The sequence below is a fragment of the Xenopus laevis genome, chromosome 4L, assembly GCF_017654675.1.
Source record: "Xenopus laevis strain J_2021 chromosome 4L, Xenopus_laevis_v10.1, whole genome shotgun sequence".
In the NCBI taxonomy this organism is placed as follows: domain Eukaryota; kingdom Metazoa; phylum Chordata; class Amphibia; order Anura; family Pipidae; genus Xenopus; species Xenopus laevis.
This window is the reverse complement of record NC_054377.1, coordinates 94,468,543-94,612,721: the sequence shown is the minus strand read 5'-3', so window position 1 is coordinate 94,612,721 and position 144,179 is coordinate 94,468,543. Positions and strand designations below refer to the sequence as shown.

General features: G+C 37.8%; 1 protein-coding gene across 1 annotated transcript; it reads right to left on the bottom strand.

The window, feature by feature from the left end:
* Window positions 1-28,462: 28,462 nt before the first annotated feature.
* On the bottom strand, window positions 28,463-134,870 carry brinp2.L (BMP/retinoic acid inducible neural specific 2 L homeolog). Its single transcript, XM_018258481.2, has 8 exons — window positions 134,230-134,870; window positions 120,060-120,355; window positions 103,030-103,214; window positions 93,855-94,036; window positions 55,571-55,676; window positions 53,556-53,792; window positions 45,652-45,874; window positions 28,463-30,938 (listed from the first exon to the last, which is right to left on the bottom strand). Exons 2-8 carry the CDS (start codon window positions 120,302-120,304, stop codon window positions 29,822-29,824), a joined length of 2,295 nt encoding a protein of 764 aa, XP_018113970.1. The 5' UTR covers window positions 120,305-120,355; window positions 134,230-134,870; the 3' UTR covers window positions 28,463-29,821.
* Window positions 134,871-144,179: the final 9,309 nt, after the last annotated feature.

Here is a 144,179-nt window from a genome sequence, read left to right as displayed (position 1 = left end):
CAGGAAGCCAAGGAGAACACCTATAAAGTTCTCAATTGGATTAAATGGGAAGGCCTTCTCTGCTTCTCTCGATGGACGCAGAGAAGGCCTTCGATAGAGTTAGTTGGGATTTTCTAGATCTAGCATTGGAAAGCTTGGAAATTGGGCCTAGGTTTAGAGGTAAAATTATGATTTCCTATATGGTTCCGTCAGCACAAGTACGAGTTAATGGGATCCTTTCCTAGCCATTTGAGATAAGGAATGGGACGAGACAAGGGTGCCCCCTTTCCCCACTTATTTATGTTATAACTATGGAGTTTTTGTTGAATGCTGTCAATCCGGATGTCATGGGTATAACAATTGGGAATAATAATTATAAAGTTGCGGCGTTTGCAAATGATCTCCTATTCGTTATTTCGCAACTGATTGTTACCATTCCTAACCTCTTGGGAGAACTGAAGGAATTTGGAGTATTATCTAATTACAAAATTAACATGGATACGTCTGAGGCATTATTTATAAATGTAAAGTCTCAATTGAAGCAACAATTACGGTCTAATTTTGCCTTTAAGTGTCCACCCTTGTGCATAAAATATCTGGGGATTCGGATCTCGTCTGACAGCCAACAATTATACAATTTAAATTACAAGCCTTTACTAGAGGAAACTTGGAAAGTTTTAAAAGTTTGGGGAACTAAACAGTTTACTTGGCTAAGTAGAATTAATACTGTAAAAATGACCATTCTTCCTAAGTTTTTGTACCTCTTTCAGACTCTTCCTATCCATCTTCCCCTGAACCTTTTCACAGAATTCAACACTATCATTAGAGATTATATTAATAAAGGGAAAAGAGGCAGAGTGAAGACTCTAACTCTCCATAAAACAAAGCAGAATGGAGGGCTAGGTTACCCAGACTTGGACTTGTATTACCAGGCCAGTATACTGGCACGAATACGGGCATATGTGGATGCGAATTATATCCTCCAGTGGAGACAAATGGAAGATACATGGGTGGAGAATACCCTTCATTCCTTACCTTGGGTTAAGGATATTAGCCATCACATTAATGGTCACAGTACTCACGTACTAATAACTCCCATCCTCTCAATATGGAGACAGCTTAGCCGTAAATTTGAGTTAACAAAGTTTCCCTCACCACTTTTGCCGTTGTATAGAAATCCTGAGTTCCCACCTAGTTTACAGGATGACGGATACAAACAGGCCTTTGGAATTTCTAAGACAAGATTAACACATCTATTAGCAACTCACCCAGGAGTACTGTCCCAAGTATTACAGCAAAAAAGAGCAATGGTCCCTGCAATGCCCATGGAGATTTAGGCAGCTTTCTCATTGGATGAGTTAAATTAAAATTTATCAGATTAGAGCCAGAGATTTAACTACTTTTGAATCCCTGTGTGCTAAAGAGGGGGTTATCCCACATCAGATCTCAGTATTCTATAAGTTAGCAAATCGCTTGGAATGCAAGGACCGGCCAATTTATGCGAGCCAATGGGAGGCTGAATTGGATATGACTTTTAATGATTCTGATTGGGACCACATCTTCCAAACAAATTCTAGCTGTTCTATCAGTAATACATGTCAAGAGTACTCCCTTAAATTGTTATCACGGTGGTATAGAACTCCTGTGAGGTTGAAACAAATTGGTATGGTTCCAGACAATTTATGCTGGAGGTGTCGGATGGAAAGGGGAACTCTATCACATATTTGGCTTAATTGTTCGGTGTTAAACTCCTTTTGGTTAAAAGTATAACTGGAGTTCAACTACCCAAATCCCCATTGGCCCTACTGCTGTTGCATCAGATTTTTGACCATTCAAGGACGAAATTATTAGTACAGCTGCTGATGGCAGCGAAGTCACTAATCCCAATACATTGGAGGAGCCCAAAGCCACCTACTAGAGAGGAGTGGTATAAAGTGGTGAGTGAGATTTACCGAATGGAAGAGTTGACAGCATACTGTATATAAATAATACCCATGAGAAATTTGCGGCCACATGATTCTAATGGATGCAATTTATAGAAAATAAAGGAGATACAAATGCCCATTGACATGCAGCAGCCTGAGAGTTTTACTGTATATTTTAGGTTATTTTATATGGATATATTGCCTTGCCTTATTTTTTCTTTTTCTTGTATTTTATTTCTTTTTCTTGAAGTGTATAACGTTGAGAATTATTGCAATTATTGAAATAATGTTTATTGGTGCAATGTGATACATGTAACAATTGCTTTTATACAACTATGTCAACAATTCTATTTCAATAAACATGTTTTGAATATGAAAAAAAAGAAATCTTAATAGAAGAAACCTGTTACCAACATGCCATGCATGGAAAAAAGAATTGATAATGGATGGTTATCATCCAGCTCTCTTCTCTCTACCTTTTCAGAAGGTTCTTGAGATCATTGAGGGTTATTCTGATCTGTATGGGTAACCAAGGACCTGGAAAGACGCAAATGCAAAGAGGCTCTAACAAACACGTCAGAGGCTTTAAAAGCTATTATCAGTTATTTTCACCTATGAGACTACTTACAGGTGCACATAACCCAGGCGGGAATTCTATACATTATGAGTGCAATAATAGTATATTTATAGTAGAGATTATTATATACAGTATATAGAAAACTATAATAGTTTTATATTTTGTTATGAAATAGATTAGAAATCTGAGTGACAGGCATACAGCTTTTCTTTATAATACGTATGCTAATGAAGAAGTAATACATTTTTTTGGGTAACTGTGGGATATTGCTCTTTGAAAGTTATATTTGTGACTCTCTGAAATAGGACCAAGCTACTACAGGTATGGGACCTGTTATCCAGAATGCTTGGGACCTGAGGTTTTCTGGATAAGAAATCTTTCCATAATTTAGATAAAAATCATTTAAACACAAAATAAACCCAAAAGCATTGTGTGGATCAAGTATTGTTTTATTATTACAGAAAAAAATGAAATCCATTTTAATCTAATAATTCAAAAATGTAAAACTGAGTCTATGCGAGATAGCCATCCTGTTATTTGGAGCATTCTGGATAATGGTTTTCTGGATAACAGACCCTATACCTGCACCAAAGAAATGGCAATAACTGAGATGTGCTTAGTTAAATGTGCTTAGGTAAAGAATACCAATCTTCTGCTTTGAAAACCATATGGTAGGCATATTGGAGCCTCATGTAGGTTTGCTGCAAATCAATAGAGGTGCAAGGCTTTATCGAATGTCAAGCAGGCGATTAAAATGTAGGGTATAATGCCCCATTGTGTGGCTTGTGCTACAGAAAATCCTTTAACTGCAAATCACATCCCAATGTAAGAATATAACTCTCTATATATGAAAGGGCGAATGGACAGTGCACCACAATTCCCAAGAGGAGAATTCCACAGCTCTTTATTCACTTGTATAGGATTTATTTATGGTTCACTATTACAAAAACTGGATAAGAAGCTATTCATAAATGCATTTGTTACTGGAGTACTGAGCATGCATATTCAAGATAGAAATAAATACAAAAACCCATTTCCTAATATCATGTACCATATTTTTTTTCAGCAGACTCTAATTTAAAGATCTGAAGCTCATGATGGTAGTTGTTAATATAAATGCCAATTCAAGTGTATTCTCTACAGAATTTACATTTATATTTGAAGTTTGCATGGCCAAACTGTTAAGCAATTTACAATTACCATAATCAGCATTTTACTAGCCGATTTTGTTTTGTGGGCAACAGAGGACCAGCTGTATGTATTAAGTTAAATCTCTAGAAAAATGTAAGTACATTTGTACTAATATAGTGCTGCTTGTGTATGCAGAGCTGTATATTTCTTAAAATATATTATTAATACAGACGGGGAGGACAGTGCAAATTAATAAGTAAATAAGAATACTTAACTCTAACTCTAATTACATCAAGATTTAATGGCAAGTGTGATGAGACATGAGAATGGGAATCCTCTCTATGGCACCTTACTTCAATCTTATGTTCTTACAGGGAGGCTGTTGACTAAAATGGTGATATAATTGCCTTTGGCCATTAAATGAAGATAGGGTATCTACAAGAAACTAAAGTTGCACAGGGGCTTATTCCTTCCACTTCTAAGCTTCAGTTCAATCAGGACTGTCTAAAGTGAAAACCTAATTTCTGAGGTTATCACACTGCTTAGTCACTACAATCTAATTCTGTTATCCCTTGACCCATTATGCTCCCTATCTCCCAAAGTGATAGAAACTGTTTATACTTGTTCATTAAATATACTGTACATGGAACAATTTGAAATCAGGATCGTGTCAGCTCCTAGCCCTAATCATGTTAGCTCTAAGGGATTGATATGAAAAGTGTTGCCCACCCTTGAGTATGCTTTAGCTGTCTATATTGTAGTGTGTGACTAGGTTAGGGCTGCTAGTACTGTGCCACTGACCTATTGGTACTTTAGTAACTCTCAGCAACTCCGGGTACCTTGGGTTGTTCCAGGTAGAAAGAATCCATCCCAGAAAAGGTCTTGGAGCAAATTAACTGGTTTATTAACAGGAACAATATAGTAGAAATATTCTCAGTCAATTTAGGCACAGCAAAGTCAAATGCAGAAATCCCAATCCCTCTCAAGGGGCAAATTGTCAGCACACAAATTACCACACTCCTGGATAATTCCCTCCTGAGATTTAAGTGCTGCTTATAGGGATTCTCAGCTTGGGGTCTTGTGTCTTGGCACCCTACCTGGTCCTCAACTCACCCACTGATGTCCCTGAGCTAGTGGTTGACATACCACGGGGTATTAACCCCACTTTTTCTCCTTGTTGGAGTGACAGCTGCTCTCTAACTCTCCTGAGCTTTCCTCTCGCTCCTAGAGCGACTGTGATAAGTCTTAATACCACTATGTGACCTGTATCATCCTCACAGAAAGGTGAGGTCCCAGAAAAGACCCTTAGCACATGGGGCTGAAGCCCTTTATACTTTAACATGCTGCTAGTGGGCAACCCTTGCCTAAAGTAAATACCAGTGGACCCAGGAAGGGGAGACTTAAGCTGGCCATAGACGCAAAGATCTGATCGTATGAATCGAGGATTCGTACGATTTTTGAACCGTGTGTGGAGAGTCCCGACATTTTTCGTCCGGCAGAGATCGGTCGTTTGGTCGATAGAACAGGTTAAAAAATTTCTGTCGGCTGCCGATAATATCTCTGCGTGTATTGCCGATCGTACGATTTTCAGTGGGAGACTGTCACTAGCTTTGGTTGGACATAGATATCGTAGGATTGCTGTCAGGGGCAGAACATTGCTGATCTGTTCTTTAACTACTTTATTTGATCTGACTGGGAAGACTTTGATCTGAATGGTTAGTGGCGGGTCGGGAGATGGGAAAGTCCGATCGTTACTTTGATTCGTACGATCGGATCTTTGCATCTATGGCCAGCTTTAGCTGCCTGCATACACTAAAGGACCACCTAGGTGTCCAATTACAAAGGGGGAACTGCCTGAGTTACTATAACTAAAATGCAGGGTCCCTGCAAAAGCATATAATATTATATTTATATATTATAAGTCTGACATGGATCACCATCCATGGATGGAAGGTAACAATTTCTAAGTAGTATAAATACATAGCAGCTATTTCATATGACTAATGGGAATAGCAGCAGATAGGATAACGAGGTATAATTATGGTAACTTAAAGGAAAACTATAGCACTTCTTCATGTTAAAGCTGCAGTATTTTTGGTCAGGGGATCTCTGAGAGAGGACAGAGAATATCATAAAACGATGGCTTAAGATAAAAGGTACAATATTTACTGTACCTAAATATATATTCCAGTTTGGTAAGATTCATTAATATACCACTTAATATGATTTAAACTATCTGTTGCTTAAGTATTCATTTTGGGGGTAAAGTTTTCTGTTAACACTAGTTACACCACCAATACTATAGGTACTCCATTCTGCTCAAAGCTAAAAAAAGCACCCAGAAGGTTGTCAGTTGGAAACAGTGACAGTTTTCTTTATAGTACACAGTACAAACAATATCAGCTGGCTCTCTAGTTGAAAACACTATCTTCTCTCTATGACTTTCAAGTCACCTTGTTACCTTTATCTCCATGGTGCTCCACTTTTCAGACTGTGTGTATGTGTGTGTATAAATATATATATACAGTTTTATGCAGTTTTCTTAATATTTCTTTTTAAGAAGTTCCTGCCCCTCCCTTTGAGGGTCCCAGGACCCCTCCAGCAACCTTCCTCCTGCTGCTGCCTCATGCTGTGGAGCTCACTCACTGCTTTGATGCACCCACCTTCTGGGTTTCCAAGGCAACGGCCTTCATTCTGCCACGCGGTGAAGTTGCAAGATGCTCCCTGAGCTCCGAGTCTGTTTTTTCTCAGTCAGGCTGAGAAGGGGGAGGGAAGAAGCTAATGAAGCAAGGGGTGAAGAAGAGAAAGTGGCAGGAGAGAAGCTGAAAGGCAGCAGGAAACAGCGGTGGTAGGGAGTCTAAGAGGGTATAAATAATATTCAAAGGGCATCAAATAGGCCTTTTGCTTGTAATCATGTAAAGTATATATTCCCATGGAGATTATTTAATTTTTTCGTTTTGCAAGTTCAGTACTTTTGAATGACATCATGTGGTAAAATAAGGAACAAAAACATATGCCCAATTAGAATTGGCATTACGGCAAGTTTAAAACTAGAGCTACGCGTTTACAACATGTTTTTGATAGGGATGCACCGAATCCAATATTTTGGATTCATCCGAACCCCTGTGAAAGATTCGGCCGAATACCGAACCGAATATGCAAATTAGGGCGTGTGAAGAGGAAACTTTTTTGACTTCCTTGGAAAGGAAAAGTAACACAATTTCCCTCCCTAATTTGCATATGCAAATTAGGATTCCGATTCGTTTGGCCGGGCAGAAGGATTCGGGTGAATCCGAATCCTGCTGAGAAGCCTGAATTCTGTCCGAATCCTGGATTCGGTGCATCCCTAGTTTTTGATGAACATGTTGTAGAGCAGGGACGGATGTACCCATACTGTATGACAGCAATGATATATTATAGCAGACACATGGGGACAGAAATGGGGCCCCTGCCTGCAGGAGCTTCTAAATAAAACTACAGATGCTGTACATCACACAAGGTCACTGCAGATGTCTTGCTGCACATTTATGTGGTACATTGACAAAAACACAAAATTGGTATGAGGCAATGACCACTGAATAACCGTGTTTAATGTGCTATTATAAAAACACAGCTGTGTGTGCAAAGTGTATTTTCTAGTTCCCCAAGTAATGTTCTATGATAATTTGAGGTAATTGGCAGGGGACCCAAGTCCAAGAGCTGCAACGTGGGAGTCACAGCATTATAAAAGTTCTTTGGCAGAAAATGTGTGTGGAGTGTGACAATGCAAGGGAACAGTAGGAGGAGCTGTGCAACAGGGTTAAGGTGAAGTGAGTGAAGTGATATTTAGAAATTAGCAAGCACAAGATGAAAAGGGCTCTAAATCTGTGCTGGTTGTTGAGAAGAATTGTGTCAGTGAAAAAGCAGCATGTGTTGTGAGCTGTGACTATTACCCTGCGGTTTTGTACAAGCTCGGCAGAAACAGCAATCTTTTGCAGGCCTAGGGGGTCAAGAACATTGCTCCATAGTTGAGTTGCAATGTATTGGCATCTCCGTGACCCTGATGATAATTTGTAAGGTTCTAAAAAGGTATTGTATTTAAAACATGGGGGTACTTCTTACGCTGCCTTCATTGCATTTATTTTGACCTTTCACTATGCCAGGGATGCCCAGTATCCAGCCTCTCTTGAAACAGATTCTATGACTGTGTGAAGTTACTCACAATCTAATGATTTAGACTGAACCTATTGTCTTTAATTGCCGAAGAGTAGAGAGAACTCTGCTTTATTCCCAACTTTCAACATCTAGCTGAGAGTTAAATTCCCCAGTGGCGAGATATTTCATGGCTCATAAACACGCCGCGAAAGATCTAAAATATCTGGCCATCAGAGTATATCCTTCAATAGGTCATGACAGAGAAAAATGTATCTCTGTTTGAGATGCTCTTGATTTTTTCAGCTAAAAACCTTTTCATTGATGGTTTGGATGAACACTTCAGCGAGGATATGCATCATTACAGCCACAAGGGCTGCTTATAAGTTTTTTTCCTGTAGACATTTGTTTCTGTGTAAAAAGGACCTAATGTTGCATTACAAAATATGAGCATGAGGCAGCAATATATCCAATGAGAGTCTCAACTATTATGGCTCTCTGTTTCCTATGCTTGCTAGAAATAAAACACACATGTATATGTTTACTGTTGCAGAAACTAAGGTCAAAAGTGAATCAGATGCCTTCATATTACTTGCATTGATTTCACATGATACAAGAATTCTAATGAGTTTTAGGAGAGGATCCTTGAAAAAGAAAAGGTGAAGGAATACTGGGGTTATTGATTCCTGCTGTTGTGTCAATACAGAATCCATTCAAACATGTACTCATTTCTGCATCTGTGGGGTTGTACCTATACCCATCACTAAACATAAAAATGAATTTGTACAAAACACACTCAGGGCGCACTTTGGGACAGATTTATTAAGGATTGAGTTGTGTTTTCCATGAAAAATTTAGTTTTCAAGGTTATTGTTTGGTCAAAAATCAATTCAAATCAAAAAAACTCTCTTTTTTTTAGTTTTTATTTAACTCAAATTTTTTGAGATTTATTATACCCCTGACCCTGGAAATAGCTGAATCTGAAAATACACCATCATGTAGGCGTCAATGGCAGATGTCCCTTGAATCATTTGAAGATGTTAATATCCTTTATGAAGTTTGAGTTATTTTCAGAGGGTTTTGCCTGAAAACTTGATTTATTCAAGCGATGTGAGGTTTTTTTTTAATTCAAGTTTTCAGGTAGTTAACCCCAAAAACATTGAATCGAGTTTCTTCCATTTCAGTTTATTCTTAAATAAGAAACCAGTTGTGAGTTGATTCGCGTTCATTCAAAGTATAAAAAAACTCTAAAATTCAACCTTTGAAATAACCCCCTTAGTATAGTGTTTATTCAATATATAATTATATAAGTCATCTGTGCTGGGGCTGGTATTGCTCATAATGCCCCAGCGTAAGTAACAGGGCAAAGATTCAGCACCTAGTTAATCTCTCTTCAGCTCCAGAATGCCAGAAAGCAAATAGTGTGTGGTTAACTCTGTGCTTACCTTAATAAACACTGCAATATTCACTTCGGCTGCATACATAATTAACATACTGATGGATCAGCCTATTAAAGATTATAGTACAGAGAGAAAGAGACAGAAATATATCAATGTCAATTCACAGCATAGGACATAGTAAATATGGAAAGGGCAGAGAGGCTGGTTCTTGGAACAGTTATGGTCGGAAGCAGCAATTGATTGTGCAGTCAGGTGGGAAAATGAAAAGTGTGAATACATTCAAACAATTAATGCAGAACTGGCGATGCTGAGATCTCATGGATATGACTTTGTATAATCGAACAATTTATAAAGTAAGATGTATATGCCTCTAGCAAGGATTGGAGAAGCAACCATACAGAGGAGTTGTGTTTTGTTTGTTTTCCCAAATAGACATCCATAGAACATGTGGATAAGGCTATGATCTCCGCTGTGAGCAGATGGGAGTAGTCCATATCAAAGAAATATCCATAAGGCTATCTGTATTCATAAGCGAATGTGTCACATTACCTCATTGGAAGCAGCATGCTCAATAGTTAAAGGAGACTATCATTTGGCATAAGCTCTTATTTCAGTATATCTTCATTTTATGTTGGACTTAAAAGTATACATATAAAAGTTCTGGCCAAATAGAAATGGCTGTGCATGTGGCACATTTTATTTAATTTATTCACTCATTTTATTTACAGTAATACTAAAGGGCAATTAAACGCCACAAAATAAAATATTCTCTCTGTTTGTAAAATGTAGTCCTTTACTTTCTGCCATGTAGAAAAGTTTTTCAAGTGAGACCATAGAGGTGTGTGAAATGAAATTTTTGTTTGGAGAGGCTACCAGTAGAAGGCCTAACTTGGTCAGAAGATGGGAAACTGCCTTTGAAGTTATGGGTCATTGGGCTGGTAGAGCAAGTCCAATATATAAATAGATCATTTCTACTGAGAGAGAATACATTTCTGTGAATGGAGATTCCCACTGTGAGCCCCCTGACTTGGATGGATTCTGTTCTCAAGCTAGCCATTATTACTAGTACCTCGGCCTTGAGGAAGAATCACCTTTTTGACTATAAGAGCAGATTTTTTGTTAGTGCTGTGGAGCAATTTCTCTATGATCTCTCACCAGTAACTCCCTTTTATACCTGTATGTGTATGTTTTCATGTCACATGTTCCCAAGTCTATACAACTCTGTTATTCCTTTGTTCGGGTTCTGACTCTTTGTGAATTCAGAATCCACGTGGCTTGTGTCAAACTTTATCTTTTACCTCAAGTGGTCTCCGGCAACTGAATTTCTACAACCCTACCAATATCTTTATAGACATAAGGTTTCCTTTCAGATGAATTGTATGTCATAAAACAGTATGCCATAAAGTGGAAATATAACTTGTAATGCTAGCCTTTTGTGTTGTACCGTTTGTCTAGTTACAGTAGCTCAATGTCAATGTTAAAATAATAATTTGTGGCTTGCAGTACCACTTTTGCAATGGAATTTGTTTTTTTTTAAATAAAGGGGTGGTTTACCTTTAAGTTAACTTTAAGGGGCAGATTTACAAATGGTCGAATATCGAGGGTTAATTAATTAATGTCTGAAAAAATTGTGAAATATTATAAGTTTTCATAGATTTTATCCTCTAAAAGTCTCCAAAGGTAGGTTATATTACTGCGTCTGGACTCAATGGCCACAGCCAATTGCTCCCAATTATTTAGCACCAGCCAGCAAACAATTGTTCACAAGGCAGCTGCACTACAGTCACTGATACAGAGAGACAGTTTGCTTCAATTTTAATGCTCCATACCATCTAACCATCAGGTAGAATTTACACGCCTGTTATTTCAAACAAAGCATCTGGTTGCTATGGGCTACAAGACCAGGTGAAAACCGTATGGGATAAGTTATCCGTAACCCTTTATTCAGAATGCTCAGAATTATGGAAAGGCTATCTCCCATATCCAAATTTTTTAAACATTATTTGCTTTTTCTCTGTAATGATAAAACAGTAGCTTGTACTTGACCGCAACTAAGATATAATTAATCCTTATTGGAAGCAAAACCAGCCTATTGGGTTTATTTATGTTTACATGGCTTTCTAGTAGACTTAAGGTATAAGGATCCAAATTACGGAAAGATCAGTTATCTGGAAAACCCCAGGTCCCGAGCATTCTCGATAACAGGTCCCATACACGTATACACCCTTAAATCTAAATAGTAATCATGGTAGTCATCCCATAGTGGAGATTCTCACACTATGCAGCAATACAAGCGCAAAATACTGAAACAGAGTATAATTTACTTATGAATAATTATCAAGTATTTATAAAGTTCCAGCACATTCCACAGAAATGTAGAAAAGACTTCACATGAATATAGATTGATGCAGAAAGTATATAGCCCTGCTCATGACATCTAACATATAAAAACAGAAACTTGGTGAGAGGCACTAGATGTAGATTTCGGCAATATGGGTTTTTACAAAAGTGAGCTATGTGACATGTATTATTAATAAAGCCTGGAAAAAGAGCATGGCTAAATTGGGACACGCTTCCCTAATATTTCTTAAAGATCTGATGGAATTCCAGATGGAGCAATTGTAGGAAAGTCTAAAATGCATGTACAGTATGTGAAGAAGTAATGAGAAGTAGAAGATATAGTAGACTGCTGCAACTGAATACACAGTTTGGTAAATTCTTATTAATCAGCACACAGATGGTGACAATAGTTCAAGTGAGGGGCTGTATCTCACTATATGTCTCATAGCGCATCACCAGGGTCAGGAAGAATTCAATAATGATAGAGTGATTAGGTTTCAGGGGGGACAAGCTTCCTTTCATCAGATTTATGACTGCAGGATTCATGTCATTCATGTAATTTCTAGCTTTCCAATACATTTCAACATACCTAATTGTTAATTCCATGTTGCCCTGTGGATCTGTTCCTACATGAATAGACACAGTGACACTAAACTAAAGATCAAGACCTAATTCTTTTGCATGCAGTGTTTTGTTTCCACTCCTCTTGGTAGAGGCCCACAGTGCAGAATTAAATCAATTAACACTTGTGTTGCCATGCCAATGCAGAATGCTCTTCAGCAGAATATTCTTCAACCCCAGTTAGACCATGTACATGTTAAAGATCTTTTTTTTGTATTATACCAATTAACTCAGCCAGCATCTTTTCATAATAGTGATCTTTGAAAGCGGCCGGCACACAGTGCTTTTATTTTTTATTTCTGAAGTGAAAAGAAAAATGGCATCTATTCCTGAAAGCTCATGGTGCAAAAGCTTCTTTGTCAGGTAGGCAGGAAATCAGAATAACAGAAATGGGAGTCTGGTTAATTAGCACCTGAAGATATTTTTCTTTTTCAGACTAGTTAGAGCTTAACTCTAATTCTGTTTATTATATTCATTTTAATGTGACCTAACAAAGAGTGAGACTTTGGCGTCTAGAACATATTAGTCCTTATTTATGAAGCCATTGCCAATGTGTAAAACATGTCCACAAAGCTCAGTGAGGCACAGCTCTTTAATGGAAAGCGGAGTTGAGCATCACAGTACTGCCTCCATTGCATTGAAACATCAAGATAGGCAGGTAGTACAAGGGCATCACCTAGAACACTCCCTAACTACAGTGCTAGTTGCACCTGCCTATGCTGTTCTCTACACCTGGCAAGTTCTCTGTGTATGGGCCATAATGGACTATATTTGGTACCCTTTAGTACTGTAGAACTGGTACTTGTGGCATTGGTGAATGAGTGTTCCAACTAAACAACATTTTCGAAAGAAGCATATATTTGATTAAACTACCATTAAAGAGACAGGAGTCCTTTGAGATGAATCTGTTGACACATTCATGAGTGTTTCATCTATTGTTCATTTCCCAGTCTAAAATCACAAGTCAAAACAACCCAAATTGTCACAGCTTCCTCCTATTGCTGTAAATAGGAAACATCTGAAAATGCTACCATTGGTGATTGTAATAGAGTTCACTTTAAAAAAGATTTACACACAAAAATCATGTAAAAATCCCCACTGCTGACATTTTTATATGATTTCAACTGACAGCCCAGGAGTGATTTTCCACTCAAGTGTGAAGAGCTCTAACTGTAAATAAACCTTTTGTAGGGGGGTTGCTAGACAGCTGGCGAATATTCAAAAGAATATTTTTTTGTGCCATTCGTAGGGAGATCTCCTCCTTCCACTGGTCAAGGATTAGGGAGAATATTTATTATATTAAAAAATAGTATTTTACCTCTTACTGTACCTACAGGTTTCTCCTCTATGGTAGAAAGTGGCCACATGTGTATGTTATTTGGCACATAATAGCCATAATTAGAGTATATGGGGAACAGCCACCCAGAAGTTACTTAGTAGTGATGGGCGAATCTGCGCCGTTTTGCTTTGCCGAAAAATTAGCGAAATTCGCGAAACAGCGAAAAATTCACGAAACGGCGCTGGCTTGTGCCCGTTTTTGACGCCGGCGTCCGTTTTTTCGGAAATTTTTTTTTTGACGCCGGCATTTTGCGAATTTATTCGCTGGCGGCGAATCGTGCAAATTCGCCACGAATTCGCAACTGGCGAATAAATTCGCCCATAACTATTACTTGGACATCCCTCCTCTAGTGAAGATGTGTAACAGAATTGTGTGTGGAGAAGGTTAATCAGCTAGGCACTCTAAACTGCCAGACAATGTAAATATAAATAGACCAGCACTCAAATAGCTTGAGGGTAGACAAAAAAGGGCAGATTGACTAATATAGTGTAGTATTTTAAACTATTAATTATGCAACTTTGGGTGGTCACACACTCTATTGAGGGGAAGTGTTCCTTCTCCTTCACCTTTAAGGTTGTTACCAGACAGTGTAAATACAGTCCAAAAAAGTGTTTTGGGAATTTCTAGGTGGGGACTTACAAACGTTTAGTATTTTTTATAAGCCTTCAAATAAAGTATTGGCTTTCACAGACAGTCTGCTCTTACCTCTCCAATGTTTCAAAAGCTCTGTAGGAATGCGCTTAGAATAGTGTAAAATCCTCTTTAAGAATAGAATATATTTAAAAAATTGCACTCACATTTCCACAATCTATAAGCGTATAAAAGAGAGTCCCCGTAGTGCCATAATCCAGACCTTCCACAACGCGGTCGTTGTTATTTTTGCCGTCGTCCTGTCGCAGCTTGTAGTCCTTAGGAACACACGGGTGACGTCACAGCCTGACGCGTTTTATCTTGCGAGGGGGCCCTGGAGTTGGCGAGGTCAGGGGCCCAAGGTGGGTGTGTGCGGGCCCCTGATGGGCCCAGACCCCCAGTCTGACACTGTTGATAAATGCATGGTTATGCATAACATAATACGTGAGTTATAAATTAAATGGCAGTGTATTGGCAACAACCATAACTGTGAAGGGTTTTATGTGGATAACAAACTGCGCAACTCTAAGTAGTGTCATTCAGCAGCTATTAAGCAAATAAACTACTCTCTTGACTAAAAAAAGGGCATTAACTTTAGGCATGAAATAATAATGTTACCTTTTTAAATATCCTGGGAATGCCACACCTTGAGTAATCAGTTCATGTATATTTCACATATTTTTTTAATGTAATGATATGTCTGTAAATATATGTGTGTGTGTGTGTGTGTGTGTGTGTATATATATATATATATATATATATGGGTCATATGAATGGGGGTCATTTGGACAAATTGCACTTGATTAACTCTCTCAATTTATAATATTTAAGGAAGAATTGAAGCCAAAAATTCACCTGGGAGGTACAGAGACTGTAAATGTATTTAACAGAGAAAGCAGCAAACCTATACCTCTGTAATAAATATATATACTGTATAATGTAATGTTGACAACCAACCAAATTTAATAATAATACTGTACCCTTAAGGGTTGGCCAAATTACAATTTATCCATTGACAGCGGATATATTTATAAACCCTGTTTGCATTCATTTTATTTTTCTATAAACGATAATGCTTGCAGCTCAAAGCTCCAAATTTAACTTAAAAGAGAAGATTAAGTTTTAAAACAAAGATTAAAAGGAATTCAAAATTTGAGCGATCTATTGATATTCAGTTAACTTGTTATTTTACCACTAAAGGGAGCAAAGTGAATATCATTAAAGAGGAGCTGTCATAGCTACAAACATGCATCCAAACTGTAGTGAGTATTTTATGAATCTATTTTCCTAATGAGCTTTATGATACGCTTTTTATCATTTTTAAGATGTTAAATGGTTTATTAGTGTCCCAGCATAACCTAGCTTTTTTTTTACTGCTGCAAATAATTCAGGCATGCTAGTCTGAAGCAGTATGAAAAAGAATCAAGGTCTGTTTGTGAAACAGTTTTCTTAAACTATCCTCAATGTCAGATTTTATAGTGCAGTAACAATATTCCTTTAATGTGGCAATAACATGCTGGTACATTTTTCACATTAAGTGAATTTGTTTGAGTCCTGGCATTTCATTAGACAAGAAAAATACAATAGTATAAGTAAACATGCCTGCCACTTGACAAACGTGACTTGAGCTCTGAATTACTGAGAATGCGGCTAAAAGTTACATTATATTGACAGGCTGGAATGGAAAAGACAGAAGTATTGGTACATTGTAGGTGTGTTTAGAGTAGCCCAACATCATATTACTTGTTAAATGTGAGAGTGTTTCTGTTTTTTGAATTCTAAATTGGATCCCTGCAGTCTGTTAAGCATGAGCATATATCTGAATTCTGACATCAGCCAGGCTCTTGTGGATTTACACCACCTTAATATACAGTACCATGCACGAGCTGCACACATTTCGGCAAGCAGGCTGTTAAAACACATTCACGGTGCATTCCTGCTGCCTGCAGATTAAATTGTTTTTACCATGTCTTTCTGCAGTATGTATTGTATTTTCCATTAATGTAATAGAACGGTTATGTGATAGAACTGCTGCTGTTGTTTTCCTCTAGTGACTTCGCTCAAAGCCAACATCTAACAAAAGTGTTTTCACAGCTTAGATTTTTAATGTCTGAGGTTTGAATGTTCAGCTAATTGGAGCAGACCAGAGACAGCTGATATCCAGTATATATAAATCAGCACTGCTAGCTGGCTAGGGGCTGAATTCTTACTATATATTTAATGTTAGATGTCTACTTACAACTACCTCTTAATATGATGTCGATGGCTGATAAACTTGATGGCGTACTCCTCTCTATCCTGAAGTTTTAAATGCTATCTGGTTGCCGGGTTCACAGTTTCCCACATCCAAAAAGCAGATACAAATATTTTTGCCAAGATGGTTGTCCTAGTTAATATTATTAGCAGAGTTGTAACTAGATATTACTGGGCAACACAGCAAATTATTTTTCCCAGTTCCTACCACACTTCAATATATTGGAAAGGATTGAATCTTCCTCTTTGGCTGCTGGTGTCCTAACCATCTGGTTGTGCCAATAAAGCCTGGGTACACCAAGGCCCAGTAAAGCCATTGCCCCAAAAGGACAGCACCTTTAGTGTCGGGGACCAGGTAACCACATGAACGAGGTTAGCTAGAGACAGGGTTATATATGTTATAGACTCTCAAGGAGAGTAAGATAGAGAGTTCAAATAGCAAGAGCAGCTTTGTGCTCCATCAAGGATCTGCAGGGAGTAGCTTCCCAAGGTTCCTAGATTCCCTTTAGTGCAGGGACCACAGTGGATAGGGTGTCAGGCTTAGATTGTTCTCCCTGACCACTCCGCTGGGTGGGATCCGGACCACTTCAAGGTACAGCTGCCTGGGATTCTTATTACTTGACTACAATGCCTATGGGAGTCACATTCCTCAGCTGTGTCATCCTTTCGCTGTCTCAGCACTGCTAATTCCATTTGCATATACCTCATATGACTGTAAGTAAGCCTGAGGACATTTGTCTTGTACAAATAAACTGTTAATCATTTACACAGTTAAATCGGGTTGAAAAAAGACAAAGTCCATCAATTCAACCCCTCCAAATGAAAACCCAGCATCCATACACACACCCCTCCATACTTTCACAAAAATTATATACTTATATCTATACTAACTATAAAGTTTAGTATCACAAGAGTATTTGAAATTATGTCTATCCAAGAAATCATCCAAGCCATTCTTAAAGGCATTAACAGAATCAGCCATTACATCATCACCCGGCAGTGCATTCCACAACCTCACTGTCCTCGTTGTGAAGAACCACCTACCTTGCTTCAAATGAAAGTTCTTTTCTTCTAGTCTGAAAGGATGGCCTCTGGTGCAGTGATCTCTTTATGGGTAAAAAGGTCCCCTGCTATTTGTCTATAATGTCCTCTAATGTACTTGTAAAGTGTAACCATGTCCCCTCTCAAGTGCATTTTTTCCAGAGACAACAACCCCAACCTTGACAGTCTACCCTCATAATTTATGTCTTCCATTCCTCTAAGAAGTTTAGTTGAATGTCTCTGCACTCTCTCCAACTCATTTATATCCCTCTTAAGGACTGGGGTCCAACTGCATACTCCAGCTGAGGCCTTACCAGGGACCTATAAAGAGGCATAATTATGTTTTTATCCCTTGAGTTAATGCCCTTATTTATGCAAGTCAAAACTTTATTTGCTTTAGTATCATCTGCAAAAATAGAAACAGTACTTTCAATGTCAACCTCCAGGTCATTAATAAACAAGCACCAAGGACCAAGTACAGAGCCCTGTGGTACTCCACTAACAACACCGGTCCAATTAGAAAATGTTCCATTTACCACCACTCTTTGTAGTCTATCTTTTAGCCAGTTCTCTATCCAGATACAACGACTATGTTCCAGGCCAACATTCCTTAATTTAACCAGTAACCTTCTGTGTGGCACTGTATCAAATGCTTTAGCAAAGTCTAAGTAAATCACATCCACTGCCATACCAGAGTCGAGGTCCCTGCTTACTTTCTCATAAAAAGAAATTAAGTTATTCTGGCAAGATCTATTACGCATAAAACCATGCTGGCACAAACTCATAGTATTGTTATTTGCTATGAAGTTCAGTATCTTATTTATCCTTTATTAACCCTTCAAAAAGCTTTCCTATCACTGACGTCAGACTAACTGGCCTATAGTTTTGAGGCTGAGAATGGGATCACTTTTTGAATAGTGGCACCACATTAGCAAAATCGTCAGTCTCTTTGAACCATGCCTCAATGAATCCTGAAAAATTAAGTAAAGAGGTTTGGCAATCACAGAACTAAGCTTGCTAGGTACCCTGAGATGAATACCATCTGACCCCGGTCCTTTGTTTGAATTGGGATTATTAATAAGGAAACCTTCAATAACTGGTTCCTCATTTGTGTAGACAGATGAAAAATATGAGTTCAGAATCTGAGCTTTTATTTTGTTCTGATCAACAAGCTTAAAGGTCCCATGCCTTCCTGCTTCATTTTTTTTTACTATTAACATATTTAAAAAATTATTTTCTTTTTACTGCTTGCTGAAATACCCTTTTCCATATCAATTTTAGCTTGCCTTATAGCTTTTTTGCATGATTAATTGGCCTCTTTGTACCTTATAAATGATTCGGCTGTCCCAGCTAACTTCAAAGCCTTAAAACCACGTCTTTTCTTACCCACCTCAACACCAACACTTCTATTGAACCAAAAAGGTTTTGCTTAGCAACGACGTTCCTTGCTTACAATGGGAATATACTGACATGTATATTCATTAAGCAGCATTTTAAAGACTTCACATTTTTGTTCTGTGTTTAACCCTATGAAAAGCATTTCCCACTTAATATGTTGCATAGATGCCCTTATACTGTCAAAGTTTGCACGTCTGAAATTTAGTATTTTAGTTACTCGCTTATAGAATTGCTTCTGCAACAGAATCTCAAAGGAGACCATGTTATTATCACTATTCCCTAAATGCTCATCTACACAAATGCTAGAGATGCATGCAGTATTATTATTTATTACAAGATCCAAAAGAGAGTTATTCCTAGTAGGTTCTTGAACAAGCTGGAATAAAAAGCTCGTTCAAGAACCTACTAGGAATAACTCTCTTTTGGATCTTGTAATAACTAATAATACTGAACTCATCTCTAGTAGCATTTGTTTCATCATAAGAATCTCCTGGTGTCCATCTTTTCCTATGTTTATCGAAAAGTAGCCTGAGAGTTGTAGTTGCACTACATCATCCCTGAAATCTTCCACTTAGCGAAGGCCCTAGCCTGAAGTGTTGAGTCACGTGTAACCCATTCTCCTATCACTAGCTGGACATTAACCCCTTTTTGGTCTGCCTAGCCAAATTAGCGTTACACAGAGAAAAAGGAAACCATTTTTAAATACAGACTATGGGAGATGGCCTTTCTGTAATTCTGAGCTTTTTGGATAACGGGTTTACAGTTAATGGAACCCATACCTTTACCTTGTACTTGATCCAATCTGAGATATAATTAAAATTTATTGGAGGCAAAACAATCCTATTGGGTTCATTTAATGTTTGCATTTTGTTTTTAGTAGACTCAAGGTATGGAATCAAAATTAAGGAAAATTCCTTATCTGGAAATCCCCAGGTATCAAGCATTCTGAATAAAAGGTCCCATACCTGTACTACAGTAATTTAAAATTATACATTTTGTGAAAGCAAACTACCACTTTAAGTTATCTTCCTGAAATATGTGGAACCAATTTCTGCTGGTATTAAAGCACAGAACTTCTGGATACAGTGAAACAATCATCTAATAAAAGCTAAGCCCTTACTCTAACAACCATAATATTTATTATACATTAGACATATCTTGAAATGTATCTTCTTGACCTGGTGTAATGAATTGAATAATTAGATACAGTAGGTATAGGGAGAAGGTACTGTGATTCAGCCATGCCTGAAAGTTTATATTTTATATCTCTATATTCTGCAGAACAATATTAACACGAGTAGCAACATTAACCAGCTCTATTTGAATAACAAAAACTAAACGAAAAATGTATGACTATATGACACCTTAAAATACTGCCATGTTATTTTAAATTGGTAAATTAAAACAAAAATAAACATTTTCGAGCATCTTTAAGGTAAATTTTTTTCATTTGTGCCATGTTGGAAACTATGGATAAAATAGGCAATCAATCATCTGCAATCCATGATACATTCAAACTGGATGGGGTTATTAGTTTTGTGTGTCTCTGTTTAACAAGAACCCTTGTGTGTGGTTGGTTCAGTTGCCCCGGCAATGGAAGGACAGAGACAGGGAACAGAGCGTGTCCAAACAAAAGGGATTCAGATGGGGAGAAAAGGGAAAGTGATAAGATGATGAGGAAGCTGTAGGCAAACACAGGGAAAGATAATAAGAGAATGGAAAGATAGCAAGAGAAAATGAAAAAGACAAATATAGTATGTAAATAAAGAGAAGATGAAATAAAGGTGATTGGGACTGAATGGCAATTAAAAAAGTGCCTTTTCCCTACAAATCCATTAACTTATACTGCAGCAGTTCTGCAACATGGTTTTCTACTTTTGAACGTATTTTATTTTTAAATTTTTGCAGACATTTCAGACCAGCTTTTTGACCTTGCATTAAGCTTCAGCTTTGGATGTCTACTGCTTTGGATTTGTACAGATCGGAGGATGATAAACTCGCCTTTAATATACTTAGCTAGTGGCAATGACATTGTCTTGTCTGTGCTGCCTGTGCCTAACGGGGGATTTAAAGGGAGCTGGAACACAAGAGGATAATGAAAGGAACCAGAAAACAAATATATTGCAGACTAAGGGACAGATTTATGAAAGGTCGATGTAAATTTTTGAATGAAAAATTTTGAATTTCGAGCAATTTGGTGTGTACTTCGACTAGGGAGTAGTCCAAATTCGATTTAAATTTTAAAAAAAATTTAAAAAATTCGAAATTTATCATGTACCATTCACCATCTAAAACCTGCGAATTGCTGTTTTAGCCTATGGGTGACCTCCTAGAACCTATTTGGAGTCAATTGGTGGACTTTGAAAAATCAAAGTTTTTTGGGGGGAAAAACTTAGACTCAAATTCGATCGAATGCGCTATTCCCTCGATTCATACGATTCGAATTTGGCCAAATACAGACCTATTCAATTGAAAACTGACCTATACGACCATCTAAAACCTGCGAATTGCTGTTTTAGCCTATGGGTGACCTCCTAGAACCTATTTGGAGTCAATTGGTGGACTTTGAAAAATCAAAGTTTTTTGGGGGGGAAAAACTTAAATTCGATCGAATGCGATATTCCTTCGATTCGTACGATTCGAATTCGGCCGAATACAGACCTATTCGATTGAAAATTCGATATTCGACCCTCGATAAATATGCTCCTAAATTAAGCTGGTTCAGTTACTAAATCAGGACACACATCATCTAAGCAATGGTTATGCGCAGTGATATTTACTTGTTAAGACATAGGGGGGAATTCACAAAGTGGTGATATTGAGACAAAATAAAAGTAGAGATAAAAATGTTGGATTTCCCACCAAATTCACAAACCTCTATCTCCACTTTTGAGAATTTGTCTTTTAAACAGACAGTTTTCAGATTTTGTCTTTTGCACGACATTTTTATAACATTTTTTCTGAAATTGTCTTTAGTGCTTCCTACACCTGTCAGTCAATTTTTGGGGGAGGGGTTTATTTTACCTAGGAAAATGATATATCATTTTTTTTTCAGGATAACCTGGACTTTCTAAATCTGCCTATATGTTTGTGTAATTCCACTTCTGTAACAAGAGATAAGTGTCTAAACACAAGAAATGCTATTTTGCATAATATAGGGATTTGTATCAGAAATAGGGGTCCGTTTACTAAAGTGCGGTAAATCTGACTTTAAGTTTCCGCATGTTATCGCTGAGAATATTTCTACGCCAGAATAATCGCAGCGACTTAGTTTACTAACCAGCAATGTACTCAGAAGTCATTGTGATCGCTTGCGGTAACTACGTTAACGAACCAGCTTACGTTAGCGGTAATTTTAGCGAGTTGCAAATTTTCTGGTGACAAATTATGTTTTTGCGAATATCTATGCTATAAAATAGTCTTGTTTTATGCCGGTTATTATGGCAATTTTTACTGTGACATTTATGGCCAGAAATGCATCTTCAAAACTCATAAACTTTATTGACTGATGATTATACCATCCAACAACATCACCAGAGTAAGACCAATCAAACATTTATGCATCATATCAACCCTTCTGCCAATAGAATCATAGGAACAAGAAATCATACCAGTCAATCTCTTTGCTTCATAGAAATGTACAGTTTAATGTAGCCAATCACAATGAAACCAAAAAAGCGTAGAAGCTGACGAATCCTTGGACTGTGATGCCGCTGCCAATAATACGCCTCTGAGCTGAAACTGCTGCTGTTGCACCAGATAGAAGCAGAAGCCAAACAATCCTGTCAGCAATAGCTACAGATCTCTCTCCTGTCAGCAAAGAATGATGGGTAAAAAAAGTATTAAGGGATATTTCCTGGCCCTTGCGAATATTCTTGCGTAAATGTAGTCTTTTGCACATTTCGCTGTTTAGTAAACCAGGCCTTAATGTGCACGTAGCGTTATTTTCAGCGAATGCGATAACTGGCGAAAACATATTTTTGTGCAAGAAAATGCGCAAATTTATATTTACTGCAGGTTAGTTAACTGGCGAAAACATATTTGGCAACAAATGTGTCTATATTTTGTGCGAATATTTTTGTCGCGCTTTAGTAAACTGACCCCATAGTTCTTATTATCTTAGGTAAAGTGTCTAATTGCTGCCAAATCTAAAAAAAATGCTTGGGAGTCTTTACTTTTCCTTTAGATAATATATTCACTCAAATTGCTAATATATTAAACTAAAACTAGTAAAATAAAGCAAGTGTGAGTTAAAAAAGTTTGACATATCAAATTGTATAAATTACACTTTTTGTTTAATCCGTGTTTTACTTGTTTTGTTAATGAGGCTTTTGCACCTATAGGGTTAGACAGAAATTTGTGCCCTGACTATAAAATGCTCATCCCTATTAATATAATAACTCCCCAATGGGGCACCGACAAAAGGTGTGAAATGAAGATTGAACCAAAGCAGAACAGTTTATTTTAGAATTGATTTGACACATGGGGAAGAGTTATACTGAGCTTTACTCCATTTTTAAAATGTCGGGAGTAAATGTTGTTTAAAATGTCGTTTTTGCACAATTTTATGTTGTTAGAAAGACATTCATAAAAGTGTCTGTAAACTGTCTTTCTTTCACTAAATAAGAAAAATGGCGGTTGAGTCGGAATTTAGGTGGATTTCTGTTTGTGAATATGGAGAAAGTATTTTACACCAGTTTACCAATTCCCCCCATAGAGTAGCATACATTGTACAAATGTTTATACTGAAATAAAATGTTTATGTTTTGTTTATCCCAATGTCTACTGAATACACTCATTAGGTTTATCAGGGGAAATCTGGGCACACTGGCATTCGCTGCTTATGTAGTCAATAGACAGTGAATACTGGTTCCAAAGCACTGAGCCCTGATAGTTAAAGCAATGCTTAGATGTGCTTCTGTTATACTATGTTTGGTATATGGTGCAAATAATGAAGATGATAATTAACGTTAGTATCATGAGGCCATCTAGAGTAACTGATGTGAGGAAAAAATACTATTTCCATCACTGGGGGAAATAAAAGCTAAAACCAGGAAAGTGTTATATTTCTTATGCCTGCTGTGGAAGGGGAACTCAACTAAGGCTATAGTCAGGATCATAACACCCAACTGTTATTAACTCTTAATTTCCCCCAAATGGTTCTATATGCAATAAGTGCAGTTAAAGCTCCATTGAAAATAAAATGCACAGGTCAGTAAGCATCAACATGTAGTACTCTTAATACGCTGTTGAATTTCAGCTCTCAACATCTCATGGATAGCAGACAGAAGGCAAAGATAGGAAATTTCTTCAGTGTATACAATAGAGGAGTCCGAGTTCCCAGAACCACCTCATAGCTGCACTGTTGGCTCACTTCAATCAAGTCAGTGGCTGACTCAGGATATGGTTCATAAAGCTTTACTAAAAATGTATGTGAACAAGGCACCAGGGCCAGATGGAATACTCCCCTGGGTTCTAAGAGAGTTTAGTTTGTTTTAGACTGGCCTCTATTTCTGATTTCTCAGACTCACTTTTATCTGGTATGCTACCTATGGATTGGATGAAAGCAGATGTAATTTCTATATTTAGAAAGGGATTACAATCTCAGCCTGGCAATTATAGACCAGTAAGTTTGACATCCGTGTTGTTAAGGGATCACATTACATTTTTGTCCTAGTGAATGGCATTGCAAGCAGCAATCAGCATGGCTTTATGAAGGATAGGTCATGTCAAACAAATTTGCTTTTTATTATGAGGTAAGTATGACACTGGACAGCAGGGAAGCAGTAGATGTGATCTATTTGAATTTTGACAAAGTTTTTTGATACAGTGCCCATTAAAAGACTGCTTTATAAACCAAGGTCTGTTATGCTGAATTAAGTTGTTTGCACATGGATAGGAAACTGGCTATAGGATCAGGTACAGAGGGTGGATGTTAATTCTCTACTTGGAGTAAGGGTCTTAGTGGGGTCCCTCGGTGCTCTGTATTGGGTGCACTTTTATTAAACTTGTTTAGTAATGACTTAGGGGAGGGTATTGTAAGTAATATATCAGTGTTTACAGATAACACAAAACTATCCAGCCCAATTAATTCCATCCAGGATGCGGCATCCTTGCAACAGGATCTTAACAAACTGTCAATCTAGCGGCATGTGGCAGATGAGATTCAATGTTAATAAATGTAAGGTACATGGGATGTAAAAAATATGCAGCCACTTAATGAGGCTGCACTAGGCAAATCCATAATGGAAAAGGACCTTGGGGTCCTTGTAAATAATAAACCTGACTGTAGCAGCTTCAAGGGCAAGCGAGGTCTGTATTAAAAGAGGCATAGATTTGCAGGAGGAGGGGGGTTATTCTTCCACTGTAAAAAAGCTCTGGTAAGGACCATCTAGAATATGCCGTACAGTTTTGGTCTCCAGTGCTCAAACAAGACATTATTGAATTAGAGAGGGTCCAGGAAAGGGCAACTAAGCTGGTAAAGGTATGGAAAACTATGTATAAATATATAAGGGGATCATACAATAACCTCTCTAATGCTTTATTTATTAGTAGGTCTTTCCAGCTGACAAGAGAATACCCATTCCACTTAGAAGAAAGGAGGCACTGGCAATTCAGAAGGGTTTTTTTTTTGTTTTTTTTTACAGTGAGAGCTGTAAAGATGTGGAATTCTCTCCCTGAATCAGTGGTACAGGCTGATACATTAGATAGCTTTAAGAAGGGATTGGATGGCTTTTAAGCAAGTGAGGGAATACAGGGTTATGGAAGATAGCTCATAGTACAAGTTGATCCAGGGACTCGTCCGATTTCCCCCCCTGAGGCAAATTGCAGAGGCTTCAAGTTGGATTTTTTGCCTTCCTCTGGACCAGCTAGCAGTTAGACAGGTCCTGGGGCAGTCTTATTAAGGATCAAGTTGTGTTTCCCACACAATTTGAGTTTTTGAGGTTATTTCTGGCCAAAAATCTATTTTTTGGTTAAAAAAACCCTTTAATTTTTCGAGTTTTTTCATAAAGATTTATTATACCCCGACCCTGGAAATAGCTCTGAAAGTACACCATCTAAAACCTATTGAGGTCATGCAGGAGTCAATGGCAGAGGTCCCTTGAACCATTTGATGATGTTAATAGCCTTCATGATGTTTTTTTCGGAGAGATTTGCCCGAAAACTCAATCAATTTGAGTGTTTTCACCAAAAACTCGATTAATTCGAATCAAGATTTTTCCACTCAAGTTTTTTCTTAAATAAGAATCCATTTGAGTTGTGAGTTCATTCGAGGTATAAAAACCTCTAAAATTTGACCTTTGAATAACCCCCTAAATATACTGTAGGTTGAACTTGAGGGAAGTGTGTCTTTTTTCAACCTAACTTACTATGTGATCTTAGTTGTGGTTTAATAAAATTCTAACTGCTCAGATCATGCAAATAATTTTCAAATGACTTGTTTTTCTGTAATTTGACTATATGAAATTCAGACACATAAAACAATGTTATTCATTCTTCTTTTCCACACAGTAAGTCTATATATGTGAGCAATTTTGTTTCTTACAAAGGTGTTCCATCTTTAACCGATGTTCCTCCCATTCACCTGACCCTTAATAATCCAGACAGCCAGGAATTTCTTGTAGGCGGTGTCCATCTCGATGGCAATAGAGTATAAATGATTTATTAAAGGAATTCTGGCACAGGAAAACATGTTTTTTCAAAATGCTTCAGTTAATAGTGTTTTCTGCACTGAAATCGGTTTTTCAAAAGAGCGGACAATTTTTTTATATATTTAATTTTGAAATATTGAAAAAATAGACATGTTAGTTTCACAGGAGCCACCGGTCATGTGACTTGTGCTCTGATAAACTTCAGTCACTCTTTACTGCTGTACTGCAGGTTGGAGTGATGTCACCCCTCCCTTAATCCCTAGCAGCCCTTCAGCAGAACATTGGGAATGTAACTAGATGACAGCTCCCTGACACAAGCTAAGAGCTCCTTGGTAAATATAAGAACAGCACTCAATAGTAAAAATCAAAGTCCCCCTGCGACTCCTTCAGTTACACTAAGTAGGAGAAATGATAGCTTATCTGAAAGCACTTCCATCATGAAGTGTTGGCTCTTTCTGAAATCACAGGATCAGGCAAAATATTACAACTAAAAAAAATACGCTTTTTGGTTTAGTAATAACATTTTATATGGTAGAGTGAATTAGTTGCAGTGTAAACAGTGTAATTTAGAAAAAAAAAAACGACACCATAAAAATCATGACAGAATCCCTTTTTTGATTCCATCTTAACTCTCATGCATTAACGTGCACTCAAAATTATTGGCTCAGACCCCTTTGCATCATTGTATGGGACTCTGGCCTGTATAGGTAATATTGTAATCTGAGCAACAGCATTTTATGGCAACAGCCTTTCTCTCCTTGGCACTTAGCATTCAGTACTAAAACAGTGCAGCGGTTTCATGTAGACAAATACACGCGACAGCAAACTCGGCTTTGCTTTGCATCTGTTAACACAGAAGTGTAAATTCAATTGCCTACATTCCATCTGTTGAGGTGGGAAGTTCATGGACAAATACTGTAACTACTAATACTTTAATTGAAGCGGATGACATTTTCTTGTTTTTCAGTTTAATCAAATCATACAAGAATGGCCCATCAATTTGGAATGACCTTTCTGGGGTGCCTATTACTGAGCTTTGTCAAAAGAAGCTTTAGACTATCCCTGCTGCTTGTATTGCAGGCTATAATAAAATGGAAAAAGAACTGTGGTAGAAAGGGACATCAGTGCAACTGCAGCACCCCAAACGTCTGGTTCAATCAACAGCAATACTAAAATGCAGTATATACTGAATCCATTAACTTAGATGTGCTTCTCCCAACATTCTCAGCAAGTGTAACATGCCAGTTCATCAAGTAATCAACACAGCCTGTTATGTAAAAATATTCTCAAGGGCAGGCTTTCTGTTTTCTCTTCGCTTTCCTTTACAGCACACACACACTATGTTAGATTGTCTGCTATCTGTGAGAAAATGTTTTGCATTAAACATAGGGTAATTCTGTCGAATGGATAAAGCTGCCATTTGCTAATATTGCAGTAGTTTGTGCTGTTTGGAGAACAGCTTAGGAAAACTGTGAAACTTTTTTTAACCACATTTAAGGAAAGCCAGAGTTTGATTTTTTTTATATAAAATGCTCTTTTATTGACTCACTTTATAATTACTCCTGTCTTCGCTTTGCCCAAACATGCTTCCTTTCCAGTTAGCTCCTGTAGGTACATATATTATTCATTTACAAACAGACTATCTTTTTTTATACTGTATCAGATCACCTTATTGGCATTTTCATCCTTTTGTCTGCCTTAGCTCGCTCCCTTTTCTGCTAACTGGGATCCCATACTAGGGTGGGTGTATGAGTCATCCACAAACTGACAGAAACCAATTTATCACCCACTGACCTCCTTGTATTTACCTTCTATAATCACCAGCTTCCTCTCAAAGAAGGCAGAGCAGGGGATCTAATAGAGAAATGTTATATTACAGACATTTACAGAGGTTGCGGCAGCTGGAAATATTGCAAAGCTGGCATGATAAACACTGTGTAATTAAAAACAAGCCTCAAAGATATTTGTGTTGCTTTACCTATAAAAAAATGCATTTGCCCAAGAAGCAATGGATATGTTTATGAAGAATAGAGAGGACTACAATGTGTTGCTGAGTCCATTGTTTAATCTTTGCACTGCATCATTCTTTCACTGACCAGTTTTTGGCCACAACAGTATAAATCACCTGATGGACCATTCACATAAATGGCCTTTATATGCCTATGGCTTAGGAAATAACCCATAATCTTTTGTCATGCTCTTTTATTGCCATCAGTGCATAATTAGTTCAATCTGCGTCCATTGATAAAATGTATTTATGCCAATACCATCTCCGTTTGACCTTGGAGAAGCCCCATTATCTCTGCTTTGAGTTTACAGACATTTATTTCAACACTGGCTGTAATCTCAGGGCAGTCACTCAATGAGCCTCTGTTCCATTGGTACAGATCTGCATTCATTGCCAGGGTTACATAGAAATTAAATATAACTAAATTGCATTGGGAGTACTGTGGTCCCTTCTTGTGATATCGTATGCCCATACACACAAAATCTCTGCATATTCATAATCACACACTAGAGCTTGTGTCCACACCAGACACACAATGTGTATTTATTCAAAACATGAACACACACCGATCACTGCAGAGCCTTATATTTTCTTGTGCTTTTTAAGTTGTTTTTTTTTTTTTTTTGCAGTTAGTACATTTTAGAAAGATTTATTGATCTCCATTTATCCCTTTGTTCCAGATAACTGTGCCCCTGCAAATGACTCTGGTGGTCATAATAAGGCTTCTGAGGAAACTGTATGGGCTACGCCAAAATCATTTACAGTAGGGAAAAAAATAGTCAGGGAATCTGATGTTCAAAATGTTGAGTAATTCATAAAAGTGCAAATGATGCACTTTTCAAGAAATTATTGAGCTGTCAGTGTACTTTCAGTTTGCATTGTACAGATACATAAGCGTATAGAATTGTTGGCTCCTTGATAAGTTCAAATATTTCATCTTGATTTCTTATAACCATTTATATTAATGGTTTCCAGTTCACAGCTTAACCCACCAAGATACTTCTTAAGGTGTTAATATGGCTTAAACTGTGACATCTGATATGAGTGTATTATACACGTGATAATTGCACTCTTGGTTTACCTGCATACATTGCATTCTGGTATTCATCATTCTTATAGATCTTCTCATATTTGATAAAATCTTGGAAATATTCATTATAATGAATTGTTGCCTTTTGTCTTGGTTGTGTTTGTTTTACTGGCTTAACAACATTAGTGCGGCAGGATTTTGCAAACTGAAGTAAAAAAGATTTCAGATCTTTGGGCACTAAAGTGATTATAATGGTATAAACGCCACTGGGTAAATAATCAAAAACAGAAATAACTCCCTGGTCTGATTCTCTTATTCAGATCTAAAAGGAGTTTCAGGAAACCATGATATTATAAGTTGGGATATCTAGCTGCAGAGTTTGGTTGTCTCGTAGGTGGATATATTCGGGGGCTGAGTACTAAATGAATTCAGCTGTCCCTGTATTCTTGCTACCTCATTGCTGCTCATCTTCAGTCGGTGCCTTAGCAGGCAGGTAAAGAGGTCTAGTTTGCGAATACCTGGAGGGGACAAAAAATTCACCCGCTTTCTCAGCTCCTGCATTTCCGGGACAGCACTTTCTCGAGATCCAGGCTGCTCTAACTGATGAGCCAAGCCCCTGATAGCTTCGGGGTCAAAAGGCACACTATAACCAAATGCCTGAAGACCATCAATGCGAACATACTCAGGATCTTCTGATTTGTCATCCAGAGTCTGCTTCTTAGTCCATTCTGAAGAATCCTCTTCTTCTTCTTCATCCTCAAGTGGACTGCTTCTTAAATAAAAATGGACAGTCTCAAAAAATGACCTCCAACGATGTCCTAGTATCAATGTCCAATTCTGACATCTGTCTCCCCCGTCAGTGTCCCAAGTTTTTTCCCAGCTTGGATAGCCTGGCTCCCCAGCTGGCAAGAGCCAGCTTTCCGAGTGACTACCCCCAAAGGGATTGACATAAATTGTCACTTGAGGATCTCGTGTTCCATTACCTGCTAGACAGAGCCGAAGTGAAAGGCCCAGTAGCATATGTAACTGCCGCGGCCAATGTTTGTTACTTTTGCAAGTCAGTAGCATGCGCTTCCTTCCTCCCATCTGAAACCACACTCCTAATCGTAAATCTCCAGATATAAAGAAGGCTGGGGCCCTTAGACGCCCATCTCGTTTTAAAAGCAAGTACTTTATTTCAAGGTCCTGCAAAGTGCCTTCTGTGCCTAGATAAGGTTCTGAAGATTCAGGCACTGATGGCGTACATAAGCCTTGTGCTGTCAAAATGTATCCTGTGTTGCAGCTGGCACACTGAGAATGGTGTACTGATGAGCAAAGTGAACACAAAGGTCCAGGACCCTGAATGCAGGGAATAGGTCCCTGGCACGTAGAATGCTGCACTGTGCATGTACAACTGTGAGAAGCCTCCAGGAATGTGCCTGGGATGAGGGTTGCACTACAGTAGAGAAAAGACTGGGTTCGATGCAGCCAGTAGTCTACAGATCTGCAGGAAACAGAAATAATAATACAATTATAAAAACAGAAGAATTAATTAATTAATAAAAAAAAATATATTTAATCAAATATGCAATGCTAACATGCATTCTTAAATGTGCTAGGCAAAATAAATGGCTGATATAATCTTTCTTAAAGTGAAAATTATTATTACAGGTATGAGATCAGTTATCCAAAAACCCATTATCCAGAAAGCTCAGAATTACGGCTGTCTCCCATAGACTCCATTTTATTAAAACAAGCGACATTTTTAAAAAAACGATTTCCTTTTTCTCTGTAATTATAAAACAGTACCTTGTACCTGATCCCAACTAAGATATAATTAATCCTTATTGGAAGCAAAACCAGCTAATTGGGTTTATTTAATGTTTACAGGTGAGGTTTATATTATCCCTGGACTAAGACAAATGAATAGAAACTGGATTTAAAAAAAAAACAAAAAACTGTGGAGCTTTACTGCAGGCGTTGTTAAATTAAATAATATATAACATTTCTGATAGAAACCCTGAAAGCTGAAAATTATCATTCGAGTCAGACTAAATAAAACGCCATTTGGAGAATATCTGCTTTAACACTTTTTTTAATATTTAACATGGGAAAAGCATGGCAGCTTATAAAAACTTTATAAAGATACATTTTATATTTTTTTGACAATCCTTTATGAAATAAAATAACTGGGATGTGAATTTTTAAATGTACTTGCACTCTTGTACAATATAAGACAGATTGGCATATGCATTACTTAATTCCGCAGGTTCTATCTGCAGAGAAAGAATAGTCTATTTAGGATTTAACTTCATGACCTGATCAAATACTATTCTGTTGTTTTTATCTTGCGCTGATTGGCTCATAGTCATCCTTGAATGTGAAGTTACAATTTACGCATTAGCTTCCAGAAGAACCCATTATCATCAGGAAATGTCAGTGGCATTAAAACATTAAACTGATTTAAGGACAGCAAAACTAGGAAACTATAATTTTGCATGAAATGGAATAGAATAGTGTTTTAGTAAACCTTATGAACCTTTTTTTCACATGATTTAGATCATATATTTTGTTTGCTAATGATATAACTCTTGTAATTCATCTTGTAGCTAAAGTAATGCTTTAGTATGAAAATTCATGCTTTACTATGAAAATTCATGCAAAATCAGTATTAATGCACTAGTCAATAAAACCCTCGCTCCCGGGGAAAAATCCAATATATTTGGCTCCATGGTTTGTACATAGGAACAGCAAGTGGGCACAAGCCATCCTTCCCCACCTGTTCACCAAACTTCAGAGTTAGCAACTGCACACACATCGAAACTTCCACTGCTCTGATCACCAATAAGTGAAACCCAGGACAGTGCATGCTGGCAAATGGTGCATGACAGGGGCGGGACAAAGCTGCCTGGCAGGGGATTAGCAATGGGATTAGTGACGTAGTTGGAGTTGTAAAGGGATGTGTAGCACTAACTGCTAAGGAGGGCATCCATTTTGGAAGAAGAAAAGGAGTCCCTCCCTCCCTTGTATTACCCTTTGTGCTAGTTGTCACAATTGTGGCCTGGGTAGTGGGGCACAGGATAAGTTGATGTGGAATGGTGAGTATTGGGCTGACTAACCAAGAGGTGATGAGAGGGAATAGCCCGTAGTCACAGCCGGGCGGCGGGTCCCTGGCAATGGGGAGAGTTAATTAAGTGGAGTTTTTACCAAGTACCAAGTTGGTTAATGGACAGAGCCGGATTTACATAGCGGGCGCCCCTAGGCCCCCTGGCGTTCGTCGCCCCTGTCCCATTCCCTTTATTCGTGCAAATCTTCATGGAGATTGTATCTCCTGTGCATCCCCAGTGTTTTTGAACCAATGTGGGTGTGGTTGAGCAGCATGCCGCCCCCCTAAAATCCTGCCGCCCTAGGCCCGGGCCTAGGTGGCCTTTCCACAAATCCGGGCCTGTTAATGGAACTTGGTTGGTGGTGTTCCTCTCTAAGAGCGGTGGTCTCTGGGAGGGTATGTTGTATTGGGGGTAGCATGCAGTCCTGCGTACCCATCATGCTAGAAGGCACAAGCGGCTGGTGGCTTAACGATTGCATGCACCTAATTGGGTCCATTGCCAGGGGCCTTGCAGAGGATTAAAAAGTTAATGGTATATCACTGTTCATATTTGTATGTTTATAATGTTGTTAATATAATTGTTATTGATATATGTGTTATCTATTGTTAAATAATCTGTTATGCAATAAAGCTGTGGACAAAAGACTCCAACAAATAAAATGTATGGTGAGCGAGTTGGTTATTCCTAGGCCAGTTTGGGGGAAAAAGGCAGGTATTTGTCCCTGCCCATGTCATGGAGGTTGCATAGTAAAAGCCAACCAGCCCTGGCCTTTAGGCCACACTCTCTACTCAAAGCAATAGAAGCTCTGTTAAACAGAGGTGGAGTTAACCCACCACTTAGTACAGCTGGATATATATTGATTTTGGCTAACTAAATCAAAATACATCTGTCTCTGATCACTACACTACAGTGATACAAATCAATTGTTTAATTCCAGTACAAGGGGGAAAAAAAAAATTTTGTGTGTAAAAAAGCATTAAAGGGATCCAGTCATGAATTGTATGGTGTAGTTTCTAACTTAGGCTGTTTACACTGCATATAAATATTTTTTGAGCTGTAATATTGGTAATTTTTGCTTTCAGAAAGAGCCCGCACTTCAGGTGGATCTACTTTCAGATAAGCTATTGTTTCTCCAACTCAGTATAACTGAAGGAGTCACAGTGGAACTTGGATTTTTCCTACTGAGTGCTATTATCCTATGTACCAGGAAGCATTTTCATTGTTCTGCTTATGGGCTGCTGGGGAAAAGGGAGGAGGGTGAAATCTTGCAGCGCAGCTGTAAAGAGTGCCTGAAACTTATCAGAGCACAAGTCACTTGACTGAGGGCACCTGGGAAAATCAACAACATGTCTAGTCCCATGTCATACTGCAAAATTAAATTTAAAAAATCGGTTTGCAGATTTCAGTGTAGAATTCTGCTGGAGCAGCACTATTAACTGATGCCTTTTGAAAAAAACATGTTTTCCCATCACAGAATCCCAGTAATCCAGTAATGTTGCTACTGAAATTACTTCATAATTTTATAACGGGAACAGTGATATACTAATATCAACGTCTGTGAATATAACAATATTTATAATATCTGTGTGTTTACAGTATATATATATATATATATATATATATATATATATATATATATATATATATATATATATATATATATATTGTGACCTGTTATCAATTAAGCAAACGTAGCCCTCTTAGGCTGGTCAAGGATTGATAAAATGTCATCATCATTGTCTAAGATCATATCAGCTAATACATGGTGAACTGACAATGAGGAGCCACTTCCTGCTGGGGAACAATAAAAGGTGGACATACTTAATACGTAATTTATAAAGTTTGTGCAGCACAATTGGTTATAGCACGAATGGTTGTATTGCCCATGCTTTTTTTCTCTTATTCAACTTTATAAATGTAACCATGCGCAGGGCAAATATATTCATTGTGTGAACCAATCTGCCCTGCTTAAAGTTCATAAATGACCCCACAGTGTATAACCCCACAGTGTATAACCTATTGTACATCGTCCATCTTTGACCAGTGAGCCGTTCCATCAAATAATGTGGGTGATCAGCCTGCACAGGCCACTTTTAGGGCTAGGGTACATACAGAGATCTTGGGTGTTTTCTCCTGCTGAGTATTTAAGTAGTCCAAACACATGGGCCCAAAATCACCCTTCATTAGCACTTTGCCTGAAAGTGCTATCAACAGCACTTTCAGGTGGTTCTCATGCAGGAGCTTTCACGTAATAATCAGTGAAGAGCAATTTTTGCCTATTATATTTAGATTACTGAAAATACAGCAGAAGAGATAACTGAAATTTCCTCATGTGCCATTGCCCTTACAGGACACTGTATTGCAGTCTATACTGCATATATGAATACCTACAAAAGTAGGGAATCAACACATTACATTCAAATGTCTAATTTTTGTGCTTCTGACCCATTAACTATTCTGTTTATCCTATTATGCCAAGAGGTACATGATTAAGCAGTGCCTAAAAATGCATTCGACTGTGCTTTGCTGACCAGGCAATTACATTTAATATGGATCAACAGACATTGGTATTTTGTTCAGTATTGAAGTTCAGATTTCTGCTCGTTTTATGAGTTGGAATGTTTCAAACACAAACAATAAATATATACAAATGCAAGGTAAGCTAGTGCTATTAGGCTTTCTACGCAGATACTGCACTTTCTTCTGCTGCATAATGCAACTCCTTAATGAGGTGTTATTTTCTTTTAGGAATAACACGGCCATGCTGTATTTAAAGCAGATTTTTAGATAAGGTATTCCTTTTAAGGACTATAAAAATAAACTATATATTGAGAAAAGGCCTAAACACAGAAGTTGCTTCCTTGAAGCCCTAATCCCCAGGATGTGTCAGCACCTTTGACACAAATTGCATACAATCACACAGTAACAAACAAGCTCTGTTGCTCACTTGCTTAAAAAAAACTTGGATTCTGCCAGAGACAAATAATGAAAAGAAATAAAGTCAGCAGCGGAGACATGCACGCAGGGTGCCGCATAATCCTTCTGTTTGACTGACTGCTCTTGCAGGTACCAAGAGGAAATGTTCCCAGTAATTATGCACTCAAAATGAACAAGAGGACTCCACAGGGGAACAAGTGGTTAAGTAGTATGTAGCCATTTCTGGATAACCGGAGATATTGAAGGATATGACACAACTACACTACTAGTTTCATGCAGAATCAGAATTGCGTTTTAGGAAGACGCTTACTGACCTCAAACCTGTGACTCTTTTAGTAAGGAGCCTACTAAGAGTTGACCTCTACATTTAAAATGGGGGTGGGCAGTGTCAGAAAGGAAGATATATATTCGCAAGCATTGGAGGTACAAACTTTTTAACTAACATTAGGGGGCAGATTTATCAAGGGTCGAATTAAAAAATTTGAAGTAAAACAATTAGAATTTCAACCTTTTTTAGTGTACTATCGAATAGGCCAAAGTTCGATTTGAATTTGAAAAAGATTTGACTATTCGATTATTGAATGTACTGTTTCTTTAAAACTTTGACTTCAACCATTCACCTCTTAAAACCAGTCGAATTGCTGTTTTAGCCTATGGGGGACCTCCTAGAACCTAGTTCGATCAAATGCGGTAAAACTTTTATTCGAACGATTCAAATACAGCCTATTCACGCACAGAAAAAAAGGAGCACCAGTGAGAGCGAAACTTTTAAAAGCTGAAATAAACAATAACAATTTAATTCAGGCTGGTCACCAATGTAAATGAATTGTGCTTGTACCTTGTTACATCGGAGTGTTTTCTGTAATGACTTTATTTTCTCAAAATTGTGTGGTACAGGTATAGGATCAGTTATCCAGAAAGCTGTTATCCAGAAAGCTCCACTTTACGGGAAGGCAATCCAATGTCCATTATAATCAAATGTATTTCCCTTTACTCTGTAATAATAAAACAGTACCTTGTACTTGATTCCAACTACAATTCATCCTTATTGGAAACAAAACAACCCTATTAGGTTTATTTAATATTTAAATTATTTTCAAGTAGACTTAAGGTATGGAGATCAAAATTTGGAAATATACCTTATCTGGACAAGTCCATGTCCCGAGCATTCTTAATAACAGGTCCCATACCTGTATAGGAAATGGCTTTTGTGAGCTGACCAACATCAGTTTTATTAAATTTAGAATGTAAAGTCCTTTTAAAAAGGACATTTTACCTGTTAATAAACTATACAGGTATAAGATACGTTATCTGGAAACCTGTTATTCAGAAACCTCTGAATTACAGAAAGGCCGTCTCCCATAGACTCCATTTTATGGAAATAATCCAGACTAAGATATAATTAATCCTTACTGAAAGCAAAACCAGCCTATTGGGTTTATTTAATGTTTACATGATTTTCTAGTAGACTTAAGGTATGAAGATCCAAATTCCAGAAAGATGCATTATCTGGAAAACCCCAAGTCCCAAGCATTCTGGATAACAGGTCCCATACCTGTAGTAGATTCATATGTAGATTAATATGTACACAGAACAGTTTTGTCTCTGTCTCTCTTTTAATTCTGTATTACTTGCCAATTGTTTCAGATTTTCTGTATAAATCTAAAGATACTTGGAAACATTTTTCTGTACACACAATAATCCATAACCCTTTTATTAAGGGAAAAAAAAGGATACAGTCTCAGTAAAGCTATGTTATGTCTATTACTGTGGTCCCTGTGATTATGATATTGGTATTGGTTTATGTACACGCTGGATGTTGGGAGGCAGTTGGTATATGTTGTAGTTGTATTAAAAAAACTGGTTCTGTTTCTATGGGGTTAAAGATTATAGCTGAATACAGAAAAGATTGGGCAAATTATTCTTCCTTCCTGGAGGTTATGTCTAGTAATGATTTCCTTAACGTTTTTCATTCTAAGGTTTAGAATCCACTGACGTTCCAATGTGGAGCTCCAGCACTTCCGACGCCTGTTTGTACAAAGCAGAATAATCAAAAGTGAAAAAGTCAATGATTAATTACCTGATTTTTTTCTAAAGATATAAACCTCACGAAGGAAGATACAAAAAATGTAATCTTTGATTATACAACTCTTTTGCAGGTAATTATATCATATAAGAGGCAAAAAAGTGATTTATAGCTCTGGTAAGCAGAAGTGACCTAGTTTATATGCAGCTATATGAATAGCTGAGGGAAACGAAATAATGTAGAAACGGCTCCAATAATGTGTAATAGTGGGGATATTTTAATAAGGAATCAATGTGATTATGTTGTATTTTGTAAGACATTTTGCTGTTGAAGTATATTACGCTTGAGAGGCCCTCTTAGGTTATCACAGAAATGACAGGGCTAAATACAGAATCCCCTAATTCGTCAGAATTTATAGTGGTTTCACGGCATACAATGACTCACTATTAGCCAGTGGCTTGCCTTTGCACATACTCACAAAACACTAATGTACAGTACATGGACATTATCAGAAACCATGGAGACAACTTAGGTATGTCTTCAGTACATGCCATATTGATGAACTACTTTAAAAATGATTTAATCATCTAATCTCTGTTCTATTACTCCAGCTCATCTCCAGCCACAGTCAATTTTATGTACCTTCTCCCCTCTAGGCATTGGAGATTGTGCTGGATACCAATTTTGCTGCCTTGCTAAGTGAATGTGGCTGGCGGCAAAAATGTGCTGTAATGAAAAATGATGTTTACCACTTCAAACTTTCTCCGTAATAAAAATGGGGTGCTATGAAGGTGTAACCTGATCATTTTTATTTGTATAATGTCCTACAGCATAACCTAGAGCAACCGTCACTCCACTGATTTTATCCCTTTTTTTTAAAGGGAAACTAACAGTTTATGTTTGTTTCTAAGCCTGTATTACAGTAGATACACATGGTGGCTGTCAGATATTCCCAGCTCTATGGTGCACTTCCTTATGCCCATGGCTCATTAATTTTAACTTAATTTTTAACTTTGTAATGCTGACATACAGTATATTAAGAAAATGCACGTCAGAAAGAGATTCCTGACAGCCTACCAGTTAACGCTGCTTTAAGGCATTATGCCATTGTTTTACCTTGTGTGTGTCTCTCACTAATGCTTTTCAGGGACAATCAGCAATCAATTTTGGATCAGAGTGGCTTCCTCTCTAAAGCTGTAGATGATGCTGCTGACCATATTAGAAGAGTGGGTCCCATTTTTTTTTCTTTTTTTACACAAAGCACAGTATCAAAGCAAGTCTGTTTTGCTGATTTTGTTTGCTGATCTGATAGAGATGATGTTGTATGGAGATTTGGATGTTTGCTTGTGTCTGAAGCACATAAATGAAGCCACATTCTTTTGCAAAAAGAAAATATAACTTAGGGCCCATATAGGGGCCATATAGGTGTTTCGTCCTGAGTTATCCTGAGTTATCCTGTGGTCACTGCATTTTCGCCGCAGGAGGAAATGCAAACTGTTCTTACTGATAGTGCTGTATTGACAGCTGAATCCAATCATCCACCATGTTGCGTTCCACCTGCATTCAGCTTTTAGATGTGCCTGTGTTAGTACAGCATTATAAGGCTGCTCTTCACTCTGCACTCCCCTGTGATGGAACGCAGAAGAGAATTCAAGGTGCAACGCCCATCTGTATAAGAGCTGTACTACCCAATAACTTCACCCAAAATGGAAGATTTATAAGGATATACTAGAAGAACTCATCATTTACCTTCTCCCTTCCACATCACCTTGTATGATTTCAAAATCTGGTTAAAGGGGTTGTTCACCTTTGAGTTAACTTTTAGTATGTAGAGAGAGACAATTTGCAATTGGTTTTTATTTTTTATTATTTGTGATTATTGAGTTATTAAGCTTTTTATTCAGCAGCCCTCCAGTTTGTAGTTCTAGCAATTGGGTGGCTAAGGTTCAAATTGTCCTAGCAACAATGCATTTATTTAAATAAGAGAAGGAAATATGAATGAGAGGCCTGAATCAGTGGCGTAAATAAAGTGCAGTCTGATCCCCATCCTCCCGCCCACTTTCTGTCCCACTTCCACCACACCCACTCCCCACCTGACTCTGCCCACGCCTGACCCTGACCCGCCCACTCCTGCCTGACTTGCGCCTAAGGTAAGAGAGAGAGGAGGTGTTTTTTATTGGCTATAGAGGGAACAGACACCACTGCGACTGTGGGGTCCACCTCCTCTATAGTTAAGCCACTGGCCTGAATAGATAAGTAATGAAAAGTAGCACTAACAAAAAATTTATAGTTTTACAGATCATTTGTTTTTAGATGGGGACAGTGACCCCCATTTGAAAGCTGAAACGATTCAGAAGAAGAAGTCAAATAATTAAAAAACTATTTAAAAAAAAATAATAAAGACCAATGAAACAGTTGCTTAGAATTGGTTATTCTATAATATTCTAAAAGTTAACGTAAAGATGAACCACCCATTTAACTAAAAGTTAATGGAGATGCCTAATAAAACGCAATACAGTAGCAGATGTGTTTCATGGTTGAATGACAACATAAAAAATAAAAGATGCCTAAGGAAGTCAAGGATAGCAGTGGAACCAGTGTTTTTAGTTTTTCAGCATGAAGCACATAAATAAGCACAGATCTATCAGGCTTGGAGCCTGTGGTACAGGCAGACTTCCCATTGAGTATACTATCTCCATATAAAACTAAGCCAGGGTTGCTGGAACCATGAACCAAATCAGCTCTTTGAAGAAGCACAGCTTAACAAATAGTCTAGACAGGTCACTATACAGTCCTTTTATATGGAATGTAGGACAGAGCCTATGAGGAAATGAGACAATATACTAAGAAATGCATAGAATAAAATAGATGATATTGTAGAGAAAAGAAAATGGATAAAAGTGGGATACATGTACAGTCTCCCCTAAAACAAACATACAGTTAAATACAGTTCCGTTAGCTTAGGCCTATAATGTGGAGTAATAGTATGAAAAGCAATGAAATGAAATTCCAAGGCGCAATTGCATTACCTGATCTAGCAACATTACATCATTGCCGTGAAGCTAGTAAAGCAGTTACCACCGTGCATGTCAATGAGTCTTAATTAAATAAATATGGGGCTTTCCATAAAACAGCTTCAAAGGGACGAGCTCTGGCAACTAAACTGTGTTATTTTGTATCTTGACTATATCATGCAGGTTACTGTATAGTATAATACTTCAAAGTCTGCAGCATCAGCATTTCTTCGTAGTGATCAGCATTTCTAATATCCACAACCCACTCCTTGTCAGATTCCATCTCTCTCACTCTGCTCCCCACTCTTCATTCTTCTTTCAAAAAGCAACTTGTCTCACTCCAGTACTAGTGAGCTGCCTGTAAGGACACGCAAGGTTCTCAGCCCACTGAACAGTGTCGGCTTTAATTACGGAGCCTAAATATCCAGAAATCCAGCATGTCTGTCTGCAAAATGGTAATCAGATGCTAAATTGCAACTGCCTATTCATTTATTTTATCAGCTCTTAAAGAGGTAGTACACCTTAAAATCAACCCATCGTAGCCTGCAGAGATGAAAATAAGGCAAATCTACTTTGAATCTAGAGTCTGTTTTTTTTTTATCCTTTATGGTTTTTAATTAATATGCCTTTGTGGAATTTAAAATTCTATCTAAACCTGGTCAGTGTGACTACAGCCAGTCACACAACCTTTTAATTTTTTTTTTAAATTAAAAACATAAAAAGTGAACTGGTGTATCAATTTTTAATGACCATAATCTTGTAGACCATGTTTCCACTATTGTTTGCTCTGTAGGAATTCCTAGGCTCTTAACATGGGGGGGAGGGGGGAGTGGGACAAGGGAATTTAATTGAATTATGCTACAGTATAATTGCTTGTTAAATCAAACCTTCTGGAAACCAGCAAGGTGCAGGGGTTAAAGTAAAATAGGGAAATAGATCTTTAAATTCAGCAATTAAAACAAAAGAAAAAAATCCCCACTATTTCTTTTTATTCCAATTTGGCCTCTTTAATCAAATGAAAAGAACACAACCTGCTTTCCAAATTCCAAGGGAAGGGTGTGAGGAGAGAACAGCAAGAACTAAGGGGGAAGAGAACAAAGGGGATTTATGTAGGAATGGGTTAAACTGTCAAGTGTCCAGATAATGGAGAGCCATAATAAATTAATTAATGGGAACTTAATGAACACTTCTGCAAATTTACATTCATCTTCTATTTTTAGAAGTTGCTAGATATTAGGAAGTGCATAGACAGAGACTCAGACACGGCATTCAAAGAGAGATGTTCAGTTGATAGCAATTTAGACAGTTTTATATTGCTAGATAGGCTAATATCTTACTACCCTGATTAAATTTACATCAACTAATTCTGCTTACCTTTCTCAATGCTTACATACTCGAGTCTACATTTTAACCCTCATAGGATTCCCCCTTAACAAGCTGAGTAATATCGCCACTGAAAACTGTATGTCGATTTTGACATTTGGGAAACAAAGTTCTCTTCTTACATTTTTCAATGTTTCCACTACAATTCCAATCCATATTCTAATCAGACTGTCCAATTTATGATCATACTTTTTATAAAGTTCCATAGGTAGTCCATTCAAACCAAACATTTTTCCTATAGGGGTAGAATTGTATTGGTTTGATGGCTCCTTGGGTAGTGATAAGTACATAATCAGCTCTTTAGGGGGCTCAGGCTAGCTTGTTCTTTGTCAATAAAATATTTGTAACAGTTAACTTTAACATTTGCATCTGGATACATATAAATAAATATAATACTAGAGAAAGGTCTTACTATACTGGAGATTTACAGTCCTTTTTGCCATTTTCAAGAATGTTTGATCTGTGATAAAACATATTTTACCTGTTTATTTTGAGCTATGTGGAGCAAATACTAATCGAATAGACACACACACACATATATATATATATATATATATATATATATATATATATATATATATATATATATATATATATATATATATATATATATATATATATATATTGGATCCTCCTCTGCCATGGGCCGAGCCAACAAGTACATTTGAAATGCATTTTGTTTACCAATAGTAGTAATATAGGTAATATATTTTCCTTATATAAAGTTTTAAAAGCATCCCACTCTATTAGAGAGTTGAAGGAATGGAATTAGATTTCTAGATCTCCATGGGAGACTCAATAATGGCTCTGACGCCAACACTTATCTATAGGGAGGGTATCTACAGTAAAGCCTTTGGCATTTTAATGTATTTTCTCTATATTTTCAATAATAAATGAGTATTATATTATTTCACAGCTTTATTAGACATACCACTGGCATGGACCAGAGATAAAGTATATTAATTAATTGGTGAGTTAAGACATAGCAGGAAGCTGTATATTATTTGTCCTCATGCAGCAGAATGCCAGGGTTGAAGAAGAATTTCGTCAGTTGTTATCAAACTGCGACTTCAGTGATATGGTAGCCCTGCTCAACAGCACTGTGTTCAGTATTTTATTCTCAGGCTCAGTCACTGACCTTTATATATCTCTTAAAATTCTTGGTTTAAAACTTGGAGCATTTTAAGCCATGCTTCATACCCAGCCATGCTCCGTTAAGCCGTAAAACCTACCCACTTTTTAGATAAGCCATACCCATTTTGGGGTCAATTAACCAAGAATGCCCTGGCTAAACAGCAGCAACTAGAAGGCAGAAGGATTACAGTGTAAAATACACTAAATGAGTCCCATTATAAAGGGTAGGATATTTCCATACAGAGTATCCACTATAATCTAAAGCACTAATGTGCAAGCTGGTGTTTTAGTAATTATAGAAAATAAATGTTTCTTCTAATTTAGACCCACCATTAAAATGCAACATAGAGTGATGTTAAAATGTACTATTGTATATAACTCCAGAAGAACCGCTGTATTCTGTGTCAATAATGACCATAAATCTATCCATAATACCAGTTTGCAAAAATCATTCTTTTTGAATGCAACACATTTTGTAAGTAAATTCATAGTTTTGAATCCTCTGTAGCACTCCATGCCATCTCAGAGGATACGGAGAACTATTGTATTATTATAGCTACCCTAGTTTTTGTAGCTCCGCTAAACAATCAGAACTTCACATGATCTCGATTCTAAGAAGCGCTAAATTGAGATGTGGGTGTTATTTTCTTATATTTATTCTATCTATTGTTTGGCTTCCCGGGGGTTAAATAACTACCTCCTACTTATCCTTGTTTTGTTATACATAGTTGTGTTCGAACATTGACTATGTGTTTTGTAAAAATGCCTAGTGTTACATTTTATGACCCCATTCAAGCATTATGGCTCTAAGCTTAGCTTTAAACAGGTTGATGTGGTGTGCATAGCTAATTCAGGGGACAGTACTATATAATTAGTGCAAGTATGAAGTTTGCATTTGTGCAAGTAACCTAACATGGTCAAGTGTTGGATTTGCAGGGAACGTCTGGCATTTTGACTGCCATTTATTATTGTCAAGAATTTCTGCTAAGGACACATTGGCACATCTCTAAACCAGGGCTCCTCAGTCCTCGTCTTCTATTACGTACAAGTTACCCAGTAGTAGGTAAGTGGGCAGGTTTCCTTTCACAGCAGGATTCTTTTTCTTTAATCACTTTTTTATGAAGCGTCAGATTGCGAGGCTTGTGGGCAAATGTCCTATTTGCTATGACAACAGGTCTCTCTGCAGAAGCTCTCATCATCAGAACTATTTATGATAATATACATTTTTGTGATTTTCAACCTTTTTCAAAAACCAATATGTTTTCATGCGTTTGAAGACCTTATAACAATCAATGCATACTTATGTAGACAAGTGTACAGCCTCTTCTTTTAACACCAACTTATTATTATTGCCTACATTGCTTTGTAGTTAGCTACATTTATGTTTTTGCACATCAGTTTCCTCTGAACCTTATTGACAAATTAATGCCTTTTTGCTCGGTCTCAAAAAATGACAGTGTAAGTTTTAGGCAAGATGTAATGCTGGATATACGCCACCCTGGAGCCTACTAGTTAAAGACTAAATACAGAAGATATCTCTAATAACACTGTGAGGATTTGTCATTTCCAGATGGCCAGTAATAAAATGTCATTAACCATTGTTGGATATATAATGTTGTGCTACAGTTGGGTCATTCATTAAACATTTTATGCACTGATTTCTATCCCTTTGTATGCTTATAGAGTTTGGTTTAATGCTGCCTACTAGGTGATGTGGTTATTTGTACTGATAGCATGTAGTCCAAGATGTAAACTGGCCATGACTATGGGGCCCATTTACTTAGCTCGAGTGAAGGAATAGAATAAAAAAAACTTTGAATTTCAAATGTTTTTTTTTTGCTGCTTCGACCATTGAATTGGCTACTTCGACCTTCAACTACAACTCAAACGATTCGAACTAAAAATCGTTAGACTATTCGACCATTCGATAGTCAAAGTACTGTCTCTTTAAAAAAACTTCGACCCCCTACTTCGCCATCTACTGAAGTGCAATGTTAGCCTATGGGGAAGGTCCCCATAGGCTTTCTAATGTTTTTCAGGTCGATGAAGAATCTTTCGATCGATGGATTAAAATCCTTTTTTCCCGATTTTTCGTTCGATCGAACTATTTGCGGTAAATCCTTCGACTTCGATATTCGAAGTCAAAGGATTTACATTCGGCAGTTGAATATCGAGGGTTAATTAACCCTCGATATTCGACCCTATGTAAATCTGCCCCTAAGTGTCAATAATCAAAAATAAATACAGTTGAGCCTGTCACATTCAAGTATCTTGGATGAGTCTAATCACATGTTCAACTATTGACCAAGTAGAAAATGTTGCAACCTAACGACATGTGCACATGAATGAATAAATGAGTGATTGACTCACCTAAACCTAAAATAAAATGTTACCATGCATGTGGCTCTAGAAAGCTATCAGTACTTTAGCAAGTCACATCCATTTTCTGACTCATTGAATAGACAGACTTGTGGGAATCTTTATTCTAAAGAATACAGTGGAAGTGTGAAAGTCATTTATGGCTTAATATCTGACTTCTAGCACCATACTTGATGCGCAGACCCTGTAGGGAAACACATATGTTCAAAGGCATGTCTATAACATTCATGTTTGTACCTCTCTCTGAGAAGGGTGTACTGAGGCTGGCGCTGGCAATACTTGCTGAGGTTAATCAGACGCCGCATTTGCCGCTCAGATCTAGTCACAAGTTGTTTGAAGCTGGTTCGTAGCTGCTCATAACGCCGAATAAGAGCAGGATCAGCATTCCAGAGCTTAGACACAGCAGAGCTATTAAGGAAGCGGTCTGTAGGTAAATTCTTCAGAAAGGAGCGGAATTCCACTGAAAGAATAAATGAAAAAATTGGGTTAATCTTATGCCTTTTATAATTCAGAGATCTAATTACACTAGAATAAGATACTAGCCCATCAAGTTCAACTTTGTACTCATGTAAATCCTACCTAGCTCAAAAATATACATTATGAACTGGCTCAAACCACTACCAAATGTTTAAGAAAGTCACTTGTCCTGTTTATATTTCGGTATATTCAGCACTGGCCAGTGCTAACAGGTTGTCAGAGTGTTTTATCATCTAAATGGAAGTCTTATAGCAGCATCTTATATCAACTTCAGTCTATAAGATGATGCAATAAAACTTCACTTTTGAAGATGAAATGCTGCTCTGGCCTATTTGTACCATGCTCAACACATTTTTTTTTTTAATGCTTTAATTCATTTATATGTATGTGTGTATAACTATTTATAACTGTTGCTCGGTGTGTTAAACAGTGTTTGAAAGTTTGCACAATTGAGAAAGTCTTAGCACAAGGTCATTGTTTGCTCAGCACAAACCTACCCTTATAAAAAGGGACGAAAGCAGGAAACTATTTGCTGTTGAAAAGACATAACTGTATATCACAAAATATACACCTGTGCTCAACATGAGCAAAATAAATAGGATTTGCAAATGTATTTTGCCTGTATTTTGGGATACTGTATATCACTGATGTCTTAGCTCTTCTATTTTATACACTTCATAAATTATTCCCTGCAGTAAAATAAGCTTCATACAGAAGCCACATAGAAGGTGCATGCATTTGCTTCTCCCCTTCAAAATACAGATATAAATATACAAATAGTGAGGCAGGTTGGTGATATTTGTCTCTTGTTGTGCGGTTCCAAGACATGTGGACTCAAACAAACCTGCAGGCACAATGATTTAGTTTAGTGTACATTCATTTCATAGGTTTGTAGATCTTTAATCTAAAAGAAATCCTTGTCCTATCCCCTAAACCCACACCTGGACATTAACGCCTTAGTGCAGTAGACGATCAGTAAACAATACTTGCTGATTGGTTGCTATGGGATATTAGACCTGTAGCAACATTAACACCATTTATTACATTACCCCCATGGTACATTAGTGTTCATATTTAGTCATGCTCCAAAAGTATAATACTCTGTTACTCTACTCAGTGCAGCATTTTAGAAAATAAAGAATGCATGGTTATACCTAGGATAACCACATTTTGGGGATGCCATATTATATTGTCCTTTACGTGGGATCCTTTATCCAGAAACCTTTAATCCAGAAAGCTCCAATTTACTGGGAGACCATCTTCCATAGACTCCATGTTAATAATTAAAATTTTTAAAAATGATTTTCTTTTTTTCTATACTAATAAAACCATATTTTGTGTCTACCTACTAAGATATAATGTATGCTTATTGGAAGCAAATCAATCCTATTGAATTTAATATTTACATGATTTTCTAGCAAACTTAAAAGTATGTTGATCCAAATTCTGCCCCGGGAATCCCCCAGGTCTACAGCATTCTGGGTAACAGGTCCCATTGCTAGATAAGCACATATTACCATGGTCCCAGGCAGTATTTGAAGACAGACAGGGAATATAGCAAGAGGTTGTTTAAACCATTTATACCAGTTTATTCAGAACTTTCCTAACAGAATCTACAGCCTATTAGTATGAGGTCTTTCTCAAACTGTAGCTGTCAAATATCTCCTCTGCATCCATACAATTTAAGTCACATCAGCATGCTACTGTTTCCATGGCAGCAACATCTCGATTATTAATGGGACAGATGCTATATGCAGAACCTGTCAGATGCTTTGGGCCCTTTAGTGAGTGACAAGGAACACTGTATGAGTTAGGTTATCCCTAGCGAGTTGAAAATATGTAATGAACAGGAAAACCTTTTTAAGAAAAGAAATGATTCGGAAAATACACATGGAAACTGAATGTATCACTGAAATTTGCTGAGTTTCCTGAACACATTCTGACTTCCCTTTGAGCAATAACAAGGATAAATGAAGCGCCCTTCATGTTCAGGAGTATTTTTGCCTTCACTTGATTCAGTTAAAGCCGCAACATATTCGAATGCAATATTATGGTATATACAATATATTAAGGGGCACATTTACTATTGGTCGAATATCGAGGGTTAATTAATCCTCGCTATTCGACCGTCGAAGTAAAATCCTTCCACTTCGAATCTCGAGGTCGAAGGATTTACCGCATTTCCTTTGATCGAACGATCGAAGGAAAAATCGTTCGATCGAACGATTAAATCCTTCGAATCGAAAATCAAAAAAAGCTAGGAAAGCCTATGGGGACCTTCCCCATAGGCTAACATTAGTGCTCGGTAGGTTTTAGGTGGCGAAGTAGGTGGTCGAATTTTTTTTTAAAGAGACAGTACTTCGAATGGTCGAATAGTCGAATGATTTTTATTTCGAATTGTTCGATTCGAAGTTGAAGTTGTAGTCGAAGGTCTAAGTTGCCAATTCGATGGGTATATATATAAATAAATAAATAGGTAATGCCTTGAGGAACATACAGCTAATAAAGGTAAGGGACCTGTTATCCTATTTTTCCATAATTAAGTCTACTAAAACAACATTTAAAAACGAAATAGACCCAATAGGGTTGTTTTGCTTCAAATAAGGATTGAGTATATCTTAGTTGGGAGTATTATTATTACTGAGAAAAGGGAAATCAATTTTACAGATTTGAATTATTTAATTATAATGGAGTCTATGGGAGATGGCCTTACTGTAATTCGGAGCTTTATGGATAACGGGTATTCAATGAATGGATCCCATACCTGTAATATATTGCTTGGCTTGACAGAAATGTAAATACATTTGAAGACAGTGAAGAAAACAAGGTTGGATATAAAGCAATTTTAACATTAAACAAAGGTACTACTGCCCACGGATCATGTCTAGCCTATAATAAATTGGAAGCTCCCACTATAAAGTGAAGACATGCCCTAGGGTTACGTTCCCCACAGCTTTTACTGGGCGATTAGGGGTAATATATATATGATTTCTCCTTTGTTTTTTTGTGGACCAGAGTGTTTGGATGGCTATGCAATGAATCCTAAAAAGTAGGACAAACATCCCTTTCGTTTAGCACCAGTGTCTCCTAATTAGAAAGTATAAGGACCTCTCTGTTTGCTGCTGTTTGTTTTCTTTTTCTCTTCTATAAATTTGGCAGGTTCCAGTGCCACTATTGATCAACACAACAGCATTCCTTTGCAGCCTCACTGGATTCCAGAATCAAGGTTTGGACAGAGTTGTACAAAGTCGGGCCACACTGAATAGCATTTTTGGCTTTTATAGCACATAGAAACGGAACTTACAATGTTCACAAGCCTTCTGTGTTTTATTCAGTATGAAGGTCTCTTGTGTTCTCATTCAGCTTTTTGTCTCTAAACATCTCAGTACATTATTCAACAAGAAATATTGAATGTTTTTGGCACTGAAAAAGGTGTACCGACATTTTTCAAATCTGATAAATAGGAACTAAAATCTCTTTTAGAGACAATGAACAACAATATATTTCAATATGTCGGGGTATTCTAAATAAAGGATAATTCATTCATACTGCCTACAATAGCTATCTGCATAATACATTTGCTTTACTGGGAGACACAGGAACAAGGGCTAAAAATATGCATAGCAAATAATATGCAAAAAACATTTCCAATTCAAGAACTTAAAATGTCATCATAGATAAGTTGAAAATGGTGGCTTACCATACAAGATCTGCTAGTTTGGAGAGGTTGCCATATAAGAAATCTTTGCCCAAATTGGTCAACCAGGTGCAGGGTAAAACTGCTCTTATTGGATCATACTGCAGACCTACGTGGTCCAACGGGTGATGACATGAAAGCATGAGTTTGGTACCTGATGGGATTTAAAATCTGACACATATCTGCCAGGTTTTCAGCCAGGTTTTGGCCAGGCAGTCTCTACTTTTATCAGCCTATATATGGACAGCCTAAATTTCTAGGGCAGCTGAATTATACGGTTAAAGTTAGTAAGTCCAAATGGCGATGGGAGTTGTCCAACATGTTTTATTGCCCCAGGACAGCAAATCACAAAAGAGAGTGGCCTTATTGACACTGGCATTATTGACTAAAGTTGCTTCTGGATGTTCATAGTATGACTGTCAACTATAAGGATGATGGCACAGTGACATTCTCTGATAGCATCTTTTAACTAGTGGAGAAGCACCCAAGACCTACAATATTGTTACCCACTAGTTTGGAAGGAAATTAAGGATCAGTGGTATTGAATATGATTTTATAGTATATTCCTCACCAAGAGACTCAATTTTCTTCTCTCTCTTTCTTCAGAATTTAGCTGACTTATTTATAAACAAAGTATTTTTCATTCACATGCAGGTGACTAACTCTATAGACTTTAAAGGGGACCTGTCACCCAAACAAATTATTCAAAATACTATTTTATCACATTAGTCAAGCAAAATGAACTTTAATTACACAATATAAATTATTTGAATCTTGTTTCCCTCAATCTGGGAATTCATAATTACAACAAGCAGGCAGGAGCCATTTTGTGGACACTGTTATTAAGGCAAAATCTAGTTTTTTTAAATCCAAAAACTGATTTTTGACCCAAATCAGATCCTTAATAAATCTGCCCCTAATAAACTATTGCCTTCATCCTAAGCCTCTTCACTCCTGCCTCGATCCTTTTAATCTTGTGGCTATTCATAAAGCAAAGAATAACATATGTACAAACTCATTCTCATTCTCATTACTTTCAAAGCATTCCTCAGCACCTCAGTACATCTTCTTGAGTCTTTCCATACATTCCTAGCAGACTTCACTTTTCTCCCCACAGCCATGGCCTGGTCACACCACTTACTTTCACCTCTGTTTCCTACCTTACATTTTTTCTTTACTGCTCCTTACCTCTGAAATTCCATACATTAATTCTTCCATAGGGAATCCTGCTTCAAACTCTTGAAATCTAAGCTCAAAGACTACCTTTTGGAGCACTTCCATGACAGTATGGAACTTAGCACTTATGATTCAATGTCACTGTAATCTTCTGCATTTATTTTCCTCATGTTGCTGTCTATAAATGACACTACCCACTTAGACTGTAAGCTTTATGGAACCACCTTCCTTTTGTCTCTCAATGAATAGTCTTGAAAGCAATTTTATTTTAGTATTTATATTCTATTATTTATATTGTATTGATCTATTCTAATATTTTATTGTATTAATGTACAGTGCTGTATACAAAGGAGCACCCTGTATATTAAAATTGACTTACATACACCCATTTTGGGAAGCAATTGATTGCATTAAACAATTTAGTGTACCATTAGTAGTATCTGAGGCCCCAGCCTTTGCCTTTCTCAGAGCATTGCTACTTCCTTGTAATATAATTGTGTAAATGCTGAAGAATTACATTGGGTTACTAAAGTATACTGGTGTGCACCAGCCTTGGCAACAGTAACAAGTCCGTATTTCACTGCATCCTAGTCTGGCCCACTCACAGGGACATGCACTGCGTATCTTGACAGCGCTATATAAATAAATGATGATGATGATGATGATGCTGCTAGTCATTTACAAATTAAAGGCCAGTGTTTGGGAGCAAATCTGCATTGCAGAAATAAGCTGTGATTAAAAAACCCTATAACATACCTACAAATATTTGGGGAAAAAGCATGCCCCTAATCCACCACACGACCGAAAAGACTGCTTTGTTTGAAGCCCACAATAGGGATAGTATGATATTGGATGTTTCTTTATATAGTAAAATGTTCTGAAATATATTCTGCTTTGATGAACAAAGTGTCTAATCAACGGCAGTTTTATTTTTCAGTATTCAGTCTAAGGCAACAGAATAAATGTTACAATGCAAATATTAAAAAATAATTTAAACTATACTATTGGCTCTTAAGTGAGTTACACAGTACATGTTTGATCTATTTGACATATATTTTCAGTGGATGTGATCTATTTGGACTTTGTTAAAGCATTTGGTACAGTACCATTCAGGTTACTGATTAAATTGAAGAATATTTGTCTGGAGCATAATATTTGTACTTGACTAGAGAACTGGCTGAAGGATATATTACAATTTACAAAGAGTGGAATTAAATGGAACATTTTCTAATTGGAACAGTGCTGTTAGTGGAGTACCACAGGGGTTTGTACGTGGTCCTTTGCTTTTTAACTGGTTTATTAATGACATGGAGGTGGGCATTGATAGTACTGTCTGTATTTTTGCCGATAGTCCTAAATTGTGCAAAACTGTCCATCCAACCTTCCATGCAGGATCTTTGCATTTGATGAAATGGGAAAACTAGGTTAACAACTGATAAATGAGGTTCAATGTTGATAAATGCAATTTTATGCACTTGGGCAAAAATAATATAAATGCTAGATATACACTAAATGGAATTGTTAGGTGGTCTCTTTAACTGAGAAGAATTTGGGGATTAATGCGGATATTCGACTTGGTATCAAGGTACAGACAGCCAATGTTTACTAAAACTAATCAAATACTTTCTCATATAATAAAGGCATCGACTCGAGAGACAAAAACCTGATTTTGCCTTTTTCTAGATCAATACCAATGCCTCATCTTAAGAGTAGTGCAATTTTGGGCACAAGTCCACAGAAAACATATTATTGAGCTGGAAAGAGTCCAGAGCCTTGCAACTAAACTGTTAAAGGAAAGGTACAATTAAACTATGAGTAAAGACCATGAAAATTTGATAGGAGACATATTTATTATATACATTATAGACAGATACTGGGGGAGCAAAGAACAAAGGACAAGATGCCCCTCCTTAAAATTCAAGGAACAGAATTTTTCACCTGAAGAAACACTTCTTTTTATGGGGAGGGCACCTGGTGATATTGTGATAGTAAAAAGTGTTTAAGAGGGCATATGTGTCTTCAATGCTGGGCTTGCATGTTATGGCACCAATGCACGCCTCTCCCTCGATTGTCGTCATTCGATTGTCGTCGAACCACCCTGCCCCCCCCGACTTGTGCACCTAATCTCCCTTCAGTGAGACAGCAGTGTATCTGCAAGTGGGTGTGCTGGGCTTATAGAAGGGTCTGAACCTAAGGCAATGCAGGCAGAAGAGGAATGTGCCTAGAGGTCCCTCCAGATGTCATTGAGGAATCCATATATAAAGATCACAACAGCTTTTAGATGGCTTCAATTAGCTATGACGCAGGGACACTGGGAGGCACATTTATCAAAGGTCGAATTTCGAATTCATCTGAGAAGCTTCCATATTCTAAATTCGACCAATTGAAATTTATCATTAAAATCTAATTTTCTCAGCTCCGATGAATTGAATTGACCCAAAAACTCGAAACGAATTAGATTCGAATTTAGAAAACTCGATTTGAGTTCATTTCTCTGAAAAAACTCGAATGTCAGGAAGGCTGCAAACATCACCAAATTGATCCCCGGATCTCTTTCATTGACTTATACAGTAATTCGGCAGGTTTTAGGTGGCAAATAGTCATTCTTAAAGGGCCAGAGTATGATAAATCTTGAAATCCTAATTAAAACTCAAATCGAGTTTGGATAATTCCCAATTCAAATTTGAGAGTTTTGACCCCAAAAAAAAAAAAAAAATCGAAAATTCGAATTAGAATTTTCACCTTGACCCTTAATAAATCTGCCCCCTAGTTCACGTAACATTATTCTCACCTGATTCCTCAAACTCCTTATTTTGACTGGCACTCTGTTCCTCTGCCTGTGCCAGGCTCTTCTCCAGAAGGCGAATTTCCTCTGTTGGGCAGTTGCATTGTGGGTAGGCCAGATCACAACGACACCAGCATTCTCCCCCACGGCACTCCAGTTCTCCCTGGGAATTACAGGAAATGTAGGACAATGCAGCCCTCACAAACCTTGCACGTAGGTATTGAGGAAGCAGCGCCTGAAGTCCTTGATTGGGAGAGAAATGTGGATATAATACATTTAATTAAAAAGACCATTCTATCTCAGTGAAGCGACTCCTGTACTACTGTACTTACAAAATAATGCTACACGAGACACTGTAAGCGCACATAATCCAACTGTCAAACAAGCAGAGCCCGTATCTAGAATATGTCATGCATTTATTCATACTCCAGTGTACTGTACCTATTTTTGGCTTTGTTTGCTGTACAGCTTTAGCTGGAGCCAAGGACCTACAGTTAATTGCAGCAGCTAGAAAATGGATGGCTGTTTGCAAAGGGATGCTAGGAATGTCATTATAGGCTCTGGGTAAGTTTTATGCCATGACTGCAGGAATGTGGATACTTTTTTTTCTCCTTTTGGCAAACAGATATGCATACAATAAACAGCATGTAATTGAGCATTCACATCATGCTCCCAGTCACCTGCAAGTGGCATGCAAACAGAAGATTTAAATCATGACTTTCTAAGTGCCCAGTGTTGGAGTGCGGTCCTGTAAACAGATAAATCCACTGAATTGAAAAGCAATTTAGCGGCAGTAAATCAGCAGAGAGCCTAGTTTTATAGGTGCAGCCTTATGTGGTGTTGTTCTGTGTATATACATGATAAGGTGAATTGGGGTAAATGTGAGCACTCTGAACATGAAAGGTTTCATCAATGTTTCAATAGGCTATGAATCTAAAAATCCCTTTGCACGTGTTCATATGGTAAAAACATACCAGCCTTCAAAGATGCTTAAAAACCTGCATTTATCTGCAGCTTTGCACAACAGCTAGAAACCATTAGGGTGACCAGGACGTGTGTATTTTAAATAAGCGATGCAGCTGCTTTTTTTCCTGAATGTATTATTAATTGTACAAAGGGATAGTGGTACCGGCTTTCCTAGAATTGCCTATGAAATCATTCTCCACCAAGGTAATTCTCATGTGCGCTCTCTTTAACTGCTCTACTTATGTATGTAATTGAACGTCAGGATTGAATCAAGCCTTTTACTTCCAGAGGGGACACAAATGCAGCGTTCGCCAATTCAGCCAAAGTACAACACCAGAAAATTTGGGAAGGAAAGCTCACCTTTACCAGTTTTTTAGGAGACTGGCTGCAGATTTAAGCAACTGTGCAATCAACCTTTTTTTAATGTTGGTTTAATTAGTGTTATTTAAGTGGCTGTGCTGCTCTACAAGGTGAAATGTAAAAATGATAATTGTTAGTTTAAGTAATGTTATAAATGGCTACACCACACACATTCTTGTATAGCCAAATCCCCACTGATGCTTTACTAAGCCAACCTCTTTTGTGGGACACGATTTGGGATTGGACCTTAAATTGGTACCACTGTAAGGTATAGGCTAGATATTTGAGGCTATTATTTTATAACTTTTATTGCTCAAGGTGAGCATCACCTGTAGTTCTCATGAGGGTAGCACTAGCTACACAGAATCAATACTTTGCTTAACTGAATTGCCGTGTTTTTGTGCACAATACACTAGAAGTAGCTGCGGTAGGCATATAGATAACAGTGTACATGGGTACATGGGTACATAAAGACATATTCTAGGTTTTAGTTACACAAACACATGGGAAATGTTTGTCATAGTCCAGCAGCCCATGTCACAATCCAGTAGCACAAAGTATCAAAATAATTATATGATTTACTGTTATGTTATGGAAAACAGTTTATGTATCGTGTGTCCTCTGTATCCTGCCTTGAATTCCTATTATTTGCCCGTGTAAGTTATTTCTGCCAGGTATCTTTTTAAAATCCTTACCAAGAAGCTGAACCCGACTTTCAGGGCCCATCACCAGCACGGAGCTGACGGAATCCAGGTTGTCATAATTGCTGCAGCCCAAAGGTCCAGTCCTTGTCTCTGTCACCTGCATAAAGAAATGAGTGCTATGAGCAGACAAGTACAAAAATTAATAAATATCAGCAAACATATTGCAGGCCAGAACTACTCCCCAACTGCATCACTTGTCTTGTGGCATTGACTGTCATTGCATTGACCCCAACACCGCTGCATATGTTTTCCCAACAGACTGATTTACAATAACAATTTACAATATTTCACATGAAGTGAGGCCTTAAATAATGAACATTTCCTTGCACTGTTTGCTCAAACAGCAAATATCAAACTGATTAATATTAATTCAGATTTTTGATCTGGTTTAGCTAAAAAAGACCCGTCATATTTTGAAACTAATACTCCAATATATGCTCACCATCTAACGGTCTGTTAGATCCCCACCTTAAAGGGGACCCATCTCCCAAAAAAATATTCAAAATGCTATTTTATCACATTAGTCAAGCAAAATGACACTACACTATATAAATTATTTGAATCTTGTTTCCTTCAGTCTGGGAATTCATAATTATAGCAAGCAGACAGGAGCCATTTTGTGGACACTGTTATTAAGACAAGTCTTGCATCATCTCTGAATCTTGTTTGTGCACCAGAATGGGGGACCTGATGTCCATCCCCATGCCCTGGCTACACAATTAAATGGTAAAGAAAAGGGGAAATGTGTGGAGAGCAGTGACATCTAGGAAGTGCTGAATGGAAAGTGATTGTCTGCCCCGCCTCTATGCCTAGGCATAGAGGAGGGGCAGACAATATTTGATTGACAGCTGAGATGTTTAAATGAGCTTACAACAGCTATGAATGCTTTAATAAAAAATAGAAATTGGATTTCATGCTTAATTTGAATTTTTTTTTATTATACAGCTTTTTGTGTATGGATGACAGGTCCACTTTAAGAACCATTTAATGAATATAGCTAATAGTCAGCTCGAATGCATTGTTTGAAAGGTGACTGACATGAGGCAACACCTGTTAAAAGTGCTTATTAAAAGTGATAATGACACTAAAAACAACTTTTCAAAATAATAATGTACATTGAGGTTACCTATATGTCATGTTGATAATTTTTCACTGGTAGGTCTACTTTTGTCAGTAATTGTTACTTGAACTTCCTAAACCTGACTGTCCATTCTCAACCTGTCAAGTTAGAATTTCTAATGCTAATGGACTACAGCTATGCAAATATAACAGCCCCCTCATAAAGGAACACGGGGGATCAGATGGGTAATGTAAAAGCATCAGCAAATACTTTTATGGCAAAATTATAAATAGCATGCAAAGACAATGTTATGATAGCAGTAAAAATGTTTCATTTCTGGTGTCAGTATCATTTGGTCTTAGTACAGCCTGTGTTCAATATAGTGAATAAAGTACCTCCTATTATAAAATATAAGGATATTACAAGTCACAGAGGCGTTCCATGACCATATAAAAGCACATCAGTTTATAACTGATGACATCACTAGTCACCATTTAGAAGAATATAATTTTCAAGATATTCATGGCTTTTGTGTTTTAAATGTGGATAAATCCTAAAATGTGCTAAAGGGAATGCTTATAATATTTGTGGAACAGGAAACTACTCAACAGCTGGGCAATTGCTCATGGAAAAAATGATTGCACTTTGCACCATTTTTATAAATGTGCCTTTGTGTTTCAAACACATATGTTTATTGTTATTAATGGTCAAAATCATCATAATCCAGAAATGTTAATTTCTATTGTGCATGCACAAACTGCTCAGTGTACATATTACAGGAAAGATGTCTTGTGTCTTTTAGTTTAGGCATATCCTCTTATACCAGGTATCGTTGTAATGGTATTTTAAACTATAAATTGCATGGTTAGTTGCCTTCATTGTGCAGTATAGCGAGAGCAAGAGAGAGAATATGTCCACTAGAAAAAAAACGACACAGAACTAGCCACTATATTGTGTAAACTGATATTGTTGGCGAGCGTGACATACTATTAGGGACTATGTACTAACAAGGGCAAAAACATATGTGATTTTATGTGATAATGGTCTTTATGTGCATGCACACCTGAACACACAAACACTCACACAGTGAATGGAGTACTTTACTATATAAAATGTGAAACTAATGTGCAAATGACGGCAGACGATTGAGAGGGTCACTTATAGGCTAACACGTAAGAGGGAATACATTGATACTCAAAGGAATCAGTATTTGTGCTACCAATTTAAAAAACACAGAGCAATTTATTAGCTAGGAGATTACAGTATTGATTAAGAAAGCATTCCTTTCGTCTCTTTACATGTCAGCAGAGATGGTGACATATTGGGAAAGACGGATCTCCACAGAAAACGCTGCCAATGAAAATAATGATGGGAAGAAAAGACGGTTGTCTAAAAATCTCCAACACCGGATGCAAGAGAAAACTGAATATCTATGCTCACCAAAACTTTGTAAGAGTGTAATTTCGTAGCCCATAGCACTAAAATATAAATATCTGCATCGAAATACGGACTCATGAAGGTTCATTTATGACTCCAAATGCAAGTATGCATATACTGTACCAGTACAGAAACCTAAAGCAATCAAGATACATCCTGGCATTCTTCTAGATCGATCAATTCTGATTGAGACTGCTATCCCATTATAAGAAATGCATTTTACAAACACCATTAAATTATTGTAACCAAAGCTCCTTTTGTAGGACTACGAAAAGGGTGTTACTGCTGGGGTATAAAACTAAAGTATTCCTGCCCTAATCACAATGCTCTTTTCACCTAAATTTTAGAACCTAAAGCTTCACCAGTTCTCAGGCATATAGCATTGCAGTGGGAATAATGATATTTAAGTGACCAGGCTAACTGCCCCTATTCCTTGTTGGTCTGTAATTGCATTAAGGAGAGCATTGTACATAAGCAAAAGCAGATCACCTGTCTTTTGGTTTTGTGTCTTTTGGTTTTACTGTCTTTATCAATCAGAGGCACTTTTAGTTGATAGGTGACACAGGCTATCACCTATCAACTAAAAGTGCCTCTGATTGATAAAGACAGCAGAAGAACACAGTGTAAAAGACCTAGAGTGTAAAAGGATCGATATGAGCATCAAGTGAAGTAGACAACTGTTAAAGAATAAGGGAATGCATAGAAATGTTGTAGCATGGATGTGATACAGACTGGGTTTTGTGCTCTCTGTAAGAGAAAAGGGCCAAACTGGGTAACACCTTCATACAATCTACCTATCATTCACTTGCACAATGAGTTCAAAATAAGGATTTCCATTATGTGAATTGCTGAAGATTGCCTCATCAGATGATATATTGTGTTATGCTAATACAACTTATAACAGAAATGTTTTTTTTTCCATTTTCTTTTTTCAGAAAAAAATCACTTGTGATGGCACAATAATGATCCAAATTATTTCCAGTAGCTAAATAGGAGTTAATAAGTAAAACGAGATAACGAGCCAAGCCTATGGAGACCTGAGTTAAATTAAGTAGTGAAAAATGGAAACTTCAGAGTCCTGCTTTGGTAAATAGGGCCTTAAACGCTTCTAGGGAGTAATGCTTAATGAGAAAATAAGAGCAAATGACTTGACTGATTACAATTTTGGTCAATGATGTTGCCCACATTATATGCATTTTTAATCAAGTTTTGTAACTCAAACACTCTGAGTAAGCAAAAAACACAGATTTCTTGCAGAGAATTGATTATTGTTATATTTCAGGGCACTGGTTCTTTTCTGCACCATTGGAAATACATATTGCTCATTCTGCATCATCTGCCAGATACCGGAAGCGCTCATCTCAAATCAGCACTACAGAGTTGACCCTAGATGTGCATCAATATGTTCAAAGCAAAGATGAAAAAAACCCTCCTGATATAAATTCTTTTCTGCTGGATTCCGCACACTTATCTGGGGCTCACAAAAAAAATCCTCAGGGAGCTTTAAACTTAGCGTGATGATATAACAAGAGAATATATAATACACTATACAGTCTTTCACAGACCCATAGCTAAACCTTGACCCTCCAGAAGTGTTTCTATGAATACTACTGCACAGGGTAATCCTATTATTTCTCAATAGCATCAATGTTTGCAGCCCATATAATACAGACAAGAATAATAGGTGGCATGAAATTCTACTAATGCTAATATTATGTATTGCGCCTGTAAGAATACCATTTAATTAATTCACCTGTACTCATTCCAAAAGCACAAATTCTTGTATGGTTAATATGTCAAGCGAAATATGTGCCATATTGGCCTGAGAGGGGAAGAAATAAGGGGAGCTTAAGTAAACGCCTCACACAAAACATATAAAATAAGTATATACTGCATGCATTGAAAAACCACAACTCCCAGCATCCCACTGTGGTTTTTGAATTTATTTATTGCTACCCCATAGGGGATGAGATTTCCTTTGGAAATGGTCCTTTGGAAAATGCTATGGAATCATAGATCTGCTTCATTGTTGTACAAGCAACTTAAGAATTCAAACAAAGTAACACGTCTTAGACAAAAACATAAAAAAAAAAAAGGTTACATCCACTGGTAGCTGAACATAATCTACTTTTTTTTATAATATCCAATATTTATTGCCTCTATAACAAGATATATATCCTTTCTCAGTCTATTTTCCCCTTACTTGCACTACATTGATCAATATAGAACATACAGTACAATATGGAAAGAATACAACTGTATTGTTTATTTAAGAACTTAAAGGATACTAGACTGCCCTTGGACTCATGTTTCTTCTTAACTCACAAAACCATTGCAGTGGTTGCTGTAATCCAGGCTGAGATCAAATACTGAAGGGTAATCTGTTTCTGTCTCCATAGCTATGAGTCTAACCATGATCTAATTAGCCTACTCAGACTTCAGTGTACTCACACTGCAGTCTCTTTATAGGCCTGCGTGCTCTTATTGATGAGCCTCAACTGGAGTTCATTAGCCTAAGGCATCATAAGTTTAACTGTTCTCTACCATGGAGCCTTAATCAGCACAAAGCTAATATAAACCACTTCAATGATTGTATCAGCCAGGACTGAATCACTAATGACTGTCACTCATTCCATTCTTCAATATGCTTCTGCACACTTCAATGAGAAGCCGCAGCTTTGTAGCACTCGGTCCTACATATATCAGCCTGGCAAAGACCTCCAACAGGCATTTCTCTCTGTTCTCGCTCTATGGAGCAGCTTCAAGGTACTACAATTTATTTCCTATCCCTATCCTAGCTGTAATTGAAAAAAATGTTCATATTCAACTTTATGTCAGACTTTATTTTATTAATCAAAGATAAAGCATTCATTGCAATAATGCAATGGAGAACTTCAAAGATTACAAAACACAGGCTAAATATAGGAAAATAATTAGCAAAACTGTAAATTCACATGAATGCACAAATGCTCATGATATAATGCAACTAACAAAATATAGAGGCGGTTTAATCAATTACGAATATTTATTGATACAGGGTTGGACTGGGCCGGCATTAGACAGGCAAAAAAAACCAGTGGGCCCAGTCAACCCAGATGCGACTCTGCACTCTCCCCCGACCACCCTCTTGACCACAATGAAGACTACAAGGTATGTGCAGGGAAAATCCTGGAAGTTTGAACCTGCACCATATTGTTATAATAGTAGTGTTTGGTCTTAGAGGGTTAAAGTTAAAATGGATTACTGTATATGGGAAGATGAAGGCAGTGTGCTGGGTAAAAAAAAAAAGTTCACAATCTGCTATTTTCTGTTCTTACCGACAGGGCTTGGCTGCACCTCCTGATGCACCTCTCTGCTCCTAGCGATGGATTTTCAATTTCTCACAAGTACTTGGTAAATGAGGCATGCTCGTGTACCTCAGGCTTTAGTAAATGACCCCTACAACAAACTATTCACCCCTTTCTACTGCCAAACAACACAACCCGTTTTTGACTGAACAGCACCAAGCTGAATATTATTGTTATTATTATTAATAATGCACATTTATAAAGCAGCAACACATTCTAAACAGAAGTACAATTGGTACAAAGACAATTCATGCGCAATGTTGTGCTGCGCCTGGGGAGGGTTCAAGCACAAAAGTGTTGTTGAACGTTACACCTTGCCACCAATCTTAAATTGGTGGCAATCTTAAATTCTAGTCGGTCATTTCCCTCGTGTAACAAACAGACTCCAGAATGGCTTGTATATAATTTGTATTTTCATCTGGAAATCAACATGAATTCATTATGTTTGCATCGGGAAAAAAACATATATGTGAGCTGCTTAAAGAAGCTGTGGGTATTATGATCTGACATAATATGGGGTAACTTACATTGTCAGTATTGATGGAGACATAGGTTTGCATTAACATCCACTCTGAATGCTCCTTCTACGTCTAACATGTGGCCATTACCTGCTACCTGGAACCCAAATAAAAGCAACTGCACTACCCTTGATTATTAGTTACAGTAGATTGACATAGGAAAAATAAACTAGTTGGCAGCCTAGAAGAAAAGAGCATGGGGAGATCTTATTTGGGGGTGAAAGACTGGAAATTGACCTTCATCCTGATGTATGTTATATGGGTACATATCTTGCCAAGGTTCTGATCTCAGCCCACTTTATTACACAAAGCCTATGACAACTATTAAAACAAACTTTACCACGCCCTTAAAAAACTGCCAACCTAGACCCTGGCCTTTATATAAATCTGGGTTTGGCTATAGCAAAATATGTACCTATATAATGTACATTAGTGTGCCACGTTATTACACTTTGACTGAAGATGCTATAACTGGAGTCTAATATCTATTGCCGGTATGGGGTCCGTTATCCAGAAACCCATTATCCAGAAAGCTCCAAATTACGGAAAGGCTGTCTCCCATAGACTCCACTATATTCAAATAATCCGATTTTTTAAAAACGATTTCCTTTTTCTCTGTAATAATAAAACAGTAGCTTGTACTTAATCCAAACTAAGACATAAATGAATCCCTTTTGGAAGCAAAACCTGCCTATTGGGTTTATTTAATGTTTACATGATTTTCTAGTAGACTTAAGGTACAAAGATACAAATTACAGAAAGATCAATTATCTGGAAGACCCCAGGTCCCGAGCATTCTGGATAAAAGGCCCCGTACCTGTATTAAAACAGATTTATTAGATATACACACACAAGGCCTGGAAGTTTTCAGCATTATCTGCACAGCAATGCTAAAAATATTAAACTCTTTGCTGCCTTGTGGTCAGCAACACAAATATATTGATTCTGAAACCATGTGAAAAAAGCAGCAACTAGCATGGGAAAAAAACAGCCAACAGCATTTAAAATACCCACAAGGCATGAGTATATTTCTGTACAGTGGTGAATAGATTTTCATTCCTAGTTTTTATGAACGTTGGCATTGTCTAACTATCAAGAATTCAATATCACTTACCCTGTGCTGGGTTCATTCATTTAATGCTCCATTAAGACAATCAGTTTTATATTTTACACTTCTGAATTACATGGCTTCTGATTCTATTTTTTATTTTATTTATATAAATTATAAAGGCCAGGGTCTAGGTTGTCAGTTTTTTAAGGTAGTGGCAAAGTTTGTTTTTAACAGTTGTCATATGCTTTGACTGAAGATGCTATAACTGGAGGCTAATAACTATTACAGGTATGGGCTCCGTCATCCAGAAACCTGTTATCCGGAAAGCTCCGAATTACGGAAAGGATGTCTCCCATAGACTCCATTATATTCAAATAATCAGATTTTTTAAAAATGATTTCCTTTTTCTCTGTAATAATAAAACAGTAGCTTGTACTTAATCCAAACTAAGATATAATTAATCCTTATTGGAAGCAAAACCAGCCTATTGGGTTTATTCAATGTTTACATGATTTTCTAGTAGACTTAAGGTACAAACATCCAAATTACAGAAATATCCATTATCCGGAAGACCCTAGGTCCCAAGCATTCTGGATAAAAGGTCCCGTAAACCTGTACTAAAACAGATTTATTAGATATTTAAAACATTCAATACAATTGCCAGTGTATTAGGTCAGTATCAAATGTGTGAGTATTTGTGGTGAGGGCTAGGAGTAAAGTATATTTACACTTCAGGGACCCTTTTCAAATCTGGCCGAAGATTCTAGTAAAAAAAAAAAAACAATGAAATTGGTCGAACAATAGACGAGTAGTGTGCGTCCTCTTCTCTCTCATTCTCTCCATTACCTTTAGCTTCACCACATACACACACAAACAGTAGGTTTATTCCCTCCAGATAGGGCCTGGAAGTTTTCAGCATTTTCTGCACAGCAATGCTAAAAATATTAAACTATTTGCTGCCTTGTGGTCAGCAACACAAATATATTGATTCTGTGAAAAAAAAAAAAAAAGTAGCAACTGGCATGGGAAAAGAACAGCATCTAAAATACCCACAAGGCATGAGTATATTTCTGTACAGTGGTGAATAGATTTTCATTCCTCTTGTTTTTATGAATGTTGGCATTGTCTACAACTATCGAGACTTTAATATCTCTTACCCTGGGCTGGATTCATTCATTTAATGCTCCATTAAGGCAATCAGTTTTATATTTTACACTTCTGAATTACATGGCTTCTGATTCCATTTTTAGTCCCAAAGGTGCGGAAAGCATTTTCAGTGTAACCCCCTTCAAGATTTCAAGGTACAATAAAATGGCAGCAGGGAAATTGTTCTTCATCTTATGGAGGATTCGGAAGTGCTTTCAAGGCGTCTGCTCCAATTGCACACTCAGCAATTACATCTAAAAGCCCTTAAGGTGCTACATGTATAATACGAATAACAGCAGTGGAACAAAATTGCCTAAAACAACATAAATACAGCATGGAATCTATGCATAAAGCTCCAAAATATTGCAAAGGTTTTCCCATGGAGACTTCTTTAAACATACAATTTTTTTTACCAGTTTGTTTTTCTCTATAAACAGGACTTTTGAACAATTAAATTTAGTGGGATATTTATCAAAGGTCGAGTTTGTAAGGTTTCTGAGGTTTTTTTTTTTTTTTATAAATAACTCATAACTCAAATGTTTTCTGATTTATGAAAAAACTTGAATCAGTCAAATCGGCAAAAAAAACGCATAAATGGCTTCAAATAATCGAGATTTCGAAACTAAATGAAAAAAAAAACAAACATCACAAAGACTACAAACCTTTTCAAATGGTTCAAGGGATTTCTGCCATTCACTTCTACATGACCTCAACAGGTTAGCTGGAGTATTTTCCAATTCGAGCTATTTCCAGCTTCGGGGTTAAATAAATCTCGAAAAATAAATTTTTTTAAACCAAAACATTTGACCTTTAATAAACAACCTAAATAAATAAACTAAGGGGCAGATTCCCTAAAAGGCAAAGTGACCAAAGCTAGCGAAAATTGGACAGCGTGACGTCATTTCGGAACTTCGCCGATTCACTTACGGGCATCACTTTGCTAGCGAAGGAGATAGGCGCTAGCGTTGCTTTGCACTCTAAAGCCAGGCAAATTTTTGCTCAGGCGAACAGACATAACTTCGCAAATTCACTAAGATGCGGATTTTACTGAACGTTACCTCATTTGCCAGACTTGCCTTTGCCAGCTCAGACCAGGAGAAGTGCAATGGAGTGCATAGGACTTCCTCAATTTTTAGAGCAAAATTCTTCGAAGTCCCTAAAAACGATGGCGTCTTTTCTTTTTTTCTGAGCGATAGCCTGCAAAGGTCCGTAAATTTTTTCTTGGGTAACCAAGTTCCCCCCTCCAGTTTCTAACATATGGAACATAAACTGCACACTGGGCTCATATGTAGGGCATTGGACTTGTGTAATGTAATGTATTTGCTGTAACATATACGTCCATGTAACTTTATCTTTTTCCGCTGTATGCAAATTAGTGCATCTTCGCTTGGATTGCCGGAGTAACGCTATCGAAAATTCGCCAGCGTTCGGCGCCCTGGACACAACTTTGCATTTAAGGGAATTGGCTTTGCCCTAGCGAATTTATGCCTGGCGAAGGGTTGTGATGGCTGCGAAGCCAGTTAGGGAATTTGCCCCATAGTGTTTTGCACTATAGAGAGACCTGTTATCTGGAAAATCCCAGGTCCACGTCAAATACCTGAATGCACCAGAGGAAATATAATGCCAAACAGTCAACCAAAGTTCTGCCAAGGAGCACAATCAAGCAATCAATTGGCAATGACAATACACAGCTTACCAGGTTAAGCACTTTGAAACTGAAAGCATGAGAATGACTGGTTAAGGGGCTTAGCACCTGCATCATACTCATGGGATAACTATGAGAAATCATTATCAGTAATTCTCCATGTTTTGCCACCAAGACTACACACATATAAGTTGAAATCAAAATGTACTGTATGGGGCAAATACGAGTTTAGAGCTTAATAAACAGAAACTTACCCACGTCTATTCATTCCTATGGGGTTTTTAGAACTGTATTCATCAAATGGCAACTTCTACCTTTCACCCATTGATAAATGCAATTCTAAAAATCCCATAGGAATGAACAGAACGTTGGTTGGTTTTTATTTTTTAAGCTCTAAACTCACATTTCGACAAATCTGCACCTGTCTTGGTTTATTACTGTATCCAACAGCAACTTTTGCCCCAGGGTGATCTGAGAATGTATGTGTTGCTGTTGCCTGAAAAACTCTGAGGACTGGAAGAAAATGAACAACAGCTATATCAAGCTATGCTTACTAATAATTAGTAATACATACTGTTGTTAAATTCATTAACTATGTTAAAAGAACATAATGGCTCAGCATGTAAAAACGAATAGATTATTAGGAGAATAGTGTAGTTAATGGGTAAAACAGCTTAATACAATAACATAACACCTGATATATTGATTTCAATCCAACAGTCCCCAAAATAATTATGAGAATAATTATCATCACAAATTTGAGAATATCATAGTAACATCCACTTCCCTTCAGCAGCCGAAGGGTTACGGAAAATGGCATCTCGCTGTTTATTCACTGGAGATCCCACAGCACCACGGAATATTAGGATTAACATTCTGTTTGCGAAGACAAAACTGCAAAGTGTTGCCTTTTATAATTAGCAAGTAGTTTGGCAGCACTGTGCCTAGAAAAACTGTACGTTATATGGTTTCCATAATAAATATTAAATCAATACCTACATTCTTCCTTACAGGCGTAATCATTTTATGTACAATACACAAACTGTTCCTAACGGAAATGTCTTCTCAGCTGTAGGTCTTAGAAAGCTTGCCCGCGTGAATGTGAGGATGAAAAAAAATAAGGCAAATAAAATATTAAAAGCAAACATAAATGCCTATGTAGAAAATTCAAATTCACAAGATCAGAGGGCATAAATGTTGAAAATTAGCCATAGATCAAAAGACTCACGACGAGAACAGAGACTGATGTAGAATTATTCAGCAGGGAGCCCAGCAATCAGAATGCCAGCCAAAGATCTAATAGAATAGGTGGTAAGGGGGCAAAAGAGAACTAACATCACAGAGAACTGTGGCAAAGACTACTTCATAACCCTCAGCTGATATTTCTGATGCATATGGAGCAGGTCAACCCTCTGTCTTTCAGCTTCATGAGTTAAACCGCTGATCCCAGTGATGAACCCCCAAAGGGAATATTATCAACATTTTTCTAAAAAAAATACAGTTTCTTTTATCTTCATTTACAACCAGGCAAAACATCAAGAATTAGTTCTTATAAAGGCTCTGGGAAACTAGTAAATGGGAGTTATGTAAGTCAGAAGGTACCCTTTACTGGTCACCTATTTAAAGCAAACATCTTATTGGTTGCTATGGGTAACTGCTCCTGGGCAAACGTAGTGCCATTTTATTTACATATGGGGGTAAGAGACTTAAAACAGGGGCAGATACAGAACTACCATAAAAAATTTAAGAAAAAAAAACTTTTCTGTAAATATAAGACTTATACATTGTTTGTAATGTACGGGGGCAACCAAAATTATTTACAGGAACCACTGAATCTTTTTATGGATAGATCCTCCATATGATTGATTATTTTGGCTAATTACATTTGTGCAATTTAGTATCTATGTGGCAAATAGGTACAAAGTTTGCCCAAATGCAATAACCCAGGTGACCAGTAAATGCTATCTCCTGATTGGTTGCTATAGTTTATCAGTAGCAAACTTTGCACCTTTTATTACATAAGCATCATAGATGCTAAATCACACCCATAAAAACCAATCAGAAATTTATGAAAATGAAAGAGCTGACTTTTTGCCTTGGTGCTAATCATTGTTAGTAAATTATCCCCTCATTCTCTAGCACATAAAAACAAAGGGGCAGATTTACTAAAGGGCAAAGTGCCCGTCGGTAGCGAAAATTCACCAGAAATCTCATCCACAGGGACATCAATTTACGAACAGGAGTAGAGGACAATTCGCTAGCGAAAGAGACAGTCGCTAGAGCAGTTTTGCGCCCTTTTGCCAGGCGCATTTTCACTCAGCCGAACGATTGTTACTCTGCAAATTCACTAAAGTGCGAATTTTACAGAACGTTACCTCTTTCGCCAGAGTTTCCTTCACCAGCTTAGACCTGGCAAACTGATAAGATGAAGCTACATCCTCCTCAATTTTATGTCAGTGACATCATATCCTGTATGCCAGAAAGTCATAAAAAATGTACACATTTTAAAGTGGGAGTGTCTTTAAAACTATTGTAACTATTAAAAATTTTAATTTTAAATTTTTTAACCATTTGAGGGGCATGCCACATTTGTTTTAAGGTGGGTTCATGCATAGGACAATAGAGGATCTCTTTTGCATTTATTTTTTGCTTCCTTGAACATTTTTAATAATAAGTGGCCACCAACATGTCTATAAAAGCCATATTTATGACCTATATGAACCCACCCTATTCAAATTGACCTAAGAGTAAATGTACTAATGAGGTTTCGCTAAGCAGAAACGAACGTTAGTAAAATTCTCTATGAAATGCTCATGATGATGAATTAATGCTAGCAAAACTTCACCAGCGTTCGGCTGCCGAGACGCAACTTTGCATTTTAGTGAATTAGCGTAGTGGTAGTAAATTTGCGCCTAGCGAAGTGGCGCAGAGTGTGGCGAAGGCTTCGCAGGTGAAAATTTGCCCTTTAGTGAATTTGCCCCATAGTATCTCCCATGAATAATTCCCATGGTGATTTTTTGGTATTTATGCGCAATGCAAGGTGGTACAGGTGATTTTGACCAAGCACTAAACCAAACCAGACTGCTCTGTGTCAACACAGAATCCAAAATTATAATCACAGTTATTGTATACCATTTTAGAACATTTACAACAGTGGATCGCCACACAAAAAAAGCTGTTTTTGCACAATCAAAGAAAATGCAAATCTAAGCAACTTTCCATTATACAAACATTAGAAAATAAAGCAGTATTTGTTTATTCCTGTCTAGTTCTGACTCTTGAAACAGCATATCAGAATTCCGTTTTCCTCCAGGTATGTAAATCAGTGGTTCTAAATAGCAATTACATTAACAGATCATTTATAAGAAAAAAAAAAAAAAAGGAATTTATTGTGGGGGTGTCAACAAGTTAGCCCCCCCCCCCCCGAATACAATCCTTAACACTGGAACCTGGGCTGGTTGCACCTCTTAGCTGAAAAAAGCACCAACCCTTTGTATATTCCTTAAATTGCTGCCATCCTCTGTCTCTTGCAGGCTGTTGGGACCGTATGGTCCAGGACACCGTAATGGACTGCTAGGAAGAGACAGAAGATGTTGCCAAAGTGCTATTAGGCATATGCCCTGGGCTGGTGTGTTTTTAGAGAAGAGGAGCACCGGTCCATGAGGCATGACAATGGAGGGGTTGTCTAACTTGCCTAACAGTGAATTACAGTATCTTTGTCCTGCTAAACATTTTCAATAATGTATATTGTAAAGTTGCAAAAGACACAAAAGCAAAATAGCATGAACTATTTGTATACTTGATGAAAACTGTATATAGAGAGGCACTATCTTGTTACACAGTGACTAGCTCTTGACTAGCAGTGGTAAAAGGAAGCTACTACTAATTTCTGTGCTTCTCAATTAAAGCTCACATTATCAACAATAAAGAATTATAGTTATAGAAAAATACATTTAATATGGTGCCATTTATCTTCAAAAAAATACAAGTGATGACATTCAAAACACTTCAGATCTCTGTGTCCTTCAGACTATTAATGAAATTCATTTTAAACGGCACATTCTATTAGACCCCATTCTTTGTCCCTTTCACTCTACATTGTATGTGCTTCTATTGCTTTGTGCTGGGGCAGGAACCATCACACACACAATGTAACAATGTCAGCAAAGAGGAAATATAGAAAAGGACAGGTTTAACCTTTTCCACATCTCCTTTCAAATAAAGGGGGGGAAAATAAAAGGCATTTAAAATTGGCCTCTAACAGAGAAAAACACCCCACCTCCTCCAAAAACTAAAAAAGTGACATGAATTTATAAAACATTTCTTGTACTACAGCCTTTGATAAGAATGGCCTCTGATTCCCCACGAGGGATTTACAGTTGCAACACTTTAGGCCAGTGGTTATTTGACTTATATGAATCAAACTCCCACATAGACTCTACATTTCCCCTTGGCTGACAAGTTCCAGTTCAGATAAATAAAAACATTGTTGTATCAGACATTCAGCACTAGTTACAATAATATCTGTGGAAACAAATAAATATGCCACCAAAACTTATCTTTGACCTCTTACCACTGACTTTCAAAGTGACCTTTCAGGTAAATTAGTTTTTTCTCTCAGAATTCCACCAAGAGTGGAGACAAAAAAAATACTTGTGAACACTTTCTGCACATCATTATCCTTTTATCTCTATCCAACCCCACCCCATGTATACATCGGACTACAGACCAACAGGAGGGCAGATACAGGGTTCCAGCCCTCCACTCCTCAAGGCTCTAAAATAGTCATGTGATCTGCAGTATGCAAGTTATGTCATTGATCCTACCAACAAGCAGAGAATAGTAATGATTTTGTGAGACTTGGGAGTATTTTACTGGACAGACCTCTACTACAACTGTTTTGGGTTCACCAAATAGATCAGTCCCATAGATCCATAGTCAACATTATATCTTAACTTCCTGTGTTCTGTTGGTGCCAGCCACTAGGGTTTCACACATAGCAAACAAATCAGCATTGCAGCTGCAGTTTTCATGATTCATTAGTAGACTGTAGCATAGAAGATGTATATTTCCTATAAGGTTATGGTTGGAACTGCTTTTAAAATAACATTATATTATGAATAACTCTAAAATATGGCAGCATTAGATTCTGTATAAAAAAATGCACAACCTAGTTACGCTCAACCGAACATTTTTGACATACAACTCCCTCCTGCCAGGCACTGACACTCTTCTTTACTGTCTTCAAGAAGCACTCAGCTCTGACACACAGGCAGCACTCTAACCTGGCTAACTGGAGAGCAGAAGGAGCATGGTTCCAACTGTTGCACCTTTGAGATTAGAGAATAGTAGTATTCACAGGTTTGTACAAAGCTATTTATGCAGGAATTACTATTTTAGTCATAGCTGAAACACTTTTAAGATTCTGTCAAAAAAAAAAAAGCTAACAATTTTGCCACTGAGGATTTCACATAGTGTTTATCCATAAGTAAAGGCTAAGCTGACATTGACATGCTGGAGGATTTTTCCTCTCTCAGTAGCAGATATGCCTCACATGGCCTTCTAGTCTCTGTTTATAAATGCCACTAAAATCAATGCTCATTCTACAGTGAAAAAATATGATTTTGTGTGTGTATATGAATATATATATATATATATATATATATATATATATATATATATATATATATATATATATATATTATATATATATATACAACTGTAGAAATATCCGCACTCACAGGTCTTATAGAGAAAAAGAAATAATTTATTAGTTTGAGAAAGGCCTGGGGGAGGCCGAAACATCAGATCATCTTATGGATGAAACCAATCCAGGGTTCAAATTAGAAGAATCTGAATTCAGGTTTCAAATTGAGCCAACACCTCGGATAACCCAACCAAATCCAAACCAACGTCTTTTTAAAGCACTGAACAACTGGTTACACTTTTTAGATAAATGATCATGTTCTTTTTTTAATTTGCATTAAATTTGAATATACAAATTAGGGTTTGGTGAAACAGAAGATTTATGATATGTTATACAATAATTCAGCATAAAAAAACTAATAATACTGTCATTCTTTAGCATTCTGCCAGTACAAGTAAAGACATGTCTAAATAAACTGTAGTAATGAGACACATGCTCTCATTTCTCATAAAAGTCCTTGATCAAAAGAAAAAATGCCGAAATGGATTGACAGGCTCCAATTTAAAAAAGCTCTAGAGATTAATATAAGTAGAATATACATAATTTAACCATAACCTTGAAAAGACATTTGACTGACACAGGGTAGGATGTGACTGTGACATTGATAAAGTTAACTAATTAGCATGGGTAGAATTGTACATCAACTATTCGTGGTTAACTCTGGTAGCCTAAAAAGAGGGGAAAAAAGAACTTTCAGCTTCCAATTTACAACTAGCAAAAATCCATACTTGCTGTTTGTCTACCCTACATCTATAGGATTTATTTTGTGTAGGAGAAATACAGCCATAAAGTAATGCTTAATTAACATTAATCATTTTGCACGTAGCAATGTTAAAAAAACTTGCAAATGAAGAGCAGGATACTGCAAACTCCCGTGCTCCACATGCTGTTTTTTTCCACAGGAACGAGCAATAACTTTCTAATTAAATTGCTATTGCAAGTTATCATGGCAATTTATGCTAAGGTAGTCCAATTTCACTCACTGTAAAGTGGGTATACTGCCCCCCTTGAAAATTAAAGCACAAGGGGATACCTATGATTTTGGTACGATCTGGTTTAAGCCAAATCTTTTGCAGTGCAGAGCTCACTTCAATCTTAAAATGTCCCTTGAAAACAACTGTTGGTTCAATGAAATACAACTGGAATTACAGGAAACCAACCAAACAAAATAAGTAATAGAATGGGAACTACTCTCAGTTTTAAAAATGCCCCCCTTGAAAATTAAAGCACAAGGGGATACCTATAATTTTGGTTTGATCTGGTTTAAGCCAAATCTTTAGCAGTGTAGAGCTCACTTCAATCTTAAAATGTCCCTTGAAAACAACTGTTGGTTCAATAAAATACAACTGGAATTACAGGAAACCAACCAAACAAAATAAGTAATAGAATGGGAACTACTCTCAGTTTTAAAAATGTATACAGCAATTTATATTGCTCTGGCAACACAACATAGGTCAGTCAAGTGAGATTGCTGCACTGTAACCCTATACATTAAATAACAATACGCATTGGCTATGAAACTAGGCCATTAGTGTTAAAGCCACCATGTACCTAATATACTGATGTGATGAGTCACATAAATTAGAGAGTCATTTGTGTCTACTTTAACAAATAATATCTTCCCTGAAAGTAATAACGATATAACAAAATGTAGACGCTGTTCTACATAAGTCATTAAGGATCCTGTGAATGACTGGTGATATAGCGCTTATTATGATATTACTACAATATATGACATTTAAATAGCAATTAATAAGAAAGGCAGATGATCAAGGTGACACAAAGATTAAATTGCTAATTACTCTGTCATCTCAAATAAGACCACTATTAATAATAAAAAAAACGTAAAGCTAATTATATATTCCGGCCACAAAAGCATGAAATACAAGGCAGCAATATGGCCTAGGCCAATCTCAGGTTAGCCCATAACACTGTTTGAGACTGTATGAAAACAAAGTTCAGTGGCATACTTTTTATGCTGCAATAATGTGAGGAGTCATAGGTGCTTTTACAATATTGAAACCAAAAAAAAAGCTAAAGAGAAAATGGGAGAAAGTATGTACAACTTTATTTATAAAGCACTGCATGAATACGTAGCACTGTACAATTTTAAAGAAAAGTAGATGCAGGGATGACAAGCATAATAATAAATAAGTAACAAGCATAGTAATAAATATAAATGCCATGTGCTAAATTTCAAAGTAGCAAGGAGGTGTCTGCCCTGCAAAGTTTCTAATTTAAGCTGATATAAAAGAATAGACAGATTGAATAATAGTATATGGTTAATGAGGTTGAAATAAGGTATACATTTTATATGTATAAAGGCATTGTATCCTGGAGCCCTGCTTCATAGGTATTAAGAAAGCCTGCCATCATAGCTTCAACCAGCAGAGAATTTTGCAGCTTCACTACTCTCTAGAGGAACCATTTGCATTGCTCCAGGTGAAAATCCCATTCCTTCTCTCTACAGGGGTGGCCACTTGTCTTATCTGTTTGAAAAAGATCCCTGCTATCTGTCTATATTATTCTCTGTTATATGTGCAAAGAGTTATCTTGCATGCAAGTGTCTTCTCTCCAGAGAGAATAGAAAACAAAATGTGATAATAGTCTATCCTTGTAGTTTACTAAGTCCATGAATTGTATCAGTTACTTTGCATGTATCTGCATTACTTTAAGCTCATTAATATCCTTATTATGGGCTGGCACCAAAACTACATGGCATACTTTGTGTGCAGTTTTGACCTTGATCTATAAAGGCAAAATTATTTTTTCATCCAAAAAACAATTTGCTATACAATTTAGTCCTTCATTAGGTTAATTAGATATAGACCGACACTGCCTAGAGTTGCAAAGTCTGTTTTCCACATTAACCCCCAAATCTTTCTCAAATAATTATGCCCCAACACAATTCTGTTTACTTCATCTTCATTACTAATATTGAGTCTCACCAGCTTTCTGACCAGTTTGCCAATTTATTCTAATTGCTCTACATCAAACCTGTTTTACACACATTAGTATCATAACAAAAATACAATACTTACAATGCCAACCTCAAGGTCAAGAAGTAATGGGCCAAGGACAGACCCTAAGGTACTAACAATATTGGTCCTGCATGAAAATGTTCCATTTTCACCATTCTTTGCAATTTATTCAGCCAGTTCTATATTCAAGTACAAATACAAATATGTTCAAGACCAATAGCAAAATCTAAGTAGACCACATCTGCTGCAACAACAAGAAGGCAATTAAATTTGTCTGGAAAGAACTATTATCCATACTGGCACATGTTCATCAGTAAAGCAGAATTGGGACGGTTAGAAGAGGGGAGAATAAAAGCTTAACAGCGAAATTTGAAAAACAGAGCTATAATAGGAATACGTAAATTGTGTCATTGTGTCTTAAACCTGACGACCAGGTTGGAGTCAATGGAAGAGGTCCCTTGAACTGTTTGAAGCTGTCAATAGCCTTCATGATGTTCCAGTTTTTTTTCAGAGGGGTTTGCCGAAAAACTCGATCCGTTTTTTACAGCCGAAAACTTGATTAATTCGATTTTCGGTTTGTTAACCCAGAACTCATTCCAGTTGTGAGTTCATTTGAGGTATTAAAAAAAACTCAACCTTTGATAAATAAATACATACATTTTGAAAAAATTCGATCTCTGATAAATAACTCCCTAAAGGGCAATCAAAAATATAAAGAGAAGTCAATGGAAACAAACCAATGTGAAGAGGAAGTAAAGGTTTACAAAGAAAAGAGAAAAATGAATTGACAGGTGAAAATTCATCATGTTTCATCATTATGGACAGTACAGTATGCAATAACATGAGCAATGAGCAATCCCAGACCACAAGGACCACACAAGCGATGACACTAAAAATTTTCTTTTCAAAATATGAATCTACATCAAAAGTTACATATAGGTCACGCTGATTGCTTTTTGCTATTAGTTCTGCTTTTGTAACTAATTGTTACTTGAAGTTCCTAAACCTGACTGTTTTGCCAACCTGACTGTCCAGTCTCAGTCTGTCAGTCAGAGTTTCTAATGTTAACAGACTCCTGCTGCACAAATATGGCAGCCTCCTCAGAGAGGAACATGGGGGTAAGAAAGGTAATGTAAAAGCAGGCAAATATTTTATAGCAAAATTATAAATAGCATTCAAAGATAATGTTATGATTTTCTAGTTATTTTCTAGTGTCAGTATCTCTTTAAGTAAATCCCTGAATGATCACGATTAAGTCAAACAACAGATTGATCCAATGACCAACTTATCTAGTTAAAAACATCAAATTGCCTTTCTGTGTTCTATAGGGCTTGGGTTCAGCAAAGCAGTAGCACAGGAATAAAAACTGCCTGACATTAGCATAAATTAAACTTTACCAAGCCTTAAGGTCAAGTGTGGAATTCTACTACTTTTTAAATACAGCAGAGACAATTTGTTCTTTTCTGCCACTTTTTTTCTACTATATTTCAGTTATTATTTTATTACACATAGAGTTGGTGCAAAGTGTAGCCATTAGGATAATTTTGGACTCCGTAAAGCTTTTAAAAATGTTAGAAGGCATTACGGAAATATACTTATTCGTGTGAAAATATTCTTAGCGCTTTAATAACTTTCTCGTATGAGTACCTGTAATTTTGGCATTACTTCAATACTTTGTAAGATCATTGGCTCATTAGAGATGAAATCTTTATTTATTGATTTTTGGAGTATACAAGATTGCAAATGACAATGAAATCCATATCTTCTCCGATATGTTTGTGGGGACAAACAATACGATCTTATTTAGCAGCTGGTTGTTTGACTTGCATTTTCTCCTTTCACAACACAGCTGTGGCAGTGGGAGGTTATTTCATAAAGCAGCGCTTTGTATACACAAGTGCAGCTGCTGCATCACCTCTAGAATCGTGCCCTGTGTCTGTGTGCTAAGAAACCACCTCTTAAAACCACTGTTCCTAGCAACAATAATCACACACACAAATCCCGCTCACCCACTTAGGGCTTAAGTGGCACCTGCTGAGAACATGCATGCACATCCAACATAGGCATAGTGGCTACAAACAATTAGTTCATTCCAAATGACAGTAAAAATACCTTTATCAAAATAGCATTGTGTGCATGGATTTTAAAATTAAACATTTCTTACAGAACTTTACAGCAAAAATATGGTGTTTATATGACCCCCAAATCCCAAATGTGATGTTCATGGACAGATTGGCCATGTCCACTTTTTGGCATCTTGCAGTGGAATTATAACACAAGGAGGACTCATCAAAATCTGTCTTCTACAGAGCCACCCAGAGAGACAATGGCTGGAAAGACAGAACTAAAATGTAAATGGAGTCACTACTACTGTCACATGGGCTGCTAGAGAGAACCTAAATACATTTTGAAATTTATTTCCCTCTTGTGGTAAAGTGGTGAAATGTTTCCTGGCTTACACTTGTTGAAGATTTCTATATTCTTTTGACTTCTATATTCAGTTTTCTATATATTTTTACTGTGCAGCTCTGGGATGTGGCAGATACTTCATTTCAGGGTTAAACAGGCTGGAACAAAAACTGGACCATTGTGGACAAAATGATGCAAATGTTTATTTAAAAAAAATACATCTCAAAAAGAAGCCTATGATTAAGGGTTCTATACCTGAAACAAGCCAGGCTTTTGGACCACAGCAGCCACCCATGTTTTTAACAAAGGACTGCTTTTAATTCTGGAGAAGAACTATGGCCCTTTTATGGTGCCACAATGTTGGAGCTCTGCATTGCGTTGGCCTGCACCCTATCCTCCTGGTTCCTTCTCTGGTTATAGAGTGATGAGAAGAAAAAAAAAAAACAGACATAAAAAGCACTAAGAGTAATATATTTATAAACAGGCCATCATTTCAATTTAAATTTATTTTTTACATTACATTAAATTGTCACTAATGCTGTAGAATGTTCTGTGCAACAGGAGATATGCCAATCTGTCATTTATCACTAGGCTATTTAACTTAATCTTTAAAGTAATGAGTCTGTTGTGGTTGTATTTGAAATGCTTGGCTGACTGTAAAAACTCAGCAGACACCTTTGTTGGAAATGATCTATTGATGCATGGATTCATATTGTCTTATAATACATACTCACATTGTTTCAGCTTGACTGATTGCACTATTATTTTGCTTGGTGAGACAGGACACTTTTCATACAATCACATGTTAACATTCTTGTGAAAGAGCCTTAGCCTACAGTGTACTTTATGTGCTGACAATTATTCTGTTAGAAAAGCAAGTTTCAGCTTTTTTGGCACATTGGAGATGATTTTTGTTTTGCAGTCCTGTCCTAGGTACACCTTATGCCTAGGGGCTGAAGTATAATATCCCCCAGTGATTTTCCATCTGCTGCTGCTGCATATTTTACTGCTTTCCATCTCTGACTGGCTGCGGTAGTCTAGGTGATCACAGGAAATTTCATTACTTTCTCCCGAAATCTTTTATTTCTTAAGCACAGCCAAAAGCTATTTTTATATTTGCCATTAAAAGTAATCTTTCAAGACAACATTTATGCAAAGATGCATGGGACCTATTATCCAGAATGCCGGGTAAAGGATCTTTCAGTAATTTGGATCAACGTACCTTTTAGTCTCATAAAAATATCTTAGACCCCATTGGGTTGTTGTTCCTCCAATAAGGATTAATTATATCTTAGCTGGGATCAAGTACTGTACAAGGCACTGTTTTATTATTACAGAGAAAAAGAAAATTATTAAAAAAAATTTAAATTATTTGATTAAAATGGTGTCTATGGGAGATGGTCTTCCTGTAATTCAGAGCTAACGGATCCCATACAATATCTTTATAATATGCTTTGCCGATTTACCCAATCTAGTCACCAGAATTCAGGCTTATCTTATTATTAGGAGAGGACAGAGGAGCTTCCTCTACTAGGGCAGGTTTGGGTACTCCCAATCTTGATGCGTAATACCCCATAAGTGCAAAAACTTTTTTGTTAAGATTCATTTTTAATAGTTTTCCTTTTAGTCCTTTTCTGCCTGATAACATGGGGGAGGAGCAAATTGCCTTGAGGCAGAAAAGGGAACTTGCGTCTAATGCGTTTGTTATACTTGTTTAAAGATCAAAGCACTGAAACCAAAACTCATTTGGTTTCCCATGAATTCACAACGTACATATAGAAATCCTCGTTAGAAGTGATTATCGAGGGTGTGGGATTTCTGTATTTATTGTTTTCCTGCCATAAAACAAGTTCTAACTACATGAAAATAAAACACACAGCTGGGAAATGTTGCAAGGAATAAAAAAAAAAGTCTTAATTTGTTTGTTACCAAGTGATAACGATGAAGAATAACATATTAAGTATTCCTCTGCTATTTTGCCTTGCACTACAGTCTGAATCTTGAATATCTCATTACAGATTCCATTGCAGTTCCACAGTTACAGACACCTGGAGAGGTTTTAGTAAACCCTATTTCTATCACAGCCACAGTCAGACGGATGATTGACTAGCATGAGTACGGCGGCACTGAGCACTGCTACTGATATTTGCATATCTCTTGCAGGTTAAATATTATGTTCATGCATATGTTCATTTTGGGGTAGCTATGAACAAGACTGTATTCTCACATATAGTCCTGATTTTTTTTCTCTGATAGCTAAATGTTTGTAGATGTTGATGGGAAAACTGCTAAGCAAACAGAGATATATTTGCAGTGATGCGCCTGCCTATCAACTAGTGTCTAGAATGAATTTCCTTCTATCAAAAGCGTGACCCCCCCAAGCTGGTATGTAATGACTTTCCCAGAATTCTTAGCAAGTTGAACAACCACAGGTTTGACGTCCCCCCCCTAAGCAGATTGTTCACTGCCTGGTGAAAAATAAAAGTTCAGCAAATAGATTGTGCACTGAAGTCCATTTCTATAAAATAATATGAATTTATAAGAAATGACTCTGGAAATTGAGTTTATTACTTAATTAACTATTACTATTACAGGGAGTCCTCTAGTTACAGTACTTACACCCGGTTTGCTTGGCCTTTATTAGAATTTATCTTTAATAAACCACCTGCCCCAATCGCCTCTGGCATGTGTTGTCTACTGCAAAGCACAGAAAGGTAAAAATAAATATTATGTTAAGACAGACATATGTCTAAGTTGCATTTAATAAGTAAATGTATATGTTTCAACTGTACTTAGCACTGAGCATTATTTGGAACTGCACAATTTTCACTAGATTTTATGTCCATGATGCAAGGTTTTCATCATCCATTAAAAATCCCAAATATTTTAAACAAATTATGCATACTTCCGGAACAAAAGCAGTCATATTAGCAGCTAAATGTTAATGTTTTCTTTGGTCCAGGCTACAGGGAAAGAAAAAAGTAATTTGTAAATCAAGGTTTATAAAAAGAGCTCAGAAAGACAGCTTAATTTTACTTGGGCGCCTATGTGTCCAATAATTACACAGTAACACATACTGTTCACAGGCAAATTAGTAGTTTTTGCCTATTCTTCTTTTGTCACTATAGTTCTACAGCTTCAATACATGTCCTTTGACTTTACAGGGTGTAAAACATTTTTACAACCAATGTCTCTATCAGAATGGGCTAATTCTAAAGTGGTGACTGTTTTCAGCAAAAATCTTTTTGTGACCATGAACCTTTCTTTATCACACCTGGACTACGTCAGAGACACTCTGATATCTGTACTAGCTGGAGCCACGTTGTCTTGTCTCATGGTGTATTAGTATACTGCTGAGATAACAAAAAAGTTTACTTTGACTTTGAAAAACACAGAGCTTATATCAGGACATAAATCAGTGCTATACATCAGAAACCTATACATATTCAACAAAAGAAAGGGTTAATGGACTCTGGGGCTCATTTTTCAACTACAGGTAAAAAATAGCAACCCCTCTATTTCAAGAAGCACTTTCGTCTTTGAGATTGGTTTTTGCCAGACTGAAAATTTGGTGCAAGGTGCAGAGCTGATAGGTGGTATGTACAGAGCTCTTCAGGGCTTGGCTGCACAAAGAGTTCCATGCAACTCAGAGGCCAAGCATAGCAATGTACAAAAAATAAAGTACCTTGCCCCCTTTTTGCTCCACACAAGCACAATGAATATCCTGTAAATTATATCCTTATGAATTACACCTATTGATGTGATCAGATACTATTGCTTATTGTTGTAATTTTTGTCACCTTGGCTTTCCATGACTATGAGTTCCTCAGCCTTCCGCCTTGTGCCTCTATAAGGTCATGGAAGTCCTCTGTGACTTAGAATAGCCTTATATTTTACAATACGTGGTACATTATTCACTATATACATTATACACTTGTAGGGATGTGAAAATCTTAGACACCCTTACACATTACAGACAGGCACATCCCTAGTAATATGGACACCTCAGTGGGTCCTTATGGGGACCTTGTGCTTATGTAACCCCTGTAGTTCACACAGTGTACACCAGATGGCACTGTGCCAGAGTATAAAAGGTTTAGGAACCATGAGGTCGGGGTCCATTGCTTTAGCCCAACCAAGCAGGCTGGAAGGGAATGGGTAGTGCTGACCCTAGGCGCCTTGGCCCTAGTAATTAGACAGCTATACTCAGTTAAAGATCACTCTAGGAGTGATAGAGAGGTTATTTAGTTGAGCAGCTCAAGGCTCCGCCGAGGAGATTAGAGGGATTAAGATCCCAGGGTATTACTGACCCGGAGTAAGGACTAAAGTGTTGAGATAGGGATGATAGGAATTCCCCTAGTCTGCCACTGGAAGATATCCTGAAAACTGGGCAATACCCCTCACACGCTGCCAACATACTCTCTGCTGTGTATTCCCTAGCCTGTAGGGATTCAGCCTATACGTGCTGTGAGTATATGCTTCCTTTATGCTGCTGTGTATATTCTATGCTCCATTGTGGATCAATGTGCTGAATGATCTATGTGCTATTGTTCAATAAATACAGTTCTATGTTCAACCGTTAAAGAACTACTGGCGCCCATCATTGTGCTATTGCACCTGGTTACAGTAACACTACACCCTGCCTCCACCGCATTGCGAGGGCTTGCCCCTGAGAAAGAGAGCTCATCTGTGGTATCAGCCCACAAAGGAAAGTAGCTAAAACTGCCCTCACGCAAATCAGTTTACTATAGCGCTACACACTTTTTTTCCAATCATCTACAGTATGTTCAGCAAAGACACTAGTTCTCTCACTGTATGTGAATCTTTCACTCAATTGGAAATGGAAATGTCAGTATTTGTTGTCTTCCAGCTTTTCATATTTATATGCTCTTTGGGTCTTTTGGGACAGGTGCGCTGAAGTGAGGCACAACTGTGCTCTCTATGGCATTTTAGTGTTTGCATATGTGTATTTGTGCTTGCACTTAGATAAGCAAATACTCTTTATAACTAGGTATGCATTAAATTCCAAGTTTGGTTTGGATAGGCAATAGGATTTAAATCTTTCAAATTCAGCTGAACCCTACTGCCTGGCTGAACCCATGAACTGAATCAAAAAAATGACCTCTGAACGCTGGACAACTGAAGGCGAAAATGTTTTTTTCCAGATCATGCTCATTTGAATTTGCGATTTAGGTTTGCACAATCTTGGCATTTGACAAAATCTATTGGGTGAATTCAACAGTCACCTTAATCCCAAACTTGTGAATATGGGGCTTCATTACATAAAATAAACCATCTCCTTCCAACTTCTAGTTACCAGAATATACGGACATATCCATTGCCTGAAACAAAAAAAATCCAGAGAGTTGTTATGTCTGTCACTGAGATTGGCTGCTATTACACACGGTAACTAATTGTTGGTAATTAATTTGGGATACTGCATTGCAATTTATAACTAAGTGCCAGGTTTCCAAGATTGAGCATTTGTTTTGTGTCTACAATGCAGTGCAATCTGTGAGCTCAAAGGAGAAGTTCTATTCTACTCTATTGTGTTAGCTCCTAGCCATGAGCACTACGTTAAATTCAATTTCACTGGTTATAAAAGAAATTTCATTTGCACTTGATTGTATCTTCTCTTACAGTTGCAAACGTGCTGTTTTCCTGACATTTTTCCCTTTTCATAAGCTTCCAAAGTCTCCTGCTTAGTTTTACCAGACAACTGTTTATGCAATGTTGTCTACTGTCTCTAATTGCAATGGACAGCATCTACTTCAATGTTGTTCATGGTTATTTTTGAACAGTGAATGTCCAAGGTTTTTCAAAACTGGTAAATTATTTCAATGTTCCATAGTCAAAATACCATTCCAAGAATCTATGCTCACTCTTTTGAAAGGGTTGCTTACAACACCAAAGAGTTTTAATGATCATCAAGCTCACCATCAAGATCACTTCAGATATCATTCATTGGGGTATATATATCAAAGAGTGAAGTTAGAGATTGCCACAGTCCCCTAGAGTGAAATTAAGCCACTCTCCATTCATTTCCATGGGATTTTTGAAGGCATATGTATCAAAGGGTGAACTTTCACTTTCACCATTGATAAATGCTCTTTTAAAAATCCCATAGGAACTAATGGAGAGTGGTGGAATTTCACTCTAGCGGACTGTGGAGATCTCTAACTTCACTCTATGATAAATATATCCCATAAAGAGCACATTGTTCTATGATCCCATATGTGATATAATGGATTAGCACTGGAAATTACTTTTGTATCAGACCTTTGTGTTTTTCAGCAGTTCTTCAGTCGTTAATTCAACAGTTACTACTGTATGGCTGTGCAATATATATCTGGTGTCAGACACCTAGGGGCAGATCTATCAAGGGTCGAAGTGAATTCGAGGGAATTTTCGAAGTAAAAAAATGTGAAATTCTAAATAATTTTTTGGATACTTCGACCATCGAATAGGATGCTACGACTTCAAATTTATTTCAATATAAAAGTAAAAATCGTTCGAATATTCGACCATTCGATAATCGAAGTACTGTCTCTTTAAAAAAACTTTGACTCCAATACTTCGCTAAATTAAACTTGCCGAAATTGCTGTTTGGCCTATGGGGGACCTCCTGTGTGTTTTGACAAAATCTTTCCAATCGTTCGATTCGAAGTACGATCGGAGTACGATTGTACTACGATCGTACAATGTATAAAATCCTCCGAATTCGAATGTCGGAGGATTCTATTCTATGGTCGAATTTTGAAGTTTTTTCTACTTCGAAATTCGACCCTTGATAAATCTGCTCCTTACAGTACATCTAATGCCAGATATCGAATTTTGTTAGACACCTCAGTAAAAAAGTAAACATAATGCCCATGGCTCCCTTCTCGTTATCCTCTATGGCTATAGTAAACAACAAATGCATTCAAAATATGTTTAATGCTGAAACTGTGGACCATGCCTTTAAGAGTAAATAATAAAGACTTGTGAAGTACAAACATAATGCAACTATGCAGCTGAAGTCAAAGGCCACACATTTCTGAGGAACAAGAAAAATATGCTGGGAGGCATGTGAAGAGGAATTTTCGATGCAAGAATATCAGAGAATAAGAGATACCCATTAAGCAAGCTTTGATTTCTCTAACCTTCACTGTACAAGAAAACGTGTGAAAATGCGTAAGTAATAGATCATTCTTAAATTATTCGCTAAGTGTAGTATCCAGGGAGACAGTTTAAGTCACTTTCTCTTTGATGTGTTTTTGTGCAATGATGGATGAGTAATCTACATATTTTTCTGGTTAACAAAAGGCAAAAAATAATCATTTTATAAAGGAATCTTGAACCGCACCTCTGTGTCCTACTGCCTTCAACGTTCTTCACCCTTGTGTTCATATTTCATCCCCTTCCTGTTACTCCAAGGCCTCTCATTTATTATGCTCCTCTCCAGACTATGTATCTAGGTTTTTTTTTGCATATTTTCTATACTCTTTTGCTCATTTCATCCTCTGCTTTCCATACCCTTTACTCTCCACTGGTTACTTTTCCTTTCCCACTTTCTCCTTCTTCACTCTCTCTCTCCAAATCCCCCCGGATTTTTACAATCTTTATCCTTTTGAATGCTTTACTTCTTTCTGCCCCTTTTTTTATTCTCTTTATTCTGATTTACCAAACCTCCTAAATACCCTTATTAGGTTGAGCCTCACTGTCTTGCATTACATTGCAGATAATAAGTAACCAAAACTGCTATAGCAGCAGCCACAATGCAACTTGTTTCAAAACTCTAAAAGGCAACCATTCTTCAATTTGATTGTCCTCAAAACAAGTAGCATTAACAGAACACCTAAAATGTCTAAAGAAAAGCAAGCGAGACATCATGCGATTAAGGAAAAGAATGTTGATGAAAGCTCCTTGGGAGGACCAACATTTTCTCTCAGAGATTTCCTAGAGGCACAAAAGATTCTTCACCCTTACTCATTTTGGGAAATGTATTATTCTTTTTTCACATTGCTACAATTCTGGATATTAGCTATTTATTGAACAACACCTCCTCTTTAGTCAATCATCCTAAATGAGTACAGTTTAAACTGTCACAATAGCAGCCCTCTTTGTAGGTTATAATAATGTATTTAACAGAGACTTTTCTAAAACCTCATCTATTAATAAAAGGTGGCCCCAGGGTTGTCACAATATTTTTAAATCCTGTTGCTAAGCTCCAGATCTATTTCAATATATTATGTAGGCACTGAGAATCAATTCTTTAATGAAGCAACATATGTTCAATGCTTACAATGTCACCTGTTCATTAGAATGATTGGGATTAGAATAGGATTTTTATGGCCTCAGTCTGCCTATTTTTCTGCAGGCCATCTTGCATGACATAATTTCACTAATATCCAGAATCTAAACAAGTGCTGTGTTTGATAACTGGTCTACAAGATGGAGAAAGTTGGATAGTATAAAACAAATTAAGAAAAAGGCTTACTTATATAATATGCATATGGCCATATTCAACCCAACCATCTCACTCATTTTACTTAATTGCTTTACATATTTGCCCATTTGAAGGGACACATACATAAAATCACCCAATGCAGATCTGCAGTGTTTTATGTAATAAAGCTATATGATTTATGTTCATTATGCCCAAAAGCCTTATATGGAAGTTCCAGTGTTAGGACACTGTGGATGAAATGCAATTTTCAGGAAGAAAACATTATGTAATGATATTGATAAATGTTTTGCAAAGTGCTGTATAGGGTGTCAGCACCTAGACACATAACAAAGGGCAACAATCCAGTACAGGTATGGGACCTGTTATCCAAAATGCTCGGGACCTGGGGTTTTCCGGATAACGGATCTTTCCATAAGGCTGGTTTTGCTTCAAAATGATAACTTAGTTAGGATGAAGTGCAAGGTACTGTTTTATTATTATTACAGAGAAAAAGGGAAATCTTTTTCAAAAAGGTGGATTATTTGGATAAAATGGAGTCTGAGGGAGATTGTCTTTCTGTAATTCTGAGCTTTATGGATGAATTTCTGGTTAATGGATCTCATACCTCTATATCATTTTATGCTCTGATTTTAGAAGCAAATTTTAATTTGTTACGAAAATACCTTTCCAAATAAAAATAAATATATGATCAAATTATTTTCATTTAAGAAACAGTCTGAACTGCCACAAACCAATATACATTTTATTTATGCATTTTTTCACAGGCAGACCTGATTCCATTAGAAAGGAAGCCATGTTACTCATAAGAACCATTTCCCCCCCCCCCTGAGGCTCACGTGTCATGCAAAGGGGTTGTCCCATTGTGAAAGGATGTTCGATGGTAACCTTATTCTGTTGTAAAGTGAGGGATTATGAGACTTGAAGTCACTCTTAGGGGCTGATTCACTAAGGGTCGAATATCGAGGGTTAATTAACCCTCGATATTCGACTAGGAATTGAAATCCTTCGACTTCGAATATCGAAGTCGAAGGATTTAGCGCAAATACTACGATCGAAGGATTATTCCTTCGATTGAACGATTAAATCCTTCGAATCGAACGATTCAAAGGATTTTAATCCAACAATCGAAGGTATATCCTTCGATCAAAAAAATTTAGGAAAGCCTATGGGGAACTTCCCCATAGGCTAACATTGACTTCGGTAGCTTTTAGCTGCCGAACTAGGGGGTCGAAGTTTTTATTAAAGAGACAGTATTTCGACTATCGAATGGTCGAATAGTCGAACGATTTTTACTTCAAATCCTTCGATTCGAAGTCGTAGTCGAAGGTCGAAGTAGCCCATTCGATGGTGAAGTAGCCCAAAAAATACTTCAAAATTCGAAGTTTTTTTACTTCGAATCCTTCACTCGAATTTAGTGAATCGGCCCCTTTGTGTGCACCACACACTATGAAAAGCATAACAATAAAAATAAAAGGTGATTACAGGGGTATTTTATACCCTTTTCATGCCCTCTAAAACATTTGGAAAAATCTACATTTTTGCTGCAAAAATTAATATATCCTTTTCATCATTATGGCATTTATAATTGTGGCCAAAGCTGTATGCAATAAAGATACCCTCTACTTTTATGCATACAATGTCGTTTTATACCCAAAAATGTGTCTCAAAGGCACATTTAGCATTTCCCTCATCTTTTTTAATCACCTTGCCCTGTGGTTTTTTACTATTTTACTTTAACCAGAAGTCTGGAGGTCATAGAGGGTTATTCCCTTAATTGGGGTTTTAGAAGGCTCCTGTTTCTGGTACAGTGAATCATGTGCCAGAAACCAGTAGAATCTGCTGTTTGCCATAAATGCTTGGACCTTTGTAAGTAATTAGGAGCCAGGTGGCAGTAACGTTACTGTTCAGCAACATCTGCTGAAAAGATAGTATTCAAGCAACTAGCTGTAACCAGGCCATGTGTTGGAGATATCCTCACATTCACTGGATTATAATCGCATCGAAATGCCAGCAGTTCAGTTCATACCTAGTGACAAAGGTGGGGGAAAGGGTGCTAACAGTGCAGCAGTGAGGGAAAAAAACAGCACCAGCTCATTTTGTCAACAGACGGGAGCTTTTAATGAGTGGTGAGTTCATTAACAGGGCCAATGTTCCATTAATAATGTTGCTGCAGCAGCTTTTCCCTTCACTGATACTTTGCCTCATTAACCCCTTCCTCCTGGAATACTTAAATCTTGTGGCTTCGTTAACTTTCTCTGAATCAGTGGTGGCTAATCGGAGGCACACAAGCTGTTGCTCAGCAATCGCTCCCAGCATCCTCTAATAGCCACGAAATGGAGGAATATGCTGGGAATTGCAATCCTCTAAAGAGTAGCACAGTTTAGCCATCTTTTGCTCTAAATATTTTTTTTTTTTAAACTTGAGTCCCCAGAGGTTGTTGAATTACATCTCCCCGCATTTCTCAACAGTACAATCATGCTGGGAGTTGTAGCCATCAACCTCCATAGCCTCAAAGGTTACAAAACAGGAATGTAGAATTTGGAGCACATGCCCAAGTCTTAAACAGTACTAACGCGTCTGAAGTGCAATGTGACAAATTTGTATTGTGATAACTAGTATTATTTACATAAGCATGGCAGTTAGTTGCAGCGTGCACATTTCTGCTGTTTTTTAAGGCCAAATGCCTAATTTGCTATAAATCTTGAGGATTTTTTTGTTGCTACTGCAAACGATCACACAAATGAGCAGTTTATATAAAATGTAGTTATTAGCAATTGATGAAAGTATTATTAAATGTAATTATGGTCAGTGGATTAATTCATGTTTACATTATATGAACTATTGTAAATAAATTCGCTAATAATGTATTTATAAGTATTATTGTTCCCCAAGGGATTTATTCATTTTGCTGCTCTTACTAACAAAATGTGTGTTTATTTAGCAACCATGCTGGTGCTAGTCTTTAGAAAAACCCCACAAAACAGCTCATATAGGGGCAAATTTACTTACCTTCGAAGTTGCTTTGCCGCACTTCGCCAGGCGTAGATTCGCAGGGGCAGCGCAAATTCACGAAGATCCGAAGTTGCATACAAGTTACCGATCATTTGTGAAGTTTCGCTAGCGATGTTACGATCAGTGTTTCGAAGTTACGCTAGCGATTGGAAATTTGCATACGACGCAAAGTTAAAGTACAATGGCTGTATATGCAGCAGAAAACACATTGTACTGCACAAGGCCAGGGAACCTTAATAAATGTTTTCTAATGCCCTACACATGTGCTCACTGTATAGTTTAGGTGCCATATGTTATGAAATGTAGGGGGGAAGGACGGTACCCTGAAAATAAAATGCTGCTCTTTTTTAGCCTATCACCCTTAAAAAAGTAAAAGACGCCAGCGTTTTTTGGGACTTAGAAAAAATTTACATTTTTTTTGGAACAATCCCTATCTACTCTATTGCACTTCGCCTGGTCTGAGGTGGCGAAGTAAAGTCTGGCGCAAGAGGTAACGTTCCCGAAAATCCGCAACAGTGAATTAGCGTAGTTACATCCCTTCGCCATAGCGCAACTTCGTCTGGCATAAAGGTGCAAAGTAACGCTAGAGTAGGTCCACTTCGCTAGCGAATTTACGCCAGTAGGCGTTAGTAAATCGGCGAAGTGGCAAAATGATGTCACACTGGCAAAATTTGCCCCATAGTGTGCATGCAATAAGCAGCGGTAATAAATATGTGCAGCAGAAAATCCACAGAAAATTGCAGAAGTGCTTAGTAAACACTTTAGTAAACCTGCTCTTGGCTATTTTCTGGTGCAAGTCACTATCACTGCATATCACACATTAGTAAACATGTGCCCCAAGTATTTTCATACAACTTCACTTTAGGTGGAAGCAGCCTGAGGAAAACTGTATAAACTGCCCAAAAAGGTGCAATTGCTTCCTAGTTCAATATATCACAAGTAAACAATATACTGTCCTCTTTTAGGCAATATGTTTATAAACGACCTTAACGGGCTTGGGGCAATATTAAAAGCATTGCTTTAAGACTGCATTGTGGTACATGACTGCATATGCCACCAGAAGAATATGCAGAGGTTAACAAATATTCATACCATTGGCTCCATTCTGATCCTTCAAACTGTAAGTGGTGCATGAAATTGGCACTAAAGACAGGACCATTTTTCACTTCCTTCTCAATGTCCTTTTATTCATGTTACTTCTTTTGTTCAGGCAGTGATGGTGGAACATTTCTTGAGTAATTCACTTTGGTGATTTTTTTTTTATAGTGCTCAAAATACAACTATAATTTGAAAAGTATAGCTTTATGTTCTGTTTATCACCTGTATTCTATTTCAAAGTGCTTCTTATCTCCCCCTCCCATAGCCTCAAGGCAGAGAGAGAGAGAGAGAGAGAGAGAGAGAGATTGCTAAAACTTATAAATGAGTGGCAATACTGACTGGAAAGTACCATGAGTGATCTTAATATGTCACTACCCTTAAGCAGCAGATCATTCATTTCTGGCTATACCAAGGACGAGATATATCAAATAATGTCACTTGTTCCTTAAAGCAATAAGAAAATAGACCACCTTAAACTCAGTATATGGAACCCTGTACACAGACAATGTAGCTGCCAATTCAGCTTTGCCATACTAACGTTGTACATGTGGTCCTCATACACGACCAAAACAGTTTTAACTTTCGCCAATGTCCATGCTGTGCCTAAATGTAGCCCTTCCATATTGCAAGCCAATACATTTTGAACCAGCCTATTTGAATAATATGTTTGGATGTCTAAATTTGCCAAAAATGTTCTGGCAACCTCACTGAGGGAAAGGCTATTTACATGTAATACCAGTTTTAGGTTAAGAAACGATACAGGGATAGCAAGTGTTGTCAAATCCAAGTTTGTGCAAAACAACAAAATCATTGTGGTTTAGTAGGAAGAGGAATATTTATGAGTATAATGTGCTTTATACTAAAAAACAATGCTGCATGTAGAATAAAAACTTTTACTTGCCAAACCAAAGACTATATTACAGTCAAGTTGCAATCAGACTGAATATACTGTAGATCTGATCCAAGCATTCAGATTGGTGCAATGGGACATTATATTATTATTATTATTTCACCTCTTCTTCTTATTCTCCTGCTCCCCATTCTTAACTGCATTTTCTGCTTTTTCCTCGTCTCCCTGCTTTGTGTGAAATGTAGTCACACAATTCAAATGAAAATAAACTAGGCAGGAATAAACACATCTTGCATCAGAAATTACAAGAATATAATTTCCCGTTAAAACAAGTTCCTATTATACAATATTGGTTAATTCCTGCATTTCTGTTAACGCATTTCTTTCTATTTAAACCTGTGCTTAAAGGTTAAAAATCCCAGCTGTTGGGTGAAAACATAAATTTCAGCTTCGTGCATGCACACTCCATTCACTGTAGATAGAATTTAGCAGAGAAAGATTTACGGCTAACATCATTGCATCTGAGTTAAGCTGGTACAAATCCAAGTGTTGGTTGCTTGTGACATGAAGTTCTTTTTTTGGTCTCCCTTTGCCTCAAGCACAAAATTATATAGTAAGACCTACAAGGCAGGGACAAGCATCTTTAAATGGTACATACACAGCTACAGAAGAAGAGAACTTTTCTTTTTATTTCCAGCATATCTGGAAAATATTGCATTCCATGACATTAACTTCTTGATTTGATCTTAAAAATACCATCAGGGAATAGCTTAGGTAATGAATCGTCTTTCAGATAATCAACTGCAAGGTAATGGTCTTATAACCAAGCCCCTTGCAGAGTAAACATGCCACATCATTTTGAAGAGACAGACCATTTCACACAGTCATTTTAATTCCCATATTACAGTACCCTGGAGCTGCAGTACTGCAAAATATAATCACATATTTTATAAATGCTCTTTCAGGCACGAAAAGATGTTCTGTTTTCCCCAAGAACAATACTGGTTAACCTTGTTTCCTAGCAGAAAAGGTAGCAGATATTAAGGACATCGTCAGCATCTTGCCAGTGATTTGTCTATAACAAAGTCATCAACTGTTATAAACAATAAAAACAATAACCAGAAACCCACCAGCTTAGCTTGCAGGAGATTTCTAGTGCCAGCTACAGTACAAGGAGGTAGGATTCATTCTACTCCACAGGGTGCAAAATTACACACCACTTTCCCATTACAGGTAAAGGTGTTTCTCATCTTGAGATATACTGCACCACTAAAGATTGATTCATCTTCTGTTGCTGTCTCTTATATCCTCTTTCTAGTACTTTGTCCATGACCCCCCCCCACTCAAGCACCTTTGTTAGTTGTAATTTAGCACTAGTCTCCTTGTTTACACTCACAGCCAAAAGGTTGGACTTCAGCTAAATATAAAGAAAGCAATTGTTTTGACAATGAGACAAATTATTTTAGATTAAATAGTACAGACACAGAAGAAGACAGCTTTTGACTCCTTGGATCAATTATTGACAAAGAACCCTGCTGTCAAGAAATACGGATCAGATTGGCACTTTGTAGAGCAAAGATAAAAACCATGTGAAGATTTTTAGATATACTGATGTGTCTATGAAAATAAGGATCACTGTCCTGACTATGGTATTTTCTGACATTTTTTGTGGATATGAAAGATGGACAGTAACAGGAAAAGTGTGTACATTTACAATGAACAAAAACTACTGCAGCGCACAAAACAAGTTTGGATGTGCTTATTAAGCCTTGATAATAAAGGGCCCATTGAGGCCAGAAATGTTGCCATATTTCATTATTTTGAACCAAACTCTCTTTGCTAACATTCTTCTTCTGGTTTATCTCTGTCCTTATTCCCCCACCCATTCCAGTGATAACTTCCTTGATTATTTTTCAACTTCACCAAATTCCTCTTCACTGATCACAATCTACTCCCACCAACTTGCACCTGTAGCCCCTTTGCAGCTCTGCACATACTCTGACCTGCAAAATCGACATATGTCACATTTCTTTTGACTTTGTTTACTTTAACACATCCCCAATCTCCTTTTCTAATTTAGTTATACTGTATCTGTTTAATATAGCACACTTACTACTGCCCTTAAGGAGTTGTCCTTACCAAGTATACATTTCAAACTAGTGCTTGCCAAAAAAGAAATCACATACTTTTAAGCATATTCAGTGAAAACACCAGTCCTTATCTTGCTTTTGCAGATTCACATATGCACTGTTCTTCTATAAAGTACCAACAATACCTGCACAAATTTTCTCTACTTTGAATTAATTAACCTCTCCTACTACGTTGCATTGATGTACTCAAGATATCACTTAGTACTCAACATACTCAATACTACACAGCACCGGGCTTTACTGAAAAGAAAAAAACATTTCAGAGGGGCAAAGTACTTCCTACCTAGCCCCCCTTTCCCACTCGCGTGCAAGTGCCTTTTCAGTTTTGAGAGCAGCTGAGGAGGTGGAATTCTAAATAGCAGATCCCATTGTACAGGCCCCCCGGTGTCTGCTTCCTCTATAAATGCTATAAGAAATTACATCACTCAGCAATATCCTACTAGCCACTCACCTCCATCCCTTAATACACAAGTCTTTTTGCATACTGCTTTCCTTGGCCAACAAATCAATTCATATGCTTCCAATACCACATTTATACCAACTGAAATACCTTTACACCAACTGAAATATAGCCCCCAATCTCATCCAGATTTCTTAACTTTGTTATCTTCTTTTTTTGGTCATTTTACTTGGATATCTCAATAAACCTTATGTTAATCATGGCTAAAAACGAAATGGTGCTCTTCCCCCATCTAACACACGTAACAACCCAGAAATGTCTATTACAGTTAACATTTGCACTGCCTCTTGGGATTATCTTTCATTCAGGCCTATCTTTCATTTCTCATATCAAGTTAATAACTAATTAAGGTCACTTACTTATGAAATATTTCTAAAATACGATTTTATCACACACCTGAAAATCCTTATTCACTCTGTCAGTATGACATGTATTGACTACTTCAACTCTTTATGGATTGATCTCCCCCTCTAGAGACTGTTCCCACTACAGTCCATATCAAATGCAGCTGTCAGGCCTCACCTACCACTCTTCCTCTCTACACTGGTTTCCACTCACCATTCGTATTAACTCTACAGAGACTGGGTTGGTAGTTTTGATGTTTCTTGTAGTACAAATATAAAAAAATATTGCTGATTTATCATGATGCACTTTCATGCCATTGATCAGGGGGTGTGAAGTGGCAAGATGCATCCCACCAAAAGGATATTTATGGCACCATCCTGCTATAAACACATAAATACATAAATATGTGGATATTCCAGATATTTGGCCAGCTGCAGAAAACATGATAACATGTCCTGTAAGATGTTAGAGGAGGTACTGGGAGCTTGTTTAGATAAAATTACACAGACACAATTTATAGAACTTTATGAAGCCCACTGGTTTCCTTTTTTAAAGCATTACTGCAGCATTTCTATTCAACTGTTGCTTCATTAACCCCTGGCCTTTGTACCTTTATGGCTCCTGTGGTGATCTGAATGTGATGCAGCTGCCTCAGTGCACTCTCCCGGTCCATGAAATATGAAGCCGCCAGTTGATGTAATGTATCTAGAGTAGGGGCAGATGTATTTCCCCGTCCCACAGCCTCTCGTTTCAGCTTACCCTTATCAACAAACATGGTGAGTGACTCCTCCCCTGGAATGGAAATAGGAATACGTTATCGACTATGAAAGCATCACTGGTTCACTACAACAATCTTTATAAAAAGTTAAGCAATATATATATTATAATGTAACATAATAATGTTGTATAAATGAATATATAATATTAAGTAGTATGGTTTCAGTTGTCAATAAATGATGTCTTAAACTTTTAGATTTTGCAACTTTAGATTGCTAATACCAGGCTGTTGGCCCTAACTGACAATACTCTGCCTATATACTCTTAGCTGCTGAGCTAAATGCCTGGTATTGGCAGTCTACAACTGCCAACTTCTCAGAAATCACTAAAAGTAGAAAATGAATGCAGATTCTAAAAGTGCATAAAGAAGCACTCTGAGTACATCAATTCATTTTTTTACAAAGAAGCCTGTGCCCAAACTCCACATAAAACAATGGCATCTAAGAAAATGGCTATAACTGCAATGTGAGCCATTAATACCTTTGTAAGCATAAGGATAGCAAAAAAGCAAAGGGAATTTAAAATGAAATAGACCCTTTAAAATTTATAGTAGTGGAAAAGTTAGAAGTGCATCAAAGAGAAGCAGACTCTGTAAATGCCAAATTTACATTTGGTGAGGATCTGTAGTATCCATTTATTCTGTTGTGTCTTAAAGATTTGCTGCTTTCAGATACAAAATCATATAAAAGCAATTGTAATTAGTAATAAAGAAAATTGTATCGGAGTCAAGTGTTAGCAATAAAGAAAACTGTATAGCCTTAGCATGCAATAAGTCAAATAAATGGCTTTATTTGGAAGAGAGCACTGAACACAGTAAGCATAGTTTTGCTTCGTAAATAGGTTACATAGAGGGACTGGATCTTGATCAGGCTACAGAAACAGATGGTTGTACAGCCCCATTAACTGCCAAAATGTGGCACAAAGCACAGCTAATAAGGTAAAAGAAACTGAAAACTTTTAATGAACTTAGCATTGCAGTAAAGTTCTCAGCACTCAGCTGTAGACACTAAGCAAGCTCAGTATGATCCTTCACATCTACTATAGCTTTAATAAACATATGCTTTATTTAATAAGTTTCATCTCCAAGAAGCCTATGCTGCTTATTTTTTTTATTTTGTTGTCTGCCACCCTATAATACCTGCTTATTAGTGTAGCATATACACTTTTAGTTATGTGGCTCATACTCAAAGGGAATTGGCTTTTCCCTAATGAGTAAGCTCTCTCTGCTCTGATCAGAATTTCTGTTTGATGTTCACAAATTCCATCATGAGGCTACTACAAATTGTCAGGGAGAACAAGTGGGCCAATCAGCCATGTGTTGCAGCTTAATTATCTAGGCATTTCTAAGCTAAATGTATCATATCCACCAAAATGGGGTACACAATCCTCAGGGGAAGGCTTTTTATTTATTATATGGGAGACTTAAATGGTAATCATTGCAACACAGAGTCATTGTATGATTAACTTTCAAATGGTTGCCAAGATATTTTTAGTAAAAAAAAGACAGCTGTAAGTTTAAAAGGAACATGTTTTCATTAATGAAACCAATCAAGGGAATAAATGGAAGATATACAGATATATATATAGACAAGTGATATGCTGGTTGGGCGGGTCTGGGACGATTTCCTCACACCATTGTCGGGTCGTGGGGCAGTTTTGAGTTGAGCTCTGCGAGTAGAGGAGCAGCAGGTTAGGGTAGGGTGCGGGTTGAGTTTTTCTCAAGACATGTTGAATATGTTATACAGATAAAGTGAAAAAGTGCATGACAGATCCATTATCTTGCCAATAAAAATTCATTGCAAACTGGATCTGGAATAAATGTTATAAATGCTATGGATTTAATATCAAGCTTGCCAACTTTTAATTCTTTTAATTGAACTTCTCTGGTCCTGAGGATCTGTTTGAGTGCCGGTCGGCCCTGCTTTTCTTCTTCTCTGCCATACCACTCCCTAAAGCTGGGGGTCTGGGGCTGGTGCACCCGAACCACATTTACTGCTCGGTGAGTCATTTACATTTTATTCTGGAGCACCTTGTTCTCTTCTAATTATCAAAGTGAAATAACTTCCTGCCTGAGTCTCTCCCTGTTCCTTCATAGCTCTGGGCTCAGATTACAGCAGGAAGGGGAGGAGGGAGAAGGGAGGGGGAGAGGAGCAAACTGAGCATGTTCAAGCCATGCCATGGAGGTTTAAGCAGCATATTCGTTTGATGGTATACTGGTGTATTTATATAGACCTTTCTGATAGAGCTTACTTAGTTTTAACCTTTCTTTCCCCTTTAATTGATGGGAAGAACTTATGAGTTCCTGAAGTCTTTTCCAAGGCATGTGAGATGTCAAATATAAGGTGTTTTAACCACTTTAATCAATGTTTCTTTTACAGAGAAGTCTAAACTTGATTCTATTACTGCATCATTCCACTTCTTTTTAGGGAGGATACAGAGGTTATAGGTAGGATTCTACAAAAGACTCACCCTCCAAGATATTCAAATATAATTCTACTGATCTCATTTGCAACTGTCTAGGCCATTTCCTTGATCATAATTCTTCCTGCATCCCCTGAGTCAGCACATGATTTCTGAGTGCCACTAGGCCATCCATTGATGGTGCAGATGACTTGACTTCCCATGGTGACTACACTGCATTAGTTTCATACTAGTACGTGTCAAGAAAAATACCTGTAGAGCTAGCAATAAAAAAACCTTGAGAAGCAATCTGACCGCATAAGGATAACATCTGCTGGCAAAAACCTATGCATAATGACAGGACAGATGAAAGAGGTTCCTGTCCTGGGTAGTGGGGCATTGGGGATGTGCTGTTTATTTCTGGGGAAGGTCCTGCCCACAGGCCTGAGAAGAGGTGCCTTCATATTGGGGAATGACTGCCATGAGTAGGAATAGAAGTTATCTATTATTAACCAAATCTTCATTTGTGCTTTCATTACTGCCACATGTACCAAACGTATAACAGACTGCAGTTTCTGTTAAAGTTACAAAAGTATCTTTTATTTTACTTCTATTCCACTACTCTTCATATCTGAACAAAACAAGTCATGTTGGGCACTGGTATTTTATTAATAAAGTAAACCAAACCAATCCAATGAAAGACTACTGCAAGAGAACCTCAAACAGTCGGTATTTATTAAAGGAAAAAAACAAGAAAAGTTCCAAGGAAAAACCCAATAAGCAAAACATTTGTCACAGTTTTTTTTTTTTGGCATGGGTGTTTTCTTCCCCGACCTTGAAAATTAGTAAATTGGACTTTAAGGGGCAGATTTATTAAGGGAGGAATAGTAAATTAGAATTTTAGATTTTTTTTTTTTTTTTGGTCAAAACTCTCAAATTTGAATTGTGAATTATCCAGACTGTATTTGATACCTAAAACCTGACGAGTTCATGTATAAGTCAATGGGAGAGGTCCAATGACCGATTTGAAGATGTTTATAGCCCTCCTGACATTTTCAAGTATATTCGAATTTATTAGAGTTAAAAACAAAACTCACATGAATTTGAAATTTGACCTTTGATAAATAGGCCTCTAATGGGCATATTTATCAAGGGTCGCATTTCGAATTAAAAAAAGTAAAAATTAAGTCGAATTTTGAATCGTACAAATTGAAGGAATAGCGCATTCGACTGAATTCGATTTGAAGTTTTTCCCAAAAAAAAATGATTCAAAATTCACCAATTGACTCCAAATAGCTTCTAGGAGGTCCCCCATAGGCTAAAACAGCAATTCGGCAGGTTTTAGATCGCGAATGGTCAAAGTAAAATTTTGAAAGAGACAGTGCATGATAAATTTCGATATTAGAATTTTTTAATGTATTTCAATGTAAATTCAAATCGAATTTGGACTATTCCCTAGTCAAAGTAGACAAAAAATAGCTCGAAATTCAAATTTTTCTCATTCAAAAATTCACCTCGACTTTTGATAAATCTGCCCTAAGTGTAAATATTTCTTGAGCACATCAACATTCCATAAATTTGGTGAGTCATTGACCTGAAAAAGGAATGGGACTTACTTGAAAGGGGGTATGGTTTTGGCAGATATGGGGTGTGTGTGGGTATGGCCAATGAGGATAAGTGGCATAGTTTAAAATGTTTCACTGGTTTTCAGTTTTGGAGCTATGCTATCTGCTCCAGTTAGTGAACTATCCATAAGACACATGAAACAAATGTAACTAGACACACTATAGTGTATTTTTCTTACCAAAGCTGCCCATGTGAATGAGGCTTTATATGTATTTTTTCCTGCCAGCTGCCAATCATGCTGTAAATTAGTACTTGAAAACAGTAAACACCACAATGCTGGCAAGCAGCACTAAGAGTTCATGTGAATTATAGACAACATCAGCTATACTGTAACATAATGTAATCTCAAGAAGCCTTCTCCAAGGCTATAATTTACATGACATCTATGCCTTAATATAAGTCTAATTTTAGCTTAAATTTCGAAAAGCTAGTAAGCACAATCATGATAATTAAAGGGATATTGTTACTGTGATCAAAATAATCTCTCTGGCCATTTTCATAGAGATTCAGAACCAATAATTAGCAGTTGGCTACATTTTGATACTTGTGATAGCCTGCAAACTGAAGGTATTAGGGTCTACAAATTACTCCAGCTGCAGTTTGGGACAGGAATAGTGAGCAACTCTAGATTAGGTTCGCTTTACTGCATTCAGTGAATAAAGTGACTGCAACAGGAAGTGACTGGTGTCCTAGTAAATAGCATCACTTACAGCTTCAGGTTCCACTCATAGACCTGCCTGCTGGAGTAAATTTGTAACCATGGCTGCACCAGACTAGGGGACACATGGGGTTGAAAATGCAGCCTAATTCTAATAATAAGCTCAGACTTGATAGAATACAATGTGCATATTTACCATCCCAGCAGAGAGACTGGCAGCAACATAAATAAATAAATAAAAATGCATGATGCACTGTGTGCACTTGGCACAACAAAGTTGGAACCTAACAGTGGGCCCACTAAAAACAAATATGGTATCATCTGTACTGGCATCAAAGAAGGAAGATTAAACAATGTAGCGGTGTATAATGTTACTGTAGTTGCTCCTTATCTGAATATGTATGATAAATTCACCCCTTTTACTTCTCATGAATAACAGAAGAGGGAAGCCGCCAAGCAGAAAGGCAACGGGGATATGCTGACTGGGGAAGAGAAAATGGTTATTCAGGCAGATGTACTTTGGATTTTAACCAATTTCAGTGGGTTAACAAGCTGTGCAACTTCTTTCCAAAATAACTGGTCTACATCAATCCGATTTTCAGCCTTGAAGCGGCCTCAAGGAGTTTTATTATCTCACGGCTTCTGTCTCCACCAATTGTAAAATGGGGAACATGTTCAATAATCATGTGATGATATTGAAGCAACAGATGCTGCGTTACAAAAAAATGTTTTCCTATAGGAAAATCAGCTCTCGGTACTAAAAGTTGTTCCTGGTAGCCCACGATGGACATATTGATCTTGCCAAAAGGTAATAAAGTAACATAGTAAGTTAGGTTGAAAAACGCATCCATCAAGTTCAACCCTTTAAACTTTTTTTAACCTGCCTAACTGCCAGTTGATCCAGAGGAAGGCAAAAAACCCATCTAAAGCCTCTCCAATTTGCCTCAGAAAATGTCTCCAAAATTTAATCGGACTAGTCCCTAGATCAACTTTTACTATGAACTATCTTCCATAACCCTGTATTCCCTCACTTACTAAAAGTCATCCAGCCCTTAATGTATCAGCCTGTACCACTGAAAGTGTCCATGTGAACATGGTTATAGACCCTGGGGATAGTACAGGATATCGGTTTATGTAAATGAAGGCCCAATTGATTTGCAACATAATCTCTTTGTGATTATACCTTCTATCATTAAAAGTTTGAGACATCTCATGTATCTGCTGGCAGGTGCTTACTGGGTTTCAGTTATTCCTTATTTATCACCATCACAGTCCCTGGCAGTGCTAGCAACCTGGAGACCAAACTCCTCCCCAAACAACCAGTAATTATGTCACCAAGCCGAATCCAATAGATAGCATAGAAACTTAATGGGTGGGCCATGGGGTTCAGTGTTGTACAGTGCTTGTCTGACTGAAGAAATATCTCTGTCATGGGGCATGGTGGTTTATGAGCTACCAACATCCATTTAAGACAGCACAGTATTGGGTAAATCCTTACAATTATTTTAATCATCAACTTAAATTTGATTACATGTGTTCTATCCTGCAGTCTTGTAAAATACTGAAGTGGGACAGAATAACAGCTCCTGGATAGAAAATGGAATCAACTGATGAGATGATAGGGAAGCCTTGTAGGTGAATTAAGGTTTGTGAATTTTAGGGTTGGCATAAATTAGTTAGTAGGGTGAAATCAACCTGAATTACGTTTGGTGGCCAAAGAATCCAAATGGTGTGTGGGCAAAAAGGATAAAACTTTATATAGTCCCATTCCCACAACATGTGTTTCATTTCCATGTGTCTCATTCCCATTTCTTATTGATGAGCGTAATGACGCCCAATGTCACATAATTTGTCACGCTTCAAAAAAAAATGTTGTCACCTTAGACTTCAATTTTCACCAAATTTTAGAATTTTCCATTTTCTGAATTTTCGGTAAAGGGAAACCCATAAAAAAGTCGGTGTACTAGTATCAATTGCTCGATCATGGTGTAATGAATGTATAATGCCAAAGTTTCTTAGAATTATGGGGTTGACATTCCCGCTGCCAATATGCCCTATAATATTACAGTTTATCATTTTGCCAGTTATCGGCTCAGTGAAATACTCCCTAAATTCATCAGGGACGACACTAATCTGAGCTGAGTTAGATTAACCATCCTTGTCATGAACCACCCTCACTTTGAAGTTAATATCAAGATCTAAGATTGCAGTTCTGAACCATTGATTATTATAGGTAAACTTAATATTCAGATCACTGATGTAGGAATATGTAATAAAAGTCACAGCTTTCTCCAGCTGCAAGTACATCTATATAATAATGACTGCGTTCTTCACATTTATTCCTGGATGCATATCCTCCTTGGGGTCACTAGCTTCCAAGCTCAGAAAGACAAGACAGCAGTATTAAAGAGCATTATAATCATGTGGCATGTGTGGTGAATAAACTGAATATGTTATTGTTACATGTAAATTTGCTAATCGAGGGATGTTTTTATAGGCATGTAGGCATCCATACTGCACTGGGATGAATGCCTGGATATCTCAGAAAAGGGTTTTCTCTTATGCACCCGCTGGCTTAGAGCAATAATTGCCTAGAGGAAAAACACTTTGCTTTCCTACCATAGATCTGTAGTTGTTATTTATGAAAATGGTAAGTTGTACTGACACTTTAATATTTTCAACAGGAATTGTAATAGTACAGTTTGAAACACTATCTTTGTTTTGTTTTTTACATCTGCACTTCTTCACCTTACTGCAGGTATTCTTTGATCAGCTTTGCCTATACCCTGATCTGTACACTCATGACCATAACGTGTCTTGAGCTTCACCCTTTTCATCACCACCTCACTTACATTTTAACTTGAAAAACTTGATTGTTATATATATATATATATATATATATATATATATATATATATATATACATACACAGTCATTTGAAAAAGTTTGGGAACCCCTCTCAGCCTAAATAATAATTTAATTTAATTTACTCCACTTTCAACAAAAAAGATAACAGTGGTATGTCTTTCATTTCCCAGGAACATCTGAGTACTGGGGTGTTTTCTGAACAAAGTTTTTTAGTGAAGCAGTATTCAGTTGTATGAAATTAAATCAAAGGTGAAAAACTGGCTGTGCAAAAATCTGGGCACCCTTGTAATTTTGCTAATTTAAATGCATGTAATAGCTCAATACTAATTACCGGCAACACAAAATTGGTTAGATTAGATCATTAAGCGTTGAACTTCATATGCAGGTGTGTCCAATCATGAGAAAAGGTATTTAAGGTGTATCTGTACATTGTTCTACAATTCAGCGCAATTTGCACAAAGAACATCTGTATGGCAGGGTGATGAGAAAGAAGCCCTTTCTGAGCTCAAGCCACAAATAGTCGCTTGTTGTATGCAAAAACTCATGTCGACAAGCCACAGTCATTTAGGAAACAAAGTGCTTTGAACTGATGAGACAAAAATTTAATTATTTGCATGGCTGAAGAAGAACACCGCATTCCAAGAAAAACACCTGCTACCTACTGTTCAAAGACTGGGGCCCTTGTTAAAGTGAAGGGTCGGATGAACTCAACCCAATATCAACAAATTCTTCAGGATAATGTTCAAGCATCAGTCGGTCAAGTTGAAGTTACTCAGGGGTTGGTTATTCCAACAAGACAATGACCCTAAACACATTTCGATATCTACAAAGGCATTTATGTAGAGGGAGAAGTACAGTATTCTGGAACGGTCGTCACAGTCCCCTGACTTCAAAAATCTATGGGCTGATTTGAAGCAGGCTGTCCATGCTCGGCAGCCATCAAATTTAACTGAATTGGAGAGATTTTGTATGGACGAATGGTCAAAAATACCGCCATCCAAAATCCAGATACTCATCAAAGGCTATAGGAGGTGTCTAGAGGCTGTTACATTTGCAAAAGGAGGCTCAACTAAGTATGATGTAATATCTCTGTTGGGGTGCCTAAATTTATGCACTGGTCTAATGTTTGTTATGATGCATATTGCATATTTTCTGTTAATCCAATAAACTTTATGTCACTGCTGAAATACTACTGTTTCCATAAGGCATGTTATACAGTATATTAAAAGGAAGTTGCTACTTTGAAAGCTCAGCCAATGATAAACAAAACTCCAAAGAATTAAAAGGGGTTTCCAAACTTTTCATATGACTGTATATATGATATGATATGGTCAACTGGTATCCCCCAAAATAAAAGGGTTACATAACCCAAAAAGTGGTCTCCCATACCTGATCTAAATAAATAACAAAAGACACAAATAAAATAACATTGTAAATTATACAAATTTTTACTCACCTCCCAACACAGCAGAGAGCAGAAGATGTGTCCCATACTTTTTAATCAAGGTTTCTGTGATTTGAGACAGAGATGGCCTCCTTCCCAAAAGTCGGATGTTCCTGACAAACTCAGGAGAGAGTGTTAGGCTTGGGAATACTTTGTTTTCCAAGGCCATGTTCTTTACTTTCCAGCGACCAAACTCCCTGCACATGAAACAAAACACAAATACTGTTATTGACACTACAATATAACAGTTAATACCAGGTAGGAAGACAACAAGAAGCTTTAGGGTTTGTTTCCTGAATGCATATCTGTTTACCTCTAATTTTTAGTTACGAGGAAACTACTACTGTCTCAGGTTGTCTGAGGCCTGCCTTTTTATGTTCCATTGACAGTGTTTTCCATCATAATCTCTTTAATGGGATAGAGGTAAAAACAGTAGAAAGTGATCAGTGATGGCTTCCAACGTGTACTCCATGGGATTAACTAGAGCAGTGCTGTCCAACTTCTGTGGCACAGAGGGCCAGACTTTTTCTGGCCTACATGATGGAGGGCCGTTAATGGAAGACATTGTTGACGCCTCCCTGTTTTCAACCACACCAACTTTAAACAACACCCATGTTACCACAAGAACTTTTAAGACCATGTCTACATTAATGGTAGCACACCAAAAAACCTAATGGTTGGTGCTCACTGCAGGGATATCACTCATCACTCATATGTGAAACACATTTATGAAGTTATATTAAGACATACCCTTAAATCCATATGTCTCATCCTCCCTTGTGGATAACACAGCACCCCCCAGCACATGATTAAACACCTTGGGGACCTAGTACTTCACAAGTATTTCCAAATGTTAACAAACCCCCACCAGATTCACCTCCCATAGGCAGAGTAGGGCAGTCAAAGCATGGAACACACAGGGAGCATAGGACAGGCAGAGTATGGTACACACAGGGAGCATATGGCAGGAAGAGTATGGCACACACACAGGGAGCATAGGGCAGGCAGATTATGACACACACATGGAGCATAGGGCAAGCAGAGTATGGCACACACAGGGAGCATAGGGCAGGCAGAGTATGGCACACAGAGGGAGCTATAGGCAGGCAGAGAATGACACACACATGGAGCATAGGGAAGGAAGAGTATAGGACAGAGAGGGAGCATATGGCAGGCAGAGTATGACACACACAGGGAGCATAGGGCAGGCAGATTATGACACACACATGGAGCATAGGGCAGGCAGAGTATGGCACACACAGGGAGCATAGTGCAGGCAGATTATGACACACACATGGAGCATAGGGCAGGCAGAGTATGGCACACACAGGGAGCATAGGGCAGGCAGAGTATGGCACACAGAGGGAGCTATAGGCAGGCAGAGTATGACACACACATGGAGCATAGGGAAGGAAGAGTATAGGACAGAGAGGGAGCATAGGGCAGGCAGAGTATGGGACACACATGGAGCATAAGGCAGGCAGAGTATGGCCAACACAGGGAGCATAGGGCAGGTAGAAAACAGCAGGAGACAGGGTAGGGTACTGTGCTACATACAGTGACACAATGTCCCGTTTGTCTGATGTGTAAACAGTTTGGGGGCACTATCAAGTGTAAACAGTACAGGTCGTTAGGGGTGTGAACAATAGAGGTGTCATAATGCAGGGGAGGTTACAAGTGTGAATCTTACTGTCTGGATTTGAGGTAAACAATGCAGGGGCCAGTTAATCTCAGCACTGATACCTTTTAAATTTTACACAAGGCAAGCAGGCATACTTTCATGTAAGGGGCCAGACAAGGGGAGGTCGCAGGTCACCAGTTGGACAGCACTGAACTAGATTAACAGATCACCACAATAGAGATGTAGTAGACGAGCCTTTTTAAACACAAATACTATTAAGCATCACAACCTACACAAGCCTGAAGCCTTTTATAGGTCTGCGAGGAAGTGCAGGAAATTAGCAAAGTAAATATTAATAGGCCTAACAATCCACTGTGCCAGTCCTTTACCATACTTAGTTTACTGTTATCTCCCCCAGCTATGCTTCTGGAGCTGTGCACCCAGGCTAAAAAATTTGTCAGGTGAATCTTGTTCTCTAGTAGGATGGTTCAGATATTTGTTTGTTCATATTCTCCTGTACCAATTACAGTTCAATAGGGAGAGTTGCAGTACAACCACAGCCATGAGCGGTAAGTGAAAAAAACAAGTTAAAAAACATACCCAAGCTAAATTCTCGTATGCATGGTTACATAATATTTTTATATGTGTTTGAGCAAACAAACTATCCAGTCTACTTAAATCCACATTATCACAGACTGAATTTGTAGCACCTCATTTCTAAAATGAAACAATTGGGTAATCCAGATCTGCCTTTGAAATTCCCCTACTGACCAAGCACTTAACTTCTAGCATAAAATAGTATGCACTAGCCTATTGAGCTGAACACAATTATACACAAATCAGTGCAAGATTAACCAAATGCAGAAACAAGTAAACATATGTAACCCTAACTTGGGCTATACAGGCCAAAAGGGGTTGATGTCCAGCTAGTGCTTAGAGCATGGGTTACATGTGACTCTAACACTTCAGGCTAGGGCCTTCGCTAAGTGGAAGAATAAAGGTGAGGTGTAGTGTAACTGCAACTCTGAGAGGCTACTGTGCTATAAAAATAGAAAAAGAATGGACGCCAGGAGGTTCTTGCAGTGAAAACAGATGAAACAGTTTATGTTCAAGACAAATGAGCCCAGGGTTACTTACAAAATACGAGGCACAGGCAGAATATAATCAGCAGACTAGGACAGGTGGATAAGACAGCTGAGGAATGTGCCTCCCCTGAGGATTATAGTCAAATAGAACAGCAGACCTCCAGGCAGATATACCTTGAAGTGGTCCGGATTCCACCAATCTAGGAGCCTTGGGAAGCTACTCCCTGCTACAGATTCTTGATGGAGCACAAAGCTGCTCTTTCTATCTTTCCTCTCTATCGTACTTTCCTAGAGAGTCTATAACAAAGATTATCCTGTCTCTAGCTGGCCTTCTTCATGGGCTACATGGGTAGGGAATTAGCGCCATAGGAGCATACTAACCCTATGGGTCTCTACATATATTTAAGAGCAGATCTTATAAAAACTATTGCTTTTTAAGCGTGCTCTCTGGTGCGGTCACAAAGTGTGCAATGATGTCAAATGGGCTGTTGCTTTCATAGAGCATTCCTAAAAAAAATCCAAATACATTTTTCTAATTCAAAGCAACCAAGAAAATACACTCTCCAGTGCTTTGCAACACACCAACTCTGATTTAGCAGCTCTTCTGAACTCCAATCTAAGAATGACCATGAGTGCTGCCCTGTTGGGATGCCACTGTCTTTGATGGTGCATATATAAAAAAGTATCAAGTCATAATAGCTTCTGGAAAAAAATCACTGCATTAGACTGTCTGAAAAAAAACTACACAAATCACTTGCCCCTTGCTTGGTTGACATTTAAGCACAAAGTCTGCATGAATAGTTGAACACAAGGGCTTATTCTAAGCAACCTAATATAAAGGTTGAACATTGATTAATGCAATGTGAACATTGTTTGTGGATACAAAGAACAGCTTGGCATCATCATGACACTGATTACATATTAAATATTTCTAGCTGTGGAGCTGGTTTGCATGCTAGATAAAATAGAAAGTGTTATATAAATCAAATCCTTCTAATCTATGCCCCATCAGTTGTTACTGTACCACAAGACAAAGACTTGGGTTTTGCAGTTTGCTCACAACCACAGAACCCCAGGGTGGTAGAAATGTACTTCATACATCTGTGTTTTACACTATAGGAAAGTTGGCCTTTAGGTTAATACAAGGAGCCACAACATGCCCTGATGTACTTATTTAAGGAGACCACAAAAGGCAAAAAAAGCAACAATAACCAGGCAGCTGTTTTAAGCAATTCTGAGTTTGAAGTTTGAAACCTAAAGGCATCAAATCACTACTGCTAATATCACCATGGAAACCTCTAATAGAATATGGAATAAAAGCAGCCAGAAAAAAAAAAATCTAAAAATGGGCTCTTCTTGTAAAATCCTGAGATGCAAAATGAGTCCTGATTGCATTTATGTTCAGGTAGCTGAAGCACAGAAAGTTGGGCACTTTGTCTTTCAAAAGAGGAGTGTTTCATAATTATTGAAAGAATGTTGAGAATTGGAATTTACTAAGAAGTTACACTTCTGCAATACATTGGTGACCCTCATTTTCTATTTCATATCCACTGCCCAGTCTCAAAAATATTTAATCCATGTTATACCTGCAGTTTTTGTTCAAGTACAGTCCCCCCCAACCCTTGGCTTTTAGCAGAGCAAAGACAGCATCACAGGGGACACTTAGGGGGTAAAATATAAGAGATGCAAAAGACATGCTATATTATAAGATATTATAAAATATATACATTGCTATTTCCAACATTTCCATTTGCTGTTGAACTGCAACCCCCTCCACCCCAAATTGGACAGACCAGCGTTTCCATTTGCTGTTGAACTGCAACCCCTTACATCCCAAATTGGACAGACCTGATGAAGGCAAACACCCTCCCCCCCACCCTCAGAAAGGGCTTCAGCAATGCCACATTGCAGAGGGTCCATGATTCACTAGCCCTGGCTGTCACACAATTCTGTTTTAATACATTTCTATTTGTTTTTTGTTGCTCTCTCTTTCTGTGTTTTGACAATTAAAGCTGATGTATGTGTGGAAGTAGTTGCATCCCCACAGGGGCAGGCCCTTCCTCTCCCTCCTCCGTCATTCTACTCCCTTAGGATAGACACATGGGCGCCTCTGGCACAAAGGTGGAAAGAATATAACACAACTATCTCCGCCTTGCAGCTCCCCATGGCACCTGATGCTATGGCAACAGGTGTGGTAGAATTAATGCCGCCAGATGCTCAGCTTGCTCACTGTTCATCTGGCACCATATTCATTTTCCTGGATGCTTCAATAAAATGGTACCTGCCATAAAGCTTATAGAGCGGAAAAGCAGCACATTGTTGGTCTGTTTATTGCAAGGATTATAATAGATCTCAGTCTCTTAGTCTGCAATGCTTTTTGACTGCCAGTTCACTCTCTGCAAAATTGCTCCTAGTTCTGCCTGTTTGACACTTGGCTGTCAAAAGCCTGTGCTCACTGTTGTGCGACTCTAGCTTCTCTATATAATATGGAATATCCCCAAGACTCATATAGGCATGTTTTTATGCACTTTTTACTGCAGGCACATGTGCAGTGAGTTTGATCTCTCAGTTGCCTACACAGCGCTAATTCCTGTCTGCACCCATTTGTGCATGTGGCTTTAACATACAGTTTATGGTGTTCACTGCAGCAAATCCCAGTTTGACATACAGTGACACTGCAAGTGCCAAGCAAGTCCCGGCGTGCAATAGGACCGGTGTGACTATTCTCCCTGAATGCATCTGTTTGTGATTATGTCACCTGGTTTGAGACTATTTGTTCCCTGCATGTTCTGATGTAAGCTACCTTATTATTCTTTAATGGAACTATATCTTAAAAATAACAATGTATTTCCATATTAAAGGAGAATTCAACCCAAAAGTTAAAAAAAACCCTACCCCCTACCCTACCCAGACCCCCTTCCCTCCTCCATCCCCAGCCTAGTTGCTACCACTAACTCTTTACTTATCCCTCCGTGCAGATTCTGTGCAGCGGAGTTCACGGCAGTCATCTTCTTCTCTTCAGTAATCTTTGGAATGATGCTGGCGTATCGGCACATGCGCAGCTGGATCAATTTTCCGGTTCGCCACAACTGTGCATGCGCAAATACGAAAATTGCCTAAGCGCTGGTCTCATTCTGAAGATTACCGAAGCGGCTGAAGATGCCACCCATGAACTACGCTGGACAGAATTTGCACGGAGGGGTAAGTAAAGAGTTAGGGGCATTTCCCCAGTTAGAAGCTAGGCCTGGGGTCTATGTAGGGGAGGGTTTTTTTAAATTTAGGGTTAAGTTCCCCTTTAATGCCATCAACACAATCTTTTGCTGCATACGTTATATAAATTAAGTAGTTATACCGTTAAATTGGGTTGAAAAAAGACAAAAGTCTTTTAAATTCAACCACTCCAAATGAACCCTAGTGTATGTGTACTGCATTCATATGCGACATAACAGACCTTTTATACATTCACATTTATAACACTATACAAACCAATACCTATACTAGCTAACTATAGATCTTGGTAATGTTAGAAAATGAGGGGGCTGAAGCCTTATGGGTGGAGCTCTTCACTGATTGTAGAGAGTCCAGCAAATTAATTGTAGGTGTATGCTATAGACCCCCTAATGTAAGTGAGGAGGAGGAGGCTAAGCTCCTAATGCAAATGGCTGCTAATTTAGGTAAAATAATGATCATGGGGGATTTTAATTACCCAGATATTGACTGGAGCAAAAGTACTGCCAGATCAGTTAATGGGAACAAGTTGTTGTCATGCAACAAATTGTTGAGGAGCCAACCAAAAAAAAAAATGCTCTACTGGATCTAGCGATCTCTAATGACCCAGAACTTATATCAAATGTGCAAGTAATTGAAACCCTGGGTATTAGTGATCATAATGTGATATTATTTAATATACTACAATACAAAACAAAAATACACTGGGGCAACACAAACCCTATATTTCAGAAAAGAACATTTTAGTGCCTTAAGGGTCGCCCTTCAGCGTATGGATTGGTGCATTATCAATTTATTCCCTTACGAAGCACAGAGAAATACCCTATGTGGCTTAATATAGAAGTTAAAAAGTTAACAGGAATAAAGAGAAAGGCATTTAAAAACTTCAAGTCTGTGGGGATAGAAGATGCATTTAAGGAAGATAAACACTATAATAAATGTTGTAAAACAGCAATCCGATGCGGGTTGAGAGTGTGGCTCCTTTAAATAATGGTACCAATATGGTTGTAAAAGATACAGAAATGGCAAATGTGCTAAATCAGCTCTTTTCTTCAATGTATACAATAGAAGAGTCAGAGTTTCCAGACCCACCTCATAGCTGCACTGTTGGCTCAGCTCAACCTAATGAGTGGCCGATTCAGGATGTGGTTCATAAATTATGGATGGATAGAATGGAATACACCCTTGCTTTCATCTGGTATGGTACCTATGGATTGGAGAAAAGCTGATCTCATTCCTATATTTCAAAAGGGATTGCGAACTCAGCCTGGCAGATATAGGCGGTAAATTTGACATCCGTGGTGGGCAAATGATTTGAATGCTTGTTAAGGGATCACATTCAAAGAATGAACGCACGCGCATCCGAAATCCAACGAGAAGGATATTGATCCAACAAACAAATTCCACTCTGGTCACGTGGACTACAAAGCATCTAAAATGGGGAAGGCGCATTCAACGTGTAGCTGGATCATAAATGCAGGGTAATCTCGCACACAGGATGCCAGTTAAAAGTCCATATTTATTGAATATACTTTAAAAACTTCCTGATGAAGTGACCCATGCAGTCAAGAAACACGTACAGCCATGCACTCCCCTGCCCAGCTCATCCAATTTTTGCAATATTCGATGTTTTTAAAGTATATTCAATAAATTGATTTTTAACTGTGTGCATCCTGTGTGCGAGATTACCCTGCATTTATGATCCAGCTACGCGTTGAATGCGCCTTCACCATTTAAGGGATCACATTCAAAAGTGTGTCCTAGTGAATGGCATTATGAGCAGAAATCAACATGGCTTTATGACGGATAGGTCATGTCAGACAAATGTGATTCCTTTTTATGATAAGGTAAGTAAGATGCAGGACAGAGGGGAGCAGTAGATGTGATCTATGTGGATTTTGCCAAAGCATTTGATACAGTGCCCCACAAACGACTGCTTTCTAAACTAAAGTCTGTTGGGCTGAATTAAGTTGTTTGGGCACGGATAGGAACCTGGCTACAGGACCGGGTACAAAGGGTGATTGTTTATGGTACATTCTCTACTTGGAGGGGTCCGGCAGGGCTCTGTATTGGGTCCACATTTATTTAACGTGTTCATTAATGACTTGGTGAAGGGTATTGTAGGTAATGTATCAGTGTTTGCAGATGACACAAAACTATGCAGCCCAATTAATTCCATTCTGGATACAACATCCTTGCAGCATGATACTGACAAACTGGCAATCTGGGCGGCTAATTGGCAGATGAGATTCAATGTTGATAAATGCACCCGGAATGAAAAAATATGCAAGCGGCTTATACCCTTAATGGGATTGCACTAGGCAAATCCATAATGGAAAAGATCCTAGAAGTTATTGTAAATAATAAGCTTGGCTGAAGCAAGCAATGCCAATCTGCAGTTTCAAGGGCAAACAGGGCTTGTATTAAAAGAGGCATAGATTCGCAGGAGGAGGGGGTTATTGTTCCACTGTATAGAGTGCTGATAAGGCCCCATCTAGAATAGTTTTGGTCTCCAGCACTCAAATGGGACATTATTAAATTAGAGAGGGTCCAGAGAAGGGCAACTAAACTGGTAAAAGGTATGAAAAATCTCAGCTATGAGGAAAGACTGGCCTAGCTGGAGTTGTTTAAGATGGAGAAGAGGCGCTTAATATGGTATATGATAACTATGTATAAATATAGTATATAAGTTGATTATATAATAATCTCTCTCATGCTTTATTTACCAGTAGGTCCTTCCAGCTGACACAAGGTCCCCATTCTGATTAGAAGAAAGGAGGTTCAGTCTAAATATTCAGAAGGGTTTTTTACAATGAGAGCTGTAAAGATGTGGAATTCTCTCGCTAAATCAGTCATACTGGTTAATTTATTAGATAGCTTTAGTGATGTGAAGGAATGCAGGATTATGAAAGAGGGCTCGTCTTACAATTTGACCAAGGGACTGGTCCGATTGCCATCTTGGAGTCAGGATGAAATTTTTCTGCTCTGAGGAAAATTGGAGAGGCTTTAAATATTTTTTTTTGTATTTCTCTGGATCAACTAGCAGTTAGGCAGGTTACATATGAATGTAAAAGTTTGAACTTGATAGACGTGGGTCTTTTTTCAACCTAACTTACTATATTACTATGTTTTAGATAAAGCATTGGATATCAATAGATTATGCCAAACTAGGGGTAGACAGAAGAAGCACCTGCCTAAGGTGCAATGATAAGGGGGATGTTGGGCAGGTACCTAGAGGGCCTGGCCCACGTCTGCCACAACCTCACTGCCCTCACTGTGAAGAACAGTGGTGGTCTCTCGTTATTTGATCTTTTCTATAAGAGGAAAGATCCCTCACTAACTGTCTATTATTTCATCTAATGTTTTTCTAAAGAGTAATCATGTTCCCTTACAAGCGTCTTCCAACCTTGACAGACTACTCTCATATTTTAAATCCTCCACCCTTTTAACCAGTTAATTTGCACGTCTCTGCACTTTCTCCAGCTCATTCATAAATTTCTTAAAGGAGAAGGAAAGCTACGGAGGCATTTTATTGCCAATAGATTAGCTGCAATAGTGCAAGCTAGAATGCTATATTAACATGGTGTGACATCACTTCCTGTCTGAGTCTCTCCCTGCTCTGGGCTCAGATTACAGCAGAGAAGGGGGGGGGGGAAAGAGGAGCAAACTGAGCATGCTCTTGCCCAGGGCAATGAGGTTTAAGCTGAAGGCAGGAAGTCTGATACAGAAGCCCATGTGTACACAATAGAAGGAAAGAAATGCAGTGTTTCTTTTGACAGGGGACTCAGAGCAGCACTACTTTCGGGGTTTACTGGTATATTTAGATGGGCCTTTCTGATAAGGCTTACTTAGTTTTAACCTTTCCTTCTCCTTTAAAGGAAAACTATACTCCCAAAATGAACACTTAAGCAACAGATAGTTCATATCATATTAAGTGGCATATTAAAGAATCTTGCCAAACTGGAATATATATTTAAGTAAATGTTGCCCTTTTACATCTCTTGCCTTGAGCCACCATTTCGTGATGGTCTCTATGCTGCCTCAGAGATCACCTGACCAGAAATACTTCAACTCTAACTGTAACAGGAAGAAGTGTGGAAGCAAAAGACACAACTCTGTCTGTTAATTGGCTCATGTGACCTTACATGTATGGTTTGTTGGTATGTTTGTGAGTACAGTGAATCCTACGATCCCAGGGGGCGGCCCTTAATTTTTAAAATGGCAATTTTCTATTTATAATTACCCAATGGCACATACTACTAGAAAAGTATATTATTATGAAAATGGTTTATTAACAAGAAGCAGGGTTTTACATATGAGCTGTTTTATGCAATATCTTTTTATAGAGACCTACATTGTTTGGGGGGTATAGTTTTCCTTTAAGGACTGGAGCCCAGAACTGCACTGCATACCCAAGATGAGCACTGGTTAACGAGAATGTCTTCTCAATACCCCATGTAACAACAGTAACAACAATTTCTTTCATTCTCCAGAAAATTTTGTAAGTAATATCTAACGCTATGGTTATTGATGTTTGTTGCTAGTGTCATGGAAATTCACTTGCCAGAGACTACTTGAGGTAAAAAGATAAAGTTTATTTCACACAAGCTGCCTGGATTCTGAACTCACCAAGAGTCAGAATATCAACCAAAGGAATCACAGGGTATAGACTTTTTATGATCACAGCACACAAAGACAAGTTTGTAAGAAACTACTCTTAGGATGTTAAATTGTGGTTCTAAACTCAGGGGCAGGGTAAAGTTTAACCATGAACCACCTGCCTATACAGATTCAGCCATTACACTAGTTTCATGTGGATTGAGAAAGTACCAATCAAAACACTGCATTAAAAGTTTGTACTGATAATATAAAATAGAGGTGGTTTTAAAATGTGTTGCTCCATTTTTCTATTTTAGATTTGTAAACCTGAACCATGCTAAGAGGTGAGAATCAACTGGCATCATACTAACAAGTTAGACTCTGCAATGTGCTGGCACTGCTCAAACAGATGAGAAGGTACTTAGCACTTGCACTGTACTGACAGATGAGAAGTCATTGAGCTGTGGCTATGTGAATGAAAAAATGTCCTTCTGTGCCCTGGTCTTGGAAAATGGTTTCCTCTGGCCTGATCTATTATTATTGGTCCCTTTGAGCATTCATGCAAAGACACCTAACGTAACCGTGTCAGGAAACCGATATCTGTTCTCTGGGGTGTCCGATTAAAAACTGATTTTATGAAATGACATATGTTTCAACCCTGATCTTGAATAGGTTTTTGTGCACTTCACTTATAAGTCTCAATACAACAACTTTCTTAAGAGTGCTGATGTATTTGTCATTATGCTTCTCTGAAATTACCTGTGAGTATTGGCTTTCAGTGTGCACTGGTGTGTGAAAGTTATAAATCTCTACAAGTATAGACAATGAAATGGGCTGGGTGGAACACCTGAATGTTGCTGCTTGATGTAATGTCATATTAGAGTGCATAGCGTTCCAGAGCATATTGTGCAGGTGGAGGAGTGTCCTCTTCACATCTTATGTACAAATAGCCGCACCTCTCACCTTTCCTCAGATATTCCTGCTTAGGTGGTGCAGAGTTCTCAACACTAGTGAGAATAGAATGAGAATCGCACAAACACCAAATATGTTGCAGGTGCCTGCAACATATTTGGTGTTTGTGCGATTCTCATTCTATTCTCACTCTTCACATCTTAAACAACTGAAATGGAAATTCTAATATAACAAGAATTAAAGCTTTTAGAGGTGTAATGGCTTATAAATTTGGAATAAAAAAATTGTATAGTCTACCCTGGATGCAATTAGAGTAACTGAACATATTACAGCACACAGGCCATATCACTCAGTCTGTCCATTAAACTAAGCTTTAAGTTTATTTGTACATATTTCAGTCAGACTTTATCTCAAACAATTTAAAAGCTTTGCTACCACCTCCTTAAGAGATTATGCAAACTAAAATAAAAACTTGCCCCAAATATTAACTTAGCTTTTTCTACTGTGCACTGCCAGTGTAATGAGTAGGGCATTCGATTTAAAGGGGATCTAGATTCTTGCAAACACTCCAGGGAATTGATTTCATAAATATGATTTATTGGCAGCCTGGATACAGGATTCTGAGCACAGACTCACTATGCAAAGGACATATCTGTCAGTACCCCGTGTATACAGAGCACAGAAAATAGTTCTAAAATTAACAGGTCCTGTGCACAGGGGCGATCCTGACTCCTCCGCCGCCTGAGGCAGCAGCAGTTGCTGCTGCCCCCCCTCCCCGGAAATTTGCTCTTAAAGTACCAGGAGCAGCATTTTTGCTGCCCCTGGTACCTAGTGGGGCGCTGCCGCCTGAGGCGACAGCCTCAACTCACCTCATTGGCGAAGCACCCCTGCCTGTGCATGGTGATCTGCATTTATTCCATGTGTACACAAATCTGTGGAAATCAGCTCCCTGCATGAGCTGATGGGTCGAATCTAGCTTCAAATGTGCTTGAACTGTGTTATTAATTCACTGTGTGCACTGATCTGTGACTATCAGTATGCAATATATGCTTTGTGTGCGACAAGCATTCCCCTGTGTGCACTGATCCATGAACACTGGCACCCTGTGTGCTCTCATCTATGACTATCAGCTCCCCCTGTGCACTGATCTCTGAAAATCTGTGTGTGCTCCGATCTGTGAATATCAGCTTGTGTGCATTAACATTTTAACTCCAATCCTGTGAGCTCACTGAGCACTTGGTCTGCTCTATTAATCTCACTAGCCACCCTTAGAAGTACCAGTCTCTAGCTCTAGTCTAATTTTGGTCTCTTCCCTGTGCCTTTGCTCTATATCTTTAGCTGCAAATCCCTGTGTTTGTTCCATTTCACTGCTCTCCAGCTCCAGCAAACAATACTGTATTTTCCCGTACTCACTGACCATGTGACTACTCAATTTCTGCATTACTTTCAGACATGTTGATCTCTAAGAGAAGGGCTTTTAGACTTTCCGCTCAGCTCACTGAGCCCCTTTGTGTATTGTTCAGTGATTCTCCATCCCCTGGGCATACTGCAGACGTTCCTCTATGTGTACTGCTTGCTGACTAAATGCTGTCTGGTCTCAATACCTCCGATATAAATGTCCTTCTTACAGTCAAAATGCCTTTGTGTGCCCTGCTGCCTAAATTTGTTTGTGCCCCTGCGACTTCCTATTCAGAGTGATCTGCTCCATACCTCCCAACATTTTGGAAACAGAAAGAGGGACAAAAAGAATTGCAGCGGCAAAATTGTTTTGACCATGTCCGTTTTTGTGGCCACACCCCCTAATGACCATGTTCATTTTACAAAATGAAAGTTTGAACACATTTCTGTGATTTTTATGTGTTTTTACAGTTTAGCTAATGAAGGAGAATTGTCCTTTAAGCTGCAAGTAACACAGTTTCCCCAAGAGACCTGCTTATCTTAAATTGTTACAAATGTTTATTTGCTAATCTTAAATTGTTTAAAACAAAGTATACAAAAGTGTACAAAAGTATCGAAGTGCACCTGCCACGTAGTCTGGGCTCTCTGCCTAAAAACAATGACATTTGTATCTTTTTCTGGCTGTTCAGTGCAGGAGATCAAAGAGAAAGTTGGGACATTTCAGACTGTCCCACCAGAAACATGACAGTTGGGAGGTATGCTGTTCAGTGTTTTTATTTCAAGTAAAGCAGCATAATGTTAATATAGCAATATACAGTAGACCATTATTTAGTTGCCTTTTTTTACCACCTGAGTAGCCAAAAAGGTTGATCTGATCATTTGGTCACCTGCCCAATAAGTGAATTATAATAAGGGCCAATGCGGACCATTATGGGGAGAACTCCAACAACTGCTTAATGCGGCTCTGGCCTGACAGGATTTTCAGGTCTGTCCAGTAGATATCTGTAGATAACCAGTTAGATATTAGCTGGGCAGGCTGCCCTTTTAGACTGCCAACTTGGAAGCCAAGTCAAAAGCTAATGCTGGCCACCTGAACATCCTGCTCCTTGAAGCTTTCCTCTGTGACTCTACTCCTACTCTACTCTACTCCAAGATGACATTTCACAAGTGCTGTTTTACAGAGAGAGAGATGCAGAAATGCACCAGCACAGTTGCCATCAGCAATCAGCAAAGGGGCTAGTGGAACCCTTGAGCAGTCTTGGGGCCATAAAACTATTTTGGAGGGCCACATTCAGCCTCCAGATGGACAGCACTGCACTGGATAATACAGACCTTACATCAACTCAACTATAACATTTGTTATTTGCACTATTAATGGCAAATCTTAATAACATATTAAATGGTAGAGTTCCACCAGTCTCTAGCATATTTTTCAGACTAAGCTCTAGCTGTGCTTACAACAGTGAAGAGCATAGCTCCTTCTTAAATAAACAGCAAAAGGAAAAACTGTAATGTGAATCATTAATCATCTAATAAATCATTTTACAAATGTTTTAAGGAGATATTTACTGCAAGTGCTCAGTTGGCCTGCACATGCCCACTGGGTAGTGATCCCTTAAGGAGTTATACACTCACTCTCTGCACTTGCCCAGGAGTTTGTGAAAGTGACTTATTATTTGACATTTCTAAAGAGAATGTAATAGTGCTGAGGAATCTTTAAAAAAAATAATGTAGACTTGATGACACCATCTGCAGAGCTCTAAAGTATAAGGACTTACCATCTGCCTCCCACCAGGAGCCTTGCTGAGCTGTATTCCATAGGCACATGCTTCGGCAAGTGGGGGGTCTGCAAACAGTGTGCTGAAGCATTTGCATTATTCCATTGCCACCCCTTCAATATACTGAGCATGCAAACCTTGTTTTTCTACTTTAGAACTATGCAGATTTAAAAAGGAACTGAGCCCAGTAATTTATTTCTTTAAAGAAAAAAAGCATTATTGAGTGCAGTAATATTGTCTGTAGAAAAGGGAGTGCATGTCTATAGGAAACCAGGTGCACTTATATAGATAAAGCACTTGGTCTGTACTAGGAGGATTGTTAAAGGCTACAAGCAAGTGCAAAAAACTGAACAATGAAAAGTGTTGAAAAAATACTTAATACAGTACCCTATTCATTGGAGTTCATTCATATTAAGGTGAACTTAACTGTCAAAAAACTGTTAAAAAAAATAACTATTTTTCATCCAACAGTACTGAGAAAAGGATAAAGTACCTTCCTTCCAGACATGCTGTATCTTGATTCACATGTTCAGTTTTTAGTTTCAGTTCCAAATATCAATCATCACCCAGAGATGTCTATGTAATGAGCTGTGGGTCATTAGAAGCCATTTTTAAAAGTACTTTTAAAGAATTATCTCCAAAAAAATTATCCATTAAAAAGGAAGTGTTGTATTTAGTAGCTAGGTCGGCACCCTGTTAAACAACATTGCTTACACACAGAGTTTTGTAGTTTGTTAGTCCAATATTTAATGTCAACAGTGATAGAAATTTATGGCTTAAAGACTAACAAATCGTAGGTCAGTGGCAATTCCACATATATAATTTCTCTCTAAGCAAGGATATATGCTATGCTACAAGTGGTATCTGTTCTCCTGGGATACAAAAGTACCTTTGTGTTACTAAAAAAAAAACAGACTGACTGATTACCCATACGATTATCCATATGCTACAAAACAGTGTCACCTGCATGTGATATAATTACCCATATGTTACACATTACATAATACTGTTACCCATTTGTTAAAGCCATTTGAATTATATCATCCATATATTACAATTACAATTGCTGTCATGTAAATATAACTTGAAATTTAGCTGTAGTTTTCCTATAACCACAGACATGTTATGCTAGGAGAGTTCCACCAACCAGCATCGATATGGAATAATACTGAAAAGAGAACACTGAAAGCAATAATTGCAGTTATAATAGTTAAATTAAAAAAAATGCAAAGTATACGCTTACACACATTCCAAGAAAGGTAATAGTAGAGGCCCATGGGCACTTCTGCACAAATCTGATCTGAATCCACTACTTTCCACCCAATGGGCCAGATTCAATTCAGTGAGAAAAAGTTATTTCCTAGTTTGTCACGTGAAAACTTATAAAAAGGATTCAATTAGAGGAGAAAAAAACATTTCACCAAAATCAGCTCCAGTTTTTTCCCATAGACTTCAATTGAGTTTTCACATGATAAACTGTGAGATTTTTCAGGATTGAATTGCATCTTAAATTGAATCTCATCCATGACTTTTCATGTGGTAAATCCTTTTCTCACTGAATTCAATCTGGCCCAATGATTCATAAGCCAAACGCCACCTACCATATCCTTATTTTTATGTCTTATTTCTTCCTCTGGTAAATCTAATGTTTTATTCTCACTGTCCTCATTCCCAAACCTTAAATGCAGAATGCAGAACCTTAAAGTGCATGTAAAAGCAAAAAAATAAAATCCCATTTTTACTTTCTTTAATGAAAAAGAAACCTATCTCGAATATACTTCAATTAAAAAATTTGTACCGTTTTTATAAGAAACCTGACTGTATGCAGTAAAATTCTCCCTTCATTTACTGCTGTGGATAGGAATTGTCAGATGGTCCCTAACTGCTGAGCAGGGAAACAATCATACTTATGAACAGCAGGGGGAGCCCCCACCTTACTTCCCAGCTATGCAGAACTCAAGCAGCTTTGTTTATGACGATCCCTAAGCAGCCCAGACCACACTGAGCATGTGCACTGTCTTAGTCTTGCAAAAATGTTTAACAAAGTTACAAGATGGTGACCCCCTGTAGCCAACTTTGATAACATAAATTATTTGTTTGATTAGGCTTGTGGTGCAGTAAGTTCATGTTTATATTTAGTATACAAAATACAGCATTTCTAGCCTTATTCTATTTTATTTTATTATTATTATTATTTACTTTAATATACCCTAGATTTATATACCAAGGCCTCTGAACTGAAAGTAAATATCGATTCAGGATTGGTACTAAGACCTGACATGTTTCTCCTGCTTAAATTTGCTTCTATTCATTAACTGGCACATATTACAGTGTAGCCTAACTTAGGCCCCAATATCTCTGTTGGGCTAAGGGACACCATAACTTTATCACAAATATGACTAGTGTCATACTCTCTCTCACCTGTGAACTCGATACCTGGTTGAATACCCTTGCTGGTACCGCTCTGTAAAGTCCATGTATTGTTGAGCTCCATGAAATGGTCCTCTATTGCTAAGCAGCCAGTCCAAAGATGCCTGACCAGGTGAAGGAGCAGGGCCATGTTGTTTAGAGATTGTTGCTGTGGCAGCTGACAAACACTGCATTACATACAACCATGCCACCACCAGCAATGCCCAGTCAGAGCGGGTGTACCGGTGCCACCTCATACTTCTCTAACGCAGCAAGATGCTTCATTCTCCCCCTCACGCCCACTCTCCCTGTCAGAAAACAAAGAAAGGGATATGTGTTTAAAGAGAAGAAAGCAGCAATTAAATTACATAAAATGTATCTTCACTCTATATATTTCATTGTATGTTACTTTAACATTTCTTGATAATTCCAAGATGTCTCCAGTTTACAGAAAAGGCAGTTGAAAAATATTATATGTTATGTCCTTGGTCACCGACGAGATAAAATGCCCTCAGTCTAACCTCTCATAAACAACAAATGTTATCAGTGACACTGCTTATTTCAGCAACAGAAATGGTTGCAATTGATTACACACTAGTACAAAAGAAATTCCTTCAAAAAGGTAAAAAAAAAAAAACCCCTAAAAAGCAAATATTTTCGGTTTATATGAAACTTACAAAGTAATGTACAAAGACCCAGTTTAGAGTACAGAGAATCCATGGCCTATGTATATTAGAGATGTTATGGAGTAAAGAAAATTGGGTAGAATTAGGATGAGACTGACTTTAGCCCAAATGACCATTAATAATAGGTCTGTGGGGTACAAGAGTATGAGATCATATGTTATATATTGGTCATTCCCATCATTCGCTTAATTCCCTTTTTTTTGCTGTAATTCACACACTGGCTTGCTCATTCCTGTGTTTTCTACTAAACACAACACATGAACTTATTTACTTTCATTTCAGACTAGACTCAGCCATGCTAATGCAAGTTCAGTTGTATGCTACTCCAGTAGTGCTGTTTCCTGAACAAATTAGCATTTCAGTGTCTCTCAGTTTTGCAATAACCCACTTAATTTATGTGCAAGTATAGTGATTTAGGTGTTTCATCCCTATACAAAGCAGTTGTTTTAAAAAAGTTAAATAGGGAGGTAATGGAAATAACGAAACCAGAAATGCGCCTCTTTTGAAATGCCTCCAGTGACTCCAGATCTGACAGTGACAGTACTATGCTGACAGTAGTAAAGAAATCCTTAAATTTCCTTAACTTTAATTGAGTTCTGTACATAAAAAGCACCATAATAAAACTAAACGAAATTTTTAAAAAATCTGCATTTATTGAACACCAATAAATATTTGGAATTAACAATCTCTCATGCAGAAATTGTATCAGAAGTAATGTACACTGTACTGTGAAATATAAAGATAATAAAAAGCACTTTGGAGTATTGTGCCTTGAATAAAAGCACTCTGGATTTCCAGTATCCTTAATTTTAACAGTAGGCGATCCACAATGCTACAAATATGCATTTATAGAGGAGGGCTTTTCGAAACACACACACACACACATACAGATATTACTTGTTTACAAATTTAGTTTCAGTTATTTGTATTTCATGTAGCAACCTTGGGAGGGGGCAAACAATAATAAACATATGACTGACAACACATTGCCAGCTTTAAGTTTTTCTCCCTAAATCAAAAAGTGGACCTGTCACCCAGACATAAAAAGCTGTATAATAAAAGTCCATTCTTTTTGTTATTAAAGCATTCATAGCTGTTGTAAACTCGTTTAAAAATCTCAACTGTCAATCAAATAATACCTGCCCCTCCTCTATGCCTTAGGCATAGAGGCGGGGCAAGCAATTACTTTCACTTTCCATTCAGCACTTCCTAGATGTCACTGCTCTCCCCACATTTCCCAGTTCTCTTAACCATTTAATTGTGTAGCCAGGGCATGGGGATGGACATCGGGTCCCCCATTCTGGTGCACAAACAAGATTCTGAGATGATGCAAGGCTTGTCTTAATAACAGTGTCCACAAAATGGCTCCTGCCTGCTTGCTAGAATTATGAGTTCCCAGACTGATGGAAACAAGATTATGAATCATTTATACAGTGTAAGTAAAGTTCATCTTACTTGACTAACATGATAAAATAGGATTTGGAATATTTTATTTGGGTGTCGGGTCCCCTTTAAACAGTGACTGTCCCTAAATTTACGGGGGAAAAATATAAAAATATATATACACCAATTATCTTCCAACCAGCACACCCTGTTATAAAAACGCAATTATTTATTGCTGCATAGTATCAATGCCCGACGTTTCGGTCCCCATTAGGACCTTTTTCAAGGATAAAAACCTTGAAAAAGCTCCAAATGGGGGCTGATACTATGCAGCAATAAATAATTGCGTTTTTATAACAGGGTGTGCTGGTCGGAAGATTACCGTGCACTCCTCCCTTTGCTGAAACTATTAGCCTTGGAGTGAGGATACTCATTTGGAAGTACATATATAGATAGGTGATCCCACTGGTGTCTAATAAAAGGGCAGCCAAGTTTGGGAGTTTTACTTTGAAAGCAGCTAGTAAGTTGCAGGTAAAACTTATTCCCTTTGTAAAATGTATAATTAAGCAATTGAATTCTTAATGAATCAGATGAAAATTAAGCATAGGACTGGCCAGATATGGGATGACTTTGACGTAGTTGGCCATCTTAAATATATTGCAATATATGGAAAAACAATCCCTGTGTTGTTTAAAGGGTAAGGCATTTTTTAGTAGCAGTATGCACAAAATGTCTCTGTCTTAAATATATTGATAATGGGTTGAGTGCAGAGGACTCTTGTAGTTGACTATATGTATTTTGTGGTCACACCCTCATTGCACCCCCGCCTAATGGTTTTAAAAAATAGTGGTGAGCACAACTTTCCCTTGTTTGTTATAGATATATATATATATATATATATATATATATATATATATATATATATATATATATATATATATATATATATATATATATATATAAATAAAACTGTGACTATAATAGGGATGTTCATTTATTTGCTTTTTACTGTTTCAAAAATATTCAAATAACGATGTTGCTGTTTCATTTGGTCTACATTACAAAATGGAGATTGTCCAGAACCACAGGATCTTGGTTCTTCATTCATTCAGTTCTGGCAAGAACAGCCTACCTCTGCTCTATCTCTGGAACAAAGCTAAATGAATGGGATGCATGCATTTTTATGGTTATAGAACAACATTGCCAAATAGGCTCAGGTTCAGGGACAAGCGACATCCAATCAATCATTTACTTTTATTATTGCAATTGCTGTAGAAAAGACAAAAATGTTAGTAGACTGTTCGATTTAGACTACTGCACAAGTAAAATGTTTGTCCATGTTATCAAATAACCCCCAGCATTCTACATATGTTGTAACAGTTTCTACAGAAGTAGGCAGTTACATTTCACTTTCAACATTCTAATGCTCCAACTTAACTACATTATTACATTCCTGCGCAAGCACCTTTCCAATGACTATGACTGTCTAGAGTTGGCCATAGATGCAAAGATCTGATGATTTTGGACCGTGTGTGAAGAGTCCCGACATTTTTTCGTCCGGCGGAGATCGGTCGTTTGGTCGATCGGACAGGTTAAAAGATTTCTGTCGGCTGCCGATAATATCTCTGCAAGTATTGCCGATCGTACGATTTTCAGAGGGAGACTGTGACTTTGGTTGGACATAACTTTCGTACGATTGCTGCCAGGGGCAGAACATCGGTTGATCTGTTCTTTTGTACTTTATTTGATCGTAATGGTTAGTGGCAGGTCGGGAGATGGGTCTGTGGCCAGTTTAACTCAATTTTTGAGGCTGGCTCTTAAATTTCCAGCTTATTATTTTAAAATGTACTAAAATCCATGGTTTATCTGTTCGTTAAACAATACATTTCAAAAGCAAACTGCAAGAATTTGAGTGTAATGGCTTATAATTTCATGTATGTATAATCCCGATCTCATATTGTATTGCTTTGGCTGGAAATAGCATAATTAGTCAATTATATGAAGCAAAACGGCAAAAGACAGTAAAACTGAGCAATTTACCTATGTATGCAGCACTTTTTAATTAGCACCTTCAAGACAGATATTAGATAAACAGCATGATATTATTAGGTTAAAAACATAATAACAGGTATTTTATGCACATCTTCCCTGCTTTACCTCATTAAGGGAAAAGAGCACAAAAAAGCCAAGCGATGACTTAATTAGCCTAAAAAAAAAATATGTTAAATTGTTAGTCACCATGGACTACAATTCTATGAAGAGCATCATTGACAATGGGGACTACTTGTAAATAAACCCTTCACAGAATTTGGTTCCTTTATTTCCTATGGGACTGTTCACAATGAAAACAGCTGCAGCCAAAATATAGGGCTTATTTACTGCAGCAAGTGCATTTAAAGCTCTTCAAAAAGTGACACAGGCGTTGCACAAATCAACACCATTCATTAACAATGTCTAAAGCCGCTTGTTGAACTCTTGTTCTCTAGTGTGCCTACTGACACTGGGAAACACTGGGAAGGCTAAAATTTTAGTTGTAACGTGGCATGATGGGGCCCTAGGTTCAATTCCAGCCAAGCACTACCTGCCTAATTGTCTCCTGATGTAGACAATTGTGTGTGTGAAAGTTCAGCTGGGGGAAAGTTTAAAAGCTCAACTGGGGCCAGTACTCCTGTGAATGGTGTGTAAAGAGAGCTGGAATATGTTGGCGCTATGTAAAGAATAATAATAAAATATCAGTACAAGATATTGATAGCAGATATTCACACTAATATTGATACAATAGGGACAGAGTGAAACGCTTAATAGAGCTTACACTTATACCAAGGACATGTTTTCCACAGGACCCTTGTGATAATATTGATTATTGTACAGTCTTGAGTAAAGTAAAACAGTAAATATTACAAGGCATTCTTGTTTGCAAACTGCTAAACTGCCAAACTGGGAACACAATTACTGATAATGGCCTGTGGGTACAAACCCTGAAAAAAGCCAAAAGGATATTTACTGCTAATAGTAAGTTTATCCTTAGGCAGGAAAGCTTCAAAATCGCAACTCTTAAGATCAACAGAAGGGGTAGGAAAGCGGGATTAGTCACAGGCATGTTGTTTCTGCCTGACTCTTCCAGTAACTTTTCATTTACATTAGAAAAGACCCATAGAGAATAAGGGATAGGTAATACGTGCGTTTTCTCTCAGCAATGAAAACCCATTAGTATTAAAGCCACAAAATTGCTTTAAATTACACTGCATTTTCACTGGCATTAATCTCTGATTCAGTCCCTACAATTGAATTTCCTCCATTTGAATTCAGGATAAGCTGCATGGCATGCCTGTAAATGACAGCTGAGTGCAAGTCAGATGTTTCTCTGACATTATGCCAAAATATTTTAATGTTTAACAATGCTTTTGCACAACCACTAAGGCATTATAGGAAAGACACTAGCATAGCTAATTCTTTATGAGACCCAATTCTGATGATTTTTAAGTGCAATAACTAATTTACAGGAAGGCAGTAGAACTAACAAGCCCAAGGGCAACCAAGGACTGTAATGAGGAAGATAAGTCTCCCATTATGAATTATCTCACTACACTTGCACCAGAAGATGGAAACCTGTGGTGCATGGTTTCAGTACTGCAAGTGATAAGGCGCTGCATGGGAAGGAGTCTCTTTATTTACATCTTTGGGCACAGAGGGTTTTTTTGTGTGTGTGTTTGTGTGTGTGTTTGATTAACATTCATCAATACATTTCTTCAGACAACAATTCTGCTTCCAAACTGCCTCCATTGTTTATAAAATAACATAAGTGTAACAGTTCTGAAGCCATGTTAGTAACTCAGATTAGATATTTAAAAAATAGAGATAATGGTATATAGGTAGAAAGGAATAAAAGTTGAACCTTAAAGATATACCAGTTACGAAAACAAAAACAGCCTTAAGGCTAGTCAACAGCACATCAAAACGTGTGCGTTTCCATAAGAGTACATGCACCCCGGGGTGCTCCGCCAATGAGGCGAGTTGAGGCTGTCGCCTCAGGTGGCAGCGCCCCACTAGGTACCAGGGGCAGCAAAAATGCTGCTCCTGGTACTTTAAGAGTGAATTTCCGGGGGAGGGGGGGCAGCAACTGCTGCTGCCTCAGGCGGCGGAGGGGCCAGGATCTCCCCTGCATGCACCCCCAATAACTAATTGAATAGATAAAATACGGGACTTTAATTTACAAATAACTTAACACAAGTCATTACTACTTTAGATGTTAAGCTCTTGGGAGCAGGGCCCTCAGCTCAGATTTTTATTAAACTCTAATGTAATATAATAAATTATTACATGACCCCTGTTTATTATAAATGATTGCAAAGTACTACATACCTTGCTATTACTGTATAAATAAATGATAATGAATTATAACTTTTTGTTCTCTCTCTCTCACACACTTGGAATGTAATCATCTTTGTGATGTAGAGGAGTGGGCATAAACAGAAAAGTAAACAATTTGTATGCAATATTATCTGTCGTGTACATGGTGCAGGCATATTCCATAGTGCCATTCACAAGAACAAACACACAAAAGCAAAATAAAGTGTGATGTGGACTGTGGAAGGAACTCAGACACCCGAAACACAAAGGTTTGGGTTATTATATAATAATAATAATATAATTATATTATATAGTGAATAAACTGCCCCTCTTGTAAAATATAAGGATATTATAAATTACAGAGGAGTTGCATGACCATATAAAAGCAGAAGGCTGAAGGCAGAGAGTTTTTATACAGGTCATGGAACGCCGAGGTGACTTTTAATATCCTATATTTTGCAACAGGGGATACTTTATTTATTTATAATAAACAAGTTTCAGTGAGCCATGAATCAAATGACATCACTAAGCTCTGATTATAACTGATGACATCACTAGGCACCATTTATAATTTACAGGATATTCGTGGCTCTTGTGTATTATAATAATATAATTACAGTTGATATGACATATATAACGGCAATTTAATTCATTTTCTTTTTTAATGTTGTAATGAACACAAAAATCAATCCTAATATGCAATAAACATCATGTAATACATTCATCAACCACATGTACTTTTATAGAAATTTTCAAATCTCTAGATCTCTGCATAACTTGAAACTGAGCTGCTTAATTGGTAAGGTTGGCACATGATTAATGCAATCCAAAATATATTTGTGTGTTCAAAATTTATAAAACAGATAGATAAATTAGATAGCTGTCCTGTCCCTGATGTCACATGCCCCGCCCCCTACCCAAGGGAAAGAAAGGGGTAAACCCTAAGCACTGCAATCAACAGCTTCTTGGTTCAATTCCAGGTTAAAAAGATTTAGTGTTAAAAAAATTAGTAGTCCAACATTTTGTTCACAAAACAGTTAATTTTGCATTAAATTAATATTTCCACCAAAATAAGACTTGTTTGCAGTTGGATTTCCTTTGTTTAATGGCCTTTATATTTAAAAAAGATGTTGAACTGCATATTTGACTCATTCCCAGGGTTGCAGGTTTATATGGAAACAGGGTACCAGAATGGTCATTATCCTTCTGATACTGCTTCTTAATGCAAAACACACAAAAGATGGTAAAATTGCTATTTTTTTAAATCCGTGCAAAGTGCAAAGGAAAGTTGCTGGAGACATATTTGGACCATGTTTTGATTAAGGAACCCAACAGAGGGAGCCGACAGCAGCACTTTTTCCACACAGGGCCCAATTTTCCAAACCTGCTATTTTACGCCAAGTTATGTGCCGTTTATAAAAAATAATTAAATAAATAAAAATCCTCTGTTTATGATATTAAAATAAAATGTGTCCCCTATGCCACTAATGATAAATTCATTTAAATTGTAGTTTTCACATCACAGTTCATAACAATTTTTATGAATGATCATCATCGCAAATTAGGCATCCTTGTGCATTAAAACATAAAGCTATGCTTTGAAACATGCAGCATCCAGGCCCCAAAACTGCCATCACAGCTCTTATGAGGCCATAAAATGCTATCGATTGCACACAGTGCTAAATTTATGAAGTATTCGGGCATCATAGTGAAGGCTTTCAAGCACTATCAGGGGTCTCAATTTGCACTCAGTTATCCATCAAGCAGCATTTGTGCCTATTACACATAATGGCTAAAAGTCCAAGGTTTAAGGCACATTTAATCAGAGGTTGACGGTACTGGGAGTTCAACATTTGCTGTAGAGCCACAGGCTAAAAAACCTTCTGTTAGAATAATCAACTTAAATATAAACTAATGTCATAAATGTTTGCTCCCCTATGGAAGGAATTATTATTGATTCTTTTATATCTATATAAAACATTGGACTGTAGCTGTCTGTGAATTTTACAACCTTTATTTTACACACAAAACAAACACACAACTTTTAAGCCAAACAAGGGTTTTTACTGCCTGAAACTGTGAAACAGACCCCCTGGAACCACTCCTGGCATTAAAATAGGTTTCTCAGTTTTCTAATGTAAGCTGTTAAGGTGAACAGGTCCATGGGAACATTACAGTAAAAATAATGCACATCTGTTTTACAGCTTTGTCAGTGTTCTCAGCTTTAAATGGTTTATCTGCCAATATTGTAATGTGTGGAACAGAGGTTAGCTGTTTATAAAGCACAAGGTTAGATAGAGGGCAGACACAATGATTTGTCTTACTTGGTTCTGAAGGTGATTCTCCTAAAGTTGATGGAGCCTGCAGTGTGATTTCCAGAGCAATGACTGGCAAATTCTTTATAGAATGGAAGATGCAAGAGATATTTAAGCAAATACAATTTTACGACTGTTTTAGAGATAGGAATGTCAGGTGCTGTACAGTTTCTGGCATATTCGCTTCTTATATTTTACCGCTTTATTTTCACAGCACTGACATCGAATTATGTATATCAGATACTGACATATTACACAGCTTTTACAGGGATTATAGAACCATTTGATGTGGAATATGTAGACATTATATAAATAAATCATGATAATTATAAATGTCCCCAGTATTGTGAACAAAAAAATTGTTAGATAATGACTTTCGGTTTGAGCTCTTCTTTACTGTGCAGAATTTGGTCACCACCACCCAATTTTGCACAGAACACCATTAAGGGGAAACTATACCCCTAAGTCAGGGGTCCCCAACCTTTTTTACCTGTGAGCCACATTCAAATGTAAAAAGAGTTGGGGAGCAACACAAGCATGAAAAAGTCCCTTGGGGTGCCAAATAAGGGCTGTGATTGGCTATGTGGTAGCCCCTATGTGGACTGGCAGCCTACAAGAGACTCTACTTGGCACTATACTTAGTTTTTATGCAATTAAAACTTGCTTTCAAACTTCGAATTCAAAAATAAGCACCTGCTTTAAGGACACAGAGAGCAACATTCAAGGGGTCGGAGAGCAACCCCTAGATCAGTGATCCCCAACCAGTAGCTCGTGAGCAACATGTTGCTCTCCAACCCCTTGGATGTTGCTCCCAGTGGCCTCAAAGCAGGTGATTATTTTTGAATTCCAGGCTTGGAGGCAAGTTTTAACTGCATAAAAACTAAGTATAGTGCCAAGTAGAGCCTCATAGAGGCCAGTACACATAGGGGCTACCAAATAGCCAATCATAGCCCTTATTTGGCACCCCAAGGGACTTTTACATACCTGTGTTGCTCCCCAACTCTATTTACATCTGCATGTGGCTCATGGGTAAAAAAGGTTGGGGACCCCTGCCTAGATAATGCAGAACTTACATAGAAGCTCATGCCCATATGTAAAACCCTGTTGCATATAAATAAAACATTTTCTTACAGCATATGCAATTGGATAGTGCCATATAGGAAAACTGCCATTTTAATACTATACTTTTCCTTTTGGCTTGTATGAAGCATTGCGCTCACACACAAACCAAGGGTGCACATACATGTTAGGTGACCAGCCAATGAGTGAACACAGCTGTGTCTTCTATTCCCACACATCCTGGTTACAGAGAGGACCTCTGCAATAGGGTTGCCACCGGTAATAATGATGCTTGATGCCAAGGTTATAATATGGAAGACGGTCAAAAATATAATTTTACAAAACAGGCACATCTATTGTAAACATGCAACACAATTCTGTTTCACTACAACATGTTGGAAGGCACTGGTCACACACTTTGGTGCTCATTTACATGTCTCCACCTACTAAGCCACAATGTAGTAAGATCAATGTAAAAGAAGGTCTTTGGCATTGGCATTTTATTACAATTATTCAAATAAATTGTGTCATATTCTGCTGTAAAGCTTTCAGCATAGTCTCAGTCACTTCTTGTTTAGCCACAAAGTTTTAGGTACATATAAATAAAGCAATGTCATTTGTGTCAGGGCTAGTGATGAGCTAATTGATCCCATTTTGCTTCCCGCATAAAATTGCCGAAGCTGTGAAAAACTTGCAAAACTTTTTTGTTGTGCGCCATTTTTGCACAAACTACATTAGCCTGTGGGCGTTTTTTTTTTTTGTGGCACCTTGCTTCAGCTTTGGGAGGGCAAAATCATGCATTTTTCACTCAGTATACTGCTTAGGGTTGCCACCTTTGCGTTGACCACGTATTGAACCGGGGGGGGCGGGGCCATGATTTCAGAGGGGCAGGCCAGTGACATTGTGGGCAGAGCGAGACCCATCATGGGGCAGGGTTATGATATAGCAATCAGTGATTGGCTGATTCCAATCAAGGGAGATCCTGCCCAGTTTTCCTACCAGGCTCATTGTTTTGACCCGGGTAGCCTTTTTGAAAATCGGGCTGTTTGGGTCAAATCCGGACAGGTGGCAACCCTAAAACTGCTATACACATGCCCTTTATTGTTAGAGAACCTCCTACTCACTATGTTTCAACTGCTTTTTCAATAGAAAAAAAAGCTTCAATGTTGCCAATTTTTTAAAGGAATTGTTCAGTGTAAAAATAACAAATAGGTTAATAGATAGGCTGTGCAAAATAAAAAATGTATCTAATATAGTTAGTTAGGCAAAAATGTAATATATAAAGGCTGGAGTGACTGGATGTCTAACATAATAGCCAGAACACTACTTCCTGCTTTTCAGCTCTCTTGGTTTACACTGAATGGTAACCATGCAGTAACCAATCAGAGACTTGAGGGGGCCATAGGGTCATATTTGTTGCTTTTGAATCTAATCTAAATGCTAAGGATCAATTGCAAACTCACTGAACAGTTATGTCCCATGTGGTCCCCCTTCATGTCGCTGCGTTATAGAGCTGCAAAGCAGGAAGTAGTGATCAGGCTATTATGTTAGACATCCAGTCACTCCATCGTTTATACGTTACATTTTTGGCTAACTAACTACAGTATATTAGAAATATTCTTTATTTTGCACAGCCTATCTATTTACACAGTTTTTATATTCACACTGAACTGTTCCTTTAAAAAACATGTCTGCGATATTTGACATTACCTCTGGTCGACTGGTAATGGTATCTACTACTAAACTATAACTAACATCTAATAATACATCTGACCACCAACAGATAATATCTGGGTGCTCTGTATTACACATTACAATGAATAAACTATATATTTAGGTGTATGCTGTTATATAGACAGTAGGATGATCCCTTTAGTTGATGAGGAAGGAGAGGGGGAAGGATAAAATGACATATGCCAGCTTTAAAGGGTCTTATTCTGACACACCCTCTGTCCATTCTGCTCGGTGCTCACGACACAACGCAACTATGAAAAAAGCCACCAAATATTACATCATATACAGCAGCTACTGTACAGTTTTTCTTAGTTATACAAAATTGCAAAAACTAAGCACCTGTGGACCCTTAAACCACAGCTGTGACATCTACAAACTCTTACATGCTGGACTGCTGTTAATACTGTAGTTGGTAAATAGATAATATATTTAAACATATTTAGAATATTGGCTTGGAGGACCCTCTTTCTGATCAGCTGCACCTACATCATGAATTACACTGTAGGAAAAGACTTCAGAGACTTAGCAAGTTAAAGTGACCAGAGATTGGGGGGGGAGAGAAAGAGGAAGGAATGAAAGATATAAGATAGAATTTGATCATGATCAGAGCGAGGGAAAGGATTGTTGGGAACATGCTAGTGATGTTATTAAGATATAGCTGAGGTATTTATACACAACAGCTTATCAGAATGAAGAGAGGGAGAGTGGGAAAAGGACAGCAGAAGAAAGAAGACATGTTTAGATGTTAATATAAAAAGTAGACTGTTGAGGATTAAAACCATGCTGTTTTATCTTATCCGCCACCTACAAACATCATCTGCTGGGTGACATGAGTTCTCTTCCAGTTCGATGCTCTGCAAAAGGCAATGCAATCTAAATGGGCACATATTGTTTTCTAGTCTTGCCAAGATAAGTGTCAGTGTTATTGCTGGCTTTATTTATATCTGGATTTGTGACAAACATTTGCCAGCCAGTCCCTCGTTTACCCAATGGCTGGAAAAGCCTTCACAAATGAGCTATTATTTTCCTGAATGCTTTGCCCTTGTATAAAGAGGTTCAGCCTAGCAGATGCACCATTGTTTTACTCTATGTCATGAATACACCATTCTGCCTATTCTGCACCAATACTATCTCTGTATGAAAAACTTTGATGACAATGTAAGCCTCATAGACTGGCAGCACCGTAGCACATACAGAGTGTGAACACTGCCCAAACTCAGCAGCAATCCTGTGTGTTGGCTAACCCTTTGCAGGCAGATACTCAGCACAGCATGGATAATGCTTTAGATAAACTGCAGAAAGAATCAGGACTGTAAATAGAGAAAGAACAGTTTTAGAAAAGCCCAACGCATTATAGGAAAATCAATTGGAAGGCTGGCAGATTGGCAACAGCATTATACGCTTCTATCACCAGATATCTGTGCCACCCAGTCCTCAGCTGCAGGACAAGCTCAGCTTTTAAAACAGAGTTTAAATGGCCCCTTGTGCTTTTACCATTTTTCATAAACAACCTGTTATGAGGCCCCGGGGCATGGAGAGAACCTGAATCTGCCTATAGGAGCATGACAGCACAGCTGTGAGGGTATACAGGCTGCTATTCATGGGCACCATTAACTCATCCCTAGGCTCATTCATCTCTGGCTCTTAGAGGAGACTGCAATGCCCATGGGACCTCAATCAGGAAAAAATTAAAGGTGAAACTGTTAAGATGACATAGAATAAGGGAAGATAAATATTTAGAACTTTCAATCTTATTTTGCTTCCCAATACTCCATGCAAGTGTTCTAAGTCTGCCTGAGCTGGTTGTGATTAAACATGAGTAACAGATACCCAGCAGGGACTGATCAGCACTAACCCCTAACTTATTTCCTTAATATTCTCCCTGCTCACAAATGATCCTATACAGCACACAGACATGACAGGAGGGTTTGAAACAGAGGCCAAATGCTCTGTGCGTTCCTGGCCTCTCTGTCAGCAAGGGGATCACCGATCCTCTATACAAAGGGGGTTATTCGATTTTCCTGCAGTGTATGGAGAACATAAAACCAGCGATAAAGTGATTAATGAAGCAATGCCTTGTGGGTCTCTTAAGTAAAGAACAGGTCAATGGAGTGGTGCCCTACAGTATTATTGCAGGGGAAGAAGTTTAACCCATGCCGGGCTCTGCATGAATTTCTTGAGTGAAGAAAGCAGTATTGGTCGGAATAATACCATCATCTCTCCGGCAGGTGATTTTAAGCACTATGTAGTTACATTAATCTGGCAGAAGGATCGTTTATGCATACACCATATATATATATATATATATATATATATATATATATATATATATATATATATATATATATATATATATAGTGTGTGTTTTAAGTATAGATGTATGTATATATAGAGAAATACATTCAAACATGCATTCTTGGGTTTATGTTGTTATGTTGGTATATGTCCATAGATCACAGTTAGGTGTAGATCCTGCAGAATGCACATACATGTCAGGTCATTTATATTAGCAAGTTTGCTGCTCAATTTTTCCTGAACTAATAATACTCCTACGGTTGTTGCAGGTTATTGGGAGTTTTAGTTCACCCCCATATATTTGAAGGCATTAAAGGACAAAAAGGTTTAAGCACAACATACAAGTAAGCAGTGACTTACCAAAAGGGCAATACAGGAGGGGTCCCCAAACTCGCTGGGCACTGCCAATCAGTCCATGGCTTTAGCTGTGACATACATAGAAGCCCATAGATCCCCTCGGTGGGCTGCTCAGTAATCAGCTGCTAGGAATAGAAAGTTCACAAGCACTCGGGCGGGTTCCACTCCAGCAGTCTCTCTCTTGTCTGTCTCTTAATGCTCAAGGAGAATTCCAATGCAATGCCGGGACCCCAGGTCAGGAAGTCAGCCGGCGGCCCACGCGTGCAGCAATCCTAGCAGCCCACGGTGTGTGTGTCTGTGCGGGTATACAGGAGGGGAACCTGTGCCAGTGCCAATGTCACTCTTCCATCATGTCTATAAGGTCACTGGCAGCTCCGTGCTACTCGCACTGTTACAAGCACTGCGCGCTCGCCATTGTCTTACTGTCAATCTCATCATCCCTTGTGTGATCCGATCTGTATCCCTTTGTGGGACTAACTGTCAGTTCCACAAGCCCCATATGCCTGTACTACAACGGTCAGCCATCTGTGCCTCTCAGTATGTGTGACTGTCTCGCTCTCCTCTCCCGGCTCCGAACTGTTACCTGCAGGATCTCAAGCTCCAGTTCAGCCCCAAGTCAGTGTGAAAACTCTCTGCTTCTTCCATTCCCCCATTCCATGCCTGTCTCGCATGAACCAATAGCACACAAAGACACTCCCTCCCCGCTCAATGATTGGCTAAAGCTACCCTCGGGCGTCCTATTATTGGACAGGTTTAGGGTCTAGTGTTTAACACTTTCTTGGCCATAGCGCAGTCAACTGCTTTTGGGTTACATCTGCTTGGATTCACACTCTGTTTCATTTGGATTTATTTACAGATCACGACCTTCATGCTTTTATAAGACAGCAATGGGGCTATAATCCAATGATAAGTAATTATACTAAAACACTCATAATGCCATGTCATTTTCTGCTAGAAAAGTGATAATGTTCTATACATATATCTCTGTGTGTGTGTATGAACTTTAAAGGAGACATATAGGATAAATGAAAAAACCCTAATTTTGTAGGCAATTATAATTGAAATATGGTGTTGCTTTTACATGGTGCTAAAAAATAATATTATCTTTAAAAAAAGCCCCTTTGTTGGAGCTCCCTATAGATGTTCACAGGTCCCTGTCTGTGTTTCAAATGAGGGGGTGGGCATGTCCTAACAGTCCCTACCAGAAGCACAGTAGGAAGGGGACAGCCAATCACAGCCCTGCAGTCACACAAGCAAAGACAGGCTTCAGTTCCCTATCAGGTCCTGCTAGCTGCTAATTGGTTCCTGTCCTACAGTGCAGTGAGCTGAGAGCTGCCGGCTTCCCTGCACAGCCTGGGAATTCAGGAAGCAGGAAGTGGAAGAGAAGGGAGGGATTATCAGGGATTTTGCAGAAATATCCAATAAATCAGCCTGAAACACTACTTTTTTAAGCACAATTCTTCTATATCTAAATCAGTATAACGCACTGACACTTTCTTATTTTTACACTAAATGTCTCCTTTAAAAATATATATGTGTAATTACATTTTTAGATGGATTGTAAACCATTTGTATATGAAAAGAACATGTACTCATAAGAAATGTTACAGTATACATTCATTGCACATTTTCAGCAAATTAAATTGCCACTCAAAGTAGTGTGCCATTTGCTGCACTACAGATTCTGATTATATATACCACTAAAACAACTTGTCAGTACTCAGCTCCCCTCAGTCAAGCCTCCATTCACACAATGCAAGCCTCTCCTTTAGTGTTCTTTCTGGTGTCCTAGGTGTTGCTGAGTAGTTACTTCGCTGATAAGGGTCATTAATATGTGTCTATTGGCTTCCTAGAAATCCTTTATTTTTGGCCAAACCCATAAACATTGAATTATATCTGCTACATTGTCAGAAAAGAGAGAGAAAAGAGACTATAAACAGCCAACTTTAAAAGCAATAAATGTTAGAAATCAATGTGTAATGAAAAGTTGCTTAGAATTAGATTTTCTTTTACATTGCAGAAAAACAGTTTATCGGTGGTCATTACTAAACTCTCAGCTAATAACTAACTTGTAGGGATAACCAGAGTTAGATAAGACCTATGTAATACCTGCAACTAAAGGGAAAGGAACTCATGGCATGTGCATGTAGTTTCGATATATCTGTTACCTATACTGTATATTGGGAAATAAAGAAGCATACACCACTGACATAGTAGGGGCTTTGCTTCTTTTTTGAACAATTTCCTGGCATATGCTTTGGTTTAAAGTATTTCTTTTGGGTGGCTATTCTATTGTAGGTTCTCTGATATTATTGGGTTTTAAAAGCTTTACATGTGTCCATTCATGGATCTCCTAAAGTCAGCCATTGTTAGTCCTTAGGAGTCTAGAGTAGGGTCTGCAGAAGAACAGACAGAAACAATAGGAGGATTCAGAGCTTAGACAGAGGACTGATGCTTGCAAAGAGTAATTGCTTTATTGCAATTGCTGTAGTTATAGGGTAGAACTTTTGATATGAAGCATAACAAAAGTGGTGTAAAGGTGATACCTTTATTGGCTAACTAAGATGATAAGATTATTGGTCGTTTGGTCGATCCGACAGGTTAAAAAATTTCTGTCGGCTGCCGATAATATCTCTGCATGTATTGTCGATCATGCGATTTTCAGTGGGAGACTGTTATTACATCTGTTGGACATAACTTTCGTACAATTGCTGTCAGGGGCAGAATATCGGCTGATCTGTTCTTTTACTACTTTATTTGATCTGAATGGTTAGTGGCAGGTCGGGAGATGGGGAAGTCCGATCGTTCGAGGATTCGAACGATCGGATCTTTGCATTTATGGCCAGCTTAAGCTGGTCATAATAAAGCAAATGGCAATGGGTAGGTATAGCAAACAAGAGTCCATGACAAGGCACATAACTGGTTAAACAGTTTAAAATGCCAAAGTCTAGACCTTGGTTAATAGCAAGGTATAAGCATATCGCTGCATTCTCAACAGTCTCAACAGTAGGGCCCATCACAGGCCAGTGGGAAGCTAGTAGACCTAAATCCAGGCAGCATGACCAGTAGTGGCATAACGATCAGCAGGCCGCCTTGCAAAAAAATGTTTTTGGGCCTCCATCACATGTTTGTTTTCTTTGTGGCTGGTGGCAAGTGGCAGCTGTGGGTCCATAAAGCAGAGAGACCTTCTGGTCCTCATGGGTCTGCTGCCTGGTAGTTATTATTAACATGTATTTATATAGCGCCAACATATTGCGTAGCACTGTATACCACTGATGACCAACTGGGGGCCCAGTAAAAAGACTTGCTAGGAAGAATGAACAGACAAATGGGAAAATTCCATTGGTATTGGGGGTTATTAAAGATTTCACTCCAATGGGTACAACAAAAAATGCCATTATGTACATCTAGACCAGGATGCAAAAGCAGGTCTAGGTGAATATTATTCACTGATCTGTGGCACCTATGATATGAGCCCTAATGAGCAGCTTTGCTGATGCCATACAAAAGCTAGACTAGTTGTTGACCCATACAAAAGCTAGGCTAGTAATAGCAAAATCTGTGATACAAATCTCCCAAATAATTCTGCAAAACTGCATCAAAAATTTGCCACTAAATATTCTGTGACAAAAAACTCATAAGAAAAGACACCCATTGAGAAATAACTTGAGATAAAATGGCCATTGACTTTAATGCATTTGGACAAAAAGTCACAGAGACAGAAAGGTCACAGCATGAAAAAAACGCCCATTGAATTTATTGAATTTGGAGTGAGAAAAAAAAGATGCTCTTGTACAAAAATTGTCTTCAATGCGTTTCACAAATTTTTAGGGACAGATTCACTCATCACTACTCCCAAGTAGTCAGATATCAAATCCATCCAGAAATCTCTATCAGAAGGAAGGCTGAGTGCCTAGATTTGACCCATCTTTTCTTCAATCCACCTCAGAAAAGACAACTTTCCCTTAGACCTGGCCCTTGCATCCTTATAAGGGAGCCACAGTAGGCAACTATAATCACAGACAAATGGATTTGTGTGGGTTGTTTCAAAGGGTCTCTCAATCTTCCACTGATAATATCCCTTTTAAAGAAAGACCCAGCAAATAGCTAGATCAAAAGCTCCTTTATTCAACAAATCTTCAGATCCACTAAAAGAATATATAATGTAATGGATACTAGTGTGTATGTGTATATATCTATATATATATATCTATATATATATATATATATATATATATATATATATATATATATATATATATATATATACACACACACACACACATATATATATTTTATATATATATATATATATATATATATATATATATATATATATATATATATATATATATATATATATATATATATATATATATATATATATATATATATATACTATATCAGGTGATGGCACTCCAAGGCAATTTAACAACACAGCAATTAATCAAGCAGCAGTGAAGGTTTATGGTATCCTACATTTCGGTTCCTAACCGGAACCTTCGTCAGGGGAAGGTTCCAGTTAGAAGCAGAAACATAGGATACCATAAACCTTCACTGCTGCTTGATTAATTGCTGTGTTGTTAAATTTCCTCGGAGTGACGTCACCTGATATACGTAGAATTAATAAAAATTTGGATTGGCACTCAGGACATATTTGGACATATGGTAGTGCGTTTCTCGCATTGGTGTTTATATATACTGTGTGTATATATATATATATATATATATATATATATATATATATATATATATATATATATATATATATATATATATAAACACACACATATAGGGATGTCTACTTTCCATTCCAATATATATCCCCACACAGTTCTAGTGGCAAATAAACATATTCCTGTGGCCATTCAAATGCACCATACTACTTTCTCAAGGATAATGTTGTCTGCTGTCTTCACCAAAGAGGGTTGTCTCTGCTAGATTTTTGCAGTTTATTGGGTACCCACAAAAACTGTGCCAGACATTTTTTGCAACTTAATTAAGAACCCCCACACACCCACTGGGCCCTCCCAGTGGCAAAGACACGTTAGAAGCCTCAGCCCCCCTCCCTGCCCCAGCTGCAAACCCCCTCCAGCCCCCAGACCTACTTTTTATCCTGCTCGTGACCGTGACCAGATTCAGAAATGGAGGTTGGGGGGCAGCGCCAATAGCAGGTCTGGGACGCCGGGTCCCATAAGGGCCGGGTGTCAACTGGCTTTTTTCCCGGTGTCCCAGCTCAGTCCGACCCTGCTCCAAAAGGCTACCCATCAAGAGAGCAACTCTCCAGTGTGTTAGTCTTCCAGCTGTTTGCTAGGTGACTTTTGACTTTTGTCTTTTTGTGTCACCCAGCTGGTTTTTGCTTTTGCATGTACAATGATAAAAACAGTTCAGTTATGTACTTTATTTTAGGACATTTTGTGTAATTGTCTTGGCTACATTGGAACTTTAGAATAGCTTTCTTCCTCCAACCAGTCTAAATTCATCTGTTGCTAGTGTAGGCATGGCCCCAATTCCACCCCTAACCTATACAACTGGCGTGTGTGCTGATCATGTAGGAGTGGAGTACCCCCTCATGTCCATCTGCAAATATAACCACACATGTCTGATGTTGGGCTGTAGGCTTTACATTTTTTTTTAAAAAAAAATCCTTGATCCCTCATTCTATTCCTCTCAAAGTATGTTTCATTTCCTGATCTTCACAAGTCTGTAATCTACCTTTATCTAAGCAGTTCTCATCACCTCAATTCTGAGCACACTGCAGTTGTTGAATTTGTCAAGTTCAGAACACCCCATGCTATTTGTTACAGGTTGACCAGTCTTCAGTCATCATTCACCATTTTAAAGCTTTGGTTATATTAATAAATGTTTGTTTGACATCAGGAAATCTATTTGTTCTTTCCTAGACACAATTCATTCCAATTCCATTTCCAGGTCACTGACCAAACCTACTACTAATATACCTACTTGTTCTGCATGAGTTCAACAAATTGTGCTTGTGCTCAACATTTTTTTTTCCTATAGCTTTAATCATGAAGCATTTTTGTTTTTTTGTTAGTTCTTTGTCACGTTCGGCACCCTATATCTAGAACCCAAGCTAAGCTCCCTGGTCTCGGCTCTCACTTCTACCTTTAACTGCTGCCTTTCACCTCGGGAGGAGCCCTCGGCTTATTGGATGCCGCTAGGTCTTAACAGAGACAGGTGCAACTAACGGTTCTGGACTAGCAAAGGGGCACAATCATCTCACCAGTATACTGGAAGGAAGAGCACCACCAGGAACAGGCAAGCTGGGCCAGCACAAGCAGTTAGAATAGTCAGACAGGTCAGAATCAGGATTAGAGATCATAGAAAAGTCGGAGGACAGGCAAAGGTTCAGGATTGGAGAGATCAACAAAGTCACAGACAGGCAAGGTCAATATTGGAAGGTCAGAAGAGTCAAACAGGCAGATAAGGGTCAAAACACAGTAGATCAATCAGAATACACATAATAAAGCACCAACAAGGCAAATTGAACCTAACAATGGGCAGTTAGCAGAACACTGAATTCCCCTTTTATACTGTTTGAATTTCGCTCCCCAGCGCGTGACGTAATCACGCCGGCTCATAAACCAGGAAGCGTGCCGGCGAGTGCGCCATAGAGGAGCTAAATAGGGCAAATAGGGACGCTGAAGCTATTGCATGTTTGGTCCTTGTGAGGTAGAACATTAGATTGGCAATGTACAACTACCTCCCTTTGTTTTGGAGACAGGGGTGATGGGGGATTGTTTGTGCTCTGGCAATCTTATTATTTACTTCACAAGGACCAAACATGGAGTAGCTTCACTCTGCTTGCTTGCCCTGTTTAGTTTAATAAATAACAAAAAATATTTTTTTGTGAGTGAAACAACAGGCAAAAAATGTTCTGCACAATTCCCATTCATTGAACTCATGTTTTTCAATGGTGGTATACCGCAATTTCAAGAGATTTTTTAATAATGTTATTTCATTCTTTTCAACCCCTGTTCAACCTATTTTCAATTCCATTCTTCCAAAGATCTGAGGAGAAAGAGCTCTGCAGCAGCCAATCATCATGGTTATGGAGTCATAAAGGGCAGCCTCCTTTTCTCTGTCTTTGACTGTATGGGTAGTTTGGTTTTATCTCCCGCACTGCGCAGGGTGTTCTTCTGGAGGCCTGCCAAACCACTAAACTAAGTTGTTTCTATGTGACAAGCCTGATCCCTAGAACAAATGATCTTTGCAGATAACAGATTTCTGCAAACCCTTTCTTGGAGGCCTGAATTAAATCTTTGCATTTAGGCAAAAGTATTCTTTAAAAGGAATGAGCATTACCATTCATCCAACGTTATTTATTTCTGTAATACTAGTTATTATATATAACATTGATCCTCGCTACCTAACCAAAGTAGATTTATTTATTTAAGAAGTTTATTTCCCTGGTTACAACCTTGTCCTCCTACACCTTGTATTGAAAACTGCAGAGGTGGAGGAGCATATGTTGTTGGCAGGCCAAAATATGCTTTCCAAGGACATGTGTTTTGTTTTCTATAGTGCTTGCTATAATCAGCTTAATTGGCCAAATAAGAAAAAACTACAAAGATGACTCCATCATTTCAAGGTTAGTGCAGTATACAGAGAGAAAAAAAACGATGCCACTTTTGTTTTATAAGTACATTTACATCAGTAGTACTGTACATAAATGCATTCTCTAACAGTAAGCAAAACATTAGCCTCTTCATTCTAGTTTGTAGTTTTATGGGAAAGTAGTTAAGCCTTGAGGAAGAGAACAGACAATAAACATATCCTTTGGGTTTAAAACAGCTGCATAATGTATTTTTTTTTTTGTTTTCCCTTTCTTCTTGCTTTGCCTTGTTGCCAGCTATATTTTAAGACAATTACACTGCCCATCATATAATATCTCTAAATTGGGTAGCGTTCTAATTTTCTGTAGAATGGTTTGGGATACTTTTAGCATGTCATAGTGTAGGTCTCTGATATTTCATAGTGTTAAGGTATTACTGTGCAGTTCAGCCATAATTTTGTCCTTATCATTTTTTTGAGTAGTTCTCTTGGTCTGTAATTGTACCTCTGTCCTTTAGAAATAAGCTGAACGTGGGATGTGAAAAATGTTAGCTTGTGCCCTCGGAGAGTGATTTTTAGCAAGGTCATGTGAGGATTTCAGTCAGGTTTTCTATTCAAAGCTGTCCATTAACCATTAAAAGCAGATCTACAGCCTCACAGGACATTTTTATCAGTAATCAAGATATAGGATATGGAGCTACTGTAATACTCTCTAGGTAGAGCAGCCCATGCAGTTTAGTCCATGCATGTGGGAGGTTGTCAGGAATTGCAGGGCCCCTATGTCCACCTGGCCCCAACCCCAGTCCAACCAAACTTCTTCCAGACCTATGACAAGAAGCAGCCCTCTAACAGTAATGATACACACCTTTAAAGTTGCTTCTACTGCCGTCCATCTCTTGATATAGTTAGGCTATCTTTTTAGTGTCAATGACACTATTCTGAGCTGCTGTTTAGATGCAAAGCTTTGAGGTTGTAGGAAATTGTGTAAACATACAGTTAGTAGAAAGTAAGGTTGTATCTGTCACAGAAGCTAATGCTACAGAGCTGATTCTAAATGTAATCAATTAATTTGCAGAATACAGGTATACTTGTTTTTTAGTATGCTGTTTATAAATCAGACTAAATTACTAGTTAGACTTGTAGCACAAGCTTTATATTGCATATATACGTATATAGTGTATAGTGAGTTGGACCATAAGCTCAGGTAATTAAGAGCAGTCCAGAGTCCAGAGGGACAGATTACCAATACTAAATGACTGGAGTAGCCTTTGACTGTTACACCAGGCCAAGACAAAAAAAAGGAGTAATTTACTTTAAGAAAAGCAGTGTATGAATTGCAGCAGGCCTCTGAGCTCCATTTTGGAGTGCATTGACCGTTCTGCCACAAATACAATGTTTCTTGCATTTTGGCAGTGCTGTATTTGTTAGGGGCACGAGAGGAGAAGGAACACTGTTGGACTGGGGTTTCTGGGCCCACCGGATAGATCACAGCAAGGGTCCCCCTCTATCACATTGCCATCTTTTGGCAATGTTCATAGCACAGCTTCAGGGAATGCAATGGTGCCCTGTCCATACCCCTTACCATAGGGCCCTGTTGGTGTCTGTGTCCTCAGTTTGTGAAAGGGAATTTCCACCAAATTTCCCTCTTAAGTTTTTATAAAATGAACTTAATATTGCAAAATGAATTTGATACACGATCAAATTAGGGCATTGTCACACAGGAAGCTTCATTGTACAGCGGGACACCTCTCCCATGGTCATTGAAGAGTCATGACATTACCGTCTTCTTAACATTAAAAAATATTACATGTGGCAATCCTGGGTAATTGCCCACAAATACGGAAGGAGGCATTTTTAAGCAATCACCCAGGACTGCTGCATATAATGTGAAGGGGCAGGTATTGACACTTCATCTCCCAAGAGGAAATTTCATGCCTGGCAATGAAGTGCCCTGTATGTCAGTGTCCTTAGCTGTGTGCCTTTCTGGAAAGAAGACAAGCTGGCAGATAAGAGCCTTAAGGCATCACCTTCATGTTCCCCCAACCTGGGTGCAGGGTAATTTTATTAATAACTAGTAGATCTCTACAACTAGAGGGATAGAGTAGGGAGGGCTCAGTTACTGGGATTCAAAGGAATGCAGTACACCTATTCTTTGTAGGTGGCAGATGAAAAATAACCTTTGCCACCCCCTTCTCTGTTAACTACATGTCATCTAATTTGTATAATTTTGTATCAAAGCATCCAACCTGTTCTCAATATCACACCCCTCTGTGCCTTCCATATGAAGATGACATATTGTAAAATATTAAAATATAAAAAAAAAACATCTGTGTTGCAAAGGCATTCTGATTCTTCTGCGCTATCTTGTTCTGGATACA

Bases quoted from the DNA above. Each gene is read 5' to 3' on its own strand.
- brinp2.L (XM_018258481.2), bottom strand. From the start codon at position 120,304: ATGAGGTGGCACCGGTACACCCGCTCTGACTGGGCATTGCTGGTGGTG. The intron at 45,875-53,555 runs GTGAGAATAATG...TTATTCTTTCAG, and splicing joins TAAGGAGTTTGAGGAATCAG to TGGAATTCCGCTCCTTTCTG. The intron at 30,939-45,651 runs GTACAAACATGA...TGTTTCCTGCAG, and splicing joins TACACCCTTCTCAGAGAGAG to ATCTGTAGACTACTGGCTGC.